The following is a 137,513-nucleotide window of genomic DNA, read 5'->3' as shown; positions in this document are numbered from 1 at the left end:
ATGATGTTACGTCTCGGTGGTGTGATGCTGGGTGGAATGACTGTCGTCGTTTTATTGACAGTTTTCCCTGGTTAGTGTAAGCTTTTGGGAGAGTGGTGAATTGTTTCACTGGTGTGATGGTTGCTTGGCTGTGGTTGCCCTGCTGTTCAAAGCGTTTTTATGCCTTGAAGCAATGTTTGGGAGAGGGTTGTATGGATTCAGTTCTTTGGTGGTTTTTGGAACCGTTGTTGTCCTGCCGTTCAAAGTGTGTGTATTCCTTGGATCAATGTTTGGGAGAGGACTGCAAGGTCTCTGTTCTTTGGCGGTTTTTGGGACAGTTGTCCTGTCATTTGCACCTGCAACTATATCCCTTACTGTAACTTGGTGTCCGGCTTGTCTTTTAACACCTGGCAACATGGCGGTGTTTTTGTTTGGCAGTGGGACATGCATGTCCCTAGCTGCCTGCAATTTTTTCACGGCACGCGTCTCATGAGTATCATACCGGCCTAATGGTTCTCCTTTTGGATTTGAACTAAGATGCGTATTTGGTTTGATATTCAGATTAAGAAGACGTTCAACATTAAGCCCCTTCGCTACAGCCTTGCCAAGTTTAGCTGTTATATAATCCTTAAGTTCTCGTTCCATTTCCTCGCGCTCTTTTTCAGCTATCTGAATCACTTTTTCTTTTTCTATTCTATCCTGCTTTTCTCTAAATGCACATCTTTCTTTATGAAGGGCCATATTTTCTAGACAATCTGAATCACGAGTTTCCTTTTCAACTCGACGCTTCTTCTCTTGTTCAAGATTATATAATCTATCAGATTCGAATGCGCTTAGACCTTCTACGTATTTCTGCTGACACTCTGCATCTTTTAAAATCTTATTTTGCCTTATCTGCTCTAAAAGGTCTCTCTCATGTAATTTAGCACTTACCTTTTTATTCTGCCTGGCCTGCTCTTCTTGCATTGCCGCCATGACTCGTTGCTCTGTTTCCTCTCTGAATAATTTCTTTTCGAAAAGAGCTTCCTTAGCAGCCTTTATTTTATTTGGTTCAGCCAGTTTTTCTGACACAATTTGTGTATTTATCTCACGGCGTTTATTGGTCAAAGCTCGGTCCTCATCTAATTTCCGCTGTTTAGCTTTCATCTCATAGTTATAACGGAAAAATTCATCCCCTTCTTCAAGGCGGGCTTTATAGCTCATTTTTTTGGAGATTCTCTGTCGTGGCTGATTTTGCCGGAGAAAATCCCTGGTTCTCCTTTTCTCTGCCTCTTGTATCTCTGAATCTGGAATCTTCTTCAAATCCTGGTCTCTTTGCCAATTTTGTTCCTCCAGTTTCAATTGTCCCTCTTTTTCTGCCACCATTTTCCTTTCCTCAATAATCTTTCTGTTAGCTTCACAATTAATACTGTCCTTTCTCTGTTTTTCACGAGATAAAGCCTCATTATATTTTAAGGCTTCAGAATTATGTCTTGCTACACTCTCCTGGTATTTCCTGTCTTGGGCTTGTTCATGTTGTCTTTTCATGTTATTAATTGCTTTCAGATTTTCGTTTTCTAAATAGCACAGTTCTGTTCTGTATGTCGTATTGAATTTTTGAACATACGGATCTTGTTGAAGACGCCTACTTTGGATAAGTTTATATTTGTCTTGCCGTTCCTGGTTTTCGAACTCTATTTGCTCGACTACAAGCTTGTTCAGACGCTCTTCATTTTGGAGTTTTTCAGCATTCCTCTGTTGACGAAAAGATTTTAGAGTTTCTTCCATGCCAAGATATATTCATTCTGAACTTTTTTATTTTGTCTGCTAAATATCTTTTACATATGAAAAGATAAGAAATGAAATTTAACCAATGAAAGTCAGACATTTTTTTCAACCGTGCTTTAATAGAAATATTAAAAAAAATAAACTCATGAAACAGGCCTGGACAAAAATGATGGTACCCCTAGAAAAGACTGAAAATAATGAGAACAAAGGGACGTGTTAATCCAAGGTGTGTCCACTAATTGGCATCACAGGTGTCTACAATCTTGTAACCAGGCAGTGGGCCTATATATAAGCTACAGGGAGTCACTGTGCTGTTTGGTGACATGGTGTGTACCACACTCAACATGGACCAGAGGAAGCAAAGGAAAGAGTTGTCTCAGGAGGTTAGAAAGAAAATTATAGACAAGCATGTTAAAGGCTATAAGACCATCTCCAAGCAGCTTGATGGTGCTGTGACTACAGTTGCACATATTATTCAGAAATTTTAGATCAATGTGACTGCTGCCAACCTCCCTGGACGTGGCCGCAGGAGGAAAATTGATGACAAATCAAAGAGACGGATAATACGAACGGTAACAAAAGAGCCCAGAAAAACTTCTAAAGAGATTAAAGGTGAACTTCAAGCTCAAGGAACATCAGTGTCAGATCGCACCATCCGTCCTTGTTTGAGCCAAAGTGGACTCAATGGGAGACGACCAAGGAGGACACCATTGTTAAAAACAAATCATAAAAATGTCAAACTACATGTTGACGAGCCACAAAGCTTCTGGGAGAATGTCCTATGGACAGATGAGACACAAATTTTTGTGGCTGGATAATTTTTATACGCACAGAGATCAAATAGAGCAGGGAATTAAAACTACTGCAGGTTTTAGATGCTTTCCCTCTCCAGCACATCCAACTCAAATAATATAAATCGAGGAGCTTGCTCAGTTCTGGATAATAACCCGTTAGTCTGAGTCAGGTGTGTTGAAGATGGGAAACATCTAAAACCTACAGGACTGTAGCCATCAAGGACTGGAATTGAAGAGCCCTGCAATAAGACAATAACAGCTGTAGCTGCTTATACTTTTTCTCCAGAAAACTCCAGAAAAAATGGTTCTGTCTCAGGTCTTCTGACATGAAACCATTAAACCACAAACGTTTCAAATATAAATCCATGTGTAGGAAGATCTGTGGATAACTGTACTGTACTTTTAGTTTATTTAAGCAAAACACTACTGTATTATTGTAGTACAGCATGAACAGCTTGTTTTTACAAAATGCATCAAGATTTGACCGTTTTAAGTTTTTCAGACTTTATTACTACAATCAAAATAGCAGGACAGGATAACACTGGTCATGTTATACTGTGAACAAATGCCAGTTTAAGTGCAGGGCTTGCCCTTGACGGATCGATCATTCATTCATTCATTCATTCATTCATTCATTCATTCAAAAACAACAAAAAAAAAACCAAAAACAAACAACAACAAAAAAAGCACTGCCTCTAGCACTACATGACAGCACCTGGGTCCAACTGGACACACAGCAGTGTGACTACCACTTAATGATGACTCCCATCTTGTTTGAATTCTTGCTTGTGTTGTTCTTACTCTCAAATGTAAGTTGCTTTGGATAAAAGCATCTGCTGACTGACTGTAGAATAGAATAGAATACTGAGGGGTGTCTTGATCACTGATGTAACACCAGGCCCATCTGTACATCTGTACGGGAAACTGTCTAGATAAAACAGAATCAAGAAGCCTTGAGAAAGGCATTAAACTGTATTTTTCAAAAAAGATAATTCTGCCCTATTTTCTAATATTATTTAATAACTAAACCAAGGAACTTTAATATTACAAATGATAACCTTCAGATAAAGGTTTCCAGATGTGCCAATGACTCATTGACAGCTGGGTGTACAAGAGGCGTTAACTACTTTGCCAGATTCAGAGATGATTAAAATGTGCTCTACAAGCATGGAACATTAACCAGTTCCTTAAAGAGCAATGGGTTATTAATGCTAAGTTTGTATAAAATCCATCAATATTATTTCACATTAACTATAGAAATCAAACTTGACAAACAAACATTCACTTTAGAATTCTTTAAATACACTGGGACCACTACAGAAAAGAATAAAATAAAATTTGGGAACCAGAAGCAGTTGTTCACTGTATTTTCCTGCAAAGCAAAATATGAAACAGTACCATCATAACAGAGGATGAAAGGAATATTACCAGGAACTACATGGACCAGTCATACTATGCCCTATGGAGGATGATGGGGACAAAGTTGCCGTTCTGCTTCGACTACAAAGTGAAAATCAAATCAAATCATCAAATCTGATTTGATTTGATTTGACAAGTGTCTACTTGTTCTGTATTAGTGCGGCCAGTAAGATTTTTTATGTCAACTGCTGCACAAAAAATGTGAATTGTAAACATTGTAATTTCTGAATTTATTGCTCAAGTATTTATCACTAACACAGTGAAAATGAGAGGAAATGTGAATATTTGCTTTGCAAGTCGATTTCAGTGTGCACCCCTAAATTTTCTGCTTGCGCTCCTAAAAATTTAAGTTAGGGGCTGCTGTGCTCCTAAAAAACGTTAGTCTGGAGCCCTGGGTTAGGGTTATCTCACTGTTTTCTTGATGGGGCAGAGAGACCTGTTGCACGTATGTCCTGATCATTGTCATCAGCAGAACTAGGTTACTCCCAGCTTGAGAAAGAGGGACTGGCCATTATATTTGGCCTCAAGAAATTCCTTCAGTACCTGTTTGGAAAGCACTCACCATAAGCCCCATTTCCACTGAGCGGTTCGGTTTGGGCCGGTGTGGTCCAGTATGTTATTTTGTGTGTTTCCATTATAAAAGGAGCCCATACAACTGAACCATACATCACCATTTATGAACCCCCTTTAGTTGTAGGTCAATAGGAAAATCACTGCCCACAACAAAAGCAAGCGCAAAAACAAACCGTTCAGTTCATGGTCTAGTGAGATGTTGGAAAGAAAATAGGAAATGGTTGCCTGCAAACAACAGTAAGGTCTGATCGTTTGCGGCATGTGTCATTCGTACAAAGAACCAAAAGCCAAGCAGAACAAAAATGAGCCGCTGATATCAGTCTCAGTTTCTCTTTGTAGTGTCACGTTTGTTGCCCTCACATTAGTGTGATGCCACGCTAGGCATTTGATCTAAACCCCGAACGCCCAGTGGCGGTCCAACTTGCAGTGGGTATTCCCACCTGAATTGGCTGGACCATTCTAAAACTTCGGAACCGTACTGACCTGGACAGAACCACTCAGTGGAAATGGGGCTATATTGATTAGTCTTAGGCAGGTTACTTTTTCAAAAATATTTAATTATAGTTATTAGTTAATTCTTACAAAAAGTAATGCTGTTAGTAACGAGTTACAACATTACAAAAGTAATTAATTACTCAGAAAAGTAACTATTCTGTTACTTTTTTAAAAAATATTCAAATATGTTTGCTTTAACAGAATTACAAATCCATCTGCTTATTTATTCATAATAAAAACCAAATATTAGATCTAATGATTGAAATGGAAAAATAAGGGTCACTGATCTCAGGCTGGAAGTCCCCTCAGCAAAATATAATTCATTCAAGTGTACTACGAATATACTGAAACTGAGACAGTATATTGAAAGTTTACATTTCATATACTATATTTTAAGAATAGTATAGTGGAGTATACTTAGCCTGTACTAAAAAAAATATAAAGAAAAGTCTGAGAATAAGTACATTAATACTACAACTTATACTTTCATGCTAAAGCTTGAACTAAAATATACTTTTACTTATTTCTGCCACAAAGTACTAATACTTAGTATATCTTGATCCAAGTACAAGTCATTGACTCATGCTTTAATTTAGCAGAAAAAAAATGTTTTTTATAAACCCTCAAACTACCAAGAAAGAGGTAGCCTCTGTGAATTACAATAAATCATCGGGTAAAAATCCTCCCTGGAACTGTCTTGGTGCAAAGCCAAAAAGTAAATCATGCCTTCTGGAAAAGGGAGGACAACTTATCACGGGTCGGGCGCAGCCAGCTGGAGTCTATGATGACACCGGCCTCTGCTCCCTACAAAACAAAGGACCTCTTCTACCCTCTACATGGTAGGAAACAGGACTGGACAACCCAGACTGGGAAGGTTAATAACAAACCTCCAAAGCGCCTGAATGTGGAACTACAGAACAGATTTGCTCCGCTATCAGATGACTCGGGATCTTCATTGGACAACTGCATCTGCCCCCACTCTGCCTCGAAAAACAGAGACATCGGCGGAGGCAAGAGGATGGATCTTTATTTGCCCCCAACCCCCTCACCAACACCAAAAACCAGGACAGTGGACCCTCACCCCACCAAACCCCAAACAGGTCATCGTTGTACTACATCTACAGGTTCATTATGACATAAAGAGAAACTTCACTCTTATAATTTACAACTGACGAATGCAAGGAAGTCCTATTTCTCTGACATTTTTAGCAAAAACTATCATAATGCTCGGGTCTTATTTGCTATTGTTGACAGGTTAACAAACCCTCCTGTGTCAGTAGCATCTGAACTTTATTCCACCAAGGCTGCAATGAGTTTGCCAAATTCTTCACAGACAAAATCCAGAATATCAGAGAAGCAGTTGGTTCATCAGCAGCAGGTTCAGGAGACATACTGTGTCCATAAAAACCAGTTTAACCACCATGACACAGTTTAATCCCAGCAAAGATCTGGGGGACATCTTATGTCAGCTGAGCTCCTTCTCTTGATGCTTGGACATCCTACCCACAGGTTTCTTCAAAAAGGCCTCAAAGACTCTGGAGCCAGATCTGGTCCAGATTGTGAACTGGTCTTTAATTTCGGGTGTCCTCCCCGAACTTCTAAAAACAGCTGTAATCAAACCTCTGCTAAAAAGGGACAATCTAGACACAAATGAGCAACTACAGGCCGATCTCAAATCCTCCTTTTCTAAGATAATCGAAAGAGCCGTTTCTCATCAGCTAAACAAAACACAAAACAACTGCTACGATGTCTTCCAGTCAGGTTTTAGACAGCACCACAGCACTGAGATGCTCTGACCAAAGTCATTAATGACATATGTTTAAATACAGAAGATGGAAAAATGTCAGTCTCAGTCTTACAGGACCTCAGTGCTGCATTTGATATAGTTGACCACAATATATTGCTTAAACGACTGGAGAACTGGGTGGGCCTCTCTGGTACTGCACCACACTGGTTTAAATCTTATTTAGAGAATAGAAAGTACCTTGTGTCAATAGGTAACGTTACATCAAACAGACAAGAATTACATGTGGAGTTCCCCAAGGTTCCATCCTGGGGCCTCTTCTGTTTAACATCTACACGCTCCCACTGGCACAGGTTATAAATAACAATAAAACTAGTTACTGTAGCTATGCAGTTGACACACAGATATATATTACAGTGTCACCAGGAGACAAAGGCCCCATAAAGGCTCTTGGTAAATGCATCGAAGAGATTAATGACTGGATGTGCCTAAACTTTCTCTAGTAAAACAAAAACAAAACTCAGGTGATTGTATTTAGAGCCAAAGAGAAACGATTAAAGGTCACCACAGAGCTTCAGTCTATACACCTAAAAACCACCAACCAGGCCAGAAATCTGGGTGTACCGATGGACTCAGACCTTAACTTTTAGGAACACATTAAGGAAATCACAAAATCAGCCTACTATCACCTTAAGAATATATCAAGGGTAAAAGATCTGATGTCTCAGCAGGACCTGGAAAAACTAGTCCAGCTTTCATCTTTAGTCGGCTTGATTTATGTAACAGTTTTTACAGGTTCTACCTAAAACATCAGACACCTGCAGCTGATTCAGAACTCTGCTGCTCAAGTCCTCACTAAGAACAAGAAAGTGGACCACATCAGTCCAGCTCTGAGGTCTTTACACTGGCTGCCTGTTCGTCAGAGGATAGACTTGAAAGTTCTGCTGCTGGTCTATAAAGCTCTGAATGGTTTAGGACCAAAATACATCAGAGACCTCTTGATCCATGTATGAACCTACCAGAACCCTCAGGTCATCTGGTTCCAGTTTCTTATCAGTTCCCAGACTCAGAACCAGACATGGAGAAGCTGCATTCAGCTTCTATGCCCCACATGTCTGGAACAAACTCCCAGAAAACTCCGATCAGCTGAAACACTCAATTTATTTAAATCCAAGTTAAAGACCCACCTGTTCTTTGCTGCATTTTAATAGTTTTTATTTAGAAGTCCAGATCTGCAGCTGGTTCTTTTACACTGAAATCTTAACTTTATTTCTTTATCTGAGTTTTTTCTTTCTGTTTTTATGTAATAAATTTTATCTTTTTTAATCTTTGTTTTTCTAATACACTTGTATTTTTTTCCTGCACCTTGCTGTAATGTTTAAAGGACATAAAGGACAGCGGTTGTGATCATTCAGGAGGGAGAAGCTGTTTGGCTCAGACTGTTTCCCCCTCAGCTTGTCGGTTTAGTGGTGGCTTGGTGACTGTGTGTGCATTCTGTGGCCTAGTGGTGGCAAATATTGTATAGTTTAGTGAGTGGTTTCAGCAGAGTTAAACCTGACTGTTTATTAGAATAAGGTTAGCATGTGTTGGGATAGGATAGTGTAAATTGCTTTGGGTTTAGAAAACCTGTTTTAAGTTTATTGAAACTGCTGCTTTTGTATGGATATTGTGAGTAAGACGCCGATTCAATTCCCTGCAGTTTCTTTTGTTTTGTCTGGTGGGACTTTCCTTTGTTATAATTGCCTGGGTTTTATTTCTTTCAGCAGTTTCGCTAACCCCAACACTGGTTTGTGTTTGCCACCTGTTCCATTGTTATTTTTGTTCACAACAATAAAACCTCTTTTACCACACCCGTTTGTTGCGCCCTTCTTACCCCTAGACAAGGACGTGACAAAGTGGGGGCTCGTCCGGGAGTTTTTATTATTCCTGTGATATTTTGTGATTGTGTAGACTTGCATAAGGTTTGTTGTTCTGGACGGAAATCAAGATGGTCACGTCCTTTGAATTAGACCGCTTTCTTTCGGGTCCTTCCAGTGAGGATCGTGACTGCTGCCGCAAGTACTTTAAGTCAATAGGTAACTTTACATCTGAGCAGACAAGAATTACATGTGGAGTTCCCCAAGGTTCCATACTGGGGCCTCTTCTGTTTAACATCTACATGCTCCCACTGGCACAACCTACGAAAAACAAAAGAAAAACAAAATTAGTTACCGTAGCAATGCAGATGACACACAGATATATATTACAATGTCACCAGGAGACCGAGGTATAGCGTTTTTTCAGTTCCAAAAGTTTTCAAAGCACTTGAAAACCGACCGTGCTCATGAAAACAAAGCACACGCAAGGCGATCATCACGTGCGAGTACGTGATATGAGCGAGTAAATTAGTACCTGCGAGTTAAAACACACGTCGCGGAGACGGACTTCCGGCAAGATGGCGTCGTGAGTGGTCCGCGAGTCCTTCGCTCCGTGATTGTTTTACACGTTTCATCCGTACTGCTTCTTTTTCACTAATAAGCCCATCACTACAGTAAACCTTTCGCTTTGTGCCAAAATACGGACAGGGATTCTCGGACAAACATCGACCATGACGAAGCACAAACTCCGTAAAACCGAGCCGAACCTGTGCCCGGAGGCTACTGCTAGCACTGCTAGCATAGATGGCCACGGTGGCATGGAAGACGGCGCGAGTGGCGTGAGCAATGAAGCTACATCACAACCTTCCGATATCGCAAAGCTACTGAATGAGATCCGCTCCGAAGTTCGTACATCGCGGGCCGAGATATTATCTGAGCTTAAAACACTCAAGTCAACATTACATGCACATGAGGTAAAGCTACAAGAAGTCAGCGGCTCACTTACTGACGTGGACTCCAGAGTGGCTACTCTGGAGAAGCTATGCTCCGAGCTGGCGCAGGACAACATAAAGCTGAAATCGAAGGTGAAAGACCTTGAGAACCGCTCCAGACGGAATAACATCAGAGTTATTGGAATCCCCGAGCGTGCGGAGGGGCCTCGGCCTACTACGTTTCTGGAATCCTTTTTGCTTGAGGTTTTCGGGGATGGAAGCTTCGCCAAAGCCCCCGTCGTGGACAGGGCTCATCGCTCACTAGCTCCGCCACCGAAGCAGAATCAACCACCGCGTCCGATGATTGTACAGCTGCATCACTTCCAGACGAAGGAGCTTATTCTGTGTCTATCCAGGGAAAAGGGCCAGTTAACCTTCAGGGGAACAAGGGTCCACTTTTACCCGGACTTCAGTGCGGAGTTGGCCAAAAGGAGGGCTGCATTCATTCCAGTTAAAAGTAAGCTGCGAGAGGCTGGTATAGAGTTTGCTCTGCTACATCCTGCCCGCCTGCGAGTCGTTCACAGCGGAACAAGATACATTTTCGATTCGCCCCAGGAAGTCACCACTTTCCTTCAGCAGAAGATACCGCATCATGTGGGCGACTGAGGATGCTTCACCGGAGCTGCGTCATCGCTTTCACATTCTGGTACGGTGAATCCCCTGGTTACTAAGTTGTGGGTAGCACTAACAGGTTAATGCGTTCGAGCTAATGAGACTATTGTTTGCTTTCGGCTCGGGGCGGCCACTCCGTGGTTTTCCCTCGCTCGCCTCTACCATTTGAATTTTTTCTGTTGGACTATAATTTTTTTTTTTTTTTTTTTTTTTTTTTTTTTTTTACAGTAGGATATAGAGGTCGTTGCTGTTTACACCGAATCTGGTGATATTTTCAATATCAGGCTTGCCCTGATGGGTATGGCGACGCGGACTGGGACAATTTCAGCAGGGCTATCTGTTCAGTGCCACGATTACGATTGTTAATATTGATACCTTTACCAGTATAATTATTGCTATCATTGTTATTATCACATGCACTGTCACGGTTCACTATTATCACCATTACTAGTTTGTGATTATTATTATTGTTATCCTATTTATTTATCCTTTTTTGTATGCATGTATGTGTATATGCCCTTATTGGTGAATATGTATATATATTTTAATTAGTTAATTGACTAAGTTTTGTTTATTTAATCATTTATTTATTTGTTTATTTATTTATTTATTTATTTTTTTTTTTTTGTATGCATGTATGTGTATATGCCCTTGTTGGTGAATATGTATATATATTTTAATTAGTTAATTGACTAAGTTTTGTTTATTTAATCATTCATTTATTTATTTATTTATTTATTTATTTATTTATTTTTTTTTTTTTTTTCACTCTTATTTACTTATCTATGTATCTATTTCACCTCACATCAGTTTACCTACTCAAGTCATCTGAATTAATTTCTGTTCTTGTTTTACCCTGTGATTTTTGTAGCACCGGATTAAGCAGATATGACTCATCCTCGCTTTAGTCTCTGCACCGTTCATTCCGTGCTCGGCTTTCTTTCTTGTTCTGGCTTTTTCTTTGTTTTTTCGCTCTATGATTAATGTAATTGGAGCCGAAGTTAGGTCACGTTTTACTGTGACAGTATAGTTATAGGTAGACCAAGTGACGAAGGTTCTAGGGTAAGGTTAGACGTCTCAATGGGGAGATGTTGTGGGTGGGCTTGGGCGGGGGTAAGTTCACGACGTACTGTGTACTTTAACTTATTTAACTCATTTCTATTACTCTTTAATGTGTTTGAGTTATTTCCCTTCTATCTTTATTCCTTCTTTGCCCCCCCCCCCCCTTTTTTTTTTTTTTTTTTTTTTTTTTGTCCCCAAGGTTCGGCGCAGCTGGGTTGGTCAGACATTCCATTCACAATTTAACACCAAAAGTCGAGGTTGTGCCATTCTGATACACAAAAATATCCCGTTTGTTGTCAAGAAGGTTGATTCAGATAGCAGAGGCCGCTTTGTCATTGTGTCAGGTGATCTTTACACCAAACCGACAACCTTGGTAAACCTCTACGCACCTAACTGGGACGACAACCAGTTTTTCATGAATCTGTTTTCTACCATCCCAAACATAGATAACCATGCATTAATAATAGGCGGAGACTTCAATTGCATTTTTGATCAGGTCTTGGACAGGTCATCGTCTAAAACAATACCCTTATCCAAGTCAGTAGCGACTATTCGCTCACTATGTAACCAATATGGCCTCTCTGACCCCTGGAGATTTTTATTCCCCTCTGCCAAAGCATTTTCCTTTTTCTCCCCGGTGCACCATTCTTTTAGCCGCATTGACTATTTTTTACTAGATAACCATCTCCTATCCTTAGTTAAAGCCTGCTCCTACGAGAGCATTGTCATATCAGATCATGCTCCAGTTTCACTAGAATTGCTTATCCCTCACCAACCCCCTTCATTTTCTCCCTGGAGACTTAACCCGCTCTCACTTGCAGACGATGATTTCTGCAAATTTCTGTCCTCTGAGATTAAGACTTTCTTGGAGTTTAATGATTCCCCCGAAATCTCTAGATCGACTTTATGGGAGACCCTCAAAGCATATATTAGAGGCCAGATTATTTCTTATTTATCCAATAACAGAAAACGGGAGGCAAGTAAGCTTAATAAGTTAACGCAAGCTATTCTTAATCTTGACAAACAGTATTCCCAGTCCCCCGACCCAGATTTGTATAAGGAAAGGTTGCGACTTCAGGCAGAATTTGACCTGATCTCCTCCTCAAAGGAGGAACGGTTACTATTGAAAGACCGCCACAAATTCTATGAACATGGTGAGAAGGCCGGCAGGCTCCTGGCCTCGCAAGCTCGTCAATTCGTAGCTTCCAGATTGATACCCCAAATTAAATCTCCCTCCGGTGCCACCCTGACGAACCCTATAGATATCAATAATTGCTTCTCAACTTTTTATAAAGCCCTGTATTCGTCGGACTGTCCTAACAGTACAACTTTACTTGATTCTTTTTTTGACGGTTTGAACCTGTCTACTGTCGATCAACAAGCTAACTCCAAGCTCAGTAACCTCATAACTTTGTCTGAAATTACCGGGGCTATTGCGGCCATACAAAGCGGGAAATCCCCCGGCCCAGATGGATTCTGTATCGAATTTTATAAAAAGTTCTCAGCATTATTATCCCCATTACTTCTTGCCATGTTCACGGAATCTTTTAACCAGGGCCTTCTCCCAACGTCATTAACTCAAGCCTCGATCTCTCTACTTGCCAAAAAAGATAAAGACCCAACTCTTTGCGAGTCCTACAGGCCTATCTCTCTCCTTAACGTAGACTTCAAGATTCTTGCCAAAGCTCTTGCCCATCGATTAGAAACTGTGCTTCCATCTATAATCTCACCCGACCAATCCGGCTTTATCCAGAAACGTAACTCCTATCATAATATACGACGCCTATTAGATGTTATATACACGTCGCCCCGGTCGGATGCTCAGGAGGCGATAGTTTCCCTGGACGCTGAGAAGGCGTTCGATCGGGTCGAATGGCCCTATCTTTTCGCAACAATGCAGCGATTCGGTTTTTCCCCTAGCTTTCTGTCCTGGGTGAGATTGCTCTACTCCTCTCCTACGGCCTCCATTTCCACCAACAACGTTCACTCTCCTTACTTTCAGTTGCATAGGGGCACGCGACAGGGCTGCCCGCTCTCACCCCTTCTATTTGTGATCGCTATAGAGCCACTGGCCATGGCTCTACGTCAATCTCCACAATTCACCGGCATTTCCCGTAATAACATCGAACATAAAGTCTCTTTGTATGCCGATGATTTGCTTCTCTATATCTCCAACCCTTCGGCATCCGTTCCGCCTATCCTGTCTATTTTAAAGGCCTTTGGTGAAATCTCCGGATACAAACTCAACTTCTCTAAGAGTGAATATTTTACTATAGGGTCACATGCTAATCCCCCAACTCCTGCAATTCCATTTAAAGAAGCACAAACTGAGTTTAGATATTTAGGCATAACGGTCACACGTTCCTTTAATGCGCTCTTCAAGCACAATTTTGGCCGCCTGATGGAGCGCTGTAGGGAGGAGCTGACTAAGTGGTCAGCCTTGCCCCTGTCTTTGGCGGGCAGGATTAACCTGGTTAAAATGAGCATCTTACCCCGTTTTCTCTATCTATTTCTTAATATTCCCATCTTTATCAAGAAATCCTTTTTCAATAACCTGGACAAGATAATCCTTTCTTTTATTTGGGGCAACAAGACCCATCGGATTAGGAAGGCCTTTCTACAAAGGCCGAAAAAATTAGGAGGAATGGCCCTTCCAAACTTCCTTTTTTATTACTGGGCGAGTAATATCCAGAAACTACTTTTCTGGACTGGCCTCCCCGCAGAGGCCAGTTCCCCAGTCTGGGTGCAGGATGAGGAATCCTGCAGCCCATACTCCCTCATCTCTATCGCCTCCTCATCCCTTCCGCTGCCTGCTAGGGCAGTCGGCTCCAACCCTGTCGTCTTTCATTCAATAAAAATTTGGTCTCAGTTTAGGAAGCACTTCGGTCTGCAGGAGGCATCACTCGTAGCCCCCGTCGTGTCTAACGTATCCTTCCTTCCCTCTAATACTGATGCAGCTTTTCGGTTGTGGCATAGGAATGGAATACGACGTCTGAGAGATTTATTCTCTAATAATACTTTCCTCTCTTTTGAACAACTCAGCCAAAGGTTTAATCTCCCTAAAACCCACTTCTTCCGATACCTACAAGTTCGACATTTTATACAGAATAAGATCTGTTCATTCCCAAATCCGCCCCCATTATCACCAGTCGACAGGCTTCTCGATTTGGACCCCACTGCTAAAGGCCTGATATCTGTTATTTATTCGATGATTAGTTCTATAAATCCCCAGATGCTGGACCACCTGAGAAGAGCTTGGGAGCAGGATCTAAACTTATGCATCTCAGAGACTGAATGGACTAAGATGATTGATCGGATTCACTCCTCGTCGCCTTGCGCTAGACACGGGCTGATTCAGTTTAAAGCCCTACACCGGCTTCATATTACGAATTCTAGTCTGGCCAGGATATTTCCAAATCTAGACCCGGCCTGTAATAGATGTAGCCTCTCCCCATGCACTCTTGCTCACATGTTCTGGACTTGCCCAGCTTTAGAAACATTTTGGAAAGAAATTTTTAAGTCATTTAGCGAGATTTTCGATTTCTCCATAGACCCAAACCCACTCACTGCCATATTCGGGGTTCAACCAGACGGTTCCACCTTTAACCACAGCATGCAGGATTTTATGGCATTCACGACTCTGCTTGCGAGAAGATTGATTCTTCTCAAGTGGAAACAATCATCCCCACCCTCACATAGCAGATGGATTAAGGACATATTATTGTATATCAAATTGGAGAAGATTAGGTTTACACTGGCGGGCTCCCTGAGGAAGTTTCACAGAATATGGACCCCCTTCCTGGCGTACTATGACAGATTAAGGATATTGAATTGCGATGAGAACTAATTTGGATCTGACTTAGCAGTTACCCACACAGGACTGAGTGCACAAATATTAAACCCCCCCCTTTTTATTTTTTATTTATTTTTTGTTGTTGTTGTACATTTGTACGAGGGTGGGTGGGCGCGGGTGTTGTTGTTGGGTTTTATAATGATCTTCAATTTCTGTTTTACGTGCATAAATCTGTAAGTCTGTATATATTTGTTTATCCAGTTACTTATCCCGTCTTCTCTCTCTACTTGTCTAATGGGGCTGACTCCTGTATTATGTCAGATTTATGCCCTATCCTGTATACCCCAAAATGTTAATAAAAAGATTTATAAAAAAAAAAAAAAAAAACACAACGCGAGAAGGGATTTCTGCATTGTGAGGGAATAACACAGTATTTGCAAGCAGAGAATCACCCCTCGTGTTAGCTCATCAATCCACTGTGTTCACATATGTGGACCAATGTCCTCGCAGCAGTGAGTGAACTGCTAATAGTTAATCGTACACAGTACCAAAAAGAATGTGGTGTAATGCAAAATTCCTACAAAAAAGTGTGGTTTGGTTTTTTTAGTTTTTCAGTAAGATGCTGAATTAATATTGTAATTTTAAAAGGCAGATCTTTTTTTTAGCAGATTTTACATGGAGAGGGGTTTTGTTTAAACTGGCGATTTAAATACAATAAATCCCCAGTGGGAAATAAAAAGTAATAGAAACAACTGTAGCTTAACTTGCTTTATTTACCAGATAAACAGGACCTGTGCAGTGAATTTCAAATGGCTTTAAGTTGGTTAAACTAGCTTTAGTTTTGCATAACTAATAAGTATTCACGTTATATCTAATTGCACGTTTTTTCCAATGCATTTTAAACATTCAATTGTTATACCTTTAAAAAATGTCATGTTTGATATGTGCATCATAGTACATATCTTCAGCTATGCTTTCTTTGGTCAATAGCCAAAATGTCACCTGCTTGAACGGCTTCTGCATAAAATACAAAGTGGATTCAGCACTACACCACTGATTCTTGATTATCTGGAGTTTTTATGTCGCCAGAAGCTGTACATCCTGGACACCCTATCCAGTTATGTACAAATACCCGTCGTCATCACAGAAGCTAATTTAGCCATTACAGTCATTTAAAAAAAAAATTTATTCAGGAGCAGCAGGCAAGAACACTGACATCTATCAGTTTGTCATTTTTCCTTCCCCAAGGTTTATTTTTATCATTTCATTATGCAAACTGAAACTGATTTAATTACTTTAGTGTCTTGCCCTGTTGTTATGTCAATAAAAAGTTTGTTTTTTGAAAGGTTTCACTTGTTTTCTTGTCCTGTCGGTGCCAGTCCCACCAGTAGGTCAAGTGAGTTTTTAGGTAAACCAAGTTGTTACTCAGTGAGACTTTTCCTTTTACATTCAAAGCAAAGCAACTTTATTTGTACAGCACAATTCAACAACATGCTGATTCAAAGGGCTTTACAAAGACAATAAAAACTCATAGTATTGGTTTCCAAACAATACTCTCTGCCCATAGATGCTTCACATGAATGGAGCGTGTTGGACATCAGACTTCTATGATGTCACAAATGTTATTTATTTTATTTTCATTTTACTCAACTGTACTACTTCTTATTTACTTATTTATTCATTTATTTATTCATTCAGTCATTTTTAGCTGGGGGGGGATTGGGCTTTGGCGAGTGTGTATAAGTGTGTGCGTGTGACTGTGTGAAAGATTTCATTGAGTGTTTTTATTCTTATGTTTTTAATCATGTAAACAACTTTGTGTTGCCTATGGCATGAAAAGTGCTTTATAAATAAAGTTTGATTGGATTTGTTTTCGTGAAGACAGTGTCAAAAATTTGTATATAAAAAGAATGGCTAACAAATGAACGGCTCATAGCTGTGAATCGGTTCCCATAGTTCATTTACAAGAGTCGTTCAAACGAATCGATCCGTTTATGAACGTCCCATCCCTAGTTGGAACTATTGGAGGCTCCATGACCCACATGACCGCTCTTACAACGAGGTCAACGGATGTCGCAACTCTGAGTTTATCCAGGGCTGTCGGAGACAAGGGAGAGAGACCGAAAACTGACCAATCAGAGGGTAAGACACATCAGCCACAGCCTCCGCCTCTGGAGTCTCAAAACTCCAGCAGCTGAGCGAGGGAGGACTGTTTAGCCGAGCGTGCAGTGACAGAACTGAGAGCGAGCGGGTCACTGCTGCGAGGACATTGGTCCACATATGTGAACACAGTGGATTGATGAGCTCGCACGAGGGTGATTCTCTGCTTGCAAATACTGTGTTATTCCCTCGCAATGCAGAAATCCCTCCTCGCGACGTGTGTTTTACTAATTTACTCGCTCATATCACCTACTCGCACGCGATGATCGCCTTGCGTGTGCTTTGTTTTCATGCGCGCCACTTTTGGAACTGAAAAAACGCCATACCGAGGCCCCATACAGGCTCTTGGTAAACGCACTGAGGAGATTAATGACTGGATGTGTCTAAACTTTCTTAAGTTGAACAAAAACAAAACTGAAGTGATTGTATTTGGAGCCAAAGAAAAACTATTAAAGATCACCACAGAGCTTCAGTCTATACACCTAAAAGCCACCAACCAGGCCAGAAATCTGGGTGTACTGATGGACTCAGACCTAAAAACTACCAACCAGACCAGAAATCTGGGTGTACTGATGGACTCAGACCTTAACCTTAGAAACACATTAAGGGAATTACAAAGTCAGCCTACTATCAGCTTAAGAACATATGAAGGGTAAAAGATCTGATGTGTCAGCAGGACCTGGAAAAACTAGTCCAGCTTCCATCTTTAGTCGGTTTGATTATTGTAACAGTGTTTTTACAGGTTCTACCTAAAACATCAGTCAGACACCTGCAGCTGATCCAGAACTCTGCTGCTCGAGTCCTCACTAAGACCAAGAAAGTGGACCACATCAGTCCAGCTCTGAGGTCTTTACACTGGCTGCCTGTTCATCAGAGGATAGACTTTAAAGTTCTGCTGCTGATCTAGAAAGCTCTGAATGGTTTAGGACCAAAATACATCCGACGCCTCTTGACCCAGTATGAAACTACCAGAACCCTCAGGTCATCTGGATCCAGTTTCTTATCAGTTCCCAGAGTCAGAACCAGACATGGAGAAGCTGCATTCAGCTTCTATGCTCCACATGTCTGGAACAAACTCCCAGAAAGCCTCAGATCAGCTGAAACACTTAGTTTATTTAAATCCAGGTTAAAGACGTGGATTTAAGCATTTTATTTCAGTTTTTATTTAATTAATTTTTGTTTAATCTGTTTGTTTTTTTATGCACTCATATTGCTTTCTGCACCCTGCTGAAATGTTTTATGTAAAGCACTTTGAATTGTCTTGTAGATGAAATGTGCTGTATAAATAAATCTGCCTTGTCCTGCATGTTGTAGTGCTGGAGTTGAAAGTTTTACACTAAGTTAAATGTGTGCACAATTGCATTGGCTTTATGTTTTTAAAAGTTTAGCTTTAGTAAATTTAAGTTAATAAAATTATACTTAAAGTATACTTTCAAGTATTTACCTAGTGCACTTGTATATAGATGAGTATACTTGTATACTTGGAAGTGTACTTTTGTAAACTTAAAATGTTCCAGTTTAGTCCAAATAGGCATAAAGTTGGTATAATTTCTAGTACATTACAAGCACATGGTCCATAGTATACTTGCTATACTTATACTCACATATCCTTAATGAAATAAACTTCTACCACTTTTTACGGGTAATTGGATTGGAAAAGAACTTTGCTGCTAAAAACAGATGAAAAGAATCATAAAATCAGCAGAAGTTGAAGAATCATGTTAATACAAAGTTTTCTGCTGGACAAATATAGGCCACACGTCAACATTATCTGGGTAGAACATTTTTCTCGGCAAACCTACGGGTCGTTTGTTCCCCCCATGTGGTTCAAACGGGCGTTCTCGCCAAGCAAGCCGCTGGATCCAAGCAGGTCATCCAGGGATGCCCCGGCTCGTCGCCCGGTTAAATGGAGTGAAAACTGCTTCCTGGTGCCTGCAAGCATCTTCTGGACTGTAGGATCTCATGCCGATTTTTTCTTTTCTTCCACATATTAAGCAGGTTTCCAGAATAGCTTATTTTCCTTTAAGGAATATTACCACCATCTGGAATATAATGTCCCATTCTAACTCTGAAAAACTCTCATCAAAAACTGATTCTTGCAGTGGTATTTTAGCTGGGTTATCTTAACTATGAACACACACAGAAGAGGAGGAAGAGGAAGCAGCTTTTAGTTTATTCAGCATTTGTTTTTCTACAGCTGAAACTAAACAGCAACATCGCAGACAGATGTGAGACAATTTCTATCTAGAATTCATTACATTATTTCTTCAATACTCTCATGTAAAGTTAAACATTCAAGAATTTAGAAGGTGCACATGCTGGTGAAATCAGGTTAAAACTGACATGAATGTTTTAGTTCACAGGATCTCAGGAGTTCACCTCCTCTTCTATCACATCAAGCCTGTTACGGAGCACCTAGATTAGTGAAACAGCATGATGACGACGACTGATCGACCGAAGCACAGCAGTTACTCTGAACTCTAACACAACACTAATTTCAGGACACAAACAGGACCAAGTCACACCAAAACATTAGGAACTACATTTTGTGGGAAAAATGTGGTGACGTGGAGGACCAGTGTGGCAGGAAAGGTGTGTGTCAGGGTGGAGGAGGGTTGTTTATGTTTATAAATCAGGTGGATGGTGGCAAGACAGATTTAAAAGTCGGGAAATTCCATCTAAACAAATGTAAACCCTACCTGTCAGCAGGTAAGAGACCGGTTAAGACCAGAACTCAGCCTGACACCTGGACAGGTATGGACTCAGACCTGGGTAGTTTGACAGAGGGCTGCAGTGTTGCCATAGTTACCAAGTTATATTATTACCAAGTTAAAGACCAAAGACAGAAACAATGTGTTGGTACAGAGAAACAAATCTGCACTGCTTCAGTTATTCTGGAGAAATATGGACACATCTAATCCGGGTCCTGTAGGGACACAGATTCCTCCCAGAGTCCAGAAAAAAATATCATAGATTTTAATCATGGACAGCTTCATGGAGGCTTTCAGAGCTCCCCTAAAGATCATAGAGGACCTCCAGTATGGTGGCCAGAGACCAGGCCTGGGTCTCACAACTGAAGGGACAATACTGGCCGTTCTCATTGGTCAGCTCTGGCAGGCCCTTCCATGGAGACCTGAGGAGGCATCACAAAAGAGCGATGGATTAGTATTAAAAGCATCAAAACTGATTTATGTCATCATGTAGAAGAAATCTGATCTGGACTCCTTCCTTTCATAATTAATGTCCATGACCAGTTCCATCTCTCCAGAAAACCCGGTTTCACCTGTCTGACCTCATCCATGTTTCCACCTCAGATCTTCCTCCTCTCATCAACTTACTGTCCATTATTTCCATCATCATCAGGTGTATTTACCTCTCCAGGTGAGTGTAATGTCGTGACAGAACATTCTTCACCAGCGTCACCGTCTTGGTGTACGTCTCCTCTCCGAGCTTCTTAGCAAAGAAGAGTTTAGCTCTCAGGAAATATCCGACAGGCCACAGCCACTCCTGAACCCAGAAAAGGAAAAAATAGAAGGAGGAGGAGAATGAGTTGTGTGTCTGCTGCTGTCAGGCTGTTTGTGGATGTTTCTAAAGGTATTCAAACACTAAGCGCTGCATAATTCAGAGCTGATCTTGTTCTTCTGGAGACTTCCTCTTTAGCTCTGTCACACTGGATTGAGTCCAGACGCCTTCACTGAGAAAATCTCTGAGCTGGACTTGTCTCAGTTTCAGTTCTGGACCAGCAAACCACTTCCTCCTCACACAGGTCATGATTTCAGCTTTTCTGATCCCTGCAGAACTTCTGACAATCAAAGTGAGAATCTTCATCAGTGAAGATGACTCAGTTATCTTCATCAGCGAAGAGCCTTCTGCTCAGTTAAGAGTTCCGATTTATTCTGTTACATTTACTGCATTGGGCAAAATTCACTCCTCATTTTTTTTTTTTTCCACCATTAACATGATTTATTTTTGCCAGAAAAGTGCCACCAATATCACCAATCAGACGTAGCCATGCAGTCACCACCTGGTGCCACACATCCATCATTTCTCTGTTATGACGGCGGGATGTGGAGGTGTCTCGCCGCCTGGCTCTATGAATGGATTCGAGTATAAAAAGCCAATGCTTAAAGCCACTGGGATGTTCAGATCTGGAATTTTGGCCGACACGCTTCTGCCTGGTTTAGATGGTATGAAAAAATGTCCAGACGCTATCCGTTTGCAGTTAAAAGCAGATTTATTTCCCTTTTCTTTTCTTTTCAATGCAGAATATAAACTAAATTGCATGCTGCAAAAAAAACAAAAAAAAAAAACTATTTCCCTTTACCGGCCTAACACACCCATACACACATCATTTCCTGTCTTAATTAGCATTAGATTAACTGGCTTCTACAGATGGAACAACCCATGGGCATCACACTCCTCTCCATGTGTCTGTGCAGCACTCCGTAATCGTAATCAGATCGGTTTTTCTCTTGCAAGTACCATCTCTCTTTTTGAGTTTATTGTTCAGCAGATAAGGAGGAATCTTTTTTGTTCAATAGACCCCAATGATGAATAAAAACGATGGATCCAGGTTTCCCTTGCCCAGACGTGGGGCATCTGGGCCCCCCTCTAGACCCAGGCCTGGAGGTGGGGCATGGAAACGAGTACCTGGTGGCCGGGCCTTTGCTCATGGGACCCAGTTGGGTTCAGCCTGAAAAAGTGTGACATGGGCCCCCCTCCTGTGGGCTTATCACCTGCAGGAGGGGCCATAGGAGTCTGGTGCAGTGTGAGCTGGGCAGGCACTTGGCACCAGGACACTCTAGGCTTTCCTAAAGTTGTTGAAGTTTCTGAAATTTGTTCTGCTGAATAAGTAATTACAGAAATGTGGGGACCAAACAGTCTGTCAGTGTGGACTCAGATTTAACCCTTAATACCACAACCTTCTAATCCCAGTCAGCATCAGACATGATGTTTCTTAGCTGTCAGATTGGGAGGTAAAATGATGTAAAATGAATGTATGAATAGATATAGCAGCATAAAGGCCGACCAGAAGAAGAAAGCAGAATTTATTACTAACAGAACTTTGTAGAAATAACACACAGACTAACAGTGACCAAGTCTTTTCTCATCTCATCGTTCTCTCAAGTCTTGGCTTTCAGGAGAAAAAATATTGTTATTGAAACAAACACACAACAGAAACTATTTCCATGTTTCCAGTTTTTCCTCATTTCCAGTTATTCCTGCTACTATTTACCTGCTATCCTCACTAAACCAACTCCAGCTCAGCTGCTTTGTGGCACCACCGTGCATCAGAAACGTCTTCTTGGCTTTATTCCAGCCATAGAGGAGCATTATTTTTCTTCTTTTCACACACACACAGAACTTTCTGCTCACTGGTTGATCTTTGGCTGCTCCTGATTGGACGTTACCGTCAATCTAAGCTCTCTGATTGGTGGAAAGTCTGACAGGAAGTGGCTTCATCATCATGTCCAGGTCTAAATAGAGGTCTCTTAGCAACATAGTAGTGATGGTGATGTTTTTATGATGAAATGTGATAAATAATGATGTTATCATGGATCATTGTGGATTTACCAGATAGAGTCTCTCAATAAAACTACATTTAGTGGCTGGATTGTAAACCTCCTGGACGGGATAGAAATGCTGGAAAACTTCCGTAGATCATCTAAAGGGTAAAATATCCATCACAGTTTATCCCACAGAGCTACACACCACCGCTCCTGACCTAGCTCCTGATCTAGTAAAAGAGATCTAGAGGAGTTTTAACGGTTAAACCATTACTCACCCCAAATCAGACTTTAATTATGTCAACTTTGGCAAATGGAGCTGAACATGTAATAATGTGTATTTTAAAGGTTTAATCATCTGTACCCTTATAGTCTGATATTTTTCTGTCAACAACATGAAGCAAACAGAACTAATTCTACTGAAACACCACTGAAAAAAGAAGAAAACTCACAGAAAGCCTCCATGACTCTTGTTGGGAAACACAGGAAATGCAGGGAAAAAGATTTATGTTGAGAAAAAAGGAGATTTTAACTTTTTTTTAATTTTGTACAAATATTATTTATATTATTTGTTTATTGTATTAGTTTGCCAGTCTGTTTACATAATTTCTGAAACATAAATCAAACTCAAATCAAAATGCCTTAAGTAGTTTTTTAACTAAATACATTTTACTCTTACTTGACTAATTTTTGGATGAATACTTTTTACTTCAGTATTATTATTATTTTAAAGTAATGCTACTCTTACTTGAGTACAATTTTTGGCTACTGTACCACCTCTGGGTGTCAGACGTGGTTTCAAACCATCACCCCGACACACCGACTGTTTCCACACATTAACCTGCAGCCGATTCTAAACATCTCTGGAATTATGTTTTCTTTCTTATTCAGACTTTACATGAAAGTTTCCATCATCAGAGAAGATCCAGTCCCCTCTTACCACCATCATTATCATCATCATCATCACTACCACCACCATTATCATCATCATCATCACTACCACCACCACCATCACCCTTATCATCATCACTACCACCACCATTATCATCATCATCATCACTACCACCACCACCATCACCCTTACCATCATCACTACCACCACCACCATCACCCTTATCATCATCACTACCACCACCATCATCATCATCATCATCACTACCACCATCACCACCACCACCCTTATCATCATCACTACCACCACCATCATCATCATCATCATCATCACTACCACCACCATCACCACCACCACCCTTATCATCATCACTACCACCACCATCACCCTTATCATCATCACTACCACCACCATCATCATCATCATCATCACTACCACCATCACCACCACCACCCTTATCATCATCACTACCACCACCATCATCATCATCATCATCACTACCACCACCATCACCACCACCACCCTTATCATCATCACTACCACCACCATCATCATCATCACTACCACCACCATCATCATCATCATCACTACCACCACCACCATCATCATCACTACCATCACCATCATCATCATCACTACCACCACCACCATCATCATCATCACCACCACCACCATCACCCTTATCATCATCACTACCATTATCAACCTCGTCATCACCCTCATCTTCTTCCTCATCATCATCATCATAATCACCGCCATCCTCATCATCATTCTCTTTCTCATCACCACCACCATCATCACTTTCAACATCATCACCATCCTGTTCCTCATCCTCCTCCACCTTATCATCACCATCCAATCCTTATCTTCATCATTCCCCCCCCCCTCCTCACCGGTCCTTGGTGGTAGTTGAAGCCTTTAGCCAGGTTGTAGTTGTCGTTGTCCAGCGCGTTGTCGTAAACACCGCAGTACACCATGTCACTGAGAACACACATCATCACATATAAACACCTCCACCTCCAACCGTAGCTACAAATGTGTGTTTTGAGTGTGTGTGTGAGGAAACTTTACTCAGGGTCGAGAGTTTTAATTCCCAGTGGTCCCAGCAGCTTCTTCTCAGCCACTTCCAAAGCCTTCCAGGCCCGCTCCAAGCTGAACAGCTCCGGAGCCTAAACACACACACACGACTCTGATCATGTTCTGATCTGTGATCAATGACTCTGATCATATTCTTGATCAATGATCAATAGCATACCACCACCATGGCGATGGTGAAGTTGGGTCTGAGCTGGTAGTCACACCAGGGACTGGAGGCTCCATAGCTGTCCTTATAGATGCCTGTCTTATGGACCAGATCTGGACGTTTCTCGTTGGGGTCCTGAGGGTCTCCAGACACCCAGAATCCAGCTTCAAAGGACTGCTGGAGCTGCTGGTTCCACTGGGAGTACTGGATAAACACTTCTTTACCTTGAACACAGCACATTAAGGTCAGAGAACCGGCTCAGAGAACCGGTACAGAGAACCAGGTCAGAGAACCAGGTCAGAGAATTAGGTCAGAGAATTAGGTCAGAGAACAGGCTCAGAGAACCAGGTCAGAGAACTGGTACAGAGAACCAGGTCAGAGAATTAGGTCAGAGAACCGGCTCAGAGAACCGGTACAGAGAACCAGGTCAGAGAATTAGGTCAGAGAACCAGGTCAGAGAATTAGGTCAGAGAACCGGCTCAGAGAACCGGTACAGAGAACCAGGTCAGAGAATTAGGTCAGAGAACCAGCTCAGAGAACCAGGTCAGAGAACTGGTACAGTACCGGGTCAGGGTGTGTTGTTACCATCTCTGTGGACTTTAGCTCCATCGTATGGGAACAGGTCTCTGGTGTGCAGCTCCACAAGCCAACGAACAGCTGATTTACTGAGACCCACTATCTCCACAGCTGATCCATCTCTGCACAGAAAAACATCACATCATCATTTATATGAGTTTTTCTTTTTGCTCCAAATTAAAAAATGAGGTCTCTGTGTAAACTGTAGAACAGTAAAACCAGAATGAAATTATTTCTAGAATCTCATCAGACCATATTTTATTCCCAGTAGAAGATAAACAACATCAGATGTTGAAACAAACGTTTTAACACTTCATGGAAACTCTGAGCTGATAGTGAATCTGATGCAGCAACACGTCTGGAAAAAGTTGAAACATGAGCAACAAAAGGCTGGAAAGGTACCTGGTACAAACCAGAAACACCTGGAGGAGCATTTGACAATAATTAGATTAATTGGCAACAGGTCAGTAACATGACTGGGTATAAAAGGAGCATTTCAGAGAGGCAGAGTCTTTCAGAGGGAAAGATGGACAGAGCTTCATCAGTCTGAGACAAACTGGAAATAATTTCTGAAGAATGTTTCTTAATGTAAAATTGTGAAGACTTTGAAGATCCCCCCCATCTACGGTGTATAATATCATCAGAAGAGTCAGAGAATCAGGAGGAATCTCTGTATGCATAGGACAGCGCTGAAGGTTAACCTGGATGCAGGTGATGTTTTTTTTTTTCATCCAAAATGAGCTCATGTTTTCCATGAAAAGGTAAAATGTCTCAGTTTCAACATCTGATATGTTGTTAATGTTCTAGTGGGAATAAAATATGGACTGATCTGTTCTTATTTACATGTTACACAGTCCCAACATTTTAGAACAGAGGTTGTTCTAATGAAACTCAGCTGATGTTATGGCTATGAGTGAGACGGTCAGTTATCAGTCACTCCTGCATTATTTTACTAATCATTTTAACTACATTAGACAGATGTAACACCTGTGTGTGCTAGAAATGTTTTTCTTTTTCATCCAACATTCACCTCAAAATCCAACTGGATTAAATGGAAAATTACCAATGAAGTAGTTCAAACCAGTTTTAACCAGTTGTTGAGGAGCAGAAGCAAAATGCTGTGGTTACATCTTGTAGTAACCAATAACAAAACAATTTTTATTTCAAATGTAACAGAGCAATATATTTTAAATGTAACATAATTTGCTAATAATGTAATAGGTAATTTTGCCATTGGTTGTCTATTCGCCGATAACCCATAAATAAACCGACAGCCTCCTCATCCTGACGAACATCTAACCCCTAACCCTAGAAAGATAGATGGACGGACATACGTACGTACGGATGTACATCCATCCCTTCCTTCCTTAAGTAGACTATTATTTATTATGAATTAGTTTGTAAGAATCCTGATGACAATGAACTGGCTCGACTTGTCTGTACAGCCCTGAGATGACATTGTTGTGTTTTGGCTCTATAGAAATGAAACTGAACTGAACTGAATTTTGCCAGTTAAATCTTTTACATATTTTTATTGGTTACAAAAAAAGAAAAGACTGTAAATGTTTTCTTATAACTAAAACCCCAAAACTTAGAAAATTAATAATCAATAAGTCTCTGTGGAAAGTGATTCACTTCAGTTCAGATCCAAATCAGATTATAGACTGAAACTCTGTTGCCGAAGGCAACGACTGAACTGAGGAGGATTTATGTCAAACATAACGTGATTTGTGGTGGTGCTACCTGGGAGTAGCCGGCATGCCTTTGTTCCTGGCTCTGTCGCTCTCTCCCATCTTGTCCATCCAGGTGCCGCAGTTAAAGCGGTTTCCTCCCATCACGAATCCTGTGGCAGGATCAACGCCGGCAGCCACACTGAACCCTGGAAGAAAAGTAGGAATAACTGAGAAGGGTGAAAGCAAGAACAGAGGTAGATCTGATGTGGTGGAGGCCATTTTCAGCATGAAGCACATTTTCAACACAACTTTATTTATACAGCTCGTTAACAGAGCAACATGTTTTAACAGATAAGATTAACGGACAACTCACACTGAAATAAAAGAATAAAGATTAAGAGTTAACGTGAAGAAAAATATTTCTATTGTCAACTCATTTTAATTGAAGTTTTCGAAAACATACCAACTAGTTATCCAGCTAGTTAACCAGCTGGTTAGCATCTGAATAACTAGTTAGCAGTGAGTTTCCTGATACCAGCTGTTATCACACAGCTCTACCTTCATCTCTCATTTTCATGTCAATCTTGGGTCCTGCGTTCCTCTCTCTGAAGGAAATTCCCTCCAGGTGGCGCTGCAGAGCTTCCTGGATTACATCATACAGTGGCTGCTCCTACACACACAAACACACACACACACACACACACACACACACACACACACACACAGAATATCAGAATATGACCAGAACATTAGTGCATGTTTGGAAAAACGAAATGAAGTGTTGAAAGCAACAACAACAGGAGAATGTGATGGTGGTGCAGATCAGAAACCTGGCTGTTTCCGCTGTAATGATGAAGACTGACCAGCAGAGCTTTCCAAGAACCTGACTTTAGTTAACGCAACCAACCAACCAACCCACTTAGTCACCTCCAAAGCCGAGGTACTGTTTTTAGAGGACAAGCTGAGAATGGTGCAGACATGTCCATGCTAGCATAAATAGACCCCAAATGTCATATATCCCTTCTGACCTGCGAAAGCCTTGAGATTCCCCAGGAGGAGCTGGAGAGTCTCAATGAAAAGACGGAGGAACCTGAACCTTGTGGGTGGATGGCTGCATGGATAGATGGATGTTTTCAGTTCAGAGAACTTTTTCTTGAGTTTATAAAAAGGAATGTCATCATAAAGTCCAGAACCAGGACCAGATGGGGAACCAGCTGACCAGCTGCTGACCCCTTAACCTTAGCTCTGAAATGTTCAAGAGATGTTCTGGAGGAATGTCCAAAGGCCACTGTCCCACCGTCCCAGTCTACCTGTCCACTTTCACTCCAGTGGGATTTATATAAAACAGCCATCCTCTGTTTTCAAAGTGGTGTAAAGAACACAGTGATTAAAGGGTGGGCAAAGTAAGGGAAAGTAAGGTAAAGTAAGGTAAAGTAAGGTAAGGTAAGGTAAGGTAAGGTAAGGTAAGGTACGGTAAAGTAAGGTAAGGTAAGGTATGGTAAGGTAAGGTAAAGTAAGGTATGGTAAGGTAAGGTAAAGTAAGGTAAGGTATGGTAAGGTAAGGTAAAGCAAGGTAAGGTAAGGTAAGGTAAAGTAAGGTAAGGTAAGGTAAGGTAAGGTATGGTAAGGTAAGGTAAAGGAAGGTAAAGTGAGGTAAGATACGGTATGGTAAGGTAAAGTAAGGTAAGGTAAGGTATGGTAAGGTAAGGTAAAGTAAGGTATGGTAAGGTAAAGTAAGGTAAAGTAAGGTAAGGTAAAGTAAGGTAAAGTAAGGTAAGGTATGGTATGGTAAGGTAAGGTAAAGTAAGGTATGGTATGGTAAGGTATGGTAAGGTAAGGTATGGTAAGGTAAGGTATGGTAAGGTAAGATAAAGTAAGGTAAAGTAAGGTAAGGTAAGGTAAAGTAAGGTAAAGTAAAGTAAGGTAAAGTAAGGTAAGGTAAAGTAAGGTAAGGTAAGGTAAAGTAAGGTAAGGTAAGGTAAGGTAAAGTAAGGTAAGGTAAGGTATGGTAAGGTAAGGTAAAGGAAGGTAAAGTAAGGTAAGGTACGGTATGGTAAGGTAAAGTAAGGTAAGGTAAAGTAAGGTAAGGTATGGTATGGTAAGGTAAGGTAAAGTAAGGTATGGTATGGTAAGGTATGGTAAGGTAAGGTATGGTAAGGTAAGGTAAAGTAAGGTAAGGTAAGGTAAAGTAAGGTAAAGTAAAGTAAGGTAAAGTAAGGTAATGTAAGGTAAGGTAAGGTAAGGTAAAGTAAGGTAAGGTAAGGTAAGGTAAGGTAAAGTAAGGTAAGGTAAGGTAAGGTATGGTAAGGTAAGGTAAAGGAAGGTAAAGTAAGGTAAGGTACGGTATGGTAAGGTAAAGTAAGGTAAGGTAAGGTAAGGACAGGGAAGTTACCACTTCTGGAGAAAAATGTTTCAGTTCATATTTCTGAACACAACCACCAAATGGACAAAAAGGAGGGCTATTGAATGAGGTAAGCTGCCACCTGGTGGACAGCAGCCAAACTGCAGAAAACTGAAACACTTTTTTTTGCTCAGGGACTGTTGAGGCCCGAGGCACACGACGACAACTCCTCTGGTATATTTTTAGAGACCTGGAGGGCTTCACGAAGGGGTATGGAAATCTGTCCACAAACCCTCCTTTGGTCCCACTGCCACTGAACAACTTTATTTCCAGTCTGGTCCGGTCAGGTAAGCTATATTTTAGTGATAACCTATCATTTTCCACAATTTGAAAGTTATTACAATTTTAATGATATGTTTTTTAAAATATGTTTTTAATTTTGACTTGTGGAAAAAAGCATATTTACTATAATAAAGTATTATGTACATAAAGTTAATAGAATCATATCTGTATGAAATTCATGTTTCACTCATACATAATATATACCGTGAAGCTTCTTTGTTAAAATTTACTTTAATTATGTATCATGAATTTCTTTGAATTTCACAGAATTCCAATCTACTTCCTGCAATTCAAAACAGAATTGCAGTTCTGCTTTCTGTTGGCAATCTCGATTTAAATTCAAGAGTTGAATTGGAATTTAGGTGAAATTCTTAATTTAGTTCTGAATTTTGTATAAGCCTGCTGGTGCGAGACCAGAGGTTTAACATGTAAGTTTTTATACGTACCACCTCTCCAGGCTTGCAGGGTTCAGAGTCATCAGTGGGGTACATGCGGGTGACGGGGCAGCGAAGGATTTGATAGCCCTCAGGAACAATGTTGGTGTAGTCCTGGTGAGAAAAACACAGGCTTAGATGATTTGCCTGCAGACATTTTGGAGACAGTGGGGCTAAATTGAACAATTCAGTGTAAATTCAACACTTTTAGTTACTTCCTATCATAATTTTTTGCAGTTTTTTGCAGTGTTTTACTGATGCTACAGCGTGGAACTGTGTAGACACACACCATCTTAGAAAAGCTTCCGTCTGTATGAAAAACTATCTTAAAGACCTAATTATTTAGTCTCTGTAAGGATGTGGCTTCCTCCTACCTGGATGCACTGCAGCCACCACCAGACAGCATCCCGGCAGTTGTATCTGGAACAGCGACCCTCTCCCAGGAGGTTGGGGATCAAACCATGACGCAGAGTCCCAGCAAAAGCCAGAATGATGTTACTGCAGATGTCAGGACACAGAATGGTCTCAGTTTCTCTGAGTTGTCATTAAAACAAAAAGCTACAGCTGAAAGATGATCGTACCGAGCCTCAGAGTATCTCCCTGTGATAAGCATCAGTCCTCTGAGCGCGATGAAAGTGTCTCTGCCCCAGCATCGGAAGATCCCCGCAGAAAAATGAGGAAGACCTAAAAATAAAAAAATAAAAAATCCAACCAACCCCCCCCAAAAAACAACAAACAAACAAACAAACAAAAAACAACACTTGGTTAAATTCTGTTTCCGAGATTTGCTTTCATTTCCAGATGGATGGTTAGCGTAACATACTGTGTTAAATTGACATTGTCCACTAGATGGTGCACTACACTGTTACTCTACTCTGATAGCACAATACCACCAACGTAGAAGAGGAGCAAAGCACGCCATGCAGGCGGATGAATAAAAAAACAGCGTTGACAGACACGGTGTCTACCTGCAGCCAAGGAGACGCAGCACTGCTCCTTCTGGTCTGTGATAGGACTGATGCGGTACAGGACGTCCTCCAGCTTTACCGAAATGGGCGGAAGAGCCGGGAAACGTCCAACACCACACATCTGGACCGAGCCCAGAGCCAGGTGACGAACAAAAGTGGAGCCCCTCTGGATGAAACTGTTCCAGACAGAAATGTTTCAGCAACAGAAATCTAGATAAAAATTAATTCAGCTTTATTTCCTAAGAAGATGGGATGATGTGTGAATATAAACAATGAAATGCTCCTTTTATACCCAGTCATGTTACTGGCCTTTTCCCAATTAACCTGATTAGGTGTCAGATGCTCCTCCAGGTGTTCTTTGTACCAGGTACTTTTCCAGCTTTTTGTTGCTCCTGTTCCAACTTTTTACAGCCGTGTTGCTGCATCGATTCACTATCAGCTAATTTTTTCCACGAAATTACAAAATGTCTCAGTTTTAACATCAGATATGTTGTTTATGTTCTATTGGGAATAAAATATGGCTGCATGAGAATTAGAATTAATTCAGTTTTTATTAATTAAGGTTTTAATTAACTTTTTTGGGAGTTGAGGTTGTAAATAATTAAAGATATACTGACTTAAGGTTCATTTATGCTCCCTTTACATACGTAAATATGTGTTTCACATCACTTGCTTCATATGCTCATCATAGTTGTTAGCCAATGCATCCACCAGAGGGCAGTGCAGAATTCACCACCAAGTTCTGACGTCAGTTTCAGACAATAACAAACATGGGGACGATGGGGAATGATGTGTTCGTGATGATGTTCATTCTCTGAAAGAGACGTAAAAGGAGGTAGCGCAGCAGGTGGTGGTGGTGGTCTGTGAGGCCATTAAAAACATCACGGCGACCTCTTCTTTCTTCCTTTCGCCAGTCAAACAAAAGCTCCAAAAATGGAGCAAATTACCCACGTAAATGACCCAGAAGACAGAATAAATGCTCTGTAGCTGTCTTCTGCATAGAGCAGAAATGTGCGTTTAGAGAGAGATGTTACCTGGACATGAGTTTGAAGGTTGCATCCAGAGCGGTGGTGTAGGTGGACATCAGGATGGCATCAAAGTAACACGGGATGAGGTAACGCGGGATGTGTTTCAGGTAGTCAAACATGGCTCCCAACCACTGACCCACCTGCAGGCAGAATGTTACTATGACCTGCTGCAGAGATGAGACATGACTCTGATTTTTGGTACATCCTCACCTGGGCCAGAGGTCCTTCTCTGTGGACCAGCCTGTTGGAGATGAAGTCCAGGAGCCAGTCTCCCTCTCTGAGGTTAGCACAGAGAGGATGGCCTAGGTCGTTGTTGGGACGGATGTCAGCCAGCACTGACATGAGACCTGCAGAGACACGAGATCATGTGAATATGAACAGATCATGAACATGTCCAGCTGCCAACTACGAACCTTGCAGTCCAGCATATTTGAGGCTCTCCCAGCCAGGGATGCCGTAACAGCCTCCGCCATCCTCCTGTTCTTCTGATTCGCAGCGAAACAGCAGGATGTTCATGTCTGCCAACGTCAGCTTCAACATCAGCCTGTTCAATTCACAACTTGTAAACAAACAGCTCATTCTGGAACCTAACCAATCCGGTCACAGTGTTCTGACTAAACAGCCAATAAGAAAATGTTGTTTTAAAGTGTGTTTCTGCCACACAGAATTTATATCACAGCAGTTTAAAAGATGTCAGCCACAGGTCCACGGACCTTTTCCTTTACATTCACATTGTTAACAGGGACAAAGGACATTTAGCAGATTTTGATGTAACCTGAAACAAATGTAACAGACGTGGAAATCTGAGCCAGTTCTTCTCAGACATCAAAGACCAGGGGCCTCATTTATAAAGCTGGTGTAGGTGCAAAACCGACATACGCCAAAAATAGTCAACTTTTGGGATTTATAAAAACCAAACTTGGTGGGAGAATGTTTCTACCTCCACATAACTCTGACTATGGCATACACACAAAATATGGCAAAACGGGAAACTGTGACACCAAAGGTCCAGAATAAAATCAAGGAAATGATGAGGTGGAGAGTCAGCTGCCAACATTCACCAGTCAGTAAAAGAAGATGTGAAAAGTAAGCTTTGGTCATTTATTGTGAGATCCAGCAGAGTGGGACAGACTGCAGGTCTAGAAGTGATGCAATGCTTATTAAACACAAGCGGTGGATTTCCTTTGTTTATTTTTTCTTACACAATCCTTTTGTAATTGTTGTCCCAGTTTCCATCAAGACAGTCTCCATTCCCTGCACCTCCTTGGCTACATTGTTAATAGCAGTGATGGTTCCCTCTGCACCTGAAGTGCGCCACATTTATTTTATTTTATTTATCTAATAGGGACAGTGCACATTAATGAACATCTTTTCAGTCAGTGACAGATGTAAACATGCTATATTATAGCAACAATGCTAATTTGCATCCATCCACATTTCCTTTTTACACCGCAGACGCTGCCTGTAGTTGGCTTTGCTACACACAGTTTGATAAATGAGGCTCCAGGTTTGCCATGAAATGATCTGTTTCCATCTTACTACAGGCTGAAACTCAACTGCTGTACTCACTGTGCCAGGGGTTTCTGCAGAGCTTCTGGTGGGTTTTCATCTGGTACGCTGCCTCTTCTGTACTTTGGGCTGAACTGGGACAGATAATACCTCAACACCCCAACCACAGTCTGGGCTTTTGGGTCCAAGCTTACTCTGCCAGCCACACAGGAAGAATATAACAACAGTGATGGGCATGTTGCAGATGGAGTCATGGTAGAGGGTTGGGTGTGTGTGTTACCTGAAGGCTATGACGCTGCCAGGTGTCAGCTTCTGGAACATGATTTCCTGAACAAACTCTGAACGGTCTTTAGATGTGACTCCAGCATGTTTGACCAACATACTCTCCTCCAGCTGTAAACAAGTCACATGTGTGATGTCAATGATCTCTGACAACTAAAATGTTATGGATGCAAATTTCTCCCAGAAATATCTGGGATGAACGGTTGGACTGTCACTGGAAGCAACCAGAAACCCTGCTGGTTGTTCTCGCACCACCATGAGCTGTGTTAATGTTCTCCAGAGTGGTGGCCACACAAACGTTTCGCAGGGTTGTAAGCAGAAGAAAGTAATAAATTAACAAATCTGTTTAAAAACCAATAAAAAATAGATAATTCGATCTAGTTCTCCAGTTACTACAGAAACTGAACTTACTGGGATGTGCTCCTTTATTTCCACTGTGTATTCTGGCATGCCGTTGATGTATTTATCGTCCCTCTGATAACTCCCAGCATGCCTTTCCACTGTCCTCGCCTCCAGCACAACTTCCTCTATCTTACCTGCAAACATAAAAAGAGAGGAAAAAATTTTATCAGCACGCAGATTCATTTTATTTCTTGAAAATAAAAACTGGCATATTAAAAATTCAGGTTTAACACATCCTACAACATTTTAAGCCATTTCAGCTGATCATTCAAAAAAGCCTGAAAGATTTTCTTTTTTAGATCATTTTTTATGATTTTAATATCAATTCCTTGAATTAGCTAAGCCACATAAAATCTTACGCATTTGACCCTAAAGACAAACAAAAATGTCCCACTAAAAACAGTAAATGCCACATTTATCCTTACAAAAACAAATGAATTCCTAACATCTCATTTTGGGTGACTCGCCTTCTTTTTTTAGTGTTTATATTTATCAATTAGATAACACTTTTTGATTTTTAAAGCATTTTTTAAAGAATTCTTTAGTTTTTCCCATAAAAACTATATATCTATATATCTATATATATATATATAGATATATATATATATTGAGGCTGTCAAAAATAACATGCTAACTAAAATTATGTAATTGTGGTAAACCTTTTAACGGATGCGCAGCACCTGTCATTTATGAAGAGACATGGAGGTGTCTACAGGCAAGAGGGAAAAAGATGACTGGCTCTGTGGATGAATGTGAGGGCGTCACACACGGGGGGGGATAATGTTCTAACAGTCATGCTTTTCACAATGAGAGGGTTCAACACCCGCACTTTTTCACTATTTTTTTTGTTTTTCCTCCGTGTCTGCGGCAGCCTCCTCCTCCTCCTCCTCCCTCTCCTGGTGTGAATCATGACGGCTGTCAGTGATCAGCTGATTGGCTTTTCTGTCGCTAGCACCATCTTTCCTGTTGCGTTTGTTTATCATTCAACTGAGAAGGAGGAAACCATCCATTCATGGTCCACACCAGCACATATTTACCTCAAAGTATTGTTTGTGGACGGGCCAGCTAAAGTAGGCAACATTTATCATTCTCATCTATCAGATCCATGCCGACGTCACGTAAAGCTGAAAAATGAAACGTGTTGATAACAGCAGCATGTTTCAGTAAGATATTGTTATATATTGTTTGCCTTCATTTCACATCACTTTTCAGTATTAATGAGGTTTGGTAGTGACAGCTGTAAGATCTAAGACAGCCGAGCACATCTATGAAGATGAAGGGATTTATTCTTCAGATATGCAGGGGCGGGTCTAGAAAGGTTTTGCTGAATTTGGCCACATGCTGCATCGCTGTTAACAAAGCGGGAGGACTGACCAGGAAAAGCAGGGCACAAATGAGATATTTATATTTTAAGGTCTTGATTTTAATTAAATTTTGAATTGAACAGACAACTAATGTAAAAATGCAAAAAAAAAAAAAAAAAAAAAAAAAAAAAAAAAAAACAAGTTAGCATTGCCTTGGTCTTTCAGTTGATACAATACAGTAAAAACGGGCATGTTTCAGGCATAGTTGATTGGTAGTTAATCGTGATTGATTTATTTGTAAGATGTGGTTAATCTGGTTACATTTTTTTAAAGGATCTCTTAAGGGTTAATATTTCTGTGATGATGTTTCATACCAGGTATGAACATGGGTGGAATGCTGTTGTTGTATTTGTGGGTTTTGGGGTTCAAGAAAGCCGTCCTGCTCACTGTTACCACGGACTGGTGTGTACTGGGACAGTGTCGAGTAACAGCAACAACATCTGCATCAACCTGGTCCACGTAGACCTGAAGACAGTGACGGTATTAAAGGATAACAAGGATGAGGATCATCACCAGGTGAACAACCAGCAGTTACATTCAGTTTTTTATAAAATACTAAACAAGACCGCATGATGTTCTTCTAACCTGGATGAATCCCTGAGCTGCCAGCTCCTGGTGGAGTTTGTTAATTGCCAGCTTCCCAGCTATGATCCCACTTTGGAATCCGACCTCAGCAGTGGAGGAGGCATCTGCAGTGGGATTCCACTTGGGATAAAACCGCTCCTCCTTCACCACAGAGATCTGCTCTTACACACACACACACACACACACACACACACACACACACACACACACACACACACACACACACACACACACACACACATATATGAATTTAAAAGGATAAACTATAAACAGAAAAACTTGTTGGACCACTGGCTGTTGTTAAATAACCTGATGTGGCACAAGTTCATCATATCCTCTTGTGGAGCCGGAAGCGCAGCAGGCCATGGAGACAATGGCAGAACTGGGCAGAGAGTCCAGCGCTGATCGGACCTGGACCACAGGAAGACCATGAAAACACCAGCCACCATAATGTGTTCAGCCCTGAAACGCTTCCTAATCAGAGACACCCACCTGAATCGGACACTCATTGTCATGGGTCACATCAAGGAACATGGCGTGGGCGATGGAGGGCATGAGGGGGCGGAGACTGGGCTGAACAAAGGCTCCTACTGGCTCCCCCCCATAACGATACACCAAGCGGCCCTCTTCATGGCTGTCACCAGCTGACATGGCCTCTATAACCAGGAGGGGGGACAAAAGAGGAGTTATGATGAAGCAGCAAACAGGTGAGTTCACACATATTAGTCAGACGCATTTCTAGTATAAAACCAGTGGAAAACAGCAGATATACCTGAGAACACCTGACATGTCAGTAGCTAGATAACAATTCGTCCAAGATCAGGAAGCAAAACTGTTTTCTTTTTTTTTCAATTTTTTTAAGTTATTACAGAAAATGTTTTTTTTAATTATTATTATTATTTTATTATGAAATTTGAAAAAAAAAAAGAAATTTGTTAAGAAGCTCAAGAACATCAAGCTGAATGTTCATCAGCAGTTCTCTGATTTCTGGTTTAACCTAAGCTATTTTTAGTAAAAGCTGAACCCTTTTAATCCCAGTTCAGGAGTCACTGTGCAGAACTTCACGGATCCATTTAACTTGAGTCAGGTGTGATGGAGAAAGGACACATTGAAAACATGCAGGACTGCAGCCCTCAGGGACCGACTTTGGACACTCCTTACCTAAAGCTATCCATCACAATTTACCCCACAGAGTTACACACTACTGTTCCTGTTAATGAGGTAAGTGATAGCACTCAGGGCGCCGGAGATCTAGCAGTTTTAATGGTTAACTTCACGGACAACAGATTACTGACATCTAACATATTAAACAGAAGGAAGTTTTATTGTTGCTGTATGTCAGATATGACTTCTTCAACCTACCTCGTATCAGGGATGTAATCCCTAACTTGGTAACAAAGATGTTATCCAGCTCCTCGCTGCCAGTAAACAGTTCAGCCACCACATACAGGTTAGGACACACTCCTCGGGCCACATCCAGCATGAACTGCTCAGCCACAGCATCACAAAGCATCAGATCAAGGGAGGAAGGAAGGGGGGCAAATAAAAAATGAAAAGTTCGAGGATAGGGAGCGTTAATGTGGAGGGTAACGGGCAGTTAGCGAAAACAGGTCTCAGAGAAACCACATGCAGTTAGAAGAAGAAGAAGAAGAAGGGAATGTTTGGGCATGGAGAGGAAGAGTTCAGAAAGATGCAGAGGAAAGAAAGAAAGGAAGAGAAAGAAAGAAAGAAAACATTAGTTTGCAGGTCTGTACCTCTGATAAGGCTGCTAATCCCCAGACGGTTTACAAAAACATTGTCAATGAGCTCGCTGCCGGTAAACAGCTCAGCTATCACATACAGGTTGGGCCTGATGGACCGGCCAGCATCTAGCATGAACTGGTGGGAGACAGAGAGAGAGGGAGGGATGGACAGAGGAAGGCGGAAAGGAAGGGAGGAGATAGAGCAGAGAGAAAAGGTAGAAGAGAGGAGGGAGAAAAGATAGGAGAGAGAGAGCAGGGACGAATGGAGCGAAGGAGAGAGAGAGAGAGACAAAAGTAAGAAAAGAAAGGAAGAAATGTTTAATTTCCTTCAGCCTGTGATGAGTTGCTAGACTGGTAGTACAGTTGGGGTATAACTGGAAGGTCGGTGGTTCCAATCCTGCTTCATCCCAGTCTTGACACATCATCCACCTTCCCTTTATCTGGGTGTATGAAGGGTTGGTGGTGGTTGGAAAAAATCGCCTGTTACAGACGTAGCTTCCCATCATCAGTGGATGACTGATGGTGGATTTAAAGTGAAGCCCTGGGTAGCTTGAAAAGGTTTCCCTGCATGAATCTGATCCATTATTACTGATTAAACAGGTGAAACTCAAAAAATTTGAATATCACGAAAAACTTAATTTAATATTTCAGTAATTCAACTTAAAAAAGTAAACTAACATATTATATCGACTCGTTATATGCAAAGTGAGATATTTCAAGCATTTATTTGTTATAATTTTGGTGATTGTGGCTTACAGCTTATGAAAACCCAAAAATCAAAATCTCATAAAATTAGAAAGTGTGAAAAGTTCAATGTTGTAGCCTTGAAGTAAAACTTCGTTTAAAAAGCACCTCTCAAGAAATAAAGTCACAAAGTGCTTCACAAGAGCCAATAATATAAAAAAGAAACGAACAAAAAAATGAATAAAAAGCAGATTTTAAAAGATGTTTTTTAACTGACTTTTCAAAGCGACTGATCTCAAGTCCAAAGGAAGAGCGATCCAGAGTCTGGGGCCACTGAACCGACAGCTCGGTCTCCTTTAGTGCCACACTCTGACCAGCTAAGTAATGTAAAACACCAGCAAAGGACTCCTGAGCATCTAAATGGTCTGAGTGTATTTCACTAGAGTCCAGCATCATGAGGAAGGCTGCTGACCTGACAGCTGTGCAGAAAACCGTCACTGATTCTCCACAAGGAGGGAAAGTCAACCGGTGGCTGCAGAAGAAGCTGGATGTTCTCAAAGTGCTGCATCAAAGCTCATCAATAAAAAGCTGAGTGGAAGAAAAAGATGGAACAACCAGCAGGGATGAAGCAGCTGGAGAGGACGGTCAGAAAAAAGCCATTCAGAAATGTGGGGGAGCTTCACCAGGACTGGACTGAGGCTGGAGTTCGAGCTACCAGAGCTGGATCCTGGACCTGGACTTCACATGTCGTTTTCCTTTAGTCCAGCTGCTCCTGAACACAACGTCAGAAGCTTCTTACCAGACTTAACTGGCTGAGCAGTGGTCCAAAGTCCTTTTCTGATGAGCAAATCCTGCATCTCATGTGGAAATCCAGGTTCCAGAGTCTGGAGGAAGACTGGAGAGACTCTAAAAGTCCAGCGTGAAGTTTCCACAGTGGGTGGTGATGTGGGAGCCACGTCATCTGGTGCTGGTCCACTGGGTTTTATTAAGTCCAGAGTCCACGCAGCGTCTACCAGGAGGTTTTAGAGCTCTTCTTGCTTCCTTTGTGGAGATGCTGACTTTATTTTCCAGCAGGACTTGACACCTGCCCACACTGCCACAAGAACCAGAACCTGGTTCAATGACCAAGAGATGACAGTGGCCAGCAGACTCTCCAGACCTGAACCCCAGAAAACCTATAGAGCAATGCCAGGAGAAGATGAGACACATGAGACCGAGCGATGCAGAAGAGTTGAAGGCTGCTAGTGAAGCATCCTGGTCTTCATTCCACCCAGCAGGACCACAGGCTGGTAACATCCATGCCACGCCGCACGGAGGCAGGGGTCCATGAAGAAGAGGCTCAAACCAAGTAGGAGAGACCAGGGACAGTTTTAACACTTCCAACTGCTCCAATCAGGAAGAAGTTAGGAATCATCTAATTCACTCTGCAAATGTTCAGTTTAGATCGTATTCTGCGTGTGAAAAAGTACTACAGCGCTCTTAAAAAAATGACAGTGACAAAATGTTAATAAACCTCAAACCTGAATATTTAGGAAAGTAAGTGAGGTCTCGCTTTATTAGGAGAAAATCTATGTGTACAATTATTGGGCAACTGTGCAGAATTATTATGCAACTAAATGAAAATGAAAACTTCCCCACCTCACTTGTTTATTTTATCTGTTAATGTCAGAATAACAAACAACTCAAAATGTATAAATAAACATTTCTGACATTTAAAAACAAAATCAGTGACCAGCATAGCCACCATTCTTTTCAGTAATGGTCACAAAGCCTTTCATTCATGGAGTCTGTCAGCTTCTTGATCTGCTCAGACTGGTGGACTGTTTTCCTTCACCGCAAATCTCCCGTCTAAGAAGGACCCACAAGTTCGTATTAGGTCTCATTAGGTTTAGGTCAGGCGAGGAACATCTAGCTAGCCACGCAGTGGAGTACTTCGATGGAGCGTTGACCTGCGTAAAAATCTTGGACCTCTTGAAAGGTGCAGACTTTTTCCTGTACCCCTGCTTGAAGAACGGGTCTTCTAAAACCTGGAAGTAGGTTTGGGAGTTAATTTTGAGTCCATCTTCAACCCAAAAAGGTCCAACTAGCTCATCTTTAATAATACCAGCCCATACCAGTACCCCACCTCCACCTTGCTGGCATCTGGGCCGAAGCGGAGCTCTATGCCCATTACTGATCCAGCCAGGGCCCATCCAGCTAGTCCATCAAGAGTCACTCTCATCTCATCAGCCCATAAAATCTTTGAAAAACCTGTCTTCAGATATTTCTTGGCCCAGACTTGTTGTTTCAACTTATATGTCTTGTTCAGTGGTGGTTGGGTTTCAGCCTTCCTTACCTTGACCACCTCTCTGAGTACACCTTGTACTTCTGGACCCTCCAGGTAGGCTGCAGCTCTGGAGTATGACAGGGCTGGAGGATACTGGGTTCCTGATAGCTCCATGTTTGATATTTTTTAAATCTTTTGCATTTAATAATTCATCTTGTTTCTTGCGACACTGTTGACTATTTGCAACAAAACATTTGATGGTTCAGTGATCACGCCCCAATATTTTGACAATTTCAAGAGTGCTGCATCCATCTAAAAGACTTTTTACAATTTTTGGCCTTTCAGACTCCATTAAATCTCTTTTTTGAAAAAAATTGCCTGAGGAAAACAAGCTGCTTAATTATTATGCACACCTTAATAAAGGGTGCTGTTCTCCTTAGGTCACACCCTTCCTCGTTAGAGAAATACACATCACATCATGCTTAAATTAAATATTAAGTATTTAGGTTTATACAGCTTGGAGTTGGAAAATATGCATGAAAATTATGAGATGGTCAAAATACTCACTTGCCTAAAACCTGTGTACACAGTGTATTGCCTTGAGGCATACTAAGATACACATTTATAAGGGTGTTCCCTTATAAATGTAAGAAAGTCATTTTTTTTGTCTAAATTATTTTTGTGACTACATAGCTTGCTTTGTAGTTGAACTCGTCGATCAGATATCATGTTGATTATGTGTCTATGTGGCTGTCCTTCAAGCAGGTTGTTTGTGGTAATGTTGTTAGCTGTATGGCTATAGCTAGCTTGGGACAGTTGTAACACGCTTTCATGTTGTAATGGTGTAGAAAATGTAATTTTGAATGGCAGCATCTCATTTTAGTGGGCATTTGTACCACCATGGTGCAGGATAGGCAGGGGGAGCTTGTTGGTGGGGAAATCAGAACGTCTTCACACCTGTGGTTTAGTTTGCTTTCACGCTGCATTTTACTCAAGTGGACCAAACCAATGTTAGTGATTATGATGTTAGTGTAGTTTAAAGACTCACAACAGAACTTTTGCAGTGTTCCACATTCCTTGTGTTTGAAACCAAGCCAGACATTTTCTGTTTGTTTTGTTTGTTTTTGGCGTCCATGCCATTTATTAGCAGACATTTGAAGCTAGTTTGCAGAGTTTTTTGAACACACTGGGTTAAAAGATCTCGAAGTTAGAGACAGAAATGTCCCCGGTTTGCCCTACTGACTACATATGCATGAATATACTCATCAGATGGTCAACTTTTCTGTATTCAATATCCTCTTTTTTATTTCATGTAATATATTAATTCTCTGAGATTTTGATTTTTGGGTTTTCACCAGCTGTAAGCCATCATCATCACAATTATAACAAATAAATGCTTGAAATATCTCACTTTGCATGTAATGAGACTATATAATATAGTTTGAGTTGAATTACTGAAATAAATTAAGTTGTGCACAATATTATAATTCTTTTAGTTTCACCTGTATTTAGTGAAAATTTTTTGTCTCACCTTAAAAATTTTTAACAGCAATTCTTGAAAAATCATCTTTGGTTTCTTTGGTTTTCAGATCTTTTCTCTCAAAGTGAGACAGAAACACTGAAAGAAGCACTGACAGGAAAGTCTGAAGGTTTTTTGTTTTAGAAAAGACATTTAATGAATGCTTCACCACTTCTTTTAAGAGATAATAATAATGTTGTATTATCTCAGGAAATCTCAGCAAATGTAAATATTTTCCTGCTCTGGCAGTTCCTTCTCTGGATCATAATCTTAGTCTTCTCATGTTAACTGGTTTTTCCTGATAATAATATAAATAATAATTTCAGTTTTGTCTGTTTTGTTGTTGGATTGTTTACATCTGGTGTATATTTACGTATTTAAAACAGCTGATCACCCCTAAACCAGCTGACTCGGAGTCTGAATGAGACAAAACAAAATCGCTATCATCTAGATTTGTCTGCTCTGGAGTTAGGAGGGATTACATCTTCCTGAGTATGAGCGGTACCTCTGCAACGTGCAGCGGCGTAGAATGGCAGTTGTCCAGTCTGACTCCGTGGAAATATCTGGCTGTGGTTTCAGTGTAGGTCTTCATGTGGTCCCACAGGTACGGGCAGTCCTCAGGTCCATTTCCATAGCGAAGTTTGACACTGTCACCCCAGCAGATCAGCTCCCGCCGCATATACACGTTGGACCCTATGGAGAACAAAGACCCACTCCAACACTGGACCAATACCTGGACCTGGGCCAGGACCTGAACCAAAACCCAGTTCAACCTGCAGGTCTGGATGCTGCATCATCTCCATGTTCCTGCTGTTTCTTGTCAACTTTACCTGGTTCTGCAAAGTTTCTCAGCGGATCGTCCCCCATTACCCATCCGTTGTGAGCCAGGAAGTGGGACATTTTGTCCGGTTGGTCCAGCAGCTGCATCTCCTGCTCTAAAGTCATGTCCTCATACGGGAAGGTGAAATACCTGAAACAGAAGCAGAAACCAGTCATCCTACCTTCCCCCCGCCACTTCCTGCGGTAAATCTCTCATCTCTACACTGTGGAGCTTCGGCTTCATGGATGAATTAGTTTCACTTTCCACAAAGGATGTTTGTCCCAGTGCTGATACTGAGAACAGCAATTATTTCAACTAACCCAGTTCAATTAAATCCATTATTTGATCCATTTTAGTCCTATTTAAAATAACTGTGTTCATATAAACCAGTTCATAAAAATAATGACCTAGCTAAGGGGTGGAGAGGATGAAAAGTAAAGCACTTTTCCTGACAGTACAGGTGCTCATCATAAAATTAGAATATCATGAAAAAGTTGATTTATTTCAGTATTTCCATTCAAAAAGTGAAACTTGTATAATGTAGACATTCATTCCTCACAGACAGACATATTTCAAATGTTTATTTCTTTTAATTTTGATGATTATAAGTGACAACTAATGAAAACCCCAAATTCTGGGGCACCTGTACATTTGACTTTTTCCCCCATCCACACATCCATCCACCTATTTAAATCCTTTACCTGGTGACAAGAGGGTCTTTCCTGGTGACAGAACCCAATTTGGGGCCATGGTCGGCCAGACGCTCATACACAACATTTCCCACAACACAGTTGATGGCCTGGTGGGGGAGGAGGAAGAGGAAGAAGAAAAAGATGGGTCACATCTAGACTAATCACAGATATATACAAATACATGTCGCGTTCGGGCTTGTCAGGCACATCAACGCGGCCGCCATCTTAGGCCAGGGTTTCAGACCTGGTCAGGCCAGTCAGACTGTGTCAGACTGTGTGTGTGAAACAAAAATGCCAGATTTTTGTGCTGCATACGGATGTTCCTGTTAAAGAAACACCAAACCCAGGATAACAGGGATAACATTTCACAGGTAAGAAGTGGTTTTGTATTATTTAACTGTTATGAACTTGTTGAATTTGACATATTTCTTAAGCTAACATAAATGAAAACCAGCTTATGTCAGGACAAGAAAATAAAAAATGTTTTTGTTAGTAAGACGATGATTACAGGAAGAGGGTTTAAGTGGCATTTGGCAATCAGCCACTTCATATAATTGTGCTAAGTAGGTAATTTCAACATTATCTATTAAATCAGTTTCACGGCGCTAACATGAACTTTAACTGCTGACCTGTAGCTACAGAAGAACTGAGAACTGAGTGATGTTCAGATGGATGTTTTGTATGTTTCCAGCAGATAAATGGAGGAGGCGGGATGGGTAGCAGCACTCAGGAGGAGAGACTTTGTATCGAAGGACTGTTCAGCCGTCTGCAGCCTCATTTTAACCCAGAGGACTTTGACAGGACTGGACAGTCCACTGGTTTAAAGGAAGACGTGATACCATCCATTTTTAATTTCCCTGACCATCTTTACAAAGTTGGTGTCATGACAATTTCTCATGTAATCCTAATATTTCACTAACACAACGGAGACCCCTCTAAATGGTTATAAAATACATTATTAGACATGGATCTTTTTTTGTATGAGTCTGTGTGTATTTCTTTATTTTTCATTGTTTTTTAAACTCATTCCTTTATTTTTTATTTATTTATATTTTATATTCTTCATAATAAAAACACGAATATAACTCCATATAGCATCACCATTATTATTTCTCTGAGTATTGTAGAAAAAATTCAGGATGCATGTAGGTGTGTGCTGAGTATATGTGAGTATATGATATAAATTAAAAAATAATTAATCTGTTGTATTATAAATATGTGACATTTCTAATAAACCAAACTGATTAAAAATCGTATGAAAATTCAGCGAGTTATGGTGATTTGAATCGCTGATAGACCTCTGCCTCTGTTGAGTAATGTAGTTAGTAGACATGGTCCAAGATGGCGGCCGTGTTGACGCATCGTTCCCATAGACTGTAAAAGATTGTTCCTATGAACAACAGCGTCAGCAACATACGTGTATATATCTATGTAGAGTTAGGCTTGACACACGGGAGGCAACCAACAACAGCGACGTTGGATCAGACCTATGCCTGGATCTTACCTAGACCTGGATCAGACCTATGCCTGGATCTTACCTAGTCCTGGATCAGACCTATGCCTGGATCTTACCTAGTCCTGGATCTTACCTAGTCCTGGACTGACCTAGTCCTGGATCATACCTACTAATGGATCAGAGCTAGTCCTGGATCTTACCTAGACCTGGACTGACCTAGTCCTGTATCTGACCTATTCCTGGATCAGACCTAGTCCTGGATCTCACCTAGTCCTGGATCTCACCTAGTCTGGGATCTTCCCTACTACTGGATTAGACCTAGTCCTGGATCTTACCTAGTCGTGGTCTGACCTAGTCCTGATTGTACCTACTAATGGATCAGACCTAGTCCTGGATCTTACCTAGTCCTGGATCAGACCAAGTCCTGGATCAGACCTAGTCCTGGATCTTACCTAGTCCTGGATCTTACCTAGTCCTGGATCAGACCAGGTCCTGGATCTTATCTAGGCCTGGATCTGATCTATTCCTGGATCTTACCTAGTCCTGGATCTTACCTAGTCCTGGACAGTACCGACTAATGGATCAGACCTAGTCCTGGATCTTACCTAGTCCTGGATCTGACCTAGTCTGGGATCTTACCTACTACTGGATTAGACCTAGTCCTGGATCTTACCTAGTCGTGGTCTGACCTAGTCCTGGATTGTACCTACTAATGGATCAGACCTAGTCCTGGATCTGACCTATTCCTGGATCTGACCTAGTCCTGGATCTTACCTAGTCCTGGATCTGACCTATTTCTGGATCAGACCTAGTCCTGGATCTTACTTAGTCCTGGATCTGATCTATTCCTGGATCTTACCTAGTTCTGGACTGACCTTGTCCTGGATCGTACCTACTAATGGATCAGACCTAGTCCTGGATCTTACCTAGTCCTGGATCTGACCTAGTCCTGATCAGACCTAGTCCTGGATTGTACCTACTAATGGATCAGACCTAGTCCTGGATCTTACCTGCTCCTGATGTCCTTCAACAATGCGATGCTGTTCGCTGTTGAGCTCCATCAGTCTCTTTTCCAGCCAATCACAGCACTCTTCGATATGATGAGGGGCGGAGCTACAGAAACATGGAGACAGAAATGACATCACTTCCCATGTGGAAAGAAACTGACCAGTGATGAGCCGACATGTTCACTATCAAAAACACAACCACAAAAGAAGACAAACCATTCTGCTGAAAGTCTAAATCTGTCGTCTGATATCAAAGAGAAAAACTGGTCTCCATGGTTACTACCAATCACATCATACCCACATGTATGTTTTCCCTCTTTTTCCCTCAGGTACAGCAATGACTGCACTACAGATAACTGCTTCAATCTTGTGTACATTTGCACTGTCTTCTTCTATGGTGCCATGTACGTGGACTCACAGCTAGTAGATGTAAAGCGTTCATTCAGAGAATAAAAACACAAGTTAGTGTTAGAAAGTTAGTGAGTGATTAGATACTAATAGAAACACAGCTTTGAGATTACATTTCTCTCATTGACCTTTGATTTATTTACACACTGCACCTTTAAATATCACACATGCATTTTTTTTTTTTTTTTTGACAGAAATCAATGTCCCTTTCTAGATGTGTGACAGCTTTTGTTCCCACAGCCTCACCTGTGAGGCACAAATGTCTCCAAAGCAGAGTCCATGTCCACTGTGTTGCCATAACGATGATAGTGTGGATCCTGGATAATCTTTAGGCCTTTTTCCCCTTCAGTTTTGCCGTGGTCCGGTTTGGGACCTTTAGACACATAACAGACTAGTTTAATAGCTGTTAAATGGAGTGATTAAAACTGATGAAGGAAGATAAATCATCTGTTAGAGGACACACTCAAATATATTTGAATTGTAAAATAATCAATATAGGAATGAATCTAAATCCTCCTAATGTTGTCAACAGGGATGGAGCTAAATCCCAGTGGACAACTACTTTAGATTCCAGTTAATCCACAGAATACAGGTACATCGAAATAAAATTGAATATCAAGAAAAAGGTCAATAATTTTTGTCACTCATTTCAGAAAGTGTAACGCATATACAATATTATAGATTCATGACACATAGAGTGAAATATTTCAATTTGTTTTATTGTGATCATTATGGCTTATAGATCATGAAAACCCAAAATTCATTGCCTCAGAAAATTTGATTATTGTGAAAAAGTTTGATATTGGTTATGGTGTCACACCCCAATCAGCTAATTACCTTAAAACACCTGCAGAGGTTTCTCTCGGTCTGGGTCGGTAGACTACACAATCATGAGAAAGACAAAAAGTCCAGAAGACAGTCTTGTATTAACACCCTACACATGTAATTTTGTTGTACACGTGTGTATAATGACAATAAAGTACCCTGATCTTGAAGACACTCCACAAGCAGGGTAAGCCACAAAGGGTCATTGCTATCGAAGCATATTTATAGAAAGTAGAAGGACAAAGTGTGGTGAGAAAAGGTGCGTCAGTCAAAGGGGAGATTGCAGCCTTGAGAGGATTGTCAGACAAAATCCACTCAAGAATTTGGGGGAGCTTCACCAGGAGTGGACTGGGGCTGGAGTCAGCGAATCAAGAGCCACTACGCAAAGACAGATTCTAGACATGGGCTACAAATGTGGCCTTCCTCATATCGAGCCACTCCTGAACCAGAGACAATGTCAGAAATGTCATCCCTGGGCTGTGGAGAAAAAGAACTGGGGTCTCATTTATGAACGTTGCGTACGCACCAAGCAGCAACCTCTGGTGGTAAAATGTGAAGCCTATGCGGAAGTGCAAAAAAAATTGCAGTTCCCCCCCTCATCCACTAGGGGCTGGCTCCAAAACAGAGCAAATCCCTATAGACTGCCATGTTAAAAAGACCAACTTCACAGCAGAAATAAACATGTTTAAAGCCTGATACAAAAACATTTTAGGATTAATATGTCAAGTTTAACATTCATGACAACTGTTAAGGGTGTGAATTTTTTTCTTACTCATCCGTTTGGATGTTATTTAAACTTGAAATTCGGCATAATTAGGGGCGTGTCCTTTTGATTGACAGGTATCCAATATCCACGGAAAGAAGGGAGAGTGCAGCACAAACGCGGTTTTTAGTCGGCTAACAGTGTGCCTTAGCTTTAGCCCACCTACCTTCATTAGCCCTTTTTTTGTATTTCCGGGTGCGCCGGCAGGTGTGACACTGCCAAGATTGCTTCACTTTTGCTCTTCAGAAACCAACGGGTGACGTCACGGAGGCTCCGTCTTTTATATACAGTCTATGGTATGCACAAGACAGGGCTTGAAAGTGGTGTACGTCACTTTCTGCGCAATGGTTGTGATTTATAAAAACAACTTGACGGGAGAATGTGCGCCACAACTCTGAACCTGGACACGAACATTTTGGAGACGGGGGAAACTGGCAGCACAGCTGGTGAAATGGTGAATTTAAGCCACATTCATCTCTTGCATTTAGCCATTCATATCAGACTTGTGACCCTCATAACCATAAACACAGAGGCCTGCAATATTATAAATGTGTTCCTGGATGAAGTCAGACAGTCCATAAGCACTACAGTAACAGCACAGTATGTGCATATGTACATCTTCAAATTATATAGTGATGCACTTACTGGTACATTAATTGTGACAAGGTGTGTAGTAATAAGGGTAATTACTGAGTAAACATATAATTATAAGTAAACATATAATTACTGCAGTGACTGGAGATGGCTTCATTAGGATGGAGAGTTTTTAGAGAGCATGAAGGTTTCCTGGCCAATGATGACTGGCTGAAATGCCGATTTCATGTCATGTCCTAGAACCGTGCAATCCCGATGCATCTGCAGCTGTTGACCATTATTTGTCTAGGATTATTTGACCAGAATTTGTCTATGTGAACCATAAACATGTACAGTATCAATCAATTTACAAGTTATTTGTGATTAAACATGGTTCTGACTAGTGCTGGGCGGTATACCGGTTTGCACCGAAAACCGGTTTTTATTTTTGTTATGATATGAATTTTTCATATACCGGCAACACCGGTTTAAATAGCCTAAATATGTCCGGAAAGCAGCGCGGCGGTACATTGTTTCACAGGGGACGTATTTCATTGCTGCGCAGCTAAACACACATGGAACAGAGCGAGAGTAGTTGTGATGTTGTTGAGCGTGATGAAAATGAGAAGGGGAGCCTCTGAACCAGAAGTTAAAGATGATGACCCAGAAGAACTTTTGCCGAAAAAAGGAGCTGTGTCTATTGTCTGGAGGTACTTCGGGTTTAAAAGGGCGGACGTGAACCAGACAACAATTTACTGCAAGTGCTGTCAAGCTAAAGTTGTCGCCGGAGGTGGTAACACGAGCAATTTGCTGCATCACCTTAGCCGTAAACATGCTTTGGAGTACCAGGAGTGCATTAACTTAAAAGCAGCGTCTTCCCGTGACGCTAGAGGACAGGCGAGTCAGATGTCACTTTTGGAAGAGTTTGCTAAAGGTACGTTTATTTGGTTAATATTTAAATACTGGGTAATGTACCTGGGCTTGAAGCAATAGTATTATTGCACATTGTTGCCATTTATTAGGCCCGAGCACCGAAGGCGGTGCGAAGGCCTGTTGTAATTGCTCCGTTTCTTCCTTATTCTTCTTCTTCTTAAAAGTAAATTGCATTTTAGGGGACCTGAAGATGTTCAAAAACTCACCAAATTTTGCGTACCCCCCCAAGGGAATGCGTAAATTTACGTATTTTGGGGTGCTCGGGACTGTTCGGGCAAAATTGAATGAGAGCGCCACCTATTTATGATGCCCCGCCACTGCACGTCATCAATCTTTATGAAAATCGCTACATATATTCTAAATGTTCGGGCGAACAAGAAATCCTCTTGGAGCAACAGCCTAAACCCAACAGGAAGTCGGCCATTTTGGGTCAAAGTCGCCATTTTGGCGTTTTACTGACATATTCAAAATCTATCTCCTCCTAGAGATTTTGTCGTACCGCTGCCAAAATAGCTCAGGATGTCCAGAAAGCATGTGTCTTTAAAAGTTATTGAAAGTTTTCTAATAGGAGAAAGGGCATGGAGGGGGTGGGGCCTCAAAATTTGACGTCTCGCCGTGAAGAACGAAAGTGATATAACTTCCACATAAAACAATATATCTGAACCAAAATGGCCATGTATGATACCATTCCCATCCTGAACACATCTACATGTCAATATTTGGGTTATGAATTGGCCACGCCCCCTGGTGACAGGAAGTCATGGTTTTTACTCGAAGACCACCTTATCTAACGTTTTGGACACATCCAGGTCCAAACTGGGTCAGACAGTAGAAAACAAGTTGGTGATGATATCCAGTGAAAACTGTTGCTCTATGCTGCAGGGCGAGACCGTGGCGCCATGGCGAACTTCGATAAGACGCCATGACATCATAAATCGCTATAAATCCCTCAATTCTGATCAAATCCCCATCAGACTTGCAGGGATTAATCAGGATCCGGCCCTGAACAGATCCATATGACCAATTCCAGACTAGCCCTAAGCCCCGCCCACTTCCAACAGGAAGTGCTTTTTTTCAGACGCTGGGGTCCATCTCCTCAGGAATGACACTTACACACTTGAAAGTACTTCAGAACAGGTCAAACCCTTTCATGATACCCCAATAAAAATCTCAAATTCCATCGCCAAACGTAACCATGGCGAATAGTGGTCCGACGCCATCAAACAGGAAGTACTTGTGACTGAACCATTGTAACGTTGATCTCCACCAAACCTGGCAGGGAGGAGCGCGGACAGGTCGGGAACTCAGCCACATTGACATATGCTGCAAAAATTGTAATACAGCTCTATAGCGCCCCCTACAAATATTTAATTGATCATATCTGCCCACTACATTGAGCGATATGGCTGAAATCCAGTATATTGATAGAACATGGAAGGATGTACAAAAAAGCCTCTTGGACCTATATGATAACTTCAACAGGAAGTCGGCCATTTTGAAAAAATTGTCATTTCCGGGGTCATTTTTGCATGTTTCTTTGCCTTGCAATTGAACGAACTCCTCCTACAGATTTTATGGTATTTACCTCAAACTCAGTCTGAACACTCCAGAGGCATGTGTGGTCAAAAGTTATTGAAAATTTTCTAATAGGAGGTGGCGTTCAGCAGCGGCGCCTCATCAAGTTTTGATGTTTCGCCATCAAGCATGTAATCCATTATTTCTGAAATACAACACTCATCCTGCACCAAACTGCACATGTTTCACTTCAGTTCCATGCCGACCACATCTACAAGTCCTGATGTTGTCATCTGGACATTGCTCAACGCTGCATGGCGAGACCGTGGCGCCATGACAAGGTTGGATAAGGCGCCATGACATCATTAATCTGTATAAATCCCTCAATTTTCATCCAATCAATATGACACTTGCAGTAATTAATCAGGGTCTGCTCCTGAACAGATACATGTAACTACTTCTGGTCTTGGCCTAAGCCACGCCCCCTGGAAAAAGGAAGTGCCTTTCTCAGACACCGGGGTCCCGCTCATCAGGGATTAAACTCACACACTCTACAGTGCTTCAGATCAGGTCAAACCCTTTCATGACACCACAGAAAAAAAACTCAAGTTCCGTTGTCAAGCAAAACCATGGCGAATGGCGTCCTCGCCATGAAACAGGAAGCACTTGTAACGGACCCAATGTACTCCTGATCTCCACCAAACTCGGCAGGGAGGACAGTGGTCAGGCCTGGAAGTGATTCAAATAGACATATGCTGTTTATTTGGCTCTATAGCACCCCCTATGGTTATATCATTCACCATGAAACAGGAAGTGGCTCTAGCTCTGCTGTCAGTTGACCAGTTGAACTGATATTTTCCTGTTCTCATTAGAGTTCCAACCTGAACATGGTTCTACATGAAAACGACTATAGCGCCACCTAGTGGCCACGTGGAATTTTCCTCTTGATGAAATCATGCTCCGGTTTGTGGGAATTCAACACAGTTTGTATGAAACAAGGTCATGAACGGTTCAGATGTCATCACTGGACAGGCTGAGGTGCAAGTTGATCCTCTCATGATGAAAATCACATCTTGATGGAGATAAACTCTGGAAGAATGGGTTTATGGCTTTGGGCAAGAGCGGCTGTGTTGCTGGAGGAAGGCTCTTGGCCGATGGGGCGGTGCAATAGGCCGAAGCGGCGCCAGAGGTGCGAGGGCCTCCAACGCTGCTTGCAGCTTTAATTTTTTATTGTCATTGTCATTTTATTGTATTATTTCTTTTTTGAATAGGGTAGTCTTAACCACTCTACTGCAGTAATTCTTATCACAATAATATGATTAACACAGTATGCACAAGGGAAAAAAAACGTCAAATACCGTGAAACCGACATGATTTTTAAAAATACCGTGATATAGAAATTTGGTCATACCGCCCAGCACTAGTTCTGACATAGCTGAGTGGCCCGGTGGAACCGTGACTCATTTATCCTGATGCACAGCAGTGTAGAGCATAGACTGCAGCAGGCGTTGCGCGTGGCGGCTGGCTCCTTGCTAAGTAAATACACCTCATACTAACAATTTAAACCTGACTCATAATAATTATTTTGGTAAAACTTGCAGGTGACATTGGCTACCCCCTGCAACGCTGGCTCCTCACTCCATTTCCAAACCCGGAAAGCAGAGGAGGTGCGCTAATGTGGTCCACACTCGTGCTGTTGTGGAGCGAGACATTGGTCTCCTTGAAAACTGGTGGAGGTGTTTGGATGCATTGGGGGCAGACTACTGTACCATCCCAAAAGGTGTGCAGACTAATCATAGCCACAACGCCACACAACACATCACTCAACAGATTTCGGACTTCCTTCACCACGTGTGGTTTTCAGGATGGCGTCCATCAGCAGCTGGCCACTTCCAGGTGTGCCATCCCTGCAGCCTTTCTTTTATTTGTGATTCCACCACTTTGACCCCCAAATAAAATGTTTTTGCAAGCCTCCACCTCACCAACAAGCAACTCAACTTCAGTCTCCATGAAATTGTGTTTTCTTGTCTTCTCGGTTGCAGAGATTGAGCTTAAAATGCCACAGATCAGCTGGTTTATTTATAAATATAAGGTACTTTGCATTGACCATTTATGGTAGAATGTGGGTGTGTAGGGGACGGGATTTAAGCCAATTTCACCTGAGCAAACCTCCAGGAAGAGCATGGTTATAAAGGGGAAAATGATTCCACCTGTGTGTACGCCTGGTTTTATAAATCTGAATGTTTTTTGGCGCAGATACACTTTTAGTAAGGATCTTATGTTCAATTTTATAAATAAGGGCCCCTGTTCTGTTGAACAGCAGTCCAAAGTTCTCTTTTCTGATGATTTGGGAGACATGTCATCTGGTGCTGGTCCACTGGGCCTTATTAAGTCCAGAGTCCACGCAGCATCTACCAGCAGGTTTTAGAGCACTTTATGCTTCCTTAAGCAGAAAAGCTTGTTAGAGACGGAGACTATATTTTCCAGCAGGACTTGGCACCTGCCCACACTGCCACAAGAACCAGAACCTGGTTTAATGACCAAGGTAATACTGTTCTTGATTGGCCAGAAAATCCTCCTGGCCTGAACCCCACAGAGAATCTATGGGGCATTGCCAAGAGAAAGATGAGAGGAGCCAGACCCAACAATGCAGATGACCTGAAGCTGCTATCAAAGCAACCTGGTCTTCCATTAAAGCGGATTTATACTTGCACAGCGTCTGCGTGTGGTCGTTTACTGTGTAGCTGATGCTGGTGAGTTTGCTCTCGCACTCGAGTGTAGGGGATACACGTTGTTTTGGTGTCATGTTGCAGTTTCTCCTCCTAATCTGAACGTGGCAGCAGGGGTGGTATCGGCCGGTAAACTCACCAGGCTAAAGTTCTTTTGATGGTTCACTTAAGTTCGGTGGTATTTTCTGTTTTAAAACAGCATTGGTGTCCAGTATGGTTCAGTGTCTTTATTAGCTTGTGGAAGAAAATGAAGAAATAATTCGATCAGCCTCTCATCAACTTGATCCACCGGTTATTGTTTTTTAAAAACGGTGGTTACCACACAAATTCAGTGAGAAGATCCAGATATCCATCACCACATTCTTTATGGAAACTTTAAATTCATTTATGGACACAAGTGTTTCTAGTTTAAGCTCTTTCTGTAGATTATTCCATCCCCAAGGTGCTGAATAGGAGAATGCAGTTTTTCCCAATTCTGTTGCAACTCTGGGAACATTAAATAGTAACCACGTTGAGGAGTGTAACTGATAGGTATTAGAGCAAACAGAGAGGAGGTTACAGCGGTATAGCCGAAGTTTGCCAAGTATTGCTTTGTAAATGAAAATATACCAATGCTGTTGTCTAAGAATTTTGAGAGATGTCCAACCAACTAAATCATAAAGAAAGCAGTGATGAGTGAGGGACTTGGAGTTTGTAATGAATCGTAGTGAGGCATGGTACACTGAATCAACATGACGTAAGATTGAGAATGCAGCATGCATATACAATATCTCATCATTATCAATCACAGGTAGAAAAGTAGCTTCCACAAGTTTCTTTTTAGCGCTAAAAGTAAAGCAAGATTTGTATCTAAAATAAAAGCCAAGTTTTACTTTAAGCTTTTTGACTCAAGTTGTAATATGTACATTGAAGGAGAGGTTATCATCAATCCATATCCCCAAGTACTTGTATGAAGATACTCTCAATGGATTGTCCATCTAAAGCCAAGATATGACAATTGTCAAGTAGCTGTGATCGAGATTTTGAGAAGACCATAAACTTTGTTTTCTGTGTATTTAAAACCAATTTTAGACTCAACAATGTATTTTGCAATGCCTGAAATGCAGCCTGAAGTTCATGTACTGCTTCTGCAATGGTGGAATCTTGGGTGTAAATCACTGTATCATCAGCATATAGATGTAGTTTTGCTTGAATGTCTTTATCTAAATCACATATAAAGATAGAAAACAAAATGGGACCCAAGAGTGATCCTTGAGGGACACCTTTGGTTATCTCTAGAGATTCAGATGTATAACCTTCAGCATAAACACACAGAGAACGATCTCAGGGATAATTCTGGAACCATGCAACAGCCTTCGAACATAAACCAATTGATTGTAATTTGGTTAGTAACAAATCATGATCAGCTGAATCAAACACCTTAGGAAGATCAACAAATAATGCAGCACAGTGTTGTTTTCTGTCTAAGGCCCTGATAATATTGTTTGTCACAATTGTAGCAGCAGTGACAGTGCTATGGCCACTTCAAAAAGCCTGACTGGAGATTATTTAAAATGTTATTGGTAATTAAGAACTCTTTTAACTGTTAGTTTACCAGTGATTCAAGGATCTTAGGCAGAACTGAAAGTTTTGATATTGGACATTAATTATTTAACTCTGATTGGTCACCACCTTTATGTAAAGGGAGGACATACACTGCTTTCCAACATGTAGGAATGGAGTTGGAAAGAAGTAATGGGCTCTGCAATAATACCAGCTGACACTTTTAACAGGAAGGGATCCAGACCCGCAGACTTTTTGTTATCAATGTCTTTCAGAGCTTTATGTATTTCTGACACTGAAATAGTTTTGAAATGAAAGAGTTCCGAATTAACGCTTTTTATTTTCCGTTTTTGAAATGGCAGGACATGGGACAGATGGATTTACAGTTCGGTCAAATATTAATCCAGCCTGAATGAAGTGTTTATTAACTTGGTTGACCATAGTCGCTTTATCGTTTACTGCATCCGAGCCTACAATAATCTGTTCTGGGAGGTTTGAGGTCACATGAGCACCAGACAAAGATTTAACTGACTTCCAAAACTTTAAAGGGTTATTTAAGTTGTCTGTAAGTGACTTTAAATAAAACTCAGATTTGGACTTCCTAATCATTAAAGTACACTTATTTCTTACAGTTCTGAATGCAGTCCAATCAGCTGCAGAGTTGGAAAATCTAGCTTGTGCCCACAACTTATTTCTCAAACAAATTAGTTCTGAAAGACTGTCTGAGAACCAAGGATTGTCCTTCCCACTGATTCTAAACTTTTTGATAGGTTTGTTTGTTTACAATGGAAAGAAAAGTTGAAATAAAAAATTCCCATGCCAATTTAGCATCTGAAATCAAAGACACCCTGCTAAGATTAATGTGATCCAGATCATGCAGGAAGGCCTGTTGATCAAAACATTTAAAGTGTCTGTTTAAGATGACGCAAGGTTTTACCTTGGGGTTTTCTTGTATTTCTTACACAAGCAACTACACAATGGTCACTGACATCATTACAAAATACAGCAGTTGAGGTGTATTTATGAGCTGTGTTTGTTATGATTAGATCAAGCAGGGTAGATTTTATTTGTGCTTTGGGGTTTATTCTTGTTGGTTCATTTATAAGTTGCACCAAATTTAGGTCATTACACAATTCTTTTAGACATTCAGAGTTTCCTGAAAACCAGTCCCAATTTAGATCACCCATAAGAATAAATTCATGTTATTTATTTCATGTAATATATTGGGCATAGATTGAAAAGCATCTTTTAATGCAGATGGGGGTCTATAGCATCCAACTACTGTAATTTCAGAGTCCTTTGAGATTTTTATTTTGATTGCCAGAATTTCAAACTGTTTAGCTTTAGTCACTGACAGTTATAAAGCTTATAAACTTAGATTTAACATAAATAGCAACCCCACCTTCTTTGCCAACACGATCTGATCTATAAACGTTGTAACCTTCAATATATATTAATTGATCAGGTATTTTTTGAGCCAAGTTTCAGAGATAATAATGACATCACTATTGGTTGTATTTGCCCAGATCTTGAGCATATCCATTTTAGGGACAAGGCTTCTAACATTTAAATGCATAAAACCAAGTCCATGTCTGCTTTTAAAATCAGAAGGAGTGGATAAGGATTGCAAAGGGGTGGCAGGACCAGGATTGGGCTGAACATTACCAGACAACAACAATAAAAGCATAATCATACAACACACTTTTTGTTTACTTGGATAATATTTATCATTACCACTGACCTTTAAAAATTGAACGAAAGAATAATCTGAGGCAATAAAATGGTCATTTAACAACAGTAGGTTCTGAAGCTACAGAACCATATTAACTTGTACTTGTGAACCGTAAATGTTTTGTTGGTGACACAAACTGATACACTGATGGCATAACTCATAATGACTAGTAGAGGTGGAGAACTGACAAATGTATTATTGCTCATTTTGTGCCTATTTAGTTAATCTAATACAGGGCTGGAGTTTATCAATATGAAGAATATAAACAAATGCATGATGGCAAGTTATCAAACAAATTTGAAGATTAGGTGGTGCTGACTAAGAGGCAGGAATACCAGCAGCAAGCTCCCAAAACAGAGCATCCAGTGGGTGGCTAGCAGATAAGGCCACTAGCAGTAGGCTAGCAGGCTGGCAGGCAGGGCTCCCAGTAGCAGGCTAGCAGAGCATCTGGTGGATGGCTAGCAAGCAGGGTTTCGATGAGTCCAAGATGGCAGCCAAGCCATACCTGTGTGTGGATCTCAGTGCTTGAGATTTCACAAATTTAAGTTTTTTTTTAAAGGTTTTTATGATATTTTATGTCTTTTGGGTTCATTCTGTATAATACATCTCGAAAAACATAACATCTACTCCATATCTGGACTATTTTGTCATTTTTATTAGGTGATTAAGCCAAATTTAAACTAAACCTGGATTAGCCTACTAGCCTAACTGGAATCCACCTGCTGGAGTACTGGAGACAAGCTGTGCTACTTTTCATCATATATACTGGACTTTGCACAGTTTTCTTCTCATGTAATATTCTAATTTTCTGAGACTTGGAATTTTGGATTTTCATGATCTATAAGCCATAATCATAAAAATGTCAAGAAATAAAGGCTTGAAACTCTATGATCCTATATAACACTTTATATGAGTTTCACCTTCTGAAATGAGTGACAAAAAATATTGCTCTTTTTCATGATATTTTAATTTTTTAGGATGTAGCAGTAAATTTGATAGAAATGTTTGTGTTTTCAGTGATATCACCATGTCGTTTTCACTTTGAACGCACCGTTCTGCAGCAGGGTCCTGAACTGTTCCACAGTCTTCTTCACATCGACCTGGAAGAACTCCCACAGTTTGACTTCAGGAAACACATCCTGACGTAGCACAGTGCGGATGGCCTGAAACACAAACACACTCATGTTAGTGTGCTTACTGGTTTGCAGCCTCACATCCTGCTCAGCAGGACTTCAAACTACACAGCAAATCAGTCAAATAATGAAAGAAATGAAAACTACTTTATTTATCTCCAGAGGAAACCTGTATTTCTGTCATAGCCTTATTTTTAAGATTAGAAATTATTGATAATTAATGAGAGTTTTGCTGCGGCGGCTGATGTCTGCTATGGGAATGACTCCAGGACCCGGATCAGCTACCAGAACAAAACCAGAACTTCAGGATCAGTTTGTTCAGCTTTTGTAAGTCTCTGGTTCTGGTTCCACTGACTCAACAGACAGAACTCTTCACCACATTATGACTATGATTAATTATGATTGTGACACTGGTGATTTTTAAATGTCTGTCAAGATGAGATCGTAGAAGATAAGATTATTTAACTAGGTCAGTATTTTTACACGTATGCCTAAATTCTATTTTTAACAATGAATGAAAGAAACCAGAACATCAGCCATCAGGTTCCCTCATCTGCATAAATTAAAAATCTGCAAATATCCGACGGGCATCTGTCACGTATGATCCATATATTTCCCGAGATCTGTGAACACGATACGCCAAAGATGCAGGCAGTATGGATATGGATACCTCGCAGATGGCTAACTGGATTTTGGGATTTTCAGGATCCACTACGGTCCGTTTCAGGATCAGATATACGGGGCGGATTTTCCTGTATACTTTCCATATATGTGACGTATACGTACATGTCACTGCATCAAATAGCTCCGTATCTTTGTACTTTTAGTCCAGTGTGTGGTCTTTCTGTGAGGATGTTACCATCATCATCATCACAGGAGGAGGAGCAGCCATGTTTAGACAGGACACGAATTCTGCCGATCATATGTATGTTTACACCTTTTCTTGGGAAATATTTCTACAAAAAAGTTTAACGTGAGGAAGGAAACTATTTTATTAGAACCAACTAATTCTGTCATCATATGTTGAAATCGAACATGTTAATCAGGTGTAATGTTATTTTCTTATGTTCATCGCTTACATTCAGATGACTATCGTTGGTGATATCAGCAGGAAGTCCTTTGTCTTTGTAGCGTCCATCTGCAACTCTGGTGGTTAAATGCCACATGGCTCTGTCTAAGACCCAGGCAGGGCGCAGATGAGGGGAGTTTACCAAATTATAACCACACTCAGGATGTTCACGGATCCAGACGCTGTTTGCAGCTGGAAAGAAAAACAAAGACATGCATTAAAATGAATGTTTTAATAACTTCAGACATTTTTATTGTTAAAAAACAAGTTAGAGGGGACCATCAGCAGCTATCGGCTTGTTGGAGTCTGTGACAGTTTGACAGTCAGTGAAGCAGTAAATCAACACCTCAATCTGTATTTAACCTTTAAGTCTGGCTCGTTTTACATCCTGACCTTTTCTAGGCATCAGGAGACGAGCACAGGGAGAGGTAACACAGCTACAGGTTTAAAGATAAACACTGACAGTAGTTTTCCGGACCAGATGAACTTCATGCTTGATAGATTTTACAGTCCAGGTCCCACATTTATCTGCTGTTCATAGAAACTGTCCTGAACAATCCTAACAATGAAATTTACAATGAGAAGTCTAAAGAAAAATCCTCATCAAACATGTGGAGACCATTTATAGCAGGATCAACTGTTGATAAAGCCCACGTTCTTAATTAATCTGCTCGTTTTGTGGTGTATTTATTTAATTATTCCTCTGTCATGACAGTTTTTATGTATGTAATGGTTTGAGTGTAAGTTTGTGTACGATTGTACCTTCTTATTCTTTCTTTCATTCATTCATTCTTTGATGTGTGAAGGCTTTTAAATTTTGTTTTTAATGTGCATGATTTGTTTTTATTATGTACACTTCATGGTACTTTGTGTATGAAAAGTGATATATCCTCCTGACTACCAGTAGTATAAATTTGTCCTCTGTGGAGGACATTTGTAAAGCTGAATATCTCCATCCCCCTGCACGCTATAAACCCACTCATTTTGTTCTCTAAAAAGGACATCCAGGGCTTTTGAATGGTACCACATTTACAGGGGTGGGGCTTTGGGAACATCCTGTTTTTCTTCAAAGAAAATTGCATTCATTACCACAATCACATTTCATAAGAAGAGGAAAAGTAAGTGCATAACTTCTTTTTGTGCAAATGTAGTTCTGAAGTATTATTGTAATATTTCTTTATGATATCTCTTGAGAACACATTAAACCATTTTCTAAATGAATATAACAACATTTTACCACAACATTTAAGAGTTTGAGAATTGTCTTCTGTAGTGAACATTTGTAACTCTTTCCTGAATTTTGTTCTGTATTTTTCAGTTAAGAAGAACGAGTTTCATTGTCAGAGTTTTCTCATTACCCTTCAAACAGTCGGGGAAATTAAAAAAAATATTGATTAAACTATTTTTTTTTTCTGGTAGTCAGGAGGATATAAATAAAATTGATTTGATTTATGTGTATTAGTGTGACAGTGAGGAAACAGCAGTCTGATTGTATGGATGATCCTGTAAAAACCTGCCAACCTTCCGGTCATGCGACGACCTGCTCTACCACCTGAGCCTCCGCCTCTCCCGATAAACTCTGAGCCTCAGCTAAACACCACAACTGAATGCCAAACTCTGCAGGAAAAGGAAATAAACAAATAAAAACTTAATAAAAATCAGTTAAAACTGTTGGAAAGGTAGCAGAGAGGCCTGGATTAAACTTTTAGGGTTTTCTTTGAATTTATTCTTTGCATGGTAACATGACAACATCTGAGTGGATGACAGCACATTAAACATGACAGCAACATGCCAGTAACATGCCATGTCCTAGACATGTAGCATGTCTAGGAGTGGACCATTTCCTGTTGGAAAGTAGTGGGATACCTCCTCTTTTCCTCTTACTGCTCCATCTGTGGTACCGGTTCTGGAAAGTAGAAAGCGTTCCTGAAATCATGTCTTACTGCATTCCCAGTAGTCCTGAGCGCTTACCCCTGACCTCGCCATGCATCTAACGTCTGAGACATTCAACTGGAAACTGGCGCAACTTCAAGTTTTTAAAATCAAATCTTTAATACATTCTCACATGATGAGTTCAATCACGATATTTCTCATGATTAAAATCTCATGTAAACTTGATTTTATGCTGCAAAGCTTCCAAAGTAGAAAACACAATCTGTGGTTCAAGGGAAATTAAAGGAGGAAATAAAATGTCAGACTTCATGCTGCTGCAGAGCTCCTGTTAATATGGAAACAGACTCAATATCATCATGCATATGTAATACATGATCTGTTAACCGTGTAAACCATTTTGTGTGTAACGTTGTGTGTTCAATACACACACAAATATTAGCAATTGTAAACATGAAATAAATTTGCATGTGTGTAAAGTATAAACTGTACAAACATTAATACTTTATGCAGATTTTTATCTTCAACCTCAGAGATGTAATTATTTCCAGGTTCAAAAAGAATCCTGCACATAAAAAATGATGAAACAAACTTCCCGTTACTGTAATGTCTGACTCTACGCCTCATTAAAAAAACATCCTGCTAGTTTGTTTCTGAAATATTTCTATATTTTAAATGTTTTACTAAAAACTTCTCTTCGTCTTCAACATAACTCTTATGTGAATGAACTGATAACTGTCAGGACGGACATGGTATCAGGACCATTATTTATATCATTATTTATGGTACGGAGTACCACAATAGTCTATTCCAGGTACACTACTTTAATATAAATGATCTCTCGTGGTCTGTCTGTCTCTCTTGGTCTGTGAAGGTGATACAAAAATCTAGATGTATGCAGATAATACTGTTGTCTATATACATCAGAAGGATAGTGATCAAGTAGCGGTCAAATCATCAATATGGAAGAAGTTTACAAATGGCTCAATGAATCATGTCTTACTCTACATGAAGGAAACAACCCTGTTATGACTCAATTGAACTTGATTCAAATTAATGAGTCATTGTGCTGAACTTCACAGGCTGTTGGATCCATTTAAATTTGAGTCAGGTGTGTTATATACGGAGATGTGAACCTCTACCATCTCGATGTGCTGCGAGTGATACGATACAGTAAGGATTTAGTGAAGCCCCTTGCTGATACAGTTCGATGCGGTTCGCCCCGTTCACGATGCAATGTGATTCATTAATGGTTTGACAGTGATTTGACTTTATACAAAGCGATTTGGATACAATTCATGATGCGATTCAAAAAGATTCAACACAATCCAAAAAATTTACAAGCCCACATCTGGTCTCTAAGCATTAGAATTACTTTGTCCTCTCTTTGGTTGTTTTCTATAAAGCAAACTACTAAATCCAACTTAAAGAGAAAATGTAAATCAATATGGTACATTTTTGTTTAAATCATAAAATCATAAAATATTTAAAAATAGTTTAAAAAAGTCTAAAAAAAGTTTTTAGGCCTCTTAGTACAAAAGAAAACAAACAAAAAGACTCGCATGGACATGGACATTTTACAACCATTCCTCATTCTTCTTGGATGGCAGCTGTTCCTCACACCTAGACAAAGGTACAATCGTCTTACACTGACTGCAATTTGGCTTTTGTAAATATCTGAAACTGAAACTTGTTATTTTGTGAAGCAGTTTTTAAACACATGAGATATTCATGGGCTGCCCCCCCCTCTTAGAGCGAGCCTGGACGCACCCGACAGTGGTTGAACCGGATCCTCCTCAAGGGGAGATGGAGAAGAATCCTGGGAAAATGAGTGTTTTCTGTAAAAGTGGTGGGGAAGTGGAATTCCATTCCCACCCATATCAGAGGGTCCGGCAGCTCTGCATGTTCAAGAAATGACTTAAACTTTGGCTAAAATCCACACAAGACTGTAACCATGATTTCATGCCTCAGCAAATCACACTCAGGGCTTGATCCTTTTAAAGATGCCGCGATAACTAAAGTAGGGCCTTTTAATATTATTATTCACTATTTATGCCATGTACAGTTTATATATTTTACTCCTGTTATTTAGACTAAATTATTATGCTGCATTTTATCTGTATTTGTGTTTTTAAAATAAATTAAATTGTTTGTCAATTGTTTTATGTAATGTAATTTTTCTTTTCCTCATTTGAAGTTGTTCGTTTCCTGCCCAGAGAAACTCCCTCAGACTCCATAATTAGCACAAATTACAGAGCTTTCTCCACAGAAATAAATTATTTTAAAGAAGTTAAGCATCGACTTCTTTAATGTGCCTTAAAGTCTTGCTTGTTTTTAACCACCGTCTGAGTTTTTATGTAATTTTATTACTATTAATCTGTACCTTTTGTATGGAATGAACTTTGTTGACGCTTTATGCTAAAAATATATTTGTAATGTATTTTATGCATCTGTTGCAAACTACAATCTGCTGCAGAGCATCTCAGTCTGGTCTGAGTTTAACGTTTTTACTCTACATGCTCTTTGACAAACTGTTAAAACAGAATAAAATATAAACAGAATTATGCATGTGCTAAATTAGATATCTTGAAAGATTTCTACCAATCCAAACAAATGTTAATCATTGTTAATTATTTGATCAATTCTTAAAAATGTATTAATCTGGGGGGCAGCGTGGCTCAGTGGGTAGAGCGGTCGTCCTGCTGCCCAAGGGTTGCCGGTTCAATCCGGCTCACAGAACAGGGTGAATGTGATGTATGATGTAAATCGCTCTGGGTAAAAGCTCTATATAAATACAGACCATTTATTGTTTTATGTATAATGATATTTATCTGCAGTCCTTTTTCTTTATGTAGTTTATATATAATTTTGATTTTCACAATTTTCAAGTTTTTTTATTTTACTAGTATGAAAGACCATTTCAGGGGTTAAAGAAATTATAGCGAGCCTGAACGTGATGACAGACCACATGAGTTTATTAAATGGTCTCTTTATGTTTTCCTTTTTTACTCACCACAAAAACCACATGCCGGAAATCCGGCACGGCGCCGGAAAACTTTGAGCTCTGCTTTTTAATATGAAAGACATCAACATTTCTGTAAACTAATTAAAGTAAGTTCTTCACTTTTCCATCATTTCAGCAACTAGAATAAAGACTAACATAATAATAAATAATAAGATTTTGTCTGCACTCACCAGTGTGATTATACACCACATCTGTGATACACAGCATGTTCCAGTCTGTCCGGAGTTCCTCCACCAGCGCCCCCACATCTTCCCAGGTGTAGTTCTGACCCACAGGACTGAACTCTGGGCTGAAGGTCAGCTGGTCAGCTAAGGAGTAACAGGACCTGGACTCTCCTAAAGTCTGCAGAGGAGTGAAGTGGATCATGTTGTATCCTGAAAGAGAAGCCCACATGGACACTATTAATCATCTGACACATCGTTTATTGAATATTTCATCCAAACATAGTAAGAATGAAAATTCCTCTAAGTCATAAACTAAAATGATAAACCACCTGTAGAATCCAGAAACCTTGTTTTTTTTCTTTACAAGAAGTTCAAAGTCATAGCTTTATTTTCAATTCTGCAGCACGTACCGGACAAACAGAGAGTTGAAATTACGGTTCTCTCAAACCTTGTTGTGAAGAAACACAAGAACATAAGCCAATAAACAAAACAACAAAACAGGTCCTCTTACCAAGTAAACAAACAGGAAAATAAAGAGACGAGGCAAATTACAGTCAATGCAATATATGTTTATGGTTATAGGGCAAAACATAACATTAAGTTAGCTTCTGGTCTGGTTAAACTGGTAAAACTGGTTAAACTGGTTAAAGTGGTTAAACTGGTAAAACTGGTTAAACTGATTAAAGTGGTTAAAGTGGTTAAAGTGGTTAAAGTGGCAAAACTGGTTAAACTAGTTAAACTGGTTAAAGTGGCTGTGTGCTTGCTCCTGAAGGCGTAAAAAGTCCAAGTGTTGATGGGGGTGTCAGAGTCCAGGCTGGAAGGGGGGCAGAGTAGACAGAGAATTCAGTATCCTGACAGCCTGGTGGACAAAGCTGTCCCTGAGACTGCTGGTCCTGGTCCTGGTCCTGGTCCTGGTCTGCAGGCTCCTTCCTGATGGCAGCAGTTTAAAGAAGCTGTGAAACGGGTGGGCGGGGCCTCTCTCCATGCAGAGGGCTTTACGGGTGAGGCGAGAGGTGGAGAGGATTTGCAGGGAGAGAGGCACCAACCATCTTCTCAGCTGCTCTCAGGATGCGTTGGAGGGTCTTCCTGCAGAACGTGGAGCAGGCACCGTACCACACGGTGATGCCGCTGGTGAAGACGCTCTCCATGGTGCCTCTGTAGAAGGTGCACATGATGGGGGCGGAGCTCTAGATTTCCTCAGTTTGCAGAGGAAGTAGAGGTGCTGGCTGGCTTTCTTGGCCAGTGATGAGGTGTTGATGGTCCAGGAGAGGTCCTCTGTGACGTGTAGACCCAGGAACTTGATGCTGCTCACTCTCTCCACCGTAGCACCATTGATGGTCAGAGGTGCATGCTGGGAGCGTGGTCTCCTGATTTCCACAACAACTTCCTTCGTCTTCTCCAAGAGAAGATGAGTTCCACGAGTTCACCAGCAGGGGGTGGAGACTTCTGTCCAGGTGTGGTGTGAAGAAGTGATGTAGCTCGTTTAGCAGAGAGGTGGAGCTGTCAGAGGTCTGCAGTGGGGGCTTGTACTCCATGATGGTCTGTATCCAGCTGTCATTCAGGAAATGCGCTATCCTCCTGGAGTCCTGATTTCTTGCCTCTCTGAAGCTGTGTGACAGGTTGGCCCTCCTCATCTCCTGCTCTGAAGGCAGCGTTCCAAGCCTTCAGCAGCCTGCAGCTTTTCACCTGTCCACTGATAACAAGCTGGATGCTCCCTCTCCTCTTTAGTCTGCAGGACACGCCGTCCATGCTTTCCACAAACTACTTCACATCTTCATCCAGGTTTCCACTTTGCCTCAGACCATTTTAAATAAGTTTTGGTCCAGAGAAGATGGAAGAAGCTTGTTCTGGATCCTGTTCACATCTGGCTTCTTCTCTGCATGATGGAGCTTTAACCTGCATTTGTGGGTTTCAGGGTGAACTGTGTTCACAGACAGCGGTTTCTGGAAATCTTCCTGAGTCCATGCAGTGGTTTCCAGTAGAGAATGACGTCTGCTTTTAATGCAGATCACCAGCATCCAGCCTTGTCCCATGCACACAGAGATTCCTCCTGATTCTCTGAATCTTCTGATGATCTTCTACATTGTAGATGGTGGATCGCCAAAGTCTGAGGAACATTTTTCTGAAATTGTTCCAGTTTTAGATCCAGTTTGTCTTTCCCTCTGAGAGACTCTGCCTCTCTGAAATGCTCCTTTTATACCCAGTCATGTTACTGACCTGTTGCCAGGTAACCTGGTTAGTTGTCAGATGCTCCTCCAGGTGTTTCTGGTTTGTACCAGGTACTTTTCCAGCCTTTTGTTGCTCCTGTTCCAACTTTTTCCATCAGATTCACTATCAGCTCATATTTTCATCACATGGTGAAACGTCTCCGTTTCATCATCTTATACAGGTCGTTGTTTATGTTCTACTGCAAATAAAATGTGGCTTGGTGAGATCTGGAAATCAATGAATTCTGGTTTTTATTAACATTTTAAACATTGTCCCAACTATTTTAGAGTTGAAGTTGTATAAAATATCAAAGGATTATCACCCAACTTGCATTTATACAGAATCATCAGAGGGGCTGGACAGAAATACAGACATGAAGCAAAATAACGCAGCAGTGGGATTCATACGGGTTAACATCGAAGCTGAAACTCCTGACTCCATCTGCCCCCACCTGACTCCTTGGCTACTCCCAGTCTGTCCGGCCAGTCATCCAGGTGTCCCAGACATTTGGACAGGTAGGTCTGGATGGTGATGCAGTCCAATGGGAGGACATGGTTGTCTGTTCCAACACGGAGAACCGGGTCCACAACGATGTAGCCTCCTCCTAACCTCTCTATGCCTCTGTAGGAAAAACACTGATTTTAGCACCGATACCCAACAGACCAATAAACAGTATTTCTAAGAGAATAAACCTTAAAAGCTGTTTTAAACTGCTAGTTTTGAAGCCTAATCTACAAGAGACCATTTTCACTTAAGACTAAAAAGAAATAATTAGAATCCTCACATCTAACATGAATGTGCAGTGATCAGATCAATCTGTGGCTTTACACTGAACAGTTAGTCTTCCTGCCAGCTTATGCTCATCTCAGCCTGTCTAAATACTGAGACCTTAATAAAACAGTAAGATGACATACTTTACTGGCAGGTGTAAACAAAGACAGGCTCTGATGATGCAGACAAACGGTGTAAATTTTCCTGCTGCCCTGCAGGAAGCAGAAGCTAAATTATGATCAGCTCACTCCACAAAAGCCTTGTCAGCTGGCTGTACCTGTCACCTAATTTAAAGTTTACTTACCTTTGTACCACAAAACAGACGTTACTGTTTGTTTGCATCTTTTCTAAAAGAACATTGAGCTGTGGTGCTGAATTGGGCTGCAACGATTAGTTGACGTTGCCGACAATAAAAATAGTCGACAAAGAATTTAGCCGTCGACTTGTCGGCAAAAAAAAAAAAAACAGAGTAGTGAGACATCGACTTCTTTTTCTTTATCTCTGCTGAGAGTTGCACATGCACAATAAAGTTTGCCAGGGGAAAAATATGGTGGCGAACTAGGGAGCAAAACAGCGGCAGAGGACGTCAAAAGTCTGGGATAACTTCACGTTAAACTTACAAAATAAATTAAATACATGTGAGATCTGTAAAGAGGACCTTGTGTACCACGGAAGTACGTCTGCAATGCTCGAACACTTAAAGAGGAGGAACGTCGGACTTACATAACAACCTCATGCAAGATTTCAAAGCTGAAAGTGAAATAAAATCCATTTATAATAATTATGATACATAATCCGATTGGTCGACTAGTCGTTTTAATAGTCGGTGACTAATCGACCATCAGAATAGTCATTAGTTGCAGCCCTAGTGGTGAAGCCAGCTCGTGTTTATCATGGAAGCTGGATAAAAATTTGTAAAGCGACAGATAAAATCCTACAGACGGATGAGATTTCGTAGACATATTAACAATTGTACATGGATTAAAGTTGGTAGATGAACAAAAGTTTGTAGACTGAATATTCTAGACATATTTTGTAGATGACAAGTTAGTAGACATATAAGTTTGTAGATAAAGTTTTGTTGATACGAGTTTGTAGATAAACTTTTGTAGACTCATTATAGACATGATAACCTCAGAAAGTACATTTTCATGTTATTTTATGGGAAAGAAAAATGAACATCTGTTTTTGAATAAATGTACACACACACACACACAATATAGTGATGAATTTATTAAGTGTGAGAGAGCAAAGTCAAAGCGGGACTTACGCATATCCAAAGTAGTACTGGTAGGATCCTGCTATCTTGAGCTCCAGGGAGCAGTACTTGTCAGAGTCATCCTCCCGTCCTGATGGGTAGTTCCACGCCAAAGCACGAAAGCTCTTTCGATCAAACTGCTGCCCTTCAAGTGGGTAGTTGGTGTGCACAATGACCCTCCTCCCCTGAAGGCTCGGGCCGAGGCGGAACTGCAGCTCGAAACCTGAGGACACACACATTGTTAACCTGGAGCATCCTCATTGTTTTGGGAAAACTCTGAGTTAAAATCTACTTTCTACACATCATGTTCAACCACTGCTGAACCAAAGCTTCTCCTTCACTCCTCACAGCAGTAAACCTGTTTGTTTCATCTCCCAACCAGAAAGTCAGCATAGCGTCGCTGCTGATGTTTGCAGAACAATCCCACATACCTCAACACACATACATGCACACACACATGTACACACAGGGTGTCAGTAGCCCCTTCAGGACTATGAATGGATTGCCTATATATAGTCCAGTTTAACATGCAACTCTGAAAACCTATCAGGTTCAGAGTGCTGTAAATGTCAAGTGAAACACTTTTCTCTTCAGCTGCTTCAGCCAACACACAAACTCCATGACTACTCCCACATGGCTGCATGTCCTTACGTGTGTACAGATGCACTTCAGTTCATAAAGTTTTCAAACTTTTGGGATTTGTGTTATTTTGCAGTATGCCTCGGGGTCTTTGTTAAGGTTGGGAGCAGTCAGATCTGATATCAGCATTAGTTTGCAGTGCTGGCATGATGTATGGATCAGATATCAGACTGATGTCACTGATCAGGGTCACCAATCCACATGTGATCCAGACTCCATATTCTGGTGCTGATATAAATAGGATGGTTAGAATGGATTTAAATTGGAGCCAAGGTAGTTGCAGAATTAGTAAATCACTAGTTAGCATCAATTAAAATTAAACTAGCTGGTTAGATACCCAGTAAGCCAAAATAAATAAGCAACTCCCTCCCAGATTAGTCAGAGTTCAGACAAACAGGTATAGACGGGTCAGAGAGCTGAAGAGATGTTCACAATGTTTCCAGAGGAGCAGGACAGAAAGGAAAAACTACACCACAGAAAGTTTCATCAAACTCAACAATCAGAAAATGTTGGAAGAATTTCTGTACAGGTCGGCTTCGTTTTCAACCCAGAAAAACCTCAGAACTGTGAAACAAACATGCAGTCAGCAGAATTTAAACAGCTTCACAGCAGCAGATCAATAAATCCAGATTTCTGACTGAGGCTGGATCGAATCGTTCCCATCTTCATGTTCTGGTATCAGAACCAGACTGAAGCCTGAATATTTTATTATTTGTTTATAATCTCACTTCACAAACTCAAACCATTGTTGTTGTTTGTATTTAAAGAAAATCATGAACAATTACATTATGGGATGTCCTTCAACAAAACAGCAGGACCACCAAGGGGGGGAACATTTCTGGAAGCAACAACGGCTTCAGATTATTTATAGAAAGCTCTAAATGTCAACAGAGAATAGAGCTGAGAGCAGCGGCTTTGTACAACACAGCCCGACTCTGAGCTTCAGCAGGCAAACGGGTGAGTTCAGCTGAACGGCAGACAGACTCACCTTGTTCAAGCCTGAACAAGGTTCGCTCTAAGTTCTCTTTGTCATTCAGCATTAGGACTCGAATCTGCTTCAGGTGCTGAGGTAACATCATGAGAAGATCTCCTCAAAGCGAAGTGATCCCTGGTCTCCTGTCGGGACAAGAAAAAGAAAGATTTATTGTACAGAAACAGACTGATCCATTAACCTCTTCAACACAGACTTCATGTACAGATCCAACAGTTCAGAACTCACGTCAATGTATTGAACAGTTTTCTCTTCCATAACAAATCCTCTTTTACACATTCTGCAAAATGACACCGCTCCGTATTCTGGACTATGGTGATGTTCTCTATGGGTGTGCCTCAACCAGTCTTCTTCACAAACTAGACACCATTTACCACCCTGCTACCCGCTTCCTTCATACCCACCACTGCCACCTATACGCTCTGTTGAACTGACAAACTCACTGGTTACTGTTCATCTACAAAACTTTAACTGGGAAATCTTCATCATACCTTCAGTCACTTTTGAGTATCCACTCTGTGAATAGTAAATAAATAATAGTAATAATAATAATATAAGAAAGTAATAGTAAATAATAAATACATTCTGCTAGTTTTATTTATCTCTTTATACCCAACCTTCGCACCTCCTTGGACCGTTTTTCAGTTTTCTGCTGCAGGTGATCTCCAGCACATCCTGAAATTGAGTTAATTCATTCCTCTCTTTTCCTTTAAAGATTCCTTTTAATCATTGATACAAACCCACTGCACTTTTTTTAGCCACTAACTTATTATTGCTAATTATTGTATTTACTGCACTTGTTTGACTTGCTAATTTATTTTTTACTGTGTTTTTTACACTTGATATATTTTTCAGTAATTGTTTGTGATGTCATTTTGTTTTGCTTGCGTTTTCCTGTCTTCATGGTTTCTGGATAGGTTCACACTGCAAGCCGAAGTGACCCAAAGCTGATTTTTTTTTACTCCTATGCGACCTGAATCTGATCTTTTCATAACAGTCTGAATGACTCAGATCAGATTTTTTTCAAATGCGACCCAGGCCAGTTGGATATGTGGTCCTACATCCGATACGTATCTGATCTTTAGCCGTGCGACTTCAGTCTGAACGGCCATGTCGCATTAATCCGACCTACACGTCATACACGACATTATCTGTAAAGGCCTCACACCACTCTCCACCACTCCTGGCTGCGACTCCGTACCACGTTTCTCTGTACAGACATTGAAGCCACTGATCCACAAAGTCACATTTAATTGGAAATGAGAACGAACTCTCAAAAAAAACAAAAACAACAAAAAAAATCTGATATCACAAAAAAATCTGAATTGAGCGTTATGCCCCAGCCTCTGTCGCCTCTTTCTGCTGCCTCTTCGTCATCCTAAATGAGAACAGATTCTAAATTGAGTCAATTGATTTGAAATAAATTAAGGTTACTCACTGTGGATTTACCAGATAGAGTCTCTGAATAAACACTACGCGTTATCGCTGGATTAGAAACCTGCCTGGACGGGATATAAATGCCTGGAAAACATCCATTGATCACCTAAAGGGTCCATCAGGATTTACCCCACAGAGCTACACGCTACCACTCCTGAAACACTCATGATGCGATCACTGATGGTGCTCAGAGTTTAAGGGTTAGAAGGAAAACTAGATATAAATCTTCTGCAACAGTAAATTCTGCATGTTTCACTGGTTTCTGGCTCAAACTCTAGAAGCGTCTTCTGTCTGCTGGCAGCTTCTCATGTTTAAACTCTGAAGTCTGACAGATGTCTTTTAAAACAGATAACATCAGCTCAGACAGGCCTCGCTCGACCAGAACTCTGCTCTCCATGTTTACCTTTGAGATGCAGCTGGATGTTTACTTCAGGCCCCGGTTTCCTCTGATGAGCTGTGACCCACATCAGCCTTCGTACAGGAGCCAAAGTTCAGAGTTTTGGCTGAATTTATCTGTCTGGACATGGAAACAGCAAACAGAAGCTGTTTGCTGACTGACATGAAGATAAGTTTTAGAGAAGAGGTTGTAGGTAAGGAACTGATTGAGACATCCTCTACAACCACATGAGGAAGTTCTTCTGAACATTTTATAAAGCAGCAAAGTCTGTTGAAACAGACCAAAGGTCCAACTAGAAACTGATCTTTGACACAAACTTTCCTCACTAGAAACAAGTCTGAAGTAAAAACTGACACCAACCGTCCCCTTTAGCTATTAAATATCTAATCAGCCAATCAAATGCCAGCAACTCCAAGCATTTGGTCGTGTAGCTGTGGCCCAGGAGACTTGCTGAAGTTCAAACTGAGCATCAGAACGAGGAAGAACAAGGCACGGGTGTTGGTCCGAGTATTTCAGAAACTTCTGATTTACTGGGATTTTCACACACAACCATCTCTAGGGTTTACAGAGAATGGTCTGAAGAAGAGAAAATATCCAGTGAGCAGCAGTTGTCTGGACCAGAATGTCTGGTTGATGTCAGAGGAGAATGGGCAGACTGGTTGGAGATAATAGAAAGGAACAGGAAGTCCAATCAGCACTGGATCCAACCAAGGTCTGCAGAACAGCATCTCTGAACACACAACACATCCAACCTTGAAGCAGATGGGTGACTTTCTGGCCTCAACTGAGTTTATCTTAACAACAGGTCCAGCTCTAGTCAGGATGGTTTAGTAAATCCTGATCATTTCTGTCTGTTAGCAGCCGTACCTTTACCTGGTAGGCGGGATATAATCCAGACAGCGACTGTAACAACGTGACGTCATAGCGATGCGATGTCTGCCCTGAATTATAAAGAATGCGACCCAGAAACAAAAGAGGAGAATGGTGGACATGCAGAAGTTTGTGTGGCTTTATACAACAAAAGAGCCAGAGTATATTAAAAATTAAGATCTTCCTGCTTTGTTCTTATTGCTGAGTCACACAGGAAGTGATGATTTTATGAAGAAAAAAAAATAATACACAAGTTATTTTAATATTATACATGTTAGGGGGTGGGGATTTATTTAAAGATCAAAATTAATGGTTTTACTCATTTGAATAATTACTGTTCTGAGATTTGAGTGCATTAAAAGAACTGTAGAAAAAAGTGGAAAAAAATAAATGTTTTTAAACAGCATATAGGAGACTTTTTGTCCTGTAATGACCTGTGTGGGTAGTAAATCGGAAGCGACCCACATGGTTCAACCAGCACAGCATAGCTGAGAATAATGCTGACCATGTCCATCCCTTTATGACCACAGTGGAGCATCTTCTGATGGCTGTTTCCAGCAGGGAGATGGGTACACACCAGGTACTACCTGAGTTTATTTATGATTTACTCCAGACATGACTCTAAAGTTTATTCCACAGGTTCCTGGATGAGGTTTTAAACATTTATATGGATGTTTGTAATGTGTTTAACACTGAAAGTCTCTGACCCGCCAGGACTCCCTGATGGCCTAATCTCCTGTTCCTGACCCAGTCACTGGGACAGGAACATAGGTCAGAGGTCTATGTCCAGGTCTGCAGAAATCAGAGCAGACACACACACACACACACACAAACACACACAGAGTCTGCGCACTGCGGTGGTGCGTTCAGGAGAAGGTCATGAATTCTGAGGTTGATGTTGCATAATCTATTTATAAATTCTCCATCACTGTTCACGTCCTGCAGCCTCAGCCGAGCTAGCATGAAAATACCCAGAAATCTGCAGACATCCTCATCTGCACCACTCATCTTCATCACACAAATCTGCACCATTCACCTTCATCCCTGCAGTCAGCACACACTCAGCCTACTTTTATTGGCTGATCAGTTCTTCCTACATTAACACACTTTTCTCCGATAAATCAATAAACCATTAGAATCGGTCTGACCCGGGTGGAGTTTTACCCGGATTATCTTCAGGTTATATCCAGACACGTTTTCCATGTTTGGACTTCGGCCTAAATAACAGCAGGAACATAAAAACTCTCACGTTACCTCCTCAGTTCGCCTAACTTCTGCCTGCTAGCTAACAGCTGCTAGTTAACCGACTCTAACCAGTCGGTTAGCTGTTAGCTCGGCAGCAGACAGCAGACAGCGACACACCGCCCGAACACACCCAAACGGTAACTGTTGGTGTTATTTACCTGTCAGGTGTGTGTCCGACCCGTCACAGCTACAGGAGATCAGTCCGTGGAGTGGTTCTTCTGTCTGGAGGGAGGAACAACTGCAGAGCCGAAGAGGAGGAGCCAACATGGGGTCTGATACCGTAATACACCTCAGAGAGGGGAACGCATTTTATCTGAAGCTTTACTGGCTGATTTTTAATGGTCGTGGCTAAAACTCTTTATTGTCATTTGTTCCGCACACATTAAACTTTAGTCTCTTCATCCACCCAGATGTCACTGGATCTTTCAGGTCTTCCCAGTTTCCCCATCTGAGCGCTTCACGCTCAGACTGCAGGTTTACTGGTTCCTAGTAGGTCTAATACGGGAGGCGACCCTTCAGCTCTCTGTGGAACCAGTTTGGGTATGAAATACGGAAACTTAAAGAGTTCATGTTTAAATAATTTCATACTAAACTGATTTCATTATCATCTTTTATCTTTTTATATTTCCAACTTATTCACATCTTTTTCACCTTTATCAGTATTGTATTACTGATTCCTGCTACCTGGGATGTCTTTTATTACGTTTCTACTCTATTTTTCTATATTTTTAATGTGAATTTTTATTGTAATTTTCTTTTTCCTACTTCTACTTTTACTGTGCTTTTCTACTGACTGCTATATCACCTGATTATCTCAGTTTACAGGATAAGTAAATTCTTATGTAGCGATAACAGATTAATTTATTTAATTCATTTTAATGGATCAGGATCAGAGAATTACAGATTTCTTCTGTTCCAGATTCACTCTGATCCGCTGCAGATGCTTCTAAAGTCTGAGATTAGTTGAAGAACCAGTGCTGAGTAGTCACCTCTATAGAACCATGTTCTCTATAATCCAGACCGTATGTCTCCCTTCCCATCGACAGACCCAGATTCCACCACCTGCTGTCTCCAACCTCCACATCCCAGCTGTGAGCTCCTGACTGAAAACCCTCAGAACTCAGGACAGAACAGGGGTAATGACTCGTCTCTGGATTATCAGGAAGGTTCTGGTTCCCTCCTCGTCTTTCACTGGTCAGATCTTCAGACTAGATCATATGTGGACCAGCAGTGTTTTGGTCCAGAATCAGTGCAGTGTAGCAGACCAGGTCCTCTATGTGGTTCCAGATGCTGAAGGCCAGGTTGGCCAGGTGTTTGGTCTGTTCTATCAGAGCTCCTGAGTGCAGCTGTGGATCATCCAGCAGGGGGCAGCGTTGGACTCTCCACTGCAGCCTTGCAGTTGCTCAGGAATGTGACGTCTGCTGAGCTCTTCTGTGGTTCTGACTGTCTGAAAGAGCTGCTATCGCTCTGCTCAGAGCCTCCATCTTCTCCTTCATCATCCCACTCTTCTGCTCCTCTTCCTCCCTCCATGCAGCCATTCTGGCTTCATTTACCTCCACTAGAAACTGATGAAGCTCCTTAAACTGCTTCTAATCTGCCTCTCTGTCTCTTGTGCCTGGACCTTAATGTGTTCTGTTGTTTGACCAAACTTCTTTTGAACTTCCTTCTGGAGCTACAGTCTCTTCTTTAATGGTTCCAGTGTTTCCTCAATTTCCATCCTGTGCTGTGGTGCAGCTTCATCTATGATTGGTGTGTTTTTCTGAATCTCTGCAGATGGCTGACGGGTAATGGTCCAGACAGAAGAGTTTGGGTTTTTCAGAGTGCAGATGGCAGAGACCTTCTGAAGCTTTCTGAGCTCCCTCCTGTAAGAAGGACTTACACACATTCTTTAACACCAGACTTAAAGGTGGTTCCTTTCTTGAAGATCTCATCTTACCATTGTGACACTTGTGTCCTGGTTTCTGTGTCCACCAGCTCTTCAGAAAGTCTCTACAGAAACTGTGGCTGCAGGACTGAAAAACAGGATCTATGAAAAGGTCCTGACAGTCTGGACAGCAGAGATTCTCCTCTGATCAAATAAACATGCCTCGTCTTACCTCATGTTTGGGGAATCCTTTTCAAATGTGGTTTTCTTTGGTGGTTTTAGATATGCTCAGTGAGAGAAACTCTAATCCAAGCTTTTGAATGTCCTCTTTGGAGAAGCTAAAATGGTGATATATATGAGCAGGTGCACGAGTGCATGAGTTCTCAACATGTTGAAATCAAGGATAATTTTAAATTTAATTTCTACAAGTCAGTTCAGGGCTTGAGACACATTTTTGCTATAACTATAAGAAGCTTTTGTGGTTTGTTTTTGAAGATCAGCTTTTCTTCAGATCTACACTGATGTAGTTTGGGTTATGATGTGGTATGTCAGATGTCTTAACAAAACCAGCTGTTTAACCTGAGCTGCAGTGACGTAGTACAGCAGGCAGGGGGCAGTATAACACTGTCCGCACAGACCTGAGAGTTCAGCTAGAAATAAGCACAAGGTGATTTTCACTCCTTTTAATCAGATGTAGTAAATACCTCCTTGTCTAATAATCTTTATTAGTCCACAGAAGATCCTGATATCAGATTTTTTCCTGCTTCTCACCAGAGTAAAACTACAGTCACTTAAATGTGAAGGATGTTTCAGATTTCATCTGATCAGGGAAAATGATCTCAGCGGAGTGACTGGTGCTAAAAACCCGTTTCCTCTACAGAAAATTAAACCCTGATGAATCCAAACCCTGGAATGTGATCCTCAGTGTGTCCTGTCTGCACAGTTATATTATTATATTAAAATATTGTTTATATTTATATAGCAGAGAATAATAAGAATGACAGAAAACTAAGAATAAATACAGTTTTATGTTCATTTGTTCTAATCCATATAAATAACTGCTACAAGTATTTTTGTAGTTTTATTTATTATGTTAAAAATTTTACTACATAATCATTCTGGAGATAATAGCTTCTGTGATTCTGGAACAGAGTCCAGACTTCCTGTTTAACTTCCTGTTTACCAGAAGTTACGAAGGTAACTACGGTTCTGTGAAATCCTGGATATGTCTCTTCGCTCTCTGTGCAGGTCAAGATCTTATGACAAGAAAGTCACTCCCGTCACGTGTAGGCCACACAAGTGTCCAGTCTTTTAATAGGGTGGGGAAGCCTACATCTGGTCTCTGTGATCTTCTCAGCAGCAGATGGGAAGGAAATTCCATGTGACCTGCATGACTGTTAGTCATCCAGGAATTTACAGAACCATAGTTACCACATAACGTCCATTCTGTTTCATTCTCTTAAAGGTAGTAAAACCTAGAAACAGTGCAAGGGGCTGCTTCAGCACATATATCCTTCACTAGCATGCCCGCTTTTGATGCCCATGACATGACCAAGCAGGAGTGGCAGACTACACCAGAAGGGGTAGGTAGGCTGGGCAATCCTGACAGGTCTGTCCAAAGACAGGTGGGCCGGCTTGAGGCGGTCCACAGAAATGCGCTCAGCCTTACCCCCCATGTCAACCACAAAGTGTTTATCCCCCCACTGCCAAAACATGGAAAGGCCCATCATAAGGATGTTGCAGCAGCCCCCGATGAGCATCATGTCCTCTTTGGGAGCAGTCCCGAGGCCCAGCATGACCCACAGGAACTTGTCAACCCAGTTGCCGTTCCTGAGGCTGGCCCGGAGAGAGGCCTTCATGGAGTGATGGAAACACTCACACAAGCCATTAGCTTGAGGGTGATAGGATGTGGTACGGTGATGCTTCACCCCCAGGCTGTTCGTAAGTGTGGTCCAGAGCTCTGTGGTGAACTGTGAGCCTTGGTCCGAGGAGAGGTCAGATGGGGTGCCAAACTGGGCCACCAAAACCCCTATGAATGCCCGCACCATCTCAGTTGCCATCACCGAAGCAACCTCTGGCCACCGAGTGATCCTATCCACCATGGTAAGGAGTTAAGTGAAACCCTGAGAGGGGGAAGGGAGCCGACCAAGTCTACATTCACATCTTGGAACCTTCTTTCTGGCACGGGGAAACGCGCCAGGGGAGCCTTCGTCTGGCGGTGAACCTTGGAACGCTGACAAACAGCGCAGGTGTCCGCCCAGTCCTCTTCCTCCTTCTTTAGCCCACACCAGACGAACTTGGACGCCACTAAACGTTGGAATGGTTTTCTACCTGGGTGAGAAAGACTGTGTACTACGTCGAACATATGCCGTCTCCACGTGGTCGGTACATTGGGTTTTGGACAACCAGTGGAAACATCACACAAACGCATAAAGCTACCCTCACAAAAGGGTATGTCTTTCAGCTGCAGGTTAGTGGCCGTGGTCCTGAGTGACTGGACCTCGGGGTCGGAGGTTTGATCGGTTGCCATGTGATCATAATTGAGCCCCAGGTGGATGGCTCCTGCCAAAGCATGGGAGAGGCAGTGTGCAACGAAGTTGGCCTTGCCCGCAACATGTGGTATGTCTGTGGTAAACTCTGAGATGTAGGAAAGTTGCCACTGTTGTCGGGCAGACGAAGGTTCAGACACCTTGCGAAAGTGAGGGGTTTGTGGTCGACGAAGGCCGTAAACTGCCGGCCCTCCAGAAACGAATGTAAGTGTCGAACAGCGATGTGCAGGGCTAGCAGCTCCCAGTCGAACGTGCTGTATTTGCGTTCGTTGGGGCAGAGCTGCCGGCTAAAGAAAGCGAGGGGTTATCAGGTGCCACCCACCCACTGCTCATGCACAGCACCCACCGTGTAGTCTGAGTGCGATGGGGGCCCCGGGCTATGGGTGAGCAAGCATCGTAGCATGGGCCAAAGCGGTTTTGGCATCATTGAAGGTATTCAGTCTATCAGTGGTTCAGTCCACTGCATGCTTAGGGGACCTGCCCTTCAAAGCCTCATATAGTGGTCGCATGAGAGCAGCAGCTTTGGAAATGAAACGGTGATAAAAGTTCATCATTCCCAGATACTCCTGCAGGGACCGCACAGTAGCTGGGTGTGGGAAATCCAGAACCACTGCACCTTAGATGGGAGAAAACACCCCAGTCCTTGGTAATCCGATGTACCAGGAAGTAGATGGTGATCAACTCAAACTGACATTTGGCAGGCTTCACGATTAGGTCATGCTGGCTGACACGGTCAAAGAGGGATTGCAGGTGGGACAGGTGTTCGGCGGTGGATGTACTTGCCACTAAGATGTCGTCCAGGTACACAAAGAGGAAGGGCAGGTCATGTAGAAATGAGTCCATAGGACGTTGGAACGACTGGGTAGCATTCTTAAGGCCAAATGGCACCCTTACGAATTCAGCCCCAAAGGTGTGATCACTGCTGTTTTGGGGATGTCTAATGGGTGTACAGGTACCTGGTGATAATCACGGACGAGGTCTACCTTGGAAAAAATGATCTTACTGGCCAAATGTGACAAAAAGTCTTGGATGTGGGGCTCTGGGTAGCGGTCTGGGGTTGTAGCATCGTTAAGCCGGTGATAATCACTGCATGGGCGCCACCTGCCGTTGGGCTTAGGAACCATGTGGAGAGGCGAGGACCAAGAGCTGTTAGAGCGGCGGATAATGCCCAGGCATTCCATGTTGCTAAATTCAGTTGTGGCAATGGCTAGTTTAGCCAGATCCAGGCGCCTCGCAAAGGCATGGATTGACGGGCTGGTGGTGGCAATGTAATGCTCCACTCTGTGTTTGGTGGCGGTGGATGAGAAAGTGGGCTGTGAGAGTGCCGGAAATCCGGCTAACAGGCAATGAAACACGTCCGATTGAGGGAGCACTGTCGACAGTCTGAAAGAGCCCACACCGCTCAGGGAGCAGTCAAATGAAGAAAAAGTGGTGGCATCAACTATGCGGCGGTTCTTGACATCTACCAACAGACCATAAGCACACAAAAAATCGGCGCCCAAAATGGGAACCGCCACCTTGGCAGTAATGAAGTCCCAGTGGAATTGTTGTCCATCAAAACACAGGTCTACATCACGGTTGCCAAAAGTTGATATGGGCGTGCACAGGGCCGGCTCTAGCTCTTTGGCTGCCCTAGGCAACATTTTGGTTGTGTTTCTTTTAAAATATTTCAAAAGAACCCTTTGTTTAATTATTTTAAATAACTATAAATAAAACCTAAATACTAAGATAAAGTAAATTTCACAAAGTATAAAGGTGCTGATAGTAAGAATTATAACAAAGCTATGATGTACCTCCATAAATTAAGAATATTTAACAAATATAGACAGATACAGTCAGAACTAAAAGCACTTTCAATATCAAATGGGCAAAAGGCCACCTCTAATTAACTGTGTACAAAATACTATGAAGAATGCTTAAGAATCTTTCAAATATTCCAAGTCACTCAACACTAAAACATATAAGTTATGTCTTTAAGAATCAATTATAATAAATTGCACATACAGAAATGTTACAAGGAATGTTGAAGGATATTTAACAAATATGTGTAAAAGTTCTTTAGACCAGTGTAAAGACATTTATGACCCATAAAAAAGGATTACTTACAATTTCTTCAAAGAGAATTGCTATTAATACTATTAATTATTATTAATACTGTTCATTTAAGTATTTTCTGGTAGTTCTATGTCTATCTCAAATAATAAAAGTTGAGCAGTTGTTGCTGGAATTTCGTCTCACCATTAAAACTGAAGCAGCATTAGAATTGAACTCATCTGGTCTTCCTAATGGCAAATTAATTGATGGTATTATGAAAAGAAATTTGACCCAAGACATCTTGGTTGATGCTCATTAGTGCAAGCTCATTGAGGCGTTCCTGACTCATCGTTGACCTTAAGTAGGTTTTCAGTAGTTTTAAATTTGAGAAGCTTCTTTCAGTGGAAGCTACTGTCACAGATAGTGTGACAGCAATTCTTAAAGCCACCTACGTATTTGGGAAAATTTCTTCAAGTTTCTTCTCCTTCAGGTAACTCAGGATTTCCTTTGTCGTCATGCCAGTTTTTGGCAACACTGGGAAATTCTTGATTTCAAGTGCAAGTTTCTTCCCATCAACATCTTTGGTTTATCTATTAAATCAGTTTCATGGCGCTAACATGAACAAATATCTAAAATGAGACGAATGTTGTTTGAAATGTGTCTTTTCTGCATGAAACCAGATTGTGTTTCTCCATTTATTGGGTCTAGAATGGATTTGAGTGTTTTAGCAAATACTGAAGCAAAAATTTTGTAATCATTGTTCAGAACACATGTGGGACGCCAGTTTTCAATAATTAATAAGTCTGTTTTAGGTTTGGGTATCAATGACAATATTCTTTGAGTCAGACTGGGAGGAAGCGAACCCGACTTTACAGATTCTTCAAAGACTTTTAGTGAAAAAGGAGCAATTTGATCAGGAAATAATTTGTAAAACTCCCCAGATAATCCATCTGTGCCAGATTTATTGTTTTTGAGATGATTTATGTTCCAAACTATTTTACTGATTGTAAGGGAGGAATCGCAGGTTTCTTTGTCAGTACGAGATATTGTTTTGACATCAACTGAGCTTAAAAATGTTCAGTGATGTGGTTAGAATAATTAGATGTATAAAGCTGATATTCCTTAGATATTCCTTCACCTGCAGCATCATCATCAGCAGCAGCTGCACTAACCGGTGGTAAAACACCCAGAACGGTTTCTGGACTTCTTTCTTCCTTTAATGACTTTTAACTCTGCAGGTCACCTCAAAAAACTGAATACTTATTCACACAATCATAAGTCCAAGTGTGAACCGTCACAGAGGGTTAACAGTACGAACAACTTCTCAGATCATCGACGTTTCCAGTAGCATAACCTGTAAAATGTCCCAGCTCAGACTATTTCTGTCACATTTACACTCAAGACACTTAATACTGTAGACGAGTGCATAGCAAGTACCTTCAGTATATTTAAAAGCAAGTACTTCTACTTAAGTAAAACATTAAACTGATACTTTTACTAGAGTACATTTTTTTCTGTTTACTTTTAAAGGTCCCATATTATACACTTTATTCCCAATCTGAGACCATTCATTAATATCTAAATGAAATATTTCCGCCATGGTATGGACAAATCGACCCTCAGTTTGAGTGCAGCGGCTTCTCTTCACCTCCCTCTTTTTAGCAGCTTCAGAAATGTGCCGTTTATGGTGGGCGGAACCCTGGTGGAGCAGCTCAGCTGTTGGCTCCGCCCATCGCATCGCCCGTCATGAGGTGATTGACAGGTTAGGCCTTAGCGGTAACTAGACGCTGATTACAGCGTAGTGAAGGATAAACAAACGCCGGAACACCGGAACCCATTCCTGAAGCCCCCATTACCGACCCAAACCGCGACGCACGGAGAACACAGCTAGCTACGCTCATCAATCTGATGCACAATGGCACCGGATACAAACAGTAGAAACAGTGACTTGGCTACATTTACAACAGTGCTAATATATTTTCAAGCTATCAGACTAATAAGGCCGAAACGATAAAATAACTGCCAGCTCTTACCTCTCCAGCTGTGTCACGGACAGTTGGTATTGAACCTGGCTTCAGCTTCAAACGGTTGGCGAAGCCTGCTTTCCATGCCCCCATGTTGTGGAAACAGTCCTCTTTGAAATGCTGGCCACAGACATGCAAAACCTTTGGAAGTTTTCCGGGTACATTTCCTCCAAAAATAAAATTAATCCACTCAGTCCTCGTGGGTTCAGTGGATGGAAGTAAAAAAACGTTTTCGTGTTCATTTATGCAGCCACAAACAGAACAGTGCTTCTGTCGCTTAGCCATGTCCGCTAACGAGGGTTGCCGAAGAGGGAAAAACACTGGGCGCTAGGTGATTTTTAGAGGGCGGGCTTTGAGAGCCGGTAGGCGGGTCCATCGCTCTGTGGGGAGTGGTTATTGTCCCTTATGACGTCTTAACGTACAGGCTTTCAAACTCGCTCAATTCAGCGCTTACTTCCCTAGAGGTGGAGCAGGGGGGAGAGAGAGCGCCTGAAAGAGTTTCACACTTACGGGTCTCCTACACATGCGGGGGGACCAGTATGACTGTTCCAAAACCATTAAAAAGTGAATTTTGCATAATATGGGACCTTTAAGTCTGATGACTTCCTCCAGCACTGATTTAATGTGACGCTCTTGGTGCTGGTGATTGTACATGAAAGGTGACGTAGAAACTCGCCTCCCTCTGCTGGTCCGAGCTGCAGATACGCGATCCAACCCTGCGGTTCTGATGACGGCGTTTCCATGAGTTAAAAAAAGACACTGAACTCTGTTCACTGTTGGTTTTATTGTTACCACAGTTAGGAACATAATAAGCTGTTAAAGTTAAATCATGGTAAAATCCCTGTCAGGTCGGGCTGAGTTTGACATGTGAACTCCTTCACCTGAAACCAGAACCAGAACTTCTTCACAACATCAGCACAGTCCCGTTAGACTGAAACCAGACACAGAGGTGGAATAAAGGTCTCGTTGGTGTAGCCGTCTCTTGAAGGCGTGGACCGTCAGAACGCAGCCTCCATGTTTTGTGTGTAGACAGCACTGGCACTTTTTTAACGAGGTAATTTCAAGTAAAATAAAGATTTCATGGCTGGATTTAGGCACTAAAACACTTTTAACATTAACATTAAACATTGAAACAATCCCGAGTTACGTTCTACTCATCATCCTCACATTACTTCATTATCAGCGATTACAAACGTCTGCTACAGAATTTAAGAGGAAATCTATCAGGAACGTCCCAAACTCATTAGTTGAAATGAAACAGGACTCAGTGCGATGTGGATGGCTGGAGCTCCTTCATCTCTCCCTCCTCTTCATCACCTCACTCTTGTTTTTTGGTTCGTCCCCTGAATGTGTCCATGAGGTTGAAGGCTCCCATGTAGTGTCCCAGCAGGACACCCTGCTTCACGGGCAGGATTCTACAGGAGAGAAATGACATTCATCCATTAGGTAGAACTCATGCTAGCGACGTCTCCTCGTGTGAATTTCTAATGACCCAAACTGATAATCTCAATCAATCATGGCTCCAGTAATCGTCTAGACCAGTGTTTCTCAATCCTGGCCCTCAGGACCCCCTGCCCTGCATGTTTAGAGGTAACCTTACATTAACACACCTGAATTAAACGAATGGCTTGTTAACAGCTTCCAAAGAACTTAATGAGGAAGTGGAATAATCTGTCACCAGTGTGTTGGAGTAGGATGACATCTAAGACATGCAGGCAGTGGGTCCTGAGAACCTGGATCTTGACTATTCAACTTGGTCTTACCAGGGCCGTGGTTCTGCAGGTTTTCCACGTCTCCCTGCTCCAACACACAAAAGCCTGCAGGACTGCAGCCCTCATAGGGCCGAGTTGAACAGCTCTGATCTCGACGTTCTTCAGAAACATGATGAGGAACCAAAATATGGGGCGCCAAGTGTAAAAATTCAGTATAAAAGTTGTAGCTGACACATTTTCATTATTTATCTCACTTTTCTCACATTTAGCACATTTTTCCTACATTTTCCTACATTTAACATAACTTTTAACCACATGTATAATGGTCAAATAGAACATCTAAATCTAAATTTTAAATCTAAATCTAAATGCTATATGTTAAATCTAAATGTTATATGTTATATCTAAATGTTAAATCTAAATCTAAATGTTTAAATCTAAATCTAAATGTTATATGTTAAATCTAAATGTTTAAATCTAAATCTAAATGTTATATGTTATATCTAAATGTTAAATCTAAATCTAAATGTTTAAATCTAAATCTAAATGTTATATGTTATATCTAAATGTTAAATCTAAATCTAAATGTTTAAATCTAAATCTAAATGTTATATGTTAAATCTAAATGTTTAAATCTAAATCTAAATGTTATATGTTATATCTAAATGTTAAATCTAAATCTAAATGTTTAAATCTAAATCTAAATGTTATATGTTAAATCTAAATGTTTAAATCTAAATCTAAATGTTATATGTTATATCTAAATGTTAAATCTTATATCTAAATGTTAAATGTTAAATCTAAATCTAAATGTTTAATCTAAATGTTTCGGATATATGCTAATTAACCCCGCCCCTTTTAACCTCAACCAATACGCTAGTAGGGAAACACGCGCTCGCACGCACACACACACAAACACAGGTCTTTACTGTGAATGTCTTTCTGTATTTACGAGCTGCACTTCAAAATATACTTCCAACCAACCTCTCACACCATTAATGGTAAGATGCATATATTTATTTTTAACTATTTTTAGCGAGCGAGTGTTTCCCTACTAGCGTATTGGTTGAGGTTAAAAGGGGCGGGGTTAATTAGCATATATTCGAAACATTTAGATTAAACATTTAGATTTAGATTTAACATTTAACATTTGGATATAAGATTTAACATTTAGATTTAGATTTAACATTTAGATATAACATATAACATTTAGATTTAGATTTAAACATTTAGATTTAACATATAACATTTAGATTTAGATTTAACATTTAGATTTAGATTTAACATTTAGATATAACATATAACATTTAGATTTAGATTTAACATTTAGATATAACATATAACATTTAGATTTAGATTTAAACATTTAGATTTAGATTTAACATTTAGATATAACATATAACATTTAGATTTAGATTTAAACATTTAGATTTAGATTTAACATTTAGATATAACATATAACATTTAGATTTAGATTTAAACATTTAGATTTAGATTTAACATTTAGATATAACATATAACATTTAGATTTAACATATAACATTTAGATTTAGATTTAAACATTTAGATTTAGATTTAACATTTAGATATAACATATAACATTTAGATTTAACATATAACATTTAGATTTAGATTTAAACATTTAGATTTAGATTTAACATTTAGATATAACATATAACATTTAGATTTAACATATAGCATTTAGATTTAGATTTAAACATTTAGATTTAGATTTAACATTTAGATATAACATATAACATTTAGATTTAACATATAGCATTTAGATTTAGATTTAAAATTTAGATTTAGATGTTCTATTTGACCATTATACATGTGGTTAAAAGTTATGTTAAATGTAGGAAAATGTAGGAAAAATGTGCTAAATGTGAGAAAAGTGAGATAAATAGTGAAAATGTGTCAGCTACAACTTTTATACTGAATTTTTACACTTGGCGCCCCATACCAAAATGTCTGATGAGGAAAGTGTCCAAAGCTGAGGCTGAACTAAAGTAGCAGTATTAACATCTGTTCTGAGTTGGAGAAAGTTTAAACTTTATTCTGATTTAATGTCAACATGTAGCTCAACGTAGCATGTAGCTCGTTTTTTAAAGCTCAACTTTCAGAACATGTTTCAGTCTGACTTTTTATGTAAATGTCTGATCAGGAAGAAAATGAGATGTTTCTGATTTAATCTGATTGGAAGTAATGGAGTTAAAGCAGCTGTGATATTGATCATATCGATCCTGAATCTGACACAAGTCATATCGTCACGGAATCTGCGACGGCACCAGACATGGACTGAGTCAGTCTAAAAGAGTGTAAACTAATATTCAGTGTAAACCTGGTAAACTTCATATGTCCAAGTGTCAGTGAACACAATGTAATGTACTTCTATATAATCTAATGCAGCCTTCATGCAGCATCATCTCACCAGCTGTCTCCATGGTGACGCTATCTGTCTGTCCAGACTGGTTATATCTGATGAAGAGGATGTAAAAGTCTGAAAGCCACCAGATGTGAAGTTAAACAGATAATTACAAAGAAATCCTGATAAAACGGAAGATTTGGCTCAAAACGCCTTTTTATTTTTATCAGTGAAGGAGGTTTATGTAGCAGAGTTTAAAGTCCATCCTAAGTAAACAACTACTGATACCTGAATACACACACTACTTACTAAAAGTTCAGGATACTCAATTTTTTAGGTGAAATTTACATAAAACATTAAAAGCTGATGCTACACTAATGTTATATGATGAATGTAGGAAATTTAACAACAATCATGTGATGGTAATTCATTCATTTTCAACTCTTTTTAGAAACCAAAGCTACCAGCAGTGGTGGGTAAACCATGACATTAAATAACCCGCATGTGTCAGGTCTGGTCCTGGTCTGATGTCGAGGACTGTTTCATTACAAGTCGTCAATGAACCAGAACATTTAGTGATGCCTAAATTTAACCTTTATTTATACAGGCAGTCCCATTGAGACATGAAGTCTCATTTACAAGAAAGACCTGTTTTGGACAAACAAAACATTTATTTGAAGTTTGATCTCTAACAACACAGAAGAGTTCATGTAAACGCAAAAAGCAGGTTACATCTGAAAGAAAAAAACAACTCCAGCCGCCTCTTAACATCGTTCAGTTTTCTCTAATGGGATGAAGGTGGGCAGCTTTAGACCTGCTGTTCCAAGCTGACGGAGCAGAGTAAGAGAGGCTGTCGGCAAGTAGGAGGATCAACATCATGGCAGCCACCCAAGGACAGATTTGTGAATGAAGATGTACCATTGCAAGAGTCTGCTGGTAGATAGCGATGACCAGTAGACCAGAAAGTATGATGTGCAACGATGACTCGGGGGTTTACCGTTGGTTATGAATCTTCTCCATCGTTAGCGATCTGGCAGAGGCAACCATGTCAGACGTCTCCATAGTCGAGGTAAAAAAGTGGATGTAACTCTTTCTGACAACGCATTCTTTTGCTGTGCTATTCTATTCTACAGTCATTTAGCAGACGCTTTTATCCAGAGCGACTTACACCTGAGAGGAAGAACACAAGCAGAAACCAACCAGGAGGGACATCATCATCATCGTCGTCAGGCTGCTGGGAGTCCAGTTGGACCCAGGTGCTGTCGTGTCGTGCTAGAGGCAGTACTTATTTTTATGTTTTTTCTCTCACTCTCTATAATAGTCCTTTGTTTAATTACAAGATTACAGTTTCATCACACATCATCTTGGGTGTAAGTGCATGCAGCTTATTCAGAGCCGAGTTGTGTCAAAGAGCTGGACGAATCTTTCTAACTCATCCTGTAGAGTTAAGCATAGCCCCCCCTCACCCTTCATATCAGGGCCTTGGGTGGTCACGTTTAAAAACCGGCTTAAACACGTTTTCTGACTGGTGTTTCCAGATGTTTAATAGTCTGGTTTGCTTTCCTGTGTGATTTCACGTTCTCTCTGATGGTCTACCTCCAGTTTTTAGTCTGGTCTTTACAGAGCTGTGTGTGTTTTTTTGCATTTCATTTGGCTGTTTCTCACTTTTACAGTTTTATTACATGTTTTACTCTGGCAGACTTCTGCTGTTTACATGTGCTTTATAAATACAGATGACTAGAATCATATAATCAATATTTATTGTGATTTACAGTCCTGATGCCTGTTCTGATGGTAGACTTCCTCCATCCATGCAAACATCTCAGTATGTCTGCATCAAACATTACACGAAGCTGAAATGATGAACCTCATTATAGAAAGCAGATGCATTTCAGAGAAATATACTGAAATATTTTCAGTTCAGCTCTTCTTATACATGAAAACACTGTAAAATCTTTGACTCCTTCCTGCTTTGCTCCATTTCACTCAGCATGTTGGGAACTTGTCCTCTGGGCCTCAGAAATAAACCAGTGCTTTAATTAGTTAGATGATCTGCAGTCATGGACTGATCTGAGCTCTTTAGACAGCTCTGGAGGCGTCCTTTCAGGAGGACATGTCAGAAATGTACACAAAAACACATGAAGAGAGGTTGAACACCTCTGGACCCTCTGATACACTTTCAGGTTAAACTGTTTCTTAAATTCTGTCTGGGCTTTGATTGTCTGATGGACTCTCCTACAAAATCCCAGACCTTCCCAGATGGGAATCCTTATAGCCGCTCCCTTTACCTGAGATGTTCACCAACAGGTTTGTGGGTTTCAACATGTCTCCACATCAGTCCTTTAACACTAGAACCGCCAAGGGGGTCATTTTTACCTGCTTTCTGTTAAAATAAAATCTCTACTTCTCTCTGTTCATGGTTTTTCCTGAAATGGGTCCAGTAAACATATAGTGAATTTTGGTCAGTGGGGGAGAAAGTGATGATCCGTCATTTTTACCCGGCAACGAGTCATCTACTGAGGATGAGGAGCTGCTGACAGATCGCCTCCCTCTGTGCACCTGAAAACTGGACTACATAACACCAAATTGATGCAGAGTGATGGTGTAACACTCACTCTCCACCAGGCAAAGGAGAGGAAGAATGTGTGCATCCTCAGCACCATGCACACATCTGTGGACATCCACAACAAGTCTAAGAGGACGCCAGTGATGGTCCACTATTATAACAAGACTAAAGTAGGAGTTGACGGGCTGGACCAGATGCTGAGGCAGTACTCCACCTGAGCCGGAACCAGGAGATGGCCAGTTGCAGGTTTTTACAATATGCTGGAGATAGCCACCCTGAATGCCTGGTTCCTGTATCGGAGCTGCACATGCGCATTCCAAAACAAAATCAACCAAAAAATGTACAAAGTGCAAACGTGCAGTGTGTAAACAGTGCACAGTGAAAGTGTACAGTGTGTGTGCGATTGTGAGCAGGCTAATGTGTAAGAAAATAACAGAAGTTTGAAGCCTGCTTCAAGTGTCAATGAATATGTATATAGTCAATATTTAGATTATCAAATTATACAAATGTATATTATATTCTCATAGTAATGTTAATAACTGTTATCAGTTATTTAGACTATTAGAAAGTTATTCTCATGTGTTCTTGTGTGTGTGTGCGTGTGAATGAAAACAATAAATGAGTGGAAGAGCAATGTTTTATTATATTATCTTCAACTTCAATGCATCTTGTGTTATTCGCGCTGTTGCAGCAGGGGGTGGTAAAAATGACCCTTCTTGGCGGTTCTAGTGTTAATCCATTTTCCTCCCGATTCCTAACACCAGCCAGAAATTCTGGATGATTAGGACGGAGTTGGAAGACTGCTGGTCTCAACAAGGTCAGTGATCATATCAGAGAAGCTTCTGAAAAGGCTTTTGAAAAAATCCCATCATGTTCTTAAGTAAAAATCACAGTTGCTGGAAAAACAAAAATACATGAATTAACAAACATCATTCTCACAAACAGGATGTTAGATTGTCAGACTGATGTCTCCTTCGTCTTTCCCTAAATGAAAGGGAAAGATGCTTTGAATGACTAATGAATCTCAAACAATTACTTTCTTCAAAGGCAAACCAGAGAAAAGCTGGATAATACAAGACATCATTAAATCCTTGCATACAATAGCTTTTCTGTCAGCTGAACAAGGATGACAGGCAGAGAACTACAGGCTGCATTCAGCCTCTCTGAATACTTACAACACAAACATCTTAGAATAATGGCTCTATTCTGCAGACAGGACAATGAAGAAAAACAGAACATGAAGGAACATTTCTCCTTTCTGAAATATGGAGGACAAAACTGTTAAATCACTGATGGATTCATCTTTTTCCTCCTTTGATTTAATTCTCAAGTTGAAACTGGCTCAGTCTGCGGGGACTGATGTTTAAAGAAAAAAGAAAGTTTAACACTGTATATTTAACTGTATGGACTAACACGATTTAGACAACATCTCTGTGGACACCTCTGATTCAAAAGCACAAACCAAAACAGTCCTGATGTGGAAACCAGATCAGAAACAGACAGAACAACCACTGACTCCTTTAGCTCAACTTGTCTTTTAACAATGTTAGACCCGGTAAAGACGCGAAACTGACCAACCCAGTAAAGACACATCCAACATGACAGACAGTGATCGGGTAAAGACACGTCCAACATGACAGACAGTGATCGGGTAAAGACACGTCCAACATGACAGACAGTGATCCGGTAAAGACACGTCCAAACTGACCGACTGTGATCCGTAAAGACACGTCCAAACTGACCGACTGTGATCCGTAAAGACACGTCCAACATGACAGACAGTGATCCGGTAAAGACACGTCCAAACTGACCGACTGTGATCCGTAAAGACACGTCCAAACTGACCGACTGTGATCCGTAAAGACACGTCCAAACTGACCGACTGTGATCCGGTAAAGACACGTCCAAACTGACCGACAGTGATCTGGTAAAGACACGTCCAAACTGACCGACAGTGATCTGGTAAAGACACGTCCAAACTGACCGACTGTGATCCGTAAAGACACGTCCAAACTGACCGACTGTGATCCGTAAAGACACGTCCAAACTGACCGACTGTGATCCGGTAAAGACACGTCCAAACTGACCGACTGTGATCCGTAAAGACACGTCCAAACTGACCGACTGTGATCCGTAAAGACACGTCCAAACTGACCGACAGTGATCCGTAAAGACACGTCCAAACTGACTGACCGTGATCCGTAAAGACACGTCCAAACTGACCGACTGTGATCCGTAAATACACGTCCAAACTGACCGACAGTGATCCGTAAAGACACGTCCAAACTGACTGACCGTGATCCGTAAAGACACGTCCAAACTGACTGACTGTGATCCGTAAAGACACGTCCAAACTGACCAACTGTGATCCGGTAAAGACACGTCCAAACTGACCGACTGTAATCCGGTAAAGACACGTCCAAACTGACCGACTGCGATCCAGTAAAGACACGTCCAAACTGACCGACTGTAATCCGGTAAAGACACGTCCAAACTGACCAACTGTGATCCGGTAAAAACATTGCTCAAATGGTGGGGGATGTCAATCCCAAACACGCTGTGAGGATCTGCTGGAAACATCTGGCAGAGTCCCCTGTCAAAGAGCTTCAACTCCCACCTCTGGCAGAGCTGCCAACATGTTCCAGGTGAGGCTGGGGACATTGAGTAGGCTGTTTGGGGGAGCTATAGTTGTTGAATGGTAGCAATCCCCAAACCCGTTGGTGGACACCAGCAGTAAGAGATGCTGTCAGGCTAAAAAAGTAGTCCTATCGGGCCTTTCTGGCCTGTGGGACTCTGGAGGCAGCTGATGGGTATTGGCAGGATAACCAGAGAGCAGCTTCAGAAGTGGCTGAGACGGGTGTGAAAAAAGTTCAGTGAGGCTATGGAAAATGACTTCCAGATGCCTTACAGGAAATTCTGGTCTCCCATTAGGTGGCTCAGGAGGGGGAAGCAGCCCACCATCAACACTGTGTACAGTGATGGGATGCTGCTGACTTCAAGGAATACTTCAAAGACCTCCTCAAACCCACCAACACGTCTCAAATTAAGACCATGGTCCTATGCCAGAAAAGGGTGGAGTGTCTTTTTCAGGGTCTTGCCCCAAGTGGAGGACTTCATGTATCTCGGGGTCTTGTACAGCAACGGTCTGTCGTGGTAAGGAAGGAGCTAAGCAGAAAGGTGAAGTTCTTGATCGAGGTTCCTATCCTCACCTATGGTTACCAGCTGTGGCTTGTGACCAAAATAATAAGATCATGAACATAAGCGGCTGAAATGAGTTATCTTCTCAGCGTGTCTGGATTCTCCCTTAAACATAGGAGGAGGAGCTCAGAGTAGGGCCACTGCTCCTTCACATCCAGCGGAGTCAGATAAGGTGGCTGGGTGGTCTGGGTATGTCCCACTGGGAGGAGACCCCAAAGAAGATCTAGAACATGCTAGATGGGCTATGTCTCTTGGCTGGCCTGGGAGCGCCCTAAAGTTCCCTCAGGTGAGCTGGAAGAAGTGTCTGGGGAGAGGGAAGTCTGAAATTCTCTGCTCCACAACTGCAAAGCCCCCCTACAGACCTTTGTCAGATTTGCTCTCTTTTCTGAGATCTCTCCAGCCAGTAAAAGTCAGTGTTGACTCTTGTTTTATCTCTTGCTTCTTCCCTTTCTCTTTTTCTTTTCCGCTCTTCCTCTGATAATGTCCTCCTGGGTTTCTTTGATAAATCAGATGAGGTGGACGTTCAAAACAGCCAGTGTGTTGATATCCAGTTGCTGATGTGGTGCCATAAAGTGAAATGCTGCTGTAAGTGACAGAAAATTGATGGATGTCATGGTCTAAGATAGATGGATAAGTAGATACTTTTATTTATCCCAAATTGGGAAATTAGGTGCTGCAGTAGCAAATGTTAAGGGAAACAAACAAAATAAACAAAATACACACATCTATATACAACATATTCTTTTACTTTTGATTTGTATAGGTATAATAATACTAAAAATATCCATAGAGTGTAGAGGTTTAAAAGTTTTTATAGACCAGGCAGGTGTGGAAAAACATAAGTGTAAAAAAAATGTGCAAACCCAAAACTGAATAAAATACAATAAAATTCAAATTAATGTATGGGTGTTGGCTTTGTTATTCACATTCTTAGGTGTTGAGTTTTGATTGAATTCCTGCCCATCTTTTTTCCTCTTTTATTTTGTAGAGCTGTTTCCCCTGAGTTTTACTTCCTTGTCACACCCGATTTCTTTTGCTGAATGCCTCACTTGCTGCTTACTTTGTGATTCCTTCCCCTGTATACAGAATTATCTTTTTAAGTTGCCTTGTATTTATGTCTAAACACCATCTAATACTACAGAGACCATTTATGGAAACAAAATCATATTTCTTTTGTTCCTGCCCAACCCAACCAACACCAGCACACACACAAAGTTACGCAAGCTTAAGTGACGATTGTTTTGAGTTGGAAGGGGGAGAACATTTAACATTAGTGGGATGTTAGCAATTTACCATTATTAAGCAACAGAAAATCCCACTAGCAAAAGAGCAACATCCCTAAAGGCTGGTACACACATAAGGATTTCCTAAATCAGAAGAGATATTGTATCTGTTAGAAACTCCACACATGAAGATAAGAAAATCAGGCATTTAACAGTTTTGATCGTACGGTGTGTGGTGTGCTCTGATAATCTCACACATAACAATTCTGTCTAGAATCTAGTCCTCCGAGCCAGAAATCTTGCGTGATCAAATGTGATCTAACAAAAACGAAGAAGAAACATAGAAACAACTGCAAAGAAAACAAAGAATAACAACCATGGCAACAACTGGAAAACACAACACCCAGCATGGCAGAGGACATACATAATGAAGTAATTATGGTGGTCTTAGGACTACTGTTAAGAGAAAAATCCAGAACTAAAAGTAACAGACTGAAGACAGGGTGAACACAGACTTTATATCCTTTCTTGCTCCTCAGTCAGCTTGCTTTCTGATTGGCTACATTCTGTTCCACATCACAATCCACACAGTCACAACTCAGGAGTCGTCGGCTTTCCACACAGAAGTGAAGATTTTTGGCTGTAAAAACTGAACAGGTTTAATATTTCTGACTGTCGGCCACGGCCCGTTTCGGAGCCCATTGTCGGGACGAATTTGCTCTTTACAGACCCCAGATCAAAGAATGATCTTATTAGACTTAAGATAATAGGATATTTGCCATCCTTGGTCGGAAAGGGGTAAAAATCGGGACAAAAAGACCTCGATAATCTTTATGTGTCCACCCCACAAAAACAAGCCAGAAAACCAGACAAAATTTTAGAATTTATTGCCCTGGATTAAAAACGCTTGTCTGTAGTGGAAAACGTTCACTGTAAGTCTAATTTTAATATTTTCTTTAATAGAAATTCTTTGATTTGAGTTTATCTACTTAATTATTAAAGTTGGAAACCACTGGGGCAGTGGTGAGCAGTACACGTGATGAGCAACCCGTGGATGGCACAGAGAAGAAGCAGCTGCTGCAATGGCTACATTAAATGCCTATTTCCTGTCCTCTCCACCTCAACCGGTCGAAGCAGATGACTGTTCTCTCTGAGCCAGGTTCTGCTGGAGGCTTTTCCTTCCTGTTAAAAGAAAGTTTTTTCCTTTCCACTGTCGTCAGCTTCTCAAGGGGATGAAGAGCTCTGATTGGTGGAAAACACCTGCAGATTTGCTGAATTTTTTGTCCCACAGTGATGAGACAGACATCTTTGTAATCTGCAGAGTCTCTGCTTTCATATGACAACTTGTTTGTGTGGTTCACTTGAATTGGGGAAGTTAGCAGAAGCTAAATCTAAAGTGAACAGAGCTGTTCTCATGGTTTTATTACATTCCCATATAATTGCCTGAGGTTTTAACTGTGGTTGGCTTGGATGCCAATGCTTAGTAGAGTCTTTGAGCTGAGTTTTACTCCGTCATTTTGGTGTGCTAAGACTGTTTCCTAGAGTATGCAAACGTCTTCTGTACTACATGGATCTCATGCTACATCCTGTAATGCTGTTGGCGGGGCTGTAATGAAGAGGTTAAACCCAGGAAATGATGGTTGAGGTGATATTGACTGACAAATGCTGACAACTGATCAGATGTAAGAGCTCCAGCTTTAGCATAAAACACATAACTAATGAATAAAAAAATTTTTTTATTGAACATTAAGTTTTCTTTAGTAGACACAACTGAGCAACAAGGTACAATAACAAACATCTTCACCTTCTGGATCCTACTAAATTTACTAAAAGTCTTTCTTTAGAGGAAGCATTGACAATCAGACTGAAATGATATCCAGTCCAAACAAACACGTTTTTCTACAGATAATTACAGATTTAAACTTCACGAACACATTCAGAATGACAGAAACCTGCAGAGAACAAACAGAAACCAGTTTCCCTCCACCTGATGACATTAGAGTGACACTGTTTATGTCCAGATGAACACTTATTAACATCTCAGATGACTGAGACTAAGAGTGTTTTAGTCTGGAAACATTAGTGAAAATCCACCAGAACATCCCTCCATCATAACATCCAGAACAAAACTGTAAAACCACTAATGTCTTTTAAGACTCGTTAAAAAAAGTCAGTGTAGTCAGGGAGAAAGACCCCTTTCATCAAATACATGGGGTGCGTGGTGCCGTGGATCTGGTCTAGTACTAGGCTGACATTCCAGTTTATTTCAGTTAGATTGTTCAATCATTTCCAGTGCAGACTGGGATTTTTCCTGACTGATAATCCCAGATAAGAAGCAAGGAGGGTGAAAAGCTTCCACTGCAGGACACTGGAAAGGATAACGTTAGGGATGAGGAGGTGAAGGGAGGTGACACAGAATAATTATGTTAATATTTTCTGACATGTATAATATGTAGATGTTCTGCTGGCCTTCCTGTTGTCCTCAGTTTGTCCTCTTTGGTGAAAAAAAACAGACTGAACCCAAAAAATCTGCTCTGATACAAGAAAAAATACATACACCTGACTGCTCAATAGTTTTCAACATCTAATTAACACCTTTCTCATCATAGCTCAAACATAACACATAACAACTGTTCATTCTGTGATAAGAGAACCAAATTTGCCTGGTATGTTAATGGATGTACAAAACTGGATAATGGGACATCACAAATTCACTCCCTGGTGGCTATGACAGCTACATTTAAAGATGTGGGCTGACTGCCATATTGCATGAAACAAGTGATGGTACACACTAGTAAAACTGAAAAATACCAACAGGACAAAATTAAAAATATGACCTGAGCATTTAGGTTAGGTTTTATTTAGGGCTGTCAAATGATTAAAATTTTTAATAATAATAATAATAATTATACATTTTATTTAAAAAGTGCCTTTCAAAACACCCAAGGACACTGTACAAAAGAACATTAAAATGGTTAAAAACACTAAGTACAAAACAAAACAGAGGACAACATGAAGATGGTGAGTGTGTGACTAGATGATGTAGGACTGTCTGAACAAATCTGTTTTGAGTTGTGATTTGAAGAGTGGAAGAGAGTCTAGGGTACGGATATCAGGGGGAAGAGAGTCCCAGAGGTGGGGAGCAGAGCGGCTGAATGCTCGGCTCCCCATAGTGATGAGACAGGCAGGGGGGACAAGAAGCTGGCGAGAGGAGGAGGAGCCAAGTGAACGGACCAGAGTAGCAATGTGCAGGAGATGAGATGGTGGGGCCAGATTGTGGAGTGCTTTGAATGTAATGAGGAGAATTTTGAAGTTAATTCTTTGTTTTACGGGGAGCCAGTGAAGTTGCTGTAAGATGGGGGTGATGTGGTAAGTAGTAGGGGTTCGTGTAATGATACGTGCTGCAGAGTTTTGGAGAAGCTTCAGTTTCTGGACGGATTTGTTGGGGAGACCAAAGAGAATTGAGTTGCAGTAGTCAATCCAGGAGGTAACAAAGATGTGGACAAGGATGGCAGTGGTGTGGGGGGTGAGAGAGGGGCGGAGATGAGAAATGATTCTCAAATGAAAATATGCAGACCAGGTGATACTGCTAATGTGGGAGTGAAAGGAAAGAGTGCTGTTGAGAACGACACCCAGACTCTTTACCTGAGGGGAGGGAAGGACAGGTGAGTTGTTTATGGAAATGGGAAAACTGTTGGATTTGGAGAGTGTGGGGCGTGTCTACCAGGAGGACTTCTGTTTTAGAACTGTTGAGTTTGAGGAAGTTGGATGAAAACCAAGAATGAATTTCTTGTAGACAGGTGGTGAGGGAAGTTGGTGGAAGTGAAGAGGATGGTTTGGTAGAGAGGTAGAGCTGGGTGTCATCAGCGTAGTAATGAAAATTAATATTGTGTCTGCGAAAGATGTAACCAAGCGGAAGAACGTAGATAATGAAAAGGAGGGGCCCCAGGACTGAGCCCTGGAGCACACCAGCAGAAACAGGAAAGAGTTTGATTCATGGGATTTCAGTCGAATGAATTGTGTGCGGCCAGAAAGGTAAGAAGTGAACCAGGAACAGAACCACAGTTCTGATGTTTCTGGAAGGTTATTTGACTGTATGTGGGAATATCTGTCTGTCTAATATTAACAGAGATGTTGTAGCGAGTTGGACCTAAAATCTGTTGATGGAAAAACAGCAGGAATCTGACGGCGATGTGAACAGAGACAAAAAAACAGAGAGGGTAAAACTCACGTCTTCAGGGCGTTTATGAAGTACATGCTCTTTGGCAGCAGCAGGTAGATCTGGTCTGTCAGGATCGCGTGGATGATCTTCTTGGCAACATACTCGGCATTCAGAATCGGGAGCACACTGGGCCACCTGACAAAAGACAATAAAAAACAGGACTTTGTCAAGAAATATAAGTTTCCTGGTCAGCTGGACCAGAACAGACTAGACAGGACACGGGAAACTCAGAAGTGAGATATTACCTTCACTGTGAATCCAGCTGCTCGAACATGGAGAAGCTGCATTTAGCTTCTATGCTCCACACGTGTGGAACAAAGTCCCAGAAAGCCTCAGATCAGCTGAAACACTTAAATCCAGGTTAAAGACCCACCTGTTCTCTGCTGCATTTCAATAGTTCTTACTAGGGGTCCAGATCTGCATCTGGCTCTTTTACACTGAACTTTGTTTCTCTGAGCTTTTCTTTCTGTTTTTATGTAATCAATTAATCTTTTTTAATCTTTGTTTTTCTAACACAGTTGTGTTTTTTCTGCACCTTGCTGTAATGTTTTTATGTTGTATGTAAAGCACTTTGAATTGGCAGGGCTATACAAATAAATTTGCCTTGCCTTAAAAGACCTTTAAATTTTTTACTGATGAACACGGGCTTGCCAAGAGAGAACAACTATTTCAAAATGTAGTGCCCCTTAAACAGAGAGTTGGCCTCAACTAGTAAGATATTTGGGAGGATGGAGATCCTTAGACTAGCATGTATGGTGTAAATGAATTAGCTTCAAAATAAATATTGAACTTTTTAGGAACTTTTCTTTCAGTTGACTTATGAATGAAAACGTACATTTGAAAAATATTAATTTCATAAATTGTCAGAATCCTGAGTTTCTGAAATAAATATAGATATGCATGGTTCTGATCGAGATGCCATTCTAACAAAGTGTTTCTGAAGCAGTAAAATCTCATAGTGGGCAAAGTGCTCCCCAAAATCAAAATGAGGATACACAAGTGAGAAGACATTTTGAAGTAGACAGCTAACCCGCCAACCAATGGATTTGTTGATCTTTCTACCAACACAATTAACATGGTCTCTCAAACTCATCAATGAGACCTCCCAAGAATTTTGTAGTTGATACCTGGGGTAACTTAAAAAATTCAATTTTAATTCAAGCTAAATCTTTATTCTATGACTTTTTGCTACTAAAAATAATAAAATTCGATTTTTAAATATTTAAAGATAATTTATTTAATTTGAACCAAGCATTGTAGACAACTAGTAAGCACAACCACAGTGGTTGGTCATCTTCTCTGTGGTGTGCACGTTCACAAGAAGAAGGGCACACCCACCTTCACTGCTCAGTGTCAGGCAGAAGCCACCGCGGTGGACACGGCAACATTTTCAGTGTCAACATGTCACACAAGAAATGCTTCTTCAGCTGTGAGGGAAAGCTACATTTGTTCAAATTTCCAAAGGAAACAACGGTCAGACAGCAATGAATGGAGTTTGGTTTTTGGGAGCCAGCCACAGAGTTGCATCAACGTTAGTATTTGTGACCCAAGCTTCACTGAAGACTGCTGGATGACAGAGGGCTGATACAATGAGGGATCTGCCACCAGGCTTTAGCTGAAGGCAGGATCTGTTCCTATAATCAAGGACCGCGCTTCTGATCCTGAGCCAAAAGCTGTAAGTAAAGCCGAGCTGTCTGTTTTGTTTTGATAGTGTGTGAGCCATGGTCAAACTAAAGGAATTAAGGCAAGGCAAATTTATTTCAAAGTGCTTTACACAAAACATAAAAACATTACAGCATGGTGCAAAAAAAAAAAATAAAAAAATACAAGTGTATTAGAAAACCAAAGATTAAAACAGACAAAATTGATTACATAAAAACAGAAAAGTTCAGATAAAGAGATAAATTTAAGATTCCAGCTTAAAAGAACCAGATGCAGATCTAGACTCTAAATAAAAACTAGTTCCATGCAGCAGAGAACAGGTGGGTCTTTAACCTGGATATAAATAAACTGAGTGTTTCAGCTGATCTGAGGCTTTCTGGGAGTTTGTTCCAGACATGTGGAGCATAGAAGCTAAATGCAGCTTCTCCATATCTGGTTCTGACTCTGGGAACTGATAAGAAACTGGATCCAGATGACCTGAGGGTTCTGGTAGGTTCATACTGGGTCAAGAAGTCACTGATGTATGTTGGTCCTAAACCATTCAGAGCTTTCTAGACCAGCAGCAGAACTTTAAAGTCTATCCTCTGGCGAACAGGCAGCCAGTGTAAAGACCTCAGAGCTGGACTGATGTGGTCCACTTTCTTGGTCTTAGTGAGGACTGAAGCAGCAGAGTTCTGAATAAGCTGCAGGTGTCTGACTGATGTTTTAGGTAGAACCTGTAAAAACACTGTTACAATAATCAAACCGACTAAAGAGTCGGCTGACTTTGTGATTCCCTTAATGTGTTTTTCAAAGTTAAGGTCTGACTCCATCAGTACACCAGATTTCTGGCCTGGTTGGTGGTTTTTAGGTGTATAGACTGAAGCTCTGTGGTGACCTTTAATTGTTTCTCTTTGGCTCCAAATACAATCACCTCAGTTTTGTTTTTGTTTAACTGAAGAAAGTTTAGACACATCCAGTCATTAATCTCCTCAAAGCATTTACCAAGAGCCTGTACGGGGCCTCGGTCTCCTGGTGACATTGTAATATATATCTGTGTGTCATCTGCGTAGCTATGGTAACTAATTTTGTTTTTATTAATAACCTGTGCCAGTGGGAGCATGGAGATGTTAAACAGAAGAGGCCCCAGGATGGAACCTTGGGGAACTCCACATGTAATTCTTGTCTGCTCAGATGTAAAGTTACCTATTATTAAGTTATTATGTATTAAGTACTTTCTATTCTCTAAATAAGATTTAAACCAGTGTAGTGCAGTACCAGAGAGGCCCACCCAGTTCTTTAGTCGTGAGTAATATATTGTGGTCAACTGTATCAAATGCAGCACTGAGGTCCTGTAAGACTAAGACTGACATTTTTCCATCGTCTGTGTTCAAACATATGTCATTAATGACTTTGGTCAGAGCATCTCAGTGCTGTGGTGCTGTCTAAAACCTGACTGGAAGCTGCAGTTGTTTTGTGTTAAAAAGTTGTTTAGCTGATGAAGAACTAGATTGTCCCTTTTTAGCAGAGGCTTGATTACAGCTGTTTTTAGAAGGGCAGGATAGGACGCCCAAAATTAAAGACCAGTTCATAATCTGTAACAGATCTGGCTCCAGAGTCTTTGAGACCTTTTTGAAGAAACCTGTGGGCAGAATGTCCAAGCAGCTAGAGGAGGAGCTCAGCTGACATAAGATGTCCCCCAGATCTTTGCTGGGATTAAAACTGTGTCATGGTGGTTAAACTGGTTTTTATGGACACAGTATATCTCCTGAACCTGCTGCTAATGAACCCACTGCTTCTCTGATATTCTGGATTTTGTCTGTGAAGAATTTGGCAAACTCATTGCCGCCTTGGTGGAATAAAGTTCAGGTGCTACCGACACAGGAGGGTTTGTTAACCTGTCAACAATAGCAAATAAGACCCAAGCATTATGGTAGTTTTTGCTAATAATGTCAGAGAAATAGGACTTCCTTGCATTCTTCAGTTGTAAATTATAAGAGTGAAGTTTCTCTATATGTCATAATGAACCTGTAGATTTGTTTTTGGCTTTCCGACATTCTCTTTTTCCAATTTTCACCAGTGTGGAATTTCTCCATGGAGACTTTTTCTTTCCAGAGACAACCTTCACCTTAATAGGAGCAATAGCATCTATAATACTTAACATTTTAGCATTAAAACTAGTGACAAGCTCATTGGCTGAACCCCCTGATAGGGCAGGTGTTGAAGAGAAGACCTGGTTAAACATCACACTCGTGTTTTCAGTTATACACCGTTTTGTGATCATCTCTGTTGAGACATTTGTGTAAACAGGAATCGTACTCTCAAAGAAAACACAGTAATGATCAAACAGGCCCACATCACACACAGTAACCATGGAAAAGTCCAAACCCTGCGAAATCCGTAAATCCAGAGTGTGTCCTTTAGTGTGTGTGGGCTCTGTTATATGCTGAGTCAGCTCAAAGTTCTCCAGACTGTTACTCAGGTCTTTAGTCCCCTTATCCTGAGGGTTGTCTACATGGATGTTAAAATCACCAACAATAATTACACAGTCAAAATCTACACAGATTGTAGCAGCAGTTCAACTAAACTCATGAAACGCTGCGCAGTACCCTGGTGGTCTATAGAAATTTAGATATATTATTTTATAATAAGCTTTCAACTGAAGAGCCACATATTCAAAAGTAAAATTAACTGCTTCCACTGAAATGATTCATTAAATAAAACTGCAACCCCCCCTCCTCTCCTGTTCAGTCTGACTTCTTGGTTTAACCAAGTTTCTGTTAAAAAGGTAGGGTAGGGGGTAAAGACGACTTTGACCTGTTTGGGGTTTGGTGGGGTGAGGGTCCACGGTCCTCGTTACAGAGGGTTGACGCCGGAAGTGGAAAAGGTTGGAGGTGAAAAGTTTCACCCCTGAATTGTTCAAATTTAATCCATTTGCCTTAAAAAGATGCCTGTATTCCCCAAAAATGTAAAAATCATTAATAAAAGCAGTTTGTTGTAATTACATGCCGATATAAGCCAGTTATTCAGTGGCAGTAATCTACTGAATCTTCTTCTCTCCTTCTGATGAAAACAGCTGCTTTCAGAGAGCTCGCTGTGTTTAACAGTCCAGTAAAGTCCTGCTTCAGAACTTCAGATTTTTGCTTTCCATGTCACCTTTTCCTTTCTGACCAGCTTTTAGTCCTCACCTCACAGTCCTGGGGTAGATGGTCGTCCAATGAAGATCCCGTGTCATCTGATAGTGGAGCAAATCTGTTCTGCAGTTTCACATTCAAGCGCTTTGGAGGTTTGTTGTTAACCTTCCCAGTCTGAGTTGTCCAGTCCTGTTTCCTACCATGTAGAGGGTAGAAGAGGTCCTTTGTTTTGTAGGGAGCAGAGGCCGGTCTCATCACAGACTTCAGCTGGCTGCGCCCGACCTGTGATACGTTGTCCTCCCTTTTCCAGAAAGCATGATTTACTTTTTGGCTTTGCACCAAGACAGTTCCAGGGAGGATTTTTACCTGATGATTTATTGTAATTCACAGAGGCTACCTCTTTCTTGGTAGTGTTATCTGTGCCTTTTAGCGGTCTGTTAGCTTGGTCACCTCCGCTGTTGTGGGTCAATGACAAGGTTGTGTCATTTCCATGCAGTCCATTTACTTCAATATTGACTTCAAGGTGGAAAACTTTCGCCTCCAGCGCTGTTATCTTCTTAAATAGGTCTTGGTAGTCGTCTGTGGAGACGGAAGGCATCTTGCTGCTTGTTTGCCTAGCGTTAGCACCTTTCCAAGCTATTTAGCTTTAGCTGAGTGCTACATGGAGGCTTCAGCTGTGTGTAGGTCATGCCCACAGAGCGCTGAAGATAAAAAAAGCTATGAAATAGTGGTTTCTGGTAAAAATTCTTTAGTCCCAGCGACTTTTATGTACTAAAAAACTACTGTGGGTGGTTTTGTAGGTAAAAAAAGGAAAAATCAGTATACAAATCAAAGAAAAAAGAGGAAGACTGCAGCAGAAGAGAGAGCAAAAGCAGGAAGCGTCTGTAGAGCAGCAAAGCAGGAAGTGAAGAAACACACTTTACCTGATTGCTACCAGCAGGTAACACACACGTAATGATGACCAGAAAGTTAGCGATCAACACTGTAGATGGAAATGACTGTAATGTCTTTTATTGAAACTATGGCATTTGAGAAATACTCTGCAGTGCCTAACATCTTTCATCTTCATATGATTTGTAATTTTAATGAAACAATAGATCATGCGGGTCGCTGTGGGTTGCTGAGGGTTGCCGAGTTACTTAGTCGCTGTGGGGCTGCCGAAATGCTGCGGTTTGCCGAGATGCTGAGTCGCTGTGGGGTTACCGAGTTGCTGTGGGTTGCCGATTTGCTGCGAGTTGCTGAGTCGCTGCGGTTTGCCGAGTTGCTGAGTCGCTGTGGGGTTACCGAGTTGCTGTGGGTTGCCGATTTGCTGCGAGTTGCTGAGTCGCTGCGGTTTGCCGAGTTGCTGAGTCGCTGTGGGGTTACCGAGTTGCTGTGGGTTGCCGATTTGCTGCGAGTTGCTGAGTCGCTGCGGTTTGCCGAGTTGCTGAGTCGCTGCGGGGTTGCTGCGGGTTGCTGAGTCGCAGTGGATTGCTGATTTGCTGCGGGTTGCTGAGTTGTTCTCTCGACTCTCGATTTCGGGGTCTGATTTGGGCTTTAACATGGACGGCTGTATGTTTTGTGTTAACATTGTTTACTGAGTATTCATATCACTTCGTTTGTATATGAGTTCTGTCTGTGTTTCTATGGCAAAAACAGTTGCTGCTCCCGACAACTACTCCTGGCAGTAGTATTGTTTTGTTGTTTTTATTGTTTCCTACAATAAAAAAGATGGCTTGCTGGTTCGAGAAAATTTTTATACTTTGTTTTCACTTAGACACAGGTATGCTTGGGGGCACAAAATAAAATAAAATACAATAAAATTAAATAAAATAGGCCTGCATATAGGGGCTGCGTGGAGGTTTAAACAGCCTCCTTTCTGTGTGGAGTTTGCATGTTCTCCCATGGTGTATGATTGCAACAACTGCTGAAAAATAAAAATGATAGCGCTCAGGGCGTTGGAGATCTGGTGGGGTTTCAAAGGGTAAGAATCCAACTTAATTTAAAAAAATTTAACAAACCTAATTTTCAGGACAGGCGACCACTGCCATCCTCAACCCCTCTAAGTCACTGTCTGAATATACAGGCATCTACATGAAAATTATTATCAATATTACACCATAAACCTAAACATTGAACATCAGACAAAAAGCAAAGAGACCTACTTGGTCTGACATCCATCGAACATCCCAGTGTTGATGAAGTAGGGGCACACGATGGTGGTCTTCACCCCATGCTTCCCTGTCGCCAGCAGCTCCAGGCCAACAGACTCTGCAAAGCCAACTGCTGCAAACTTACTGGCACAGTAGTCTGCAGAGAGAAGGAGGTCAAAAACCAAAAACTTCCCATGGAAACTGGTGGTTTCTAAGACATTTCACTTTCTTTAAAACATTAATGAATGGGAAAAAAACAGCTGAATATTCTGCTTCTGAAAAACAGACCTAAAATGTTCCTGAAATGGAGATAATCTGACATTTTTATGCATAGGTCAAAGAAAGAAAAACCTGCTTCACCAAACTTCCACCCGAACATCTACTGTACAGGTAAATTATATGGTAAATTGTAAGGATTTAATATATAATTAAATCTCTCCAACATCACTGACTCAGACTTCTGTCTGTAGAAGAAAGTATCTAATTCTAGATGTGTGGTCTAGTTTCTTTATTTCCACTGTTCCAGTATTATTTATGTCAAACAGCAACAATTCTGCTAAAGGAAGCCAGAGCTAGCTGGATGTTGTTCCAGCTTCTTTAAGAGATGTTTAAAACTATTTTTATAAAGTAGTTTTCAGAAAGAAGTCTCCAGGTAAAGGTCCTGTAGCCATTTCCAACTTTATTCTGTTTCTACATTGTTTTGTTATGTTGGCATCAACAAGTATAAATAAATAAAACTTAAAGAGCTATAAGGAGTGTTCATGTGATTTTACACATTTATAGCATTGGGAAATGAATTCAGAATAATTTTGATTAGTTCTCTGATAATAATTGCAGCTAGAACATCTAGAATAGTACTCCAAGAGCGGTTAACTATAAACTGGAGTGTATAGCTGAACGACAACACACCTGCCAATCCATTGACTCCGATGAGCCCAGCGGAGCTGGCAATGCTGACCAGATGTCCATGATTGTTGGCAATCATGGCAGGAAGGAAGGCCTTATAGGTCTGAACAGAAAGACATGGAAGTAAGGTAAATCATGAAACAAACTACATAGGAAATTCACACAAATTTAGGAATTCCCAGAAGAAGCAGGAAAAATGATAGAAGAAGAAAACCTGTTTACAGCAGGCATTATCACAGCATACCATGTTTATTAAAGTTAGACAGAACAAAATACAACACTGGGTAAAATCTAAATAAAACAAAATGATATGCTTTCCAGAATCTCATCAGCCCATATTTTATTCCCAGTAGAAGATAAACAGCAGAGGATGAAACTGAGAAGTTTCACCATGTGATGAAAATATGAGCTGATAGTGAATCTGATGCAGCAACACGTCTGGAAAAAGTTGGAACAGGAGCAACAAAAGTCTGGAAAAGAACCTGGTACAAACCAGAAACACCTGGAGGAGCATTTGACAATTAATGAGGTTACCTGGTAACAGGTCAGTAACATGACTGGTATAAAAGGAGCATTTCAGAGAGGCAGAGCCTCTCAGATGGAAAGCTGGACAGAGCTTCACCAGTCTGAGACAAACTGGATCTAAAACTGTGGAACAGTTTCAGAAAAATAAAATTGTGAAGAACCTGAAGATCTCAAACATCAGACATGAATGGGACAACATTCCATCCATCCATCTATCTTCTGCCGCTTATCCGGAGTCGGGTCATGGGGTCAGCTGTAGGCCTGTCGCGATAAGCAATAAGTCAATTAATTGAACGATAAGAAAATAAGAGCACGATAAGTTTGCCGGCCGCGATCATTTTTTTTCGTCCCCCCTTTACCATAGACTGTGTATGACAATAGGTTTCACTATGGAGTATTTCGACTAAACGCTCTGGCTTCTTGCGGAGTGATCTCTCTAGTGTCACACTTGACTGCAGCATGTTGCAGCACGAGCCGGTAAGCCGCATTTGTTTTGCACGGCTGCCAACACGCAATGGCCGTGAGACTTGCGTATTTAAGTGGCTTCTCACGCTCTCGCGCTAAACCTCCGATTCTCATGCTGAAATATGTAAATAATAGATGCAAGCATCTCCTCTTTTATTGTTTCGCTGCTTCCCACATGTAAGCAGAACACACACATTCTAGCTTACGACGTCAGTACAAAGCCCCCACTTCCTGGTCTACCGTAATAACCCCTGTAATCCGCAGGCACATTACGCAAATAGAATCAGCCTATATACTACCGTATATGACAAAATACACATTAAGAGCAATGCCGGCTAATCGAGAGGTTTGGGAGGATTCCCAGTGGGCCGCATAACTTTTGGGCCGGTGTCCCGGCGTATGTGAATGTGGTATCCCAGCTAACTGCTGGGTTGTAGTTACTTATAAGGCCAACAGAGGGCAGAATGACTTTGTTTCACAAGCAGTAGATTTTGAAGAGCAGAAGAAGAACACGGGTTTTTGTTCGATGTAAAGTGCTGAAGTTTGGTTCGTCATTAAAACCGGCATGCTTGTCTACTTGTCTGGAGTTTATTTGAAGATGCAACAGTGAAAAAGGCGCTTTTATTTATTTAGTTTATTGACCTTTGAAAATGTGTACTTGCATTATTACGGCATATGTCACTATATTAGTTGAGAATGGTCTCAAAATGACACATTAGCGCTCTGCGCAATATTATCGTTTATCGCGATAATTTCTGAGAAAATTTATCGTACAGCTAAATTTGTTATCGTGACAGGCCTAGTCAGCTGCCTAAGTAGGGAATCCCAGACTTCCCTCTCCCTGGCCACATTCACCAGCTCATCAGGGGGGATCCCGAGGCGTTCCAGGCCAGCCGCGAGATGTAGTCCATCCAGCGTGTCCTCGGTCAAGGGACCTCCTCCTCCCTGAGCCACCACCTTACCGTGGTGGAGGAGTTTGCATGTCCTGATGATCCTAGCGGCTATGTTGTCGGGGGCTTTATGCCCCTGGTAGAGTCACCCATGGCAAACAGGTGTCTTGCTGTCGAGGGCAGCAAGAAACATTTGATTTAGCACCAGAGAGCCACAGGACTACAGAAGTTATCAATGAAGATCAAGGAGAGAGACTATTATCCATGAGAAGCTCTGATGTAAGAAAGCTTCCCACCACTTGGTGGTGGTAATGCATCAGTCAGTTGTTTAAAAAACTGCTAGCATGTAGCCACAGTTATGGAGAAGGATTTAAAACAAAAAATAAAGATGGAAGTTTCCCAAACCACCTAAAAGGCAAAATTTTACTCAACTACAATCTGATTAAGTCTGGCTTTATATGCAGAGTCAGAGGTGAGAGTGTCTGGCTAGCGCTAGCCAGCTCTGAAGCCTTCAACACTGAGGCGACTTTTAGAAATCAACCATCCAACTAGGAGCGACGATGAAGTTAACTTCCGATTCCCCAAATGTGTAAAGTTGTAAATGTGTAATGCTAATTAAAAAAAAACTAACAGTCTTCAGATCTTTTCATTCTATGCAGCGTAAAGATTAATTAAAATGCAATATTTTGTGTTTGTTTTTCTGTGGTGTACAACAAATAAATATATACTTATGTCTTCTCCTTTTCAAACAGGAAAATGAAATTTAATCATGTGACTTGTGTGAATGTTAAAACATGTTTGAAATAAACCACCCAACAGCCGACATAATTAACTCTCATCTTTTATAAGGAGTATTTCTATTGTGCTGAGTGAAGCACAGTAGGTGCAGGAGACATTTGAAGTTTTCCACCTCTAGCAGCACAAAGATGACTATGTGACCCGGGCTTTCTTTCATAAAAATATATTTTAAAATGATAAAAACATGCAAAGGATAATATCATCCTGTTGAAGACAATCTGATACTTGTCTTCTGTCCCCTAACACATACCAGGAAGCAGAAAAACACAGTATAATAATTTTGACATTGTTATAAATGGTAAATATCGCAGAAAGAAATGTAAAATTTTTTTTTTTTACCTTTTGTTAAAGGATCAAATAAAGACCTCATATTAAGAAACACTTACTTTTTGTACATTTTCTCACGGGTCATGCCTAAAGGGTTAAAACATCTGTTTATATTTTGTTTCTGTTGCTGTTGTTAAGCTTCACTGAAACCAGAGGGCGGTTACAAAAAAATGAGGCTAAAAAGCAAACAGGCCTATGTTGAGTCTGCAGAGTTTAAAGAGGAAAAATGCGTTTTTAGACTAGCTTTGGTTTTATTCTACGCGAGTTGCAAACACCTCTCCATTGATGGGCTGGACACACGGGAGGCGACGTCGCTCCTTCATCATTTTCTATGTAACCAGCCCGATGAGGAGAAAATCGCTGCCTCCTCCTGCCAAGCGACACAACATTTGTGCATGTCAAATGTTGCGCTCGTTTACGTAGACATGCACACAGGGGCTTGCAACATGACACAAAAAAATAGAAAAATGTTTAATTTTTGTGAGTTGCGACTAAATAATCCACCAGTCCAGGTCTAGATGTTGTAGTTTTTAATCAAGATCTGTCTATTGTGGTCTAGATTGCTGCAGATTCAGTGGAATCACCATTTACACATTCTGTGAATCGGAAGCTAACTTCAGCGTCGTCAACTAGGGCTGGGTTAAAAAAAATTCATTAATCAACTTTAATTCATTCAAATGAAATAAATTCAATATCGATTCATAAAACTTTGAGATCAATTTTTTTTAAATGTCCTCATTTCCAGTAAGGTGACCACGCAGCTGGTTTTCTGTTTCCTCCGTCCAATCAGCTTCTCTTGCCAAGATGATGTCAAGTTGTGATGTTTTCCTTCACCAGTGTGGATTGCATTCACCATCTGTCAAATTTCCTCTAGAACAGGTTTACAATTCGTCCTTTTATCAAACTGTAAACAGTCTGATGCTATTTGTGTGATTTACATGACGCCGTGTCATAGCTTCCCTCACACAGACACGTGCGCGCACACTCAGAGTGCACGTGTCGGAAAACACGTCAACCAGCTGGAAATCAGACAAAAATATGAGAGATTTCTAGATTCTCTCAGGCAGGTGGAGATGGAAGCATCTTGCTCCAGTGAGGAGGAGATAGAGGATTTCTCCTGCTCCGGTGTTAGGTCGATAGCATCACGTCGTCATGGCAACTCTTACAGCTGAACAAGCTGAATCTGTGTCATTTTGACTGAATTTCTGAGACGTATTACTGGTTCAAATAGATCTAATGGGTGTGTCCCAATTCAGGGTCTGCAAACCTGCCGCACTATGAAATATAGCAACGTAAAGATGCAGCACAGCCCTTCAACGTTTAATTATAACTTATAACAGTAGATGTATAAATAAAATGTTTTAACCATCCAGTTATCAATTGGTCTACTGTATGCAGTCTGATCCATCAGTGTGTGAAAACTAAAGAGTTAACTAAAAAGTTAACATTCTGGTACCATTAACCAGCCGTGTACCAGCGGTACATTACGTAATGTATCGCTGGTACACGGCTGGCTCATTAAAAAAACAAAGAAGCTGACTTTTCATGCTCCAGCCTCGTGTTTGTGGCGAGAAAAATTACTTCCTGGAGCTGCCGGTAGCCCCGCCCATTGGAAAACTCTAAGGAAAAGCTTTAAGGAACGGAGGGGGGGGGGGGAGTGGGTCACGTCACCTGTGTCCCCAAATAAATGTCTTTGTGACGATCTCACTGGACAAGGTTTTAGCTGTTAAACTGTTGGTTTAGTTACTGAATAGCACGAATTAAACTACCACAGTGTAAATGTATGAATGGGAACTGGGGATACTGGAAAAGTTTGTACTGGAAAAGATGGGCCCCAGTGTCAGAAAGGTTAAGAAGTTGTGGTTTAGATGAATTTGGTGAAATTTTTTACGTGTCAGAGAGCAGAACAGAAACATGTGATTGACAGCTCTGACCCAGGCATGACAGGACTGACCCAGAAGTGAGCCATGGTGTTGACCTCCATGGTCTTCTCAATCAGGGAATCTGGAGAGTCGATGAATTTCTTTCCCGTTACGATTCCAGCGTTGTTCACCAGGATGCTGATGTCACCGACTTCACGTTTCACCTGCATGAACAAAGGAAAATATCATGAATGCTGCAGTGCAGGATAAAAGAGGAAAACGCCGGCAGACTGCAGCTTGGCTTTGTTTGGGTTGGTTAGTCCAGCAGATATTCGGATTTCTACTCCAGATCCATAAAAGTTATGACCTAGTGTCGTATATTTGCTACAAACCACTTTAGATCTTTTGTTTTTAATCATTCTTCTTTTTATTATTAAATGAATTCTCATGTTTATTTAATTTATCACTTATGTATATATTTTTATTTCCTTCTTCTTATTCAGTTTATTTAATGATTAATTGTATTTTATCTTTTTTTTTTATTCTATTTTTCCCTTATTTTTTTTAACAGTATTGATATTGTTTTTATATCATTGTAAATAAATCCAGGCGTTAAAGGCTGGTGTGGTCAAGGTAAGGTGGTCCATGATAAACTGAAGAAGTGGCTGTCTGCTAGACTCTGAACTGGTGATACAGCTGGAAAGAAGAAGAAAAAAAAAACAAATCAAAATACAACACCACTTTTTTATTCCAGTTGGGCTGAATGTATTAACTTGATTTCATACACATGATCTAACAAGCAGATTAAATTTAATTACTGTATAAAACAATTTAAAGACTAAAAAGAGGAAAACGAGAAGAGATGCTGAACATGTCTGAAGACTACGTGGTGATGGCAGCAATGAGTACAAGGTGTTAACCGTCAGCTCAACTTGTTGACAAAAACTTACTGAAAGGAAACAACAAGGATGCATCAGAGAAAAATATGAATTACACACCGAAATACATTATACCAACAGTATTATTCTGAGAAGGAAAAAAAACAAAGAAAGCATAGAAGTCACCAACTCTGAATACTGCAACTGTAAAATTTCTGTCCTGAATACCTAGATGACGTTAATGTTTAGCTGATTTGTTTTTATTTTAAGACAATTCATCAGGTCAACGACACAGAAACCAGAAGTGGTCGTACATTCCTGGGCTCACAGATCCTAAGACCCCAGTGCCCTAAATGCTTTACTGGCTCCCTCTTCATTTTAGAATTCAGATTGAATTGAATTTTGCCCACCTTATCTCGCAGATATCATGACTTTGCAAACATGAGGTCACATGAGTAGGGTGGTGAAAGGTTGCTTTTTAGATGCATCAAGATGCAGACGATTCAGAATCAAAGTACAAGTTTAAAAATGTTTTAAAATGTTTAAAAAAAAAAAAAAATTATAATGAATAAATTAACTTAATGTTTGGTTCATTAATGCTAACAACACCACTTTAAAACAGAAGAATTTCCAAAAACATGCAACAAAACATTAAATAACTGGAAAATTTAAATATATAACCTTGAAAAAGTCAATCTATAAATGAACTGTATAAATGAATGATGAAATAATTAAATAGGTCTTGTTTTGTTCTTCTTGCTGATGTAAATTAGAAGTAGGTTAAAGTACAGGTAGAAAAAAATATATAAGGTGTTTGCCTTATATAACCAACATGAGTGAAGTTAAACATTATTTATGCAGCCTTCTGATGCCCTTTAATGTTAAATTACATTTTCTTTACTCTAATATTTTCTTTGTCATGAAATATATCATGGCATATATCATATATCAACCAAAATAAAAACCAGATATGCTTTTATTAAATGTCAGAAAGATGTCACCTTTGATAGCGTTGTATTTTACATATAATGGTCACCGTTGTCTGGCACAACTGTAACACAGAGTCGCTGTTACAGCCGCTCTCGTTAGTATTTTCTGACAAAGTAAAACAAAGGGAGACATGACATCATGACGGTGGTGAAGACAGACTGTAATATTAATAAAGTTTTTGGTGCTGAATGTGAATAAAGCTCCTCCCCTCTGCATTCACATCTCTCCTAAAATACGCCTCAACCTGCAGCTGACAGAGTGATGAATGATCGTTCTGTACTCTCAGATATTTTGTACACTTACGTTATTTCTGCAGTTACTGGCTACTTAGCTAATGCTATGCTAGGTTGGGATAACAGTGATGTTAGTGCTAACATAGACGGGTGTTATGACTAGCTGTTTTTTAAAAATAACTTAACCACACGATATGTGTTAACAGCGGACATCAGCTGGTTCTTTGCATGCTCCTGATGTGCTAAAAGTCACTGTTGCAATGCTCTAACATTTTACATGCACATACAGTTCCGGTGTTTCACACTTCAAAGTAAGAGTTCTGCTTACAGCAGTTAGCCAAAACATTACAACGGGGAGCGCCTTAAGCTAATTTAGCACAGCTTTAGCAATGCAGCGTAAATAAAAAGCTGACCGACACAGCGAAGCACGCATCACTTGTCATTACACACGGCAAACAGAGTTAAACTGAAACTGGAGACATGCTGAGTCAAATATTTCACAACATTATTATAAACTTACCTGTCGGCAAGCTCCACTCAGCTCACTGCTTTAATATAACCTGGCTGTAGCTACTAGCTAGCGCTGTTGAAAAGACAGGGATGAATGTGGGATTGGATGGAGTCAGAGCTCCATCTAGTGGACAAACGCCGCAAGGCCATCATTCTGCAGACTGACTTAAAGATAATCGCCAGGGTGCTAGAGCAGCTCAAAGCCATATCTCACGTATTGTCAGGTGACCGATATTCACGCTCCTTCATCCCAACATGGTAGGATATTGAGGTGTTGGGAGTCTGTTCACAACGCTCTGCATCCTCTCCAGGACTTTACAGATGCTCTCTCTGGAGAGAACTATGTGAGCATCTCCTACCTCAGGTCAATCAAAACCAAGGTCCTGGCATACCTTTATGACAAGTACAATGACCCCAGGATCCAGGAGCTTTTGGATGTTGCAGCCTTCCTAAACCCCAGGTTCAAAACCCTGTACATCACCACAGACAACATTCCTGCCATTAAGACCAGAGTCAAGACTGAAATGCTGTAATCAGCAAGGCGTGCACATAACCAGGTTAGTAACAATTATGTATCTATTATTTCACCAAAACACCTTATATTAATTCATTCTTTATCTAACTTGATTACCAATTGCGTTTTTTTTTTTTTTTCTTTTTTGTTAGTTTTTTTGCTTTTCATCTGGTAGGAGAAGAGGTCTCGCACAGAAACCACTCCAAGGCCTGAAAGTGTGCAGCCCTCTGGCACAAAAGTGAAGAAGTCTCTTGGTAGCTTCTTCAAGCCCATCGTGGCATGCAATGCTTCGCCCTTGCAACTTGAAGATGTTGCTGAGGCAGAGTGAAATGACTCCGGTAAGACCAGAGGTGGAGGACTGTGCATTCATGTCAACAAGGCCTGGTGTACGGATTCTATTACTCTTGGGAGACACTGTTCAGCTAACCTAGAGTTTCTCATGGTTAAGTGGTTAGTCTTTTAATATGTGCAAGTATGTGTGTGTGTATGTGTATGTGTATGCTTGCTTGTACACAAGAGGGGAGGGAGGGGGTTGTGTGTGTGGTGGTTGGGGGGGGGGGCATTGTTTTAACCATGGAAAGCACTTTGTGCTGCATTTATGTATGAAGAGTGCTCTATAAGTAAAGATTGATTGATTGATTGATTGATTGAAGTGTAGACTGTTTTATCTGCCACAGGAGTTCACATCCACCATCATAACCGCAGCTTATATTCCTCCAGATGCTAATGCCAAGCTTGCAATGAACGAACTTCATGCGGCTATTAGCAAACAACAGACTGCCCACCCAGAGGCTGCATTTATTGTTGCGGGTGATTTTAATCACTCAAACCTAAAGACAGCGCTCCCCAAATTCCACCAACATGCCTCCTGCAACACCAGAGGAAACAAAACTTTGGACCATGTTTATTCTAACGTGGCAGGTGCCTACACTGCGACCCCCCTCCCCCACCTAGGACAATCAGACCACCTTTCTTTGTTCCTCACTCCCAAATATTCACCCCTCATCAAACGTGTCAGACCATCCGTGAGGATCGTCAAAGTGTGGCCAGCGGGGACAGACTCTGCACTCCAGGACAGGTTTCAACACACGGACTGGAGTATGTTTGCTCCCCAGGTCACCGGCAACTCACACACGGACATTGACACTTATACTTCCTCTATTCTGGACTATATCACCACCACAATTGACAGTATCACGACAAAGAAGCAGATCACCACGTACCCTAATCAGAAGCCATGGATGAACAAGGAGGTGTGGCTCCTGCTGAAGGCCCGTAACACTACCTTCAGATCAGGTGATGCACATGCCTACAGCACATCCAGGGCTAACCTGAGAAGGGGCATCAAAAAGGCCAAGTACTGCTACAAACTCAAGATAGAGGGTCACTTTTCCAACTGTGACCCCAGATGTATGTGGCAAGGTATTCAGGCCATCACAGACTACAAACCCAGCAAACCCACCCCCACAGCTATGGACACCTACTTCCTGAACAAGCTTAATGACTTTTATGCTCGCTTCAAGTGGGACAACAAAAACAAAGACACTGCTGCCAAGACCACACTGTCAGCAGACCACCAGCCCCTTACACTGTCCTCCACTGATGTCTACACAGCGCTGAGCCGGATAAATCCCGCAAAGTTGCTGGTCCTGATAGCATCCCTGGATGTGTGCTCAGAGCATGTGCAGAGCAGCTTGCTGGGATCTTCACGGACATTTTCAATCTGTCCCTTGCCCAAGCAGTTGTGCCAACATGTCTCAAAACTACATCCATTGTGCCGGTGCCGAAACACTCCAACCCGGTTTGCCTCAATGACTACCGCCCAGTAGCCTTCACATCCACCATTATAAAGTGCTTTGAGCGGCTGGTCCTGGCACACCTAAAGAACTCCCTCCCACCCACACTGGATCCACACCAGTTTGCCTACTGCAGCAACAGGAGCATAGACGACGCAGTTTCCATAACGCTGCACTCTGTGCTTACACACCTGGACAACAGCAACATATATATGCACGATTGCTGTTTGCTGACTTCAGCTCAGGATTCAACACCGTCATCCCCTCCAAGTTAATCACTAAACTTGGAGATCTGGGCACCGACACATCTATTTGCAATTGGATTATGGACTTCCTGACCAACAGACCACAGTACGTTAGGTCAGGCCACACCTGCTCCACCACCATCACCCTCAACACCGGGGTGCCACAGGGCTGTGTGCTGAGCCCATTCCTCTTCTCTCTCTTCACCTACGACTGCAGACCTGTGCATGGATCCAACTCCATCATCAAGTTTGCTGACAACACCACGGTAATTGGTCTCATCAGGAACAATGATGAGACCGCCTACAGAGAAGAGGTGCAACACCTGGCCACGTGGTGCACTGCAAATAACCTGCTCCTCAACACCAGCAAGACCAAGGAGCTCATTGTAGACTTCAGGAGGAAGAAAAGAGGCACAGACGACCCCATCTGGATCAACGGGAAGGCCGTAGAGCGTGTCTCCAGCTTCAAGTTCCTGGGTACCCACATCTCAGAGGACCTGTCCTGGACCACCAACACCTCCAGTCTGGTCAAAAAAGCTCACCAGAGCCTGTTCTTCATGAGGTCACTGAGGAAGAACCACCTGTCTTCAGACATCCTGCTGAACTTTTACTACTGTGTGATCGAAAGCATCCTAACAAACTGTGTTACAGTCTGGTATGGAAGCTGCTCGATCGCGGAGCGCAAGGCACTGCAGCAGGTGGTGAAAACTGCCCAACGCATTGCAGGTACTCTACTTCCAGCCATCGAGGATGTTCAGAAAAAACGCTGTCTGAAACGAGCCCGCAGCATTCTTAAGGACTCTTCCCACCCTGCCCATAGACTGTTTTCCCTACTGCCCTCGTACAAACGCTTCAGGAGCTTCCGGACAAGGACCTGCAGACTGAAGAATAGCTTCTTCCCCAGAACTGTGTCCTTACTGAATTCTTGCTGACCCCGACACACAACTTCACTGCCCACCCCCCATTCCTCCTTGGACCATAAACTGTTCTCCGCCACCACTGTACCACTTGATTATCCTGCACTCACGCATATCACTAGTTTTTAGCAATCCTAGGTAGCTACTGCCTATATTATTGCAATATTTCATGTCATTCCACCTGTAGCTTTGTATAGAATAATTTATCATCTGCATATTTCATCCTGTAAATTATGTTCATAGTTTGTTTATAGTTGACTATATTTAAAGCCCATATTAATCTAGATAATATGTTCATAATCCATTCTGTAAATCACTAAGATATTCTCATAACATACCGTGCACATATTTTATTTCTTATATCTGCACTTGCTGCTTTTGTTGCATCTGTAAATCACTGTAAATATTTGCATAACATACCATGTACATACTTAATTTCTTCTATCTGCACTTGCTGCTTTTGCACTTCTGGTTAGATGTTAAACTGCATTTCGTTGCCACGTACCTGTACATGTGTGATGACAATAAAGCTGAATCTAATCTAATCTAAATAGTTACCTCATTGATGGAGAAGATGAGCCCTTGGAGTGGTGGAAAGTGCACAAAATTAATTTTCCACGATTGTGCAAGCTGGCCCATAAGTCTCTCTGTGTCCCTGCCACGAGTCTTCCTTCAGAGCGTCTTTTTAGTGAAGAAGGGAATACAGTAACTCATCTTTAAAACCAGCAAAAGTTGACATGCTGGTTTTCCTCGCTAAAAATCTTTGAGCTACTTAGAACTAAACAGAAGAATCTTTCTGGCTGACTGTGCCGTTCATTTTGCACTGATGTATGTTGTTTGCTGCCATTACTAAGTTTTTTTCTTTCTTAAGGTTTAATAAGAACATACACTTGTTTATTTTTGTTCATTGGGACTTTGATTTAATTAAAAGAAAAACAAGTCCAGAACATATTTGTTCTCCTTAGTTTTCCTACATTTCAGTTTGTGTGATGTTAATGTTGGATATCGCTAAGCTTTATGTTTTATGTATGTATATTTTATTTTAATTATTTATAAAGTTATTACTTCAGTTCAGACAGTGTTTAAGACATGTTCAGACAGGTTTACATACGTTTCATGAAACATGAGAGTTGGAAATGTTTAAGTGGTAAAGCCACAGATTTGTTTGCATTATTGTTGTAATCTGCTGCACTTTAGTTTGTGTGACTTATTACTAACTTACACTTATATTTACACCACACTTGTTTGGCTGAATTTTGTCACCTTGCCATGATGAATGCTTACAAGACTGCAAGTCAAAGTATTTAGTAAGTTTACAACTGTAATTAAAGTAGATAGTCATAGTCATTCCTGCTTCATGTGTCTTTATCTTAACATAAGCCTAATTTATAAGAAAGAACAATGTATATACAATAAATCTGATTATTATAGTACAGACTGATTTATTACTTGTGTTTGTTGAAAAATACATGAGGACATTGAAAAATAATCGCAAATGAAATTGCAATTTGATTATTTTCCAAAATCGTTCAGGCCTAATTTGCATTGTGATTTATTCTTTCTATGAAGCATTAAAATAGCTACCAGTTATACAAATTAATTTATCTTTAGATTTAGACCATAGGTGTACTCTATATATAAGCAATATAACAAGTGAAGGAAAACATGATTGATGCTGCCCTCTAATGGTAAATCACATTTTCTTAACTCCATTATTTTCATGAAGTCATGACTCCTATGAACCAAAATAAAAACCGGACTCTTTTCTTAGATGCCAAACATGTCATCTTTAACAGAGTTGTAATTTAAACAAATAATGGTCACATGGAACTCATGTTACTCCACAACAAACAGTGAGCTGCTGTTACAGCCTGAGTCTCATTCTGGTATTTTCTGACCAAGTAAAACTAGAAGTAACATCATGATAGACACAGAGTAATGTTAACCATTTTAACTTTTCCCCTCCTGGTGCTAACTTAAGCTAGGTTAGCACAACTTTAGCAATGCAACGCAAATGAAAATGATGCAACATATGACAAACAGAGTTAAACTAAAACTGGAGACATGCTGAGTCATTCTTAATTTTTCAACATTGTCGTGAAGCTCCTGCTGACAGCGGTGACAACTAAGGATTGAATGGAGTCAGAGCTCCATCTAGTGGACAAGCCACACAACAACATCATTCTGACGACTCCGACACTTGACAGCATTTACTGTTTTATGAGTAATTAAGAATATATCTGCATTTATTTGGCGAAACTCCGGCCACTTATGTTTATTTTGAAAAGAGCTACAATGTGCCGATTTAATTGGCTGCCCGGCCGATCATTCAGTCGGGCTCTAATCAACATGTTGAAGGTTTGGTCCTAAAAGCTGATGGTTAGGTCATCAGGCTCCATTATAACCTACTGTTTCCTTAAATGCCCGATATAGTCACACGACCGAGAGAATTTTGCAATTTCCCTTTGAGATTAAAAAAGTATTTTTCATTTCATTAGAAGTCAACATGAAGCTACATAAATCTCCTACTGAAATTTAAATCAGCTGCCAAGCAAAATAACACAATAATTTACTCTAAATGAATGATTCCTCTGATTGATCAGCCTCAGTCTATCTGAAGTTGATTGTCAACGAGTGGTCAGCCGTCATTCTACCACCTTCATCTGTGGAAGACCAGGTGGTGGAGAAGGAACTCAGTCAGCTTCTTTTCTTCTGTGATGGCTGCTGTGGCTGTCCAGCAGCTTGAAAGGTGGACACGCAATACGACATCTATCACAGGATCACTTTCTGAATCTTACTGATCCTTTGGTCTGCTGTTCATTGTTTTTTCTTTTTAACTTCATTGAAACACAGTGTGTAAAACAGCATTTGTGTGAACGTTGGTCTGGCTTCGGCTTCCCTGTTCTTTTTTTAACTTTATTAAAACATCAATAGCCCAGTAATCTATTTGCTGGTGGCGTTGAGGATCCAGACCAACCATTGTGGAACCAGCACTTTCCTAAACAATAAACACCTGCAGCAAAATCACCTAAACCTGCCCCCATGTGGACAGGACCCCAGATAACTTAGAAAGTCTGATAAGTTAGCGGAGGTGTAAATACACAAGCAAGCTGATGGGGATCAAAAGAGAGAACAAATGTAGCTCTCGGTTCATTTCAAATCAAATCAAACAGGACACAAGTGGACTACAACGCATTGGGGGTGGGGCGGTGGGGGGGCATAAAAGCCCATAAAAGGAAGTACATCTACTGTTAATGTGCTCTCTAAGTGGAGGGTAATACGACAAGAATAATTCCATGAACACTTAGCAGCAATGAAGCACATACTAATGGAAAGGACCTAAATTATCCATTAGAGGGGGGATCCTTCCTCTACTGACCAATAACCTGACTGTCAGGCATGATAGTAAATTACTAGGCATGTACACGTACACAAGACTGTATGATCGGAGAGGAAAAAGAACACTGCCTCAACCGTTTTTAAAAAATTTAGTGTTATATGCAGGTATACTGACATGCTTTCATCACTATATTAACCTGACAATAAGTCCCTTCATAATAAAACCTATCGTTGGTGTGCCAACCTAACTGACCCAAAAGGGTGGAGCTTGAACTGCAATCTGTTAATTGGTTGTAAAACAGTCGCTCCCTGTGCTACCTGGCATACAAATGCCACCTCACCGGTAAGATTATTACAGAGATTACAGTTTACAAACCACATCGGCACCCTAACCGTCCCAACTCGCATCCGCTGGTGAAAACGAGGCTTATTATTGTTTTTCTCAGAAACACTGGATCTGCTCACTGGTTGATCTTTGGCTGCTCCTGATAATGTGGAATAAAGTGTTCCTGGATATTAGTGATCTAGTGATAACAATCTTTATGTTCACCAGGTTTTAAAGCGGTGAGTCTCCACCTCTGTGACACCTAGACTGTATGGTGGCAGCCAGCCACTCAGTGATTCATGTTTCATGTTTATACATGAAAGAAAAAACTGAAAAAGTTTGATCAATAAATGTGTTTTTGCAAATTGTTCCAGAGCTCTGGCCTTCAGTAGAGAGTAGATATGGACCTTTGACCCCTGCTCTAAATAAACACTACATTTAGTGGCTGGATTGTAAACCTCCTGGACAGGATATAAATGCCTGGAAAACCATAGATCACCTAAAGGGTAGCTATCCATCCCAGTTTGCCCCACAGAGGTTCCTCACCTGGTCAGCCACTCTGTAGACTTCATTCTTGTCGCTGCAGTCACACAGGTAATAGTGGACTCTGCTGGCTCCTCTGGATTTGGTGATTCTGGCGGTTTCCTTCAGACCTTCCTGGTTAATATCCCACAACACCAACACGGTGCCGAGAGCAGCAAACTCCTGAGCCATGAGGCGACCGATCCCACTCCCTGCTCCGGTGATCAACACTAGCTCTCCAGCTACATTCTTCTTCTTCCTGGGAAGTAAGAGGTAAACGAGAGACTCCACGTTGTACCAGATGGACAGGAGGAGGACTTGGATTGTTTCCAGGAAGAAATTCATGATGAGTCTAAGACACACACACACACAAAAAAAAAAATTATTCGTGAAAAGGTAAAGGTTTGGTAAAAACATCATTAACACATGGATCACATGAAACAGTAACAGGAGGAAATCCGACCCAAACCAGAACTTAGTGTGTTTTTACTGAGCTGCTCTAGTGTGTAAACCTGCAACCTTAAACTGATGAAGACGAGCAGCTGTTTATTATCAATAACAGTTACAGCATGACTAGATCCCGACAGAGACACCACATACTGTTATCAAATGGAGTGAAATCTAGGGAAATATCAACTGTTTGATCGGGATTTAGTGCCAATAATAAATATAGATCTTTTAATAAAGATCACACAGGACAGGTGCCGTGATCTGGACACCTGCAGCATCGGGATTTTTTTACCGGCTTGTTGGGATGTTCCAAAAACTCAGATCATCTCGACTCCATCAGAAACGTCAAAACACGGAAAAACTGAGCTTACAGGATTCCAGCTTCATTACCATCTTCCCAATGTCTTGCAACATGAGGTCGGATTAGAAGAACCTCCTCCTGGTCCTTCATCATCTGGTCTCTAACCAGAGACCCAGAACTACCAAATAGGACCAGAATGAATCCTGGATGATCATCCGGGATGACGGGATAGCACTCCCCCACCCGCTGACCCTCAGTCCCTCAACAAGTCCAATCAGGAAACACACATGAACTGGAGCATGTAGACAGCTCTCCACCTCCATCACCTCCATGGTGATTTGGTCTGGTCGCTGCTCCTGTGATGAGTTTTATCTTCACAATCTGGAGTCTTCTCATTGTACAGATTGTAATTTGACTTTTTTTAGATGATGACATCGTTTAGCTGCCGCTAGAGCGGCTGTGACCTGATCATGATGAGACAAAATGTGAGGACCATCTGGAGGGTTTCACTAGAGGAGGAAGGATGTCACCACTACTTGATTCATGACACAAATACATGGAGGACAGAAACATAAAATGGCTCAATAAACAAACTGATGTCAAAAAATTATACAAAAATGTCAAAAAAATTGTTTTTCAATTTAAAAAACCTATAAAACATGACACAAATTAATCTTTGTTTCCATTTTCAACTGTTTCAATTATATATAACAAATAATTTTAATTTATTGCTACATTTATATGCATTTTTACTTGATGATTCTAGTGAGTTTGTCTTATAATGATGTGAATGACTGCCACACAACTTCCCTCTGGATCAATAAAGCATCGATCTATAGGACAACCTAACTACACATTTTCTCCTGGGTTTTTAAATTCTCTACTAAGCTTAAAAGGAAATGCTGATAATGTGGTTTCCAGAAAGAAGCCTCCCAAGTAGAGGTCCTGTAGCCTTTCCATTTGTTTGTCTCTGAGAGAAATCCTGAGTTTACATGTAGGATTTATTTATTTTTCACACAGCACAGGAGTTTTAGTTGGAATGAGACTTCTTAGTTACTTTCTTTTGTTGTTATATTATTTTAGGATACCATCAAATAAATAAAAAGAAATAAACTTTAAGACCTATCAGGTGTTTTAGGTGATTCTACACAGTTATAGAAATGTTTTTATACAGAATAATCCTGATTATTTCTCTGATAATGATGGCAGCCTGAACATCTATAATGGTGACGTGTCTGTGAAGGTGGTGAAGCTCGTACGTGCAGGCGAACATCAACCAAAAGAGACATTTCATCACCAGCTGTGGTCTACACAGTCAGTCGCTGCCACATTCTGCTCCATTCAATAATGAAACTATGTTTTTAAAGCTGTATTAATACAATTATTAAAAGTAATTTTTCTATTTTTTTCCACAACTCAGAGGTCAACATGGTTGAGTTATCTTTCATTGCTGGTGTTATTATCTACGTTTCAGATTGTGTGAAGGCCAGCGAGGACAGAGTCCAGCTAATGAGACACTAAATGGAACATACAACACAGATTGGAGGGCAGAGGTGAGATAACGGCTATAATCCATTAAAGTGAAGAGCTTTTGTTCTTTTACAGATTTAAATAAAATCTATAAAAGAATGACTTCGCTCCGTCACCAAGCCCCGCCCCTCTCAAACCTCAATGTGAGATATTTCAAACATTTATTTGTTATAATTGTGATGATTGTGGTTTACAGCTTATGAAAACCCAAAAATCTAAATCTCAGAAAATTGGTATATTACATGAAATCAATAAAAAAATAAAAATAAAATAAAAGGATATTGAATCCAGACATGTTGGCCATGTGAAGAGTCTAATATATGAACTCAGGTGGTGTGAGCCTCTTCTTCATGGACCCCTGCCTCCGTGCGGCATGGTATGGATGTTACCAGCCTGTGGTCCTGCTGGGTGGAATGAAGACCAGGATGCTTCAATAGCGGCCTTTAGCTCTTCTGCATCGCTCGGTCTCATGTGTCTCATCTTCTCCTGGCATTGCTCTATAGGTTTTCTGGGGTTCAGGTCTGGAGAGTCTGCTGGCCACTGTCATCTCTTGGTCATTGAACCAGGTTCTGGTTCTTGTGGCAGTGTGGGCAGGTGTCAAGTCCTGCTGGAAAATAAAGTCAGCATCTCCACAAAGGAAGCAAGAAGAGCTCTAAAACCTCCTGGTAGATGCTGCGTGGACTCTGGACTTAATAAAACCCAGTGGACCAGCACCAGATGACGTGGCTCCCACATCACCACCCACTGTGGAAACTTCACGCTGGACTTTTAGAGTCTCTCCAGTCTTCCTCCAGACTCTGGAACCTGGATTTCCACATGAGATGTAGGATTTGCTCATCAGAAAAGGACTTTGGACCACTGCTCAGCCAGTTAAGTCTGGTAAGAAGCTTCTGACGTTGTGTTCAGGAGCAGCTGGACTAGAGGAAAACGACATGTGAAGTCCAGGTCCAGGATCTGGCTCTGGTAGCTCGAACTCCAGCCTCAGTCCAGTCCTGGTGAAGCTCCCCCACATTTCTGAACGCCTTTTTTCTGACCATCCTCTCCAGCTGCTTCATCCCTGCTGGTTGTTCCAACTTTTTCTTTCACTCAACTTTTTATTGATAAGCTTTGATGCAGCACTTTGAGAACATCCAGCTTCTTCTGCAGCCACCGGTTGACTTTCCCTCCTTGTGGAGAATCAGTGACGGTTTTCTGCACAGCTGTCAGGTCAGCAGCCTTCAGACCATTTAGATGCTCAGGAGTCCTTTGCTGGTGTTTTGGATTAATTATCTGACTCGAGTGTGGCTCTTAGCGGCTACAACATTAAATCTTTTCTGAGATTTAGATTTTTGGGATTTCATAAGCTGTAAACCACAATCATCACAATTATGACAAATAAATGCTTAAAATATCTCACTTTGAATATAAAGAGTCTATATATTATTTTTTCTTTTTAAGCTGAATTACTGAAATAAATTAAGTTTTGTGAAATATTCACGTTTGTTTTTGTTTTGCCTAGGGATGCACCGATATGAAAATTTTAACTGATACCGATATCCGATATTAATATTGTTGTTTTGGCCGATAACCGCTATTTACCGATGTCGATATATATATTTTGTTTTAAAAGGTTTAAGATGATCAAATTCTGTACAAAGTGAAAAGAAGGTAAACATTAGGGGTGTTAGCTTCCCACCATTGTTTGTGAAGTTCTGGATGGCAGTTTTTCAGATGACATATCAAATTTGTGGTGCTATATGAATTAACAAGGCATCCTCCTTGCATTACTTCGACTTTGCAGATATTGCATACTGCTTTTCGAGTACCTTCTTTCTACACTGTAAAAATTACCACACAGCTAAAATTGCTTCTTGCTTCAGTTACATCCCACAATGTAGTGCTGCATCGCTGTCACATGTCCAAACATGGCTGCATGGCCAAACCTTCCGACACACGTACACAATCAGCAATTATATGAAAATAAATACCGGCTGTAAATATCGGCCTAGTTTTGCTTATTGGACTGATACCGATATGTTAAAAAATGACTAACATCGGCCGATACCGATATTAATGCCGATATATCGTGCATCCCTAGTTTTGTCTGTATAACAAGAATAAAACCTTCAACACAGAGGCAAAGCAGGCGTATCCACTCTAGTGATGCGCGGGTCGGGTTTTTTCCAACCCGCAGGTCCCGCTCTTTTAAAAAAATTTGACCGCACCAAACCGCCCCGCACCTCCGCTTCTATTTTTTTAACCCGACCCGCCCCGCCCCATTAAAACACATGTTATGATATTGACGAATGCTTTTTTTTAGTCTGAGAAAGGTGCATATGGTCTCCTAAATTGGCACTGGAAACTGGCAACACAAAATGTATTTTCATTTGAACATTAAGCCCATAAACATAAATAGGCAAATAAATAAAGTGTTTTAAAGCGTTTAAGCGTTTAAGTGTTAAAAAGCACATAACCAATGCTGCTGCTGTTGTCTGCACTGATTACCTCGCTGAACCTGTCCCAAACCTGTGATTTAGCCATTTGACCCTCCTTCTTCTTTTTAAGGACGAATCCTCCTGAACGAATGTTATTCAACACTTCTTCTTCCATCTTTTGTTGCTTGTAGCCTGCGTAGCCTACTACGTGCCTACGTGGACATTACGTTATAAAACGTGACCTGTGTTTAAATAACTGATAAATATTTTGTCTTACATGTTATAGTAACAAAATGCAGACACTGATTAGGGTCTTTATTTTTAGTTTGACAAAAAATAAAATTAATAGGTAGAACTAGATATTTTAGAATAGTAAACCACACCAACCCGCCCCGCAGAGAAGCGAAAATTCTTTGACCCGCCCCAACCCGACCCGCGGGTAACCCGCGGGTTAGGGGGCGGCCCGCGCATCACTACTGCACACAGCTACGTAGGTATATGTGCCTGAGCTGCAGAGCATCTAGCTGGGACTGTGATGACCTGGAGAACTTATCCAGTGTTTCCCCTACATGGATTCAGCCGTGGCAGCCTGCCATGTTGTTAGTGTCACGCGTTCAAAATGCAGAGAATTAAATCGTTTCACATGGACATCGTCATAATTTCCTAACTGAGCCGGTGTTCTGTCAGTTTAGCATACATTGTCAGATCAGCATACGCATAGTGCAAACTAACTGCATCTAACCCTAACCCCTAACCCCTAACCCTAACCTTAACCCTAACCCTAACCCTAACCCTAGCCCGGGTGCGCATTAACGTAATGTATGCTACTCTGATGCGTATGCTAAACTGACAGAACACCGGCACTGCAGCCTCTAGAACCACAGCAGCTACTCTGCTGTCAACACGTAAATAAACAAAGTTGAGCATGTGTGTAAGGTGAAATGTGTGTAAAGGGTGATTCCACTGAATTCTTTGGAATCTAGACCACATTAGACTACGTGACCAAACCAAACAACACACAGCAGCACACCTGGAGGAAACCACACACACATCAGCAGTAACCCTAATGCCTTACAACACTTACCACAGATTTAGCCAAAGAGCTAATAGTTTCCATCTGATGTCCCTGGCCAGGTCTTACATGGAATAACGGAGCAGTTTTTTATTCATAGCGGCTTTAATCATTTAAATAAACACAAAGTCTGATTTTGCTTCTGTGTTTTTTTATCCACATTGTTCCATAAACTGACTCCAGACACAGAAACTAGTTGGTCCGACACTTCATTCATCCTTCCAATTTCTATACCACTTAATCTAATTCAGGGTCGCGGGGGCTGCAGCCCATCCCAGCTGTTAACAGGGAGGGGCAGATCCACCTGGCAACAGTCCATCGCAGGACCAACAACCAATCACACTCACTCTAAGGGAGAATTTAGAGCAGGGCTACTCAATAAGGTCCTATGAGGGCCACAATCCAGCCAGTTTTCCCTGTATTCCTGCTCCAACACACCTCATTCAAATTATTAAGGAGTAATTGTACAGAACTTGACAGGCTGTTAGCAACACACCTGACTCAAGTCAACCCAACGGCCTATGAAGCTCTGCACAATGACTCTTTAGTTTGAGTCAGGTGTGTTGGAGCAGGAACACATTGAAAACCTGCAGGACTGCGGCCGTCGTAGGACCCCACTGAGTAGCCCCGAACTAGACACTTAAATTTTAATAACAGAAACCAATAATAGCCTGAATGGTATTCTGTACCTGCTTCTTACAGGTTTTATTGCTCTTTTACACGCTTCTACAACTCCCCAGGTCAGGAATCAGTTATTGATTAATGAAGTATTGATTCTGCCTCTGCGGACTATCAAACATTCACCAGTGGGAGGCGTGAACCCACTAGTGAAATCAGGCCAAGTCGCGCTAAAGTTTCTGTGTATCTTCATCAACTGCTCCAACTTCAGTAGCGCTGATGGGTTAACCCGTGATTAACTAATTTACCCTGACAGATTAACCACCAAACTTTGTTTAACTCCGGTTTATCGACTCTATCACTGGGTCTGAGACACTAGAAAAAAAGTTTGAAATGTTCCCCCACCTCGGTCCAGTTTAACTTCTGAAACTTACCAGGACACGAGCCGTTCCGAGCAGATAACCAGCGGTCCGCTTGTCTCTGACCTTTGTCCGACTGACGTGATGACCCGCGGCTCGTCAAACCGGAGTCAAAGCGACGGGTTCCAGGTGTTAAAGACCCGGTGGAGTCTGTGGAGGACACGGGCTCGCGACTAAGTGCTTCTCCGGGTGGAATCAGCAGTTTATTCAGCCGGAGGGCGTCGACATGTAAAAGGATGTCACCGCAAACTCCAGTACGCCAGTCAGGAGACGCCCAACGCCTGACGTCGTCTTATCAGGGGACGCTCATACGTCACTGCTTCTGCGCCAGGCATTGTGGGGCTTTGAGTACGGATGTTCTTTCTTTATTTTTGTTTTCATTTTTATAGTTTTTTAAGTTAATCAACCTGTGACTGAAATAAACTAAATGCAAAGCAGCCAGGTGACGCAGTCTGCATATAAACTACAAGATGAACACTGATAATGTGTTTGTTTACATGTCAGTAAAGAGGTGTGTCCTGTTAGCATGACTGAGAGGAGATTTAGAGGTGATTAAAGTGTTGGGCTGGTTTATTACACACAGTTCTATCTGTCTGATAACTCTGATATCAAAGGCATGAAGTTTCAATAATCTGTATCCTAACAGGGACAGATAATGGCTCATCAGAGAAAGGGAGGTGATTTCATGAGATAAAAAAACTAACATCAAATTAATCTCTAAACTTCAGTTCACTTTATTTATTTATTTTTATTTTACTTTTTATTTTATTTGCAGCTGCAGATTCTAAAATGGAAAGATTTTCCAGGACTCCTTAGTCGTTTTTTTTTTTTTTACTGTCTGAACATAAATGTGGTTTAAAACAGTTTTTTATTCCCTGGCCTTTGACCCAGTGTGATGTAGGACTTTATTTCTGTAGTTCTCATGTATTTCTGTAGCTTTCACCCTTGGTCTGGGTGCCTTTTATGTATTAGTTTTTATTGTGCAACTCTTGATCCACAATCCTCAGACACACACTTTTTTTTTTTTTTTTTTTAAATCTTTGTGGTGATACACCACAGATATAATACCTTTATCTGAACCTTGACAAGGTTAACAAGAAATAAAATTCACTTTACCCATATTTCTCCACCAAAACAGTAAAAACTAGAAGAACTCAAGAGTGACTGCCAAGCCTGTTTATTTATTTATTTTGCCAATGATTGTGGGCATGTAATGGAAAATTTATACACATAGCCCTTAAACTCTATTATTTACACTTTGTATTATTAAAAACCTTGACTTATGTTTCACTGGGGAGGAGAACGACTTGTACCCAGATAATATTTAGTGAGCTCTCCTCTCCCATCACACCACTGATAACATTCTTTAGAAACTGTGTACCAGGCTGTGCAGGGTTTGAAGACAGTGTACTGAGGATTTGCACCAACGACCTTGATGCCATCACGTCATGCGAGTCTATATTAACCAAGCCCATGTGTATCTCTGCGGACTCGCTCAGCCAAAGCTGTTTGACTGTGTGATTCCCATTGCTGATCAGCTCTTAATAAAAATACTTTGTTTGGTTCTCACTTAGTGTGTGATCTTTGATAATAAAATTCCACAACAGGCAATAGGGTCTGTCCTGCTTGTGGCAGAGAGTGAGAAATAGAAGATGCAAGTGAAGAAATGAGAGATGAAGGTTGTTCTGAAGATAGTGAGGAGGTAGAGGTGAGAAAAGCAGAGGAGCAGGAAGACAGTGAGAGGCTGAGCAATGCTGAAGAGTGTCTGCAAGATGTCAATGTCCACAAATGTAATGAGACCTTTCAAAAAAAGTTATACATAACTTATACATTTTGATAAATATCTACTATAGGAAATTTGTTGTCATTTTTGAAGAACCTCATTTTTATTTCTATTTTTAGTTTTTTAAAGAAAGAAAAAAATATAAAACTTTTTCAAGAACAGGACAAACAAACTTTCTTCTATGGGATGTCGATATTTGTGGAAAAGTCTGTAAAAAAAAAAAAAAAAAAAAGACCATAGTGCTCAACCTAATGTCAAGAAAAAAAGATAAAATATATTACTGGTACTTTTAGTGTACTTTTAGTGGCCCAAAAATAATTATTAAAAAAAAAAAAAACTCAAAACATCATCTGAGCATAAGCAGCCACATATTCAGCAATCATTATGAACCCCCCCCCCCCCCCCACAAAAAAAAAAGCTTATTTAAATGGATTCCTAACACCAATAAAATGAAATAGTTAACTGTTATGCTGATATGCACACTGACGCACTTAAAATGATTTGGGAAAATAACAAACATGCCCACACATGACAATTATAATAGTTCAAATTTAACAGGTCCATAAATAATTATACACTACAAGTTGACCATAGGTGAGGGTAGGAATGTAGATCGATCGGTAAATCAAGAGGTTTCCCTTTTGGCTCAGCTCCTTCTTAACCACGAAAGACCGATGCAGAGTCCGCATCACTAGAGACGCCTCACGGATCCGCCTGTCCATCTCCTGCTCCATCCTTCCTTCATTTGTGAACAAGACCCCAAGAACTCCTCCACTTGGGGCAGAATCCTATTGCAGACCCAGAGAGAGCACTCCACCCTTTTCCAGCTGAGGACCATGGACTCGGACTTGGAGGTGCTAATTCTCATCCCAGCCGCTTCACACTCGGCTGCGAATCGCTCCAGTGAGAGCTGAAGATCATGGCCTGATGAAGCCAACAGAACCACATCATACGCAAAGAGTAGAGATCCAATCCTGAGGCCACCGCACCCAATCCCTTCGACACCTCGGCTGCGCCTAGAAATTCTGTCCATTAAAGTTATGAACACAATCGGTGAAAAAGGGCAGCCTTGGTGGAGTCCAACCTGCACTGGAAACGATTCTGATTTACTGCCGGCAATGCTGACCAAGCTCTGACACCAGTCATACAGGAACCGGACAGCTCGTAAAAGGCGGGTCCGGCACACCATACTCCCGGAGTACCCCCCACAGAAGTCCCAGGGGGACACGGTCAAATGCCTTCTCCAAATCCACAAAGCACATGTAGATTGGTTGAGCAAACTCCCATGCCCCCTCAAAGACCCTGCAGAGGGTGTAATGCAGAGGGTGTAAAGCTGGTCCACTGTTCCACGACTGGGACAACCCCACTGCTCCTCCTCAATCCGATGTTCAACTATCCGACGGACCCTCCCCTCTAGCACCCCTGAATAGGCCTTACCAGGGAGGCTGAGGAGTGTGATCCCCCTGTAGTTGGAGCACACCCTCTGGTCCCCCTTTTTAAAGAGGGGGACCACCACCCCAGTCTGTCAGTCCAGGGGAACTGTCCCGGTGTCCACGCGATGCTGCAGAGATGTGTCAGCCAAGACAGCCCTACAGCATCCAGAGCCTTAAGGAACTCTTGGCGGACCTCAACTAACCCTGGGGCCTTGCCACCGAGGAGCTTTTTAACCACCTCAGCGACCTCAGCCCCAGAGATAGGAGAGCCAGCCACCCCAGACTCTGCTTCCTCATCTGAAGATGTGTTGCTGGGATTGAGAAGGTCTTCGAAGTATTCCTTCCACCGCCTCACAACGTCCCGAGTCGAGGTCAGCAGCCCCCCATCCCCACTGTACCCAGTGTTGACGGAGCACTGCTTTCGCCTCCTGAGCCTCCGGATGGTGGACCAGAATCTCCTTGAAGCCATCCAGAAGTCATTCTCCATGGCCTCTCCAAACTCCTCCCATGACCGAGTTTTTGCCTTTAGCGACCACTGAATCTGCGCTCCGCTTAGCCCGCCTATACCCATCAGCTGCCTCGACAATAGAGGCATGGAACACAGCCCATTCGGACTCAATGTCTCCCGCCTAACCAGGGACATGGTTAAAGCTCTGCTGGAGATGGGAGTTGAAGCTCTTTCTGACAGGGGACTCTGCCAGACGTTCCCAGCAGCCCTTCACAACATGCTTGGGTCTGCCAGGCCTGACCGGCATCCTCCCCCACCATCTGAGCATACTCACCACCAGGTGATGGTCAGTTGACAGCTCCGCCCCTCTCTTCACCCGAGTGTCCAGAACATGCGGCCGCAAGTCCGATGATATGACTAAAAAGTTGATCATCGAACTGTGGCCTAGAGTGTTGTGGTGCCAAGTACACATGTGGACACTCTTATGCCTGAACAACGAGGGAGTCCCCGGAAGGAGTGCTCTCCAACACCCCCTCCAAGGACTCCAAAAAGGGTGGGTACTCTGAACTGCTGTTTGGTGCATAAACACAAACAACAGTCAGGACCCGTCCCCCCCCACCTGAAGGCGGAGGGAGGCTACCCTTTCGTCCACCGGGGTAAACCCCAACATACAGGCGCCAAGTCGGGGGGGCAATGAGCATGCCCACACTTGCTCGGCGCCTCTCACTGGGAGCAACTCCAGATTGGAAGAGGGTCCAGCCCCTCTCAAAGACAGTGGTTTCAGAGCCCAAGCCATGGATCGAGGTGAGTCCAACTATATCTAGCCGGAACCGCTCAGCCTCGTGCACAACCTCAGGCTCCTTCCCCGCCAGAGAGGTGACATTCCACGTCCCTAGAGCTATCTTCTGCAGCCGAGGATCAGACCGCCAGGGTCCCCGCCTCTGGCGATAATGACCCAAAACACACAGCGAAAGTGGTGAAGAAATGGTTAGTGGACAAAAACATTAACATTTTGCAGTAGCCCAGCCAGAGTCCTGAGTTGAACTTAGTGATGTGTCGGTCACGAACGATTCGTTCAGTATGAACTAATCTTTTATATGACTCGGGAGTAAAGGGTCCTCTCAGTGAGCGATTCGTTCATTTTCATGCGGTACCTCCTCTCGCCACATGGCAGGCAGCTGCATAAACTCAGTCAGTAGGTCAGGACAGGAAACAGAAATGATTTGTTCAGGACTCTCTCAGGTCCGTCCTCAGGTCCTCGTTCTTTTGTCACGTGACAGCCAGGCTGCTCAGGCTGTGTGGCGAGCAGCAAGTCGGGCTGCACGGTCTCGTTCTCGTTCTCGGTCTCGTTCTCGTTCATCATTCAGGCTGTTTGGCGAGCAGTACGTTCGCTCTTGGATTGGTCTCTCTAGTGCTTCTCTCTGTCACGTGACAGGCAACTCGGTCTCTGAACGGGTCTTCCTTCGTTCGTTCACAGCTCAAGCTGTATCAAGCTCAGCAGTACGTTCGCTCTCGGCTTGGTCTCTTGTTCATTTGTCACGTGATAGCTACCGAGTCACTGTTGTGCTGTTAAACGATGGCAGGGAGGATGTAGGACACAAATCACTTTATTGTGGTGTGTATTTGCTTCCCTACGTTTTCACATGGTTTGAATTGCTCGTGGCATTACCAGTAGTTTTGTTGCCTTCAGTATTTACTGCTTGAGAATCGCGGACTTTTTTACAACGCCACCTGCTGTAAAAATGAAAGACATGATTCGTTCAAGATTCGTTCACTTTACTGTTCGAGAGTAAAAGACCTGGGTTAGTGAAAAGAGTCGAACTTACCATCACTACTTGAATTCAACTGAGAATCTGTGGAGGGAGCTAAGATCTGGGTGATGGCAAGGAGACCCTCCAACCTGAAAGAGTTCGAGTACATCGCTAAAGATGAATGGGCAAAAATACCAGTGAAGACATGCGGAAAGCTGGTCATCAATTGTAGGAAGCGTTTGACTGCTGTAATAGCCAATAAAGGCTTTTCTACTGATTATTGAGAAAGGTATGAATAATTCTGAACATGCCACTTTTTGTTCAAATGTAAATAAAAGCTGAGAAATATTTTTTTTACACAATGATGCCTCTTGTACATCATCCTATAATCTTCTAGGAGATGCCTGTGTCTTTTCCAATCAAGAAAAAAGTTGCTGGTTGAGTAAAAGTAACTTTAAATCTATATTTGCCAGAAGTATGAATAATTTTGGGCTTGACTGTATATATATATATATGTATGTATATACATAAAGGACATTCAACAAGGCTGAGTGTTATTACTGCACAACCAGGAGAGAGCTGCTGGGTGTGGTCAGTGCCATCACACATTTTAAGATACTACCTTTGGTGATTCCACTTCACAGTCAGAACTAACAATGCTGCCCTACAGCAGCTAATGTCCTGAAGGACAGTCAGCACACTGGATTGAAGTGTTACATCATGTATATGACTTTGATGTAATACACAGATAGTTGGCACAGCATGGAAATGCTGATGTGCTTTTTTACTATTAACACGGCACAGCATGCTTTGTTTATATTTGAATATCAAAATATTTCAAAATATTTCAAAAGCTAATTAAAAAAGATAAATAAAAAGTAATTTATTCAGGCGCACAGAGGCACCTCACATGTAGGGTTCTACTGAAAGAGCCTTAGAGCGACGACACCGAAGTGGGAAGATCAGAGAGCGATGTTGCCACTGGTAATAGAATGGACACAATCAGATCTACAAACGGCTCGCCAGTAAGTAGATGATAAAACCACAATCACTTCACTTTAATGGTTTTCTGCCAACTGTTAGTGGGGTTTAAATAATTACAGGGATGATGGCTAGCGCTAACATGTGGATGCACATGACCTGGAATGAATGGCAATATAATTCCTGTTACATGCACTGATGCTACCAAGCTAATGTAAGCCATTGTTTGTAAAATCAAGCCATTCATAAGTTCACGTTTGCACAGGTTAGCTAGTTAATAACATTATTACCATTATCTACGTTAGATGGAGAACATTTCTAACAACTTTGTGAACTTGTCTTTAATGCTAGCTAACGTTAGCTGGCTGAATGCCATTGCCCAGGCAGCTAATATTATACAGAAGTTGCTATAATAGTGTACTGATTTAATTAGTCACTGTGTGCTAATGTCATTTTACAGACAATGAAAAGAAAGTCTTCCAAAGACATTGCCTCCTTCTCCTCTAAGAGACAGTTACAGGAGAGCGGCACAGGGCGAATGCTAGGCAGCCAGAGAAAGAATCAGAGGCACAGAATGACACTGTGGCCACAGCTGAAGGCAACTTAAGCCAACCACAAATGTTTCTCTGACTTGTACGGACATCAGTTGTACTAGACTTATTTCTCAGAATAATATCAGAGTTGATCAAATCCTAGACCTTTTCTTGGAGTGTAATATTACCATCCTTTTGCTTCTTCCATAACTGTTATTTGTTTATTACTCCAGCTTTAGCTATGGTGTAATGTTGAGAGTGTGGTGCTGTGGGGATGAATAGTAATAGTTTAAAATGATATCCGGATGTTGTAATCTGGGTGCTGTAGTAACAGTCAGACTAAATCATCTTATAGTAACAGCAGGCTCTGTTTATTTGCAAATGATGATCAATATCTCTTACAGTGGAGGGCTCAGAACAGCTGGATCCCGACCAGTCAGTCTCCAGGTAGTGGACCTGCTCATGGACCAGCAGGTGAAGATGATGTTTTCTTGATGGTAGAATTGATGTTTAGAAGATCAATTCTGAAAGAAGGCCCTATCATTATATTTTATCTTATCTGTTTATTATCTTCTAGATAATGGCAGATAATTTCATTTTGTCTGTTTTTATAGAAACACTTCTGATCAGGAGTTCTTCTGGGCCATAAGGTCAAACTGACCCAATTCATGTTTTGTCCACAGACTACATGGACTTTTGTAGTTATGCATCATTGACTTAACTTTTGGCCACCCTGCTATTTTCTCTGGCTACCCTGTAGCCAACCCTAAAAAAATCTCTGTGGGCATCCCTGCCACTTTCCCGCCCCTTGTGACAAGGACAGCTGTTGTTACTGTGGAAAGAGAGAAGTGTAAGAGGAGCTGCACCTTGATGCAAGATGTGCGGTTGCACATCCAGAGGGGTTACCTTCAGTACAGGAGCTTGCAGCTGTGGATGTGATAGAGTGGAAATGGACACAGGACGAAAATGTTGAAATTAGGTACTCATGTGACTGGAGATGCAGCAGCAGCCCCTGTGGCATAGACTGCCATGTGCTTTTGAGCTACAAAGGGACTGTGGTCTGTGTTTGACCCCCTGCATATGTGTGATGGGGTGTTCCAGATAGGGCTAAAGCTTATATTTGAATTATGCAATTTAATCAATAACAAACAATGACCGATTAAAATTGTAGCAATCAAAAACAGCAGAAAGCACCAGGCTCTTTAGTAGTGGACTCTGCTTAAAGTTTGTGATTGAGAATTGAAACGAAGCAAAAGCTATATTAATTAAAGATTGTATGGCCGCTTCTGATAACAGCAAGCCAGTGTTTTTTCCTTTTTTCTTCCCCTCTGTGGTCTGTTGAATGTTAAAGCTAATGCTAAGTCTTAATGTTAGAAAGCCTTCATCATTTTACATGTGGACAACAGAATTTAACCCTTTAGACTGGATTATGTTGCCACTGACAGAAAATAACATACATTCTTTGAAATAATGGAACTCTTTGACTGTTTATGCTATTAACGTAACTGCACTGGATTCTGAAAGCAGAGAGGCGCAGCTTTGCGCGTATATATGCACATTATGGTAGTGGCACTGCTGCCAATGCAGCTGCATTTGTTTTTAAAGGGTTTTCTGTATCTTACAAAATGAATAAAAATGTGAGACATCAGTATAAAACGGATAAAACATTGATAAGTTGTGTTACATAAAGTACAGTAAGATCATGCTTAATGTTCCAGTCCAAAACAGAATTTAGATATGTTTTAATCTAGGAGGTGGAGACTCCATTTAAAGATAAATAAAATGTAGAATTTTTGATACATGGAACAAAAAGATTCTCGGGTCAACTTATTGAAATACCCCACAATTTAAAATTTCAAATTGTATGTATTTATTTGGCATGTTGTAGTTTTATCTGTTCAAAACAAAATAAAATAAATGTATTGCCTTGATCTATTTTTGTATTTATTTGATTAGCTCCTTTATATTTATTTTAATTAAGCTATAATTAGGTTGTTATATATTTTATCCTGTGGTCATATTACTAGGTAATGTCATTACTGGTGAAATCCTCTATTTTTGTTGCCATTGTTTAAAGTCAGAATATATTGCAGCAGCTGCAAATGAAGTTAAATGTGTAACTCAGGTAGCAAAGGGTTAAAGATGTAGCAGAACTTGAGTCAATCCAAGTACTTGTTACTAAAACTGTGCCTGGCCAATCAAAGCGCTAGCTACTAACACAGCCATGCCCTCGCCAATCAAAGCACTTGTGTGAGCCCTGTGAGCGTGCCCTGCTGCAAAACACAGACAGGCGTAGGGCAAAACGCAGCAATGTGAGCAGGCTGTGCTGCTGAATGCATTCAGGTGTGATCTTCTTGCTTCCTGAGCGCTGTTCGTGAG

The 137,513-nt window shown here is 41.2% G+C and overlaps 2 protein-coding genes, 1 long non-coding RNA gene and 1 pseudogene across 6 annotated transcripts; 1 reads left to right on the top strand and 3 right to left on the bottom strand.

Annotated features, from left to right (window-relative positions):
* Positions 1-19,400: 19,400 nt before the first annotated feature.
* On the bottom strand, positions 19,401-74,952 carry agla (amylo-alpha-1, 6-glucosidase, 4-alpha-glucanotransferase a). Of its 3 annotated transcripts, none has more exons than XM_041993713.1 (35): positions 74,854-74,952; positions 70,744-70,871; positions 69,129-69,339; positions 67,539-67,708; positions 64,886-65,089; positions 59,811-59,992; positions 58,650-58,761; positions 47,233-47,359; positions 46,582-46,684; positions 44,125-44,222; positions 43,434-43,573; positions 43,109-43,296; positions 38,147-38,270; positions 36,885-37,048; positions 36,702-36,803; positions 36,393-36,548; positions 36,122-36,272; positions 34,453-34,577; positions 34,040-34,152; positions 33,820-33,954; positions 32,664-32,794; positions 32,461-32,597; positions 32,257-32,390; positions 31,223-31,398; positions 30,836-30,938; positions 30,629-30,752; positions 30,267-30,368; positions 27,696-27,807; positions 27,208-27,343; positions 25,474-25,586; positions 24,901-25,112; positions 24,717-24,814; positions 24,539-24,626; positions 20,620-20,753; positions 19,401-20,379 (listed from the first exon to the last, which is right to left on the bottom strand). In XM_041993713.1, exons 2-35 carry the CDS (start codon positions 70,832-70,834, stop codon positions 20,262-20,264), a joined length of 4,614 nt encoding a protein of 1,537 aa, XP_041849647.1. In that variant the 5' UTR covers positions 70,835-70,871; positions 74,854-74,952; the 3' UTR covers positions 19,401-20,261. The 3 variants fall into 3 exon arrangements, with proteins under 3 accessions (XP_041849647.1, XP_041849646.1, XP_041849648.1); XM_041993712.1 differs by lacking the exon at positions 38,147-38,270 and adding an exon at positions 37,755-37,878; XM_041993714.1 differs by lacking the exons at positions 38,147-38,270; positions 74,854-74,952 and adding exons at positions 37,755-37,878; positions 72,587-72,604.
* A 3,106-nt stretch (positions 74,953-78,058) lies between these two features.
* On the bottom strand, positions 78,059-80,751 carry LOC121644319 (annotated as a pseudogene).
* Positions 80,752-83,931: 3,180 nt separating this feature from the next.
* LOC121644428 (epidermal retinol dehydrogenase 2-like) lies at positions 83,932-128,483 on the bottom strand. Of its 2 annotated transcripts, none has more exons than XM_041992322.1 (7): positions 128,221-128,481; positions 121,426-121,753; positions 111,225-111,356; positions 106,269-106,368; positions 105,372-105,516; positions 98,462-98,587; positions 83,932-84,581 (listed from the first exon to the last, which is right to left on the bottom strand). In XM_041992322.1, the coding sequence occupies exons 2-7, from the start codon at positions 121,744-121,746 to the stop codon at positions 84,485-84,487; spliced, it is 921 nt and encodes a 306-aa protein (XP_041848256.1). In that variant the 5' UTR covers positions 121,747-121,753; positions 128,221-128,481; the 3' UTR covers positions 83,932-84,484. The 2 variants fall into 2 exon arrangements, with proteins under 2 accessions (XP_041848256.1, XP_041848257.1); XM_041992323.1 differs by lacking the exon at positions 83,932-84,581 and adding an exon at positions 95,955-96,598 and having other exon boundaries at positions 128,221-128,483.
* LOC121644429 lies at positions 92,359-101,775 on the top strand. The gene is made up of 3 exons (XR_006011274.1): positions 92,359-93,138; positions 97,073-97,079; positions 101,765-101,775. It is a non-coding gene; the product is annotated as an uncharacterized LOC121644429 (long non-coding RNA).
* Positions 128,484-137,513: the final 9,030 nt, after the last annotated feature.

Source organism: Melanotaenia boesemani, chromosome 8 (assembly GCF_017639745.1).
Source record: "Melanotaenia boesemani isolate fMelBoe1 chromosome 8, fMelBoe1.pri, whole genome shotgun sequence".
Lineage (NCBI taxonomy): Eukaryota > Metazoa > Chordata > Actinopteri > Atheriniformes > Melanotaeniidae > Melanotaenia > Melanotaenia boesemani.
Note: the sequence above shows the minus strand (reverse complement) of the source record. Positions and strands in the feature narration are given on the sequence as shown.

Bases quoted from the DNA above. Each gene is read 5' to 3' on its own strand.
- agla (XM_041993713.1), bottom strand. From the start codon at position 70,834: ATGATGTTACCTCAGCACCTGAAGCAGATTCGAGTCCTAATGCTGAAT. The intron at 67,709-69,128 runs GTAAGTCCCGCT...TTTTTCCTACAG, and splicing joins CAGTACTACTTTGGATATGC to AGGCATAGAGAGGTTAGGAG. The intron at 31,399-32,256 runs GTAACATCTCTC...TGTCTGGAACAG, and splicing joins ACCTTCAAACTCATGTCCAG to TTTCATCCAGAGGGGCTCCA.
- LOC121644428 (XM_041992322.1), bottom strand. From the start codon at position 121,746: ATGAATTTCTTCCTGGAAACAATCCAAGTCCTCCTCCTGTCCATCTGG. The intron at 111,357-121,425 runs GTGAGGAACCTC...TTGTTCATGCAG, and splicing joins TCTACAGAGTGGCTGACCAG to GTGAAACGTGAAGTCGGTGA. The intron at 106,369-111,224 runs GTCAGTCCTGTC...CTTTCTGTTCAG, and splicing joins ACACCATGGCTCACTTCTGG to ACCTATAAGGCCTTCCTTCC.